General features: G+C 33.5%; 4 protein-coding genes, 1 long non-coding RNA gene and 1 pseudogene across 8 annotated transcripts; 3 read left to right on the top strand and 3 right to left on the bottom strand.

The window, feature by feature from the left end:
- Nucleotides 1-12,222: 12,222 nt before the first annotated feature.
- LOC143253505 (thioredoxin reductase 1, cytoplasmic-like) lies at nt 12,223-24,714 on the top strand. The gene is given in 17 exon segments (XM_076507512.1): nt 12,223-12,559; nt 12,762-12,822; nt 14,270-14,487; nt 17,307-17,379; nt 18,548-18,616; nt 19,097-19,147; nt 19,409-19,551; nt 20,496-20,611; nt 20,766-20,994; nt 21,389-21,451; nt 21,453-21,479; nt 21,907-21,983; nt 22,430-22,583; nt 22,842-22,949; nt 23,235-23,330; nt 23,826-23,960; nt 24,192-24,714. Coding segments are annotated over 17 exon segments (1,794 nt in total). The 5' UTR covers nt 12,223-12,448; the 3' UTR covers nt 24,255-24,714.
- A 2,257-nt stretch (nt 24,715-26,971) lies between these two features.
- Nucleotides 26,972-36,435, bottom strand: LOC143253508 (uncharacterized). The gene is made up of 2 exons (XM_076507518.1): nt 36,318-36,435; nt 26,972-27,404 (listed from the first exon to the last, which is right to left on the bottom strand). The coding sequence occupies exons 1-2, from the start codon at nt 36,357-36,359 to the stop codon at nt 27,096-27,098; spliced, it is 351 nt and encodes a 116-aa protein (XP_076363633.1). The 5' UTR covers nt 36,360-36,435; the 3' UTR covers nt 26,972-27,095.
- A 277-nt stretch (nt 36,436-36,712) lies between these two features.
- On the top strand, nt 36,713-65,079 carry LOC143253506 (traB domain-containing protein-like). 2 transcript variants are annotated; one of them, XM_076507514.1, is made up of 9 exons: nt 36,713-37,153; nt 38,039-38,599; nt 45,774-45,991; nt 46,857-46,997; nt 49,528-49,638; nt 50,015-50,154; nt 61,783-61,955; nt 62,692-62,797; nt 63,807-65,079. In XM_076507514.1, exons 1-9 carry the CDS (start codon nt 37,105-37,107, stop codon nt 63,970-63,972), a joined length of 1,665 nt encoding a protein of 554 aa, XP_076363629.1. In that variant the 5' UTR covers nt 36,713-37,104; the 3' UTR covers nt 63,973-65,079. The 2 variants fall into 2 exon arrangements, with proteins under 2 accessions (XP_076363629.1, XP_076363630.1); XM_076507515.1 differs by lacking the exon at nt 36,713-37,153 and adding an exon at nt 37,339-37,523.
- LOC143253510 (uncharacterized) lies at nt 48,051-48,484 on the top strand. Its single transcript, XR_013029677.1, has 3 exons — nt 48,051-48,189; nt 48,236-48,327; nt 48,464-48,484. It is a non-coding gene; the product is annotated as an uncharacterized LOC143253510 (long non-coding RNA).
- Nucleotides 63,151-84,635, bottom strand: LOC143253507 (guanine nucleotide-binding protein G(i) subunit alpha-1-like). 2 transcript variants are annotated; one of them, XM_076507516.1, is made up of 9 exons: nt 84,577-84,635; nt 84,157-84,323; nt 74,810-74,852; nt 71,265-71,406; nt 69,202-69,359; nt 68,615-68,743; nt 68,089-68,218; nt 66,319-66,472; nt 63,151-66,196 (listed from the first exon to the last, which is right to left on the bottom strand). In XM_076507516.1, exons 2-9 carry the CDS (start codon nt 84,275-84,277, stop codon nt 66,006-66,008), a joined length of 1,068 nt encoding a protein of 355 aa, XP_076363631.1. In that variant the 5' UTR covers nt 84,278-84,323; nt 84,577-84,635; the 3' UTR covers nt 63,151-66,005. The 2 variants fall into 2 exon arrangements, with proteins under 2 accessions (XP_076363631.1, XP_076363632.1); XM_076507517.1 differs by lacking the exon at nt 84,577-84,635 and having other exon boundaries at nt 84,176-84,306.
- A 14,794-nt stretch (nt 84,636-99,429) lies between these two features.
- Nucleotides 99,430-121,776, bottom strand: LOC143253500 (dual serine/threonine and tyrosine protein kinase-like; annotated as a pseudogene). Its single transcript, XR_013029675.1, has 16 exons — nt 121,584-121,776; nt 111,881-112,080; nt 111,097-111,219; nt 110,720-110,908; nt 109,946-110,310; nt 109,308-109,606; nt 108,711-108,857; nt 107,586-107,689; nt 107,327-107,389; nt 106,831-107,061; nt 106,430-106,505; nt 105,291-105,447; nt 104,892-105,054; nt 104,605-104,688; nt 103,365-103,614; nt 99,430-102,408 (listed from the first exon to the last, which is right to left on the bottom strand). The product of XR_013029675.1 is annotated as a dual serine/threonine and tyrosine protein kinase-like (transcript).
- Nucleotides 121,777-131,834: the final 10,058 nt, after the last annotated feature.

Below are 131,834 nucleotides of genomic sequence, written 5' to 3'. Positions count from 1 at the left end.
TGCAAGTTGAGAAATTGTAGGTTCTGAGAATAAACTTTTTGTAATCGTAGTCAATGTTTAACTATAATAAAAGTTAGAAGAAATCAGCTGATGGGAATAGTAGGCTTAACTCTGCAGATATCATATAATTTTTACGAATGAGTGAGGATTAATATGATATATGAGGATGTACCTACCTGCTGTATTTCCCCCAAAATTTACCAAAGGTTTATTTGTCTGTTATGAATTTCGTGCAGAGCTACACGAGGGCTGTCTGTGCTAGATTTCTCTAATTTAGCAGTAAAAGAGTAGAGGAAAGGCAGCTCGTCATCACTTCTCATCCCCAACTTATGACCCACTTTTTTTATTAATGAATGATAAGATTGACCGTAATATAATAACATCCTCATGGCTGAAAGGGCGAGCGTGTTTGATGGGACAGGGATTCGAATCCACAACGCGTAGTTTGCGAGTCGAGAGCTCTATCTAACTGACCATGCCGAACCAGGGGAACTGAAGGCGGCTGAGAGAAGTCACCTGTTTTTACCACTTTCACCACTATAACATAGTGTGTTGTCTGTTAGTTAGTCAGTACAGAATAAAATAACTTCATAGAAGGAACGCTTAAAGTTACAGTTTGTACTGTCGTGGAACCAATGAAACGTGCGCTTGCCATGAATCACGAGAAGAATTATGCATTTCCTAAGATAGAACAAAATATTATATATGAACTTCAAAAGCAAGAGGTAAAAATTTCTTCCTCTTAATTTTATTTTTATTTGTTCTTGAAACAGAATGCTTTCACGAACCATGCAGAAGTACATCTGGTATAAATATTCATAACTTCTTTCTATTCCATTGATTCCACGTAAATAGCCAGTTACACGTTTACAGCGGATCCTAAACCACAGAAATAATGACCCATTATCAAGTTTGGAAAAATATTTTTAATTTTCATACAATTTTCCATTAAGTGTGAATTGTATGTTTTGTATCATTCAATAGGTATTTACTATGTTTTCACGAAGTTTATTTTATTACCTGAAACTACAGATAACTGTCTTGAATTAAATAATACTTGTTTCATTCTTGTTAGATGAAAACATGTTCCTTTCAAATAGTACCTATGGAACTAAAAAAATAATGTAGCTGAATGTTATCGATGGACTTTTAGTATTTATAGAAAACAATCAATATGATTGGTTGAAAAATGTCTCCAACACATTTACACCTGATCTTCACAAAACGTTTAATGTTCGGTTTTACAAATGAAAAATAAAATGATAATAGAAAAAGATAGTTTTAACAATGTAATACATCATTAGAGAATAAGGTAGTAACAATGTAGTACATCATTAAAGAATGTGGTAGTAACAATGTAATCCATGCTTACCAAATGAAAATAAAAGTAAAAAAATACAACTCCAGTACGTTCTGAAAAGTTAGCAGAAGGGAAATATTAACTTCTTGAAACAAACCTGTTGTGAAAATTTAACTTTTTACACAGTTTCTAACTCGTCATGAAACCTAGGTAGTTTTGACTAAGTTCCAAGTAAGAATTTGTAAAAATAATAATAACGTAGATTGTAAAATCATTCTTATGTTATATTATCTTTACACGTATGCAAAAAATTATAAAATAATCATAATTTGTGTAAGTCCTGTCCCATGATCTTTAGAAATGTTCTAAATATTTATATCAAAACTGGACAGCTTTACGTGTTTTTGGAAGGTTTATGAAGTCCCACTGAAACACAAAAGTACATAAATGACTCAGACATATTATGCTGATATTTATATTCAATCTTCTTTCACTTATTTTCACTGATCCATCTGCGTTAAAGAATGTTCATTTGTTTTTAAAATTAGCCGAGAGATGGCAAAAGTACAGTGTTGTGCTTTGGTTTGAGTTTCGCTCAAAGTTACACGAGGGATATCTGCGCTAGCTGTCCCTAATTTACCAGTGTAAGACTAGAAAGAAGGCAGCTTGTCATCACCACCCACCGACAACTCTTTCATCAACGAATAGTGGGATTGACCGTCACATTATAACGCTCCCACGGCTGAAAGGGCGAGTATGTTAGGTGTGACAGGGATTCGAAACCACGATCCTCAGATTACAAGTCGAATGCCTTATACATCTAGCCATGCCGGGCCTATTCGGTGTAAACAAGGTGTTGCGTCTGGAATGAAACAAATTTGTTATGATTTTTACCCCACGACCAGATGTTTATCATGTATAAACAAGGTGTTGTGTCTAGAATAAAACAAATTTGTTGTGATTTTTACCTCACGACACAATGTGTTGTGTCTTATTTGTTCATTCAACAAAGCTACCCAAATCTTCAGTTGTTATTAAACCCTAAAATTACCAATCTAAATGGTTTTTAACACATTTTTCTAAACTATTTAAACAACAAATTGCTTGTGGGCTTTTCACTACAAGGTTGCTTACATGAAACTGCTTTTTGTTTCCTTTCTTTAAATAATATTACATTAGCACCACACATCAGTGTAGATGTTCTTAATTTAAATTTTATAACAGGCAGACAGACACATAAGATCCATCGTCATGACGTAGTTTCTAAACTTCACCGATATTAAAACATGTCACTGTGTTGATCGGATACTCTCAGGACAGCACAACTATTCTGAAACATTTGTAAGAAAAAAACAAAAATGGCATTTCGTAAAATAAGTTAGTGAACGGAAGTTCTGAATAAACGAATTGAAACACCAACTGTTGCATCGTATTTACGAAGTTTGGTGATTTAGCAATTGTAATTTCATCGTCTTTAGAAACAAGGTAATCTTACATGAAACAGGTTTTCTTGGAATGGGTAGAAAAGATATTCTCAGAGGCAAACAGGACGACAAGAAATTGCTGGTAACGTTAAAGCGGAAATGACGTCAAGAGAGAAAACCCGTCCGGTGACATGTTGCAAGACAAGACTGGTGTCATTATTACACTGACTCAGCAAGTTTTGAAATTCCCTTCGTAAAAGAACACAAATCACATCAGAATCTTGAGCGTGCCGTTTGATTACCACAAACAATAAGAAATTTATACAGTTAATACCATGACCTCTCTACCGTGCTTGTCAAACTATCTGAACTTACTTGTGTCGCTTTAAGTCCTATGCAAAGTTGAATTCTGCTGTACAACATATCTTCGCATATTAGACGTACAATCAAGGCCGGATCAAGTGTTTTATTAGCCTAGGCTTCTCAACTTATAAGAGACCCCTCGAGACAGAACTTCCACGTGCAATACATTTATAGTCATAGCTTCAGTCCTCCTAATTAGTGTGAGTCTCTGAGCTTCAGCCCGGTAAGCCCATGTCTTAATCCTGGATGGCGTACGATATTCTTTAAATATTACATCTTCAATAAACTTCAAATGATACATGTACAATAAACTTCAAATGTTACATGTACAATAAACTTCAAATGTCACACGTACAATAGACATCAAATGTTACACGTACAATATACATCAAATGTTACTACATCTATAACATTCCTGAAACATTACATCTATAATAAACTTCAAATGTTACAGTTACGACAGAAAGTGTTCGTACCCCTGGTGGCCTGGCATGGCCAAGCGTGTTAAGGCGTGCGACTCGTAATCTGAGGGTCGCAGGTTCGCATCCCGGTCGCGCCAAACATGCTCGCCCTTTCAGCCGTGGGGGCGTTACAATGTCACGGTCCATCCCACTATTCGTTGGTAAAAGAGTAGCCCAAGAGTTGGCGGTGGGTGGTGATGACTAGTTGTCTTCCCTCTAGTCTTACACTGCTAAATTAGGGACGGCTAGCACAGATAGCCCGCCAGTAGCTTTGTGCGGAATTCCAAAACAAACAAAACAAAAATCGTGCCCCTGCGTCGTGAGCAGTTTTTCCTTATAACTTAAAAAGTATCACGGTTAGGATAATGAAAGAATAGTATATTATAAATATTTTACTAACACACATCTACATAAATTTTTATGTAAATTGAACGACAAACTAACTGTTTATAAACAAATAACCAAACATAGGAGGGGCAGAAAGTGTTTGTGTGTCTACTTTAATGGTCAGTTGTGTAGCCTTTCAGGTGAATTACTTGGCGCAATCTCTCCTCATAGCCTTCCATGATCGTTTGACAGTACTCGACTGGTATTTTCTTCCATTCTTCTTTACAAAAGGCCCCCAACTCTTGCAAGTTTTTCAGATGACGCTGATGAACCCTGGTCTTTAACTCATGCTAAACGTTTTCAATTGGGTTGAGATCGGGTGACTGCGATGGCCACTCCAGAACGCTTATATGGTTCCTCTGCAACCAGGATTGCACATATTTCGATGTGTGCTTGGGGTCATTGCCGTGCTGGAAGATCCAACGACGCCCAAGCCGCAAGTTCCGAACATCATTCTTGATATAAGTGCCTAATATATCAACGTACTCTTCTTTTTTCATGATTCCGTTGACGCGGCAAAGGCTGCCTACATCAGAAGAGCTGAACGAACCCCATAGCATGATCGAGCCACCTCCGTGTTTAACTGTAGGGATGGTGTTCTTTGGAAGATTTCGTTCCCCCTTCTTAGGGAAAATATAGCGAACATCATTGTGGCCGAAAAGCTCGATTTTGGTCTCGTCTGACCAAAGAATACTCTTCCAATAGGTAAAGGGTTTATCTACGTGCTTTCTTGCATACATTAATTGTGCTTCTAAATGAACAGGCTTTAAATATGGAGTTCTACGAGGACGGCATGCTTTGAACCCAGAAGAGCGTTACACGTTCGTATGTGTAGAGATGCTTACTTCAATCCCAGTTTTTCTTACCAGTTTCTGTATGTCATTACGTGTTAAACGAGGGTTCCTGCTAACTTCTCTGAGAACCTTCCTCTTGGTTCTCTCTGGAATTTTGGTAGGGCGTCCGGAACGAGGGAGATTAGCAGTTGATCCTGTAAGCTTAAACTTGGCAATTATCCTTTGAACAGTAGATTTCGGCACATTAAGTTGTGTAGCAATACCGGAAGGAGACACACGAGACTTGTATTTTACAATAATTCGGTTTTTTAAATCACTGGACAGTTGTTTCCTGCTCGCCATGACGACCAAGCAGATAATGACGGAGATGGCGCTAAATTGCCGGAAGTACATTTTTTGCTGGCTAAATTCCAATAATTATGAACCCAGTGTCTAGTTCTGGAATGGTATAATGTTGTTTATTCGCTAAATTAAACAACATTTTTTCGGGAATATCAGTTTTTTACACGTTCTGAACTGAACGAACACTTTCTGCTCCTCCTATTTTTGGTTATTTGTTAATAAACAGTTTATTTGTCATTTACTTTACATAAAAAATTATGTAGATGTGTGTTAGTATAGTATTTATAATATACTATACTTCTATTAGCCTACTCGTGATATTTTGTAAGTTATAAGCAAAAAACCACTCGGGACGCAGGGGTACGAACACTTTCTGTCGTAACTGTATTAAACAGGTTCTTTATACATGTAAAGTCATTTGTATTTGTTATGAGTCATCCAGTAAACTGATGTGACATTATTTTCAATAAACATTATACACTGTTAATGAGATTCCTGTCGGAGGTCATGACACTAGGTCACTAGTGGTCAACCAAGTACACTTTAAGTTTATGAATCGTGAAGAACAAGAAATGTAGTGATGTATTTAAGATTTATTAGACAATTTGTTGAATAATCTATCCAAAACTAAGTTCAACTACCACTATTCGTTGGTAAAAGAGTAGCCCCAGAGTTGGCGGTGGGTGGTGATAACTAGCTGCCTTCCCTCTAGTCTTACACTGCTAAATTAGGGACGGCTAGCGCAGATAGCCATCGAATAGTTTTGCGCAAAATTCAAAAACAAACAAACAAGTTTAACTAGCCCTGCAGATTGGGTTTCGTTTGGGTTTGAATTTTCGCGCACAGCTACACCAGTGTTATCTGCGCTAGCCGTCCCTAATTTTGCAGTGTAAAACTAGAGGGAAAGCAGCTAGTCATTACCACCCACCGCCAACTCTTAGGCTACTCTTTTACCAGCGAATAGTGGGATTAACCGTCACATTATAACGCCCCCACGGCTGAAAGGACAAGCATGTTTGGTGCGACGGGGATTCGAACCCGCGACCCTAGGATTACGAGTCGAATGTCTTAACCACCTGACGGAAAGTTATACTTGCTTGACTCAAGTATAAGATGTTTGTGAATACAGATATTATACTGTTTATACTATATTTATTAGAATAAGAACAAAAACAGACATTCAAAATATACATAAGTATACAAAATTTCAATCAAATTTATTTGAAACAAGTGTCCATTTGCAACTGTTTCATTTTTTTAATGTAATGGACTTTCTTATGTGGTTAAAAGAGAACACCAATTCTACAGCCTTTTCATGAAGTTCATTTTACCCCTTTCATTATACATATAATTTGACAGCGTTAATACAACTTAACACTTCTGGTGAAGTAGGAATTTCTATTTCCTCACTGTTTTTTTCCATTTTGTTCATCTTCTGAATCTTTCACACTGTTAACATCTTGCTATTCTATTATAGATTTCAAATCAGTTTCATCAGTTTCTGTTAAAGCATATTTGCCAGCGTTCTCAAAACTTTCCGCATTCACAGAATCATCTGCATCAATTTTCTCACAGTTTCGATTTCACTAAAATCGTCATAACAAACAACTTCTCCACAGTCTCCGCCATTATCAAGAATAAATCCACAGTTTCGAAAGCACTTTATTACATATTCATCTTTTACGCATTCGACTGAATGACTTAAAAATGCAATTGTATCTAGCACGTCAGTTTTTATTGTCATTTCCGATGCTCTCTTACAGTCGTCCATGTTTGCAATAATATGTTGAGGCATCATTTTTCTGTATTTCAATTGTATACACTGTATAATTCATTAAATAGTGGCTGTAGAACTGATGTTGTACATGGAGTTAGAAAGACTGAACAAACATTTGAAAGTTGAACTTTTGGGAGACAAGTTGCATTATCTAGGAAAAGTATAATATTAATATTTAAACAAATTATTAATTAAACAATAATTTATTAATATTTTAAAATAAATAATTAACTAAGAAATTAATATTTAATCAAAAACATATTTTCCGCCTTACTTAGGTTCTAATCCTACTTGTTGATAGATGAGGTAGGCGGAAGATAGTTTTCCGTCCGCGTTACACAGATTCCGCTGTATAGAGGGCCTTTTACGAGAGAAATCTTAAGATAATTCTGCAAAGTTTTGATAATTCCGGCTTGTACAGGTTTCCTGCTTGTACAGGTTTCCGGCTTAGACAGGTTTTACTATATTTATAATATTTATGGTTCTTCGACTCACCAGTAGATTTCACAGATACTTTTACATGTCACTGGGATAACAAAATGGCAACTTCTTATGAGAGGGGGACAACCTTCCCCTAGAATTACATATAAACATTAACTTTACGAACCTCCATATCTATAGCTATATCAGCATCCTTAACACAGCTATCAAATATAGTGGACAAGTTAGTACTAACCAGGTAATCACCATATTGTACAATCATGTCCAGCTGAGATAAGTCCTTTATGTTTTAATCTATGCTTGAACTCTAAATACACTTCAGAAAGCTTTGACTGGTTGTTCACACCCGTATATTCTTACCAGTACAATACGGTATGACTGGTTGTTCACACCCATATATTCTTACCAGTACGATACGGTATGGCTGGTTGTTAACAAGTATACAGTGTCACGACATTGTATCTACTTTATTATACATAAGAAGGTAATAACTACATAGCTATCAAAGGGTGATTTACACACGCATGACCTTAACTTACATTTAATTATTACCAGCCAGCATCTGGTTTGTTTTTATAACGTCCACAATTACTTACTTATCATAACTTGTTCTCATCATGACATGTGCAGTTTTACGTTATTCAACAACAACAAAAAACAAACAGGAATGTAATTACCTAGTAGGAACATCATGTAGACGCCCATAGACCTCTATCATTTTCTTACAGTTCAAATCATTGACTAACGCTTACTTTCAGCCATGTCTCTAAATCACGAAAATAAATTTCCCGTGTTTAATGTCCCTCTGAGGCACTAGTGTTCTCACAGTCATACATGTAGTTCTGATAATAATACTTCAGTTCACACCAATCTTCAAACTAGAACTAAATCAATTGAGATTTAGGTAACGTAACATAAGACGGTGGTAAGTTTTCACACTTTCGCAGCGTAACGTATGTTAAATATTTTCCATTATGATTAGAAATATTTCATATTGATGTTAAATTTACAATGTCCACAAGTTTCAATCTCAACTCCTGAAATCATCGTCGTAAGGTGACCACTAATGTTACAGTCAAAACACTGGGTACATTAAAAAAAAATACAAATTACAATGGGATACATTCCACAGATGTAGCATGATTGTTTAAAACCTTATCCTGTATTACTATTCAATGTTGATAACCAATTATTGAAATCACTTTTATTTTCTAAGGAGGCTTTCTAAACTTCACAACTTTCCGTATATAATTTGGGAAAACAATCATTCTCGACACGCGTCTCTTTTCAGTTTTGAAAGTCTACCACAGTTGTATTTCTCGAAACAGTCGTAGTTGAAATGTTCACACAGAGCCTGACATACTTACTTGTGTTCTTTATTTTCAACTATATGCTATAATCTACTTGCCACATAACTCCGAATCTGTGTTTTCAAATGGTTATCAAACGCATGCATAAATCTTCTTAGCCTGACATTGAGTGCGAGTTGATTACGTACTGGTAATATTAACAACCAAGAACAAGCTAAATCTCTATAATTTAACTATGAAAGAAAATTTCACTTTTCCCATACGTTCGTATGTAATTTTACGCTGCTCAACTATGCACCATATTTACGAATTTCTTTATCGAACTCTAACCATGCACTGGCTTTCAAACAGTGAAGATAGTACAAACAGTGTCACAACGTGACGTCACACTCCTGTTGCAAGGTTTGTGTTTTAACCGTTGAATGTACGATAAGCTCTGCCTTTAGCCAATTTTTTTTCTTGCGAACGAAAATCTAAATTAAAGCATTGAAAACTTAGATGACAATAATTTTACACTCACGCTAACATCGACAGTTAATCTTAAGAATTGTGTTAACCCTAAGAATACCTCTCGTACCTAGGATACTGAGTCTAGGAATTGTTTTGAATTTCGCGCAAAGCTACTCGAGGGCTATCTGCGCTAGCCGTCCCTAATTTAGCAGTGTAAGAGTAGAGGGAAGGCAGCTAGTCATCACCACCCACCGCCAACTCTTGGGCTATTCTTTTATCAACGAATAGTGGGATTAACAGTCCCATTATAACGCCCCCACGGCTGAAAAGGCGAGCATGTTTGGTGCGAAGGGGGTGCAAACCCGCGACCCTCAGATTACGAGTCGCACTCCTTAACTCACCTGGCCATGCCGGGCCGAGTCTAGGAATATTCCCCCCTAAGGCTTAGGCGTTTAAAACTTTATGGTTCAAATGAACTTAGTTTTAACATTTAAAATTAAAGGGAAATGTTTTTCTTTTTGTATAATGTTATGATTTCTTATTAAGACGATAACATTTGTTAACCGAAGCAAATAAGTACAGTTGAGTTTCGTATCAGCGTAAATGCGAGCTGTAACTTTAGATTCTCTTTTTTTCTTTCTGTTTGATATTAAGCGCAAAGCTACTCAACGGAATAACTGTACTTTACTCTCCCTGGATATCGAAACCATATTCTGAGCGTCGTAAGTTTTCAAACTTACCGCTGAGCCAGCGAAGGCTTTTGTTTTCAGGTAATTAACTCAAAACGACCAAAACAATGATTAAAACCTTCAGCCATTTTTTCTTTCTAAACGTGTTTTATTACAGGTCTTCTGTATAAAAACTTAAGTTCGGGGGGAAAATCCTGATAGAAAATGGGCTGAAGGTTGGTTGGTTGTTTTAAATTTCGCGTAAAGCTACTTGAGGGCTAACTATGTTAACCGTCCCTAATTTAGCAGTCTAAGCCTAGAGGGAAGGCAGCTAGTCATCATCACCCACCGTGGGATTGACCGTCACTTTATAACGCCCTCACGCATGAAAGGGCGAGCATGTTTTGTGCGACCGGGATTCGAACCTGCGACCCTCAGATTACGAATCGAACGCTTTAATCCACCTGGCCATACTAAGCCAACGACTATTTTGTAACAAAGTGTATATATAAAGTGATGATCATTTATACGAACATTTTCAAAATTATTGCAATCAAATAATGTTTTAAAAAGTGGGTTTGAATTATTTCAAGTAAAGGACACTTCAGATTTTTTTTTACTTTCCGGAAGAGTGAATAATTTACTTTCTTTCAATAATGGGCTTCGTAGTTTTGCATAATATCACGAGCATTTCGAAACAATCTTAATGTTTTCAGCTTCTCATTTAATGGGTCGCTCTTTCAGCCGATAGCCCAGCATGGCTAAGTGGGTTAAAGCGTTCAACTCGTAATCTGAGGATCGCGGGTTTGAATCCCCGTCACACCAAACATGCTCGCTTTCTCAGGCGTTATAAGTAACGATCTACTATTCGTCGGTAAAAGGGTAGCCCAAGATTTGACAGGGGTATAAGGTTGATGAGCTGCCTTTCCTCTAGTTCTACACTGCTAAATTAGGGATAGTGCAGATAGCGCGAAATTAAAAGAACAAGCAAAAATAGTAGGTAACTTCCATTCTATCCTTTCTTTAAGACTGCTTTAGTTAACATAATCGGTTATTACATTTATTATAATTAATTGGAATTATTTCATCATAAAAAACATTATTTCACTTTATTAGCTTTTTTCATAGATTTAAGATTCATCTAAATATATTAAACTTGGCAAGTCAAGTACAACTTTTAACACAATGTAGGTAAACATTGTTGGCTAGAACGTTTAATGCAGCTGTTTTTTTATTGTTTCTAATTTAATTCTATATTTACTATTTATAATAATTATTATTCTGCATTAATAGCTAAATATATGAAATTAGGACTAACCTAAGATTCCTGGATTGACCGAACCTTGTGAGGTGTTTTCAGCTTTAACGGCTGAAAATATCAATAACAGTGAGGATACCAAACTGAAATCATCTTATTGATTATTAGTAATATAACTTAAATATTATATTAAATCGCCTATACTAATAAATAGGTGTTTCCCAGTAGGACAGCAGTAAATATTTGGATTTACAACGCTACAATCAGGGGTTCAATTATCCCTGGTGAATATAAATGTTTGACGTATCTCAAACTCTACAAAATTTTAGAATTCAAAAAAACAATTAAAATGGGATACAAATGCATCCTTTCAAAATATAACGTCTCGTCACTATTAACTCAGCATATAACCATGGACAAAATAATGTGAAATTGTGAATTGAATACAAAATTCATATACCAACGTCGAATGAATAAAGAAACGATTAAGTTTCTCATTTTCCAGGATGGGGCAAGAGTGGCATATGGACATTACGGACCCCTATAGAGATAATCCAATGTAGCTTTGCTATAAGAAAACATACTCACACACAGCACCATCGGCCCATTCCTCAATCTCACATAACATTGCAAAATATTCTGTTTTTATGTTCTTAACGTGGCGAAATTAACGATAAAAGATAATAAAAACGGGGTCGATTTTATTTTCAAGTGCAATATTTATAAAGCAAAGTTTTACCTCCTTTCTTCATAACTGCCTTGTTTAATCTTTATATTATATTTTAGCATATAGCCTAAAAGCCGTCATCAAAAGTTAGTTTATAGTTTATTAAACAGCTATAAAAACTCGATTGAGTTATATTGTTTTCCAACATTGCAAAATATATTTTACCGTTTTCTTTATTATTATATTTCTTTTTTATATGAAACGTATATGTATATATTTATGGGCCTTTTTAGTTGTGCGTCGGGACCTTTGCCCCACTTACTCATATGCCCCTGATTATATATCCTGTTTGACCTAGTTTAGTTTTTAAATACTTCTTCAGTTTTTTTAATATTCCAATTAATTGTTTTTAATTATGACGAAAAAAAGTATTTTATTCAATGTGTAGGTTGACTATGAGAAGACTGTAAGTGGTAATCACGTTCTAATAAAAATTGTATACATTCTTTCGGAGCAAGTCCGCTGACGTCAACTTTTAAATGTTTCTTACCTGTATCCTGTAGTTACGTAACGGAATGATAAGGCTCATATTCTTCTTCTCGAGAGGGCGTTGTATGTAACGCGCTTAAAAGTCAGGTGGTGCACGGCATAGATTGGTAGTGTTATTTAAGAGTTAAAAATAGTAGTTGTAGTATGTTGCGTGAAGAGTGAGGTGGATTAATTAGAGTTCACTTTGTTTAGTTGATGAAGTTAATATTGTGTAAGAACGTTCAGTTATAAGTTTTAATTTAATTTCAAAGAAGAATATGGCACCTGTTATTAATCATGGGGAGAATGTGAAACTCCTTATTGAGCGCCATGTTAAGGATAACCAAGTTATGTTATTTAGCAAGTCTTATTGTGGGTTTTGTAGGCAGGTGAGTTGTTTTTAAAATAATTAATAGTTAACATTTAATGAATTAAATTAGTTATATTAGTATTTCTTTAAGAAAAGTATTTGATTAATAATTTGGCATGTTTGCATCTTGTTTTATGTATACAAGTTTTACTGGTGAATTACAGTTTGTACTATTAATTATTGTAGAAAAGATTACTCTAAAATATGTGTTCTGTATTTAGGTGAAGAAGATTTTTCAGTCACTTGACACTCCATATTTCAGTCTTGAATTAGATGAACTAGGTAAGTGGTAAAGTTATTAGCACCAACAACTATCATTACGCTTAGGTTCTCTACTGTTAACACTAACACTGTATAGTGTACGAAGTAGTAAGAATTAGAGTAGGCATAACGATTTGATAGAGCTTGCAGCCAAAAGAAACTCGATCTTCAGTTGTATCGTTAGTTAAGTCTAAAATGCACTTTTATAAAAAAAAAAAAAAAAAAAAAGTGAATTTAACATAAGAAACGTAAGAATTCATTAGCTATCAGAAGTAGGAGCTGCTAATTGATTTCATAAGAACAAGATGAAAAGGCTGTTTTTGTTCTCTGTTAGTGTTGTACAAAATATTGGAACTAAATAAATTTTTCCTTGGCATTTGTGTTCATATCCTTATTCCATTTAGTATCTGTCAAATGCATGCCTTATGCTTAATTATTAACTGTTCATGCATGAACACCATTATTCCTATTGTCTTGTGGATGAGTTGAGCTGATGCTGTTCCTTCTATGTTTGACATAATCTTTATCTGAAATCAGCATGTAATTAGATAAGTCATTTTTACACTTTGTAGCTAATGGGGGGGGGAAGTCTTGTTGAAGAAAGTGTTTGTGGGTTTTAAAGCATTCATGAGAGCTTGATATTCAAAACCTTCAAACAGATTTGTTTTCAAGTATTTCAGTTTCTTAAAGCAAATTAGACTGGATGTTTTACTTAATAGCAGTGTTTATGCTCTTCTAAAATGCATCTAATTAAATATAATTTATTATATAATAATCTTAAAATATTTAATGAAAATATCATGTTAACATTGAACAAACTGATCAACATGGAAATACTGTTAATTAGTAAACTTATTAGAAATGAGAATTTTATAATAAATGGCAAACAACTGATTTTTGTTTATTAAAAAAAAAAAACTGAAAAGAACTACTTCAAATCTTTTTTAATTAGTTAATGTTTTGTCCTTCCCCATATTGCTTTTTTTCATGTTAAGGATTTCCTTAAAATGCCTTGGATGAGGTTTTTGATCCCTGTAAACACCAGCCTCTGCGATCATGTAATTGTACACCCACTATGAAAAACTATAGAAATTGAAACCTAACTTTTATTTTACAGAAAATCACTCCTTTCTTAAACTGTTCTAAATGCTTGCCTTCACTGTCCCCCAATGGCAACTTATTCCATAAACCAGTACCTCAATTGACAAAATAAATTTCTTTTGCTAACAAGCAAACTTTTATTGTTAACAGTAGTTATTTTGACTTGTATGTGTAACTTGGTATTGTTTTGTTACTTTTTAGTAAGTTTATACAAAGTATTAATCTGTTTTATTTATTATTATTATTTATAATTGATATCTTTTATGGTTATTCAAATACTAATTTTAACATCAGTATTGCTTCTTTATAACCATTATACATTTTCCTTAGTAGCAACAATGACACTAATTGATCTGTATTGTTGTAGGAAATGGTTCTGACATTCAGGCTGAGTTGACAGCACAAACTGGCCGTACTACTGTTCCTCAAGTGTTCATCAACGGAGTCTACCTTGGAGGTTGTGACGATACTCATGCTGCTTATAGCAGTGGAAAATTGGCCCAGTTACTGAGGCCAACTGATGAACAATATGAATATGATTTGATTGTCATAGGTGGAGGCTCTGGAGGCCTTGCAGCATCAAAAGTATGTTCTTTCCCATGTAGCTGTGAGATAAGGATTTTGGGGATAGTTGTTTCTGCATAACTGGTGCCTAATTTAAAACTGTACATGTCTAATGTATAAATTAGGATGGCACGCATGCACGCATACTAATATCAAGAATTTTTACTAAATTTTATCTTTTTACCTTGCATTTTATCTAGAAATTTCTAAGTTATTCTGGATTATTGTGGCATATTTTGGAGTATTCCATATTATTAAGAATGTTCAAGAATATTCCATAATGAATAACCTTTGCTCTTGCATTTTACTTCTAGAATATTCTGTTTTTGTGCCAGCTTCTAAGACTGTGATACTGTCCTCTGGTCCAAATATTTGAATTTTAATTTATTCTAGTAGTCTTGAGAATACATGACCAGACCTTTTTGAGATGGCAGATGACCATGATTAAATAGCAGAAAATATAGAAATTAAGGACAGTTGATTCAGTTTGCTATAAGGTAACTTGTGGTAAATCCACCTAGTGACAAGAGCTTCTCAAACTAGTTGTAACCTTTGATTGTGGCATTCTTCCTTATGCAGTGTAATTTATAGCATCTGCAGCACTGCATTATGCATGATGAATGGCTAAAGTGTTGTGTGTCAACAGTATCTCAATGTCTATGGGACAATTTAAGCTCTAGCCATGAATAAAGAGGATTCCAAGACATATTTAACTCTATTTGAATGTCTTTGGGAGTGGTCCATTGTCTGTCAATGGTCGTATAACTTCTTAAAATGGTTTAAGTAAGAAGATGAATTCCATCCTTTCAGAAGTTTGCTAAATGTCTGTGGTATTTCAACGAGCGCCTATTGGTACAGTTTTTAGAAGGAAGTGTGAAGATGTTTCAGCTGAAGATTTCATCTTTTCAAATGCCTCAAAATTCTAACTCAATTTCTGTATTAGGGCCCTGAGCCATAAGAGTTTTAGAGAGGACTACAGATAGTCCAACACTGGAATATGGTAAACTATAATACTGAAAGGGATGTGGCTATTTATTAAGCATACACGTGTATCTTAAGGAACTGTTTATATTACAGAAGACCCTTTCCTAACAGTGAAATTATATAATCAATAACTAAGCATGTTAAAATAATCCATTTATTGTAAAACTGGTTGAATCTGTACATAGTGATGGTCAAGGTACTTGACTAAAAAATTAATTCTTGCTTCAGAATATGACTGTTACTCATTTACACTTGTTTCTGTACCTAAATATCCTAAAACCAAGGTAAGAATTTATTAAGATATAAAACCAGAAGGTAACCAAACAATTTGTTTATCTTTTATCTTATTTCAGTTAAAACAACTTTGCAACTACTTTATCAAAAATTTCAGTTTAAACCCAAATCCACTGTTTCTGGGCAATGCACAACATTGTTTCTTAGTTGTAGTAATTTAAACAAAAATCATGACTCTAATGTAAGTGATGTTATTGTGAAGTGAGCTTTATTACAGAAAGCATTTCCTTTGCTGAAATGGAGGACAAAATAGTAATTATCACCCAATAGATAAAGTTGCTTTTTGGTGCTTCATACATTAGTCAGTGTCAACAGGGAGATAAAATGGTAAAATACAAATCAACACGCATAATATTGAACTTTTATTACACATTCATGGAATACTCTAGTGTTTTGTTTGGGTATAAAAGTATCAAAACAAATAACAAAAAAAAAGTTTTGTAAATGTGAAATAATTTAGGGACAACAGTTATACATAGGCTGTCCCTACATACTTTTGGAGTTGCAATTTAATGTTGCACCATAATATGTATATTTGACTTTAATATTACTATAATTGAAAGTCTTATTCCTGACTGTTGGTCTGCAATTTATCATTACATTGTCATCAAGGAAAACAGAGTTAAAACATCTTTCTTTCTATGAGATCATTTGAACTGAGTGACCTTTACCACTTTGTAGTTGTTCATTTTACAGTATAACATTAAATTTGGTAATCTATGGATGATCTGTGTATAATTGAATTTTCTATTCTTGTTTCCCTGCCATCTTGACTTCATCAATGTTTTTATATTGTATAGTATATAAGGGTACTGGATTATTAGTACAGAACTTCACCCTCTGACTTTGGTCCAAAATGGATGAAGTTTGTTATTTGAATTTTCTTAGTACATAGGAACAAAATTATGGAATGAGTTTTAATCTCAATATTTTACCTGCAAATAAGGACCACCCTAACATAGATAAGTCTCTGAAGCTTAGTTATTAGTTTCTTTACCTTGTGTGTGTGTGTTTGGGTGATAAATTTCTTTATCATAAACTTGCTGACACTTTCCTTTCTAAGTGGAAAACTCTTAGTTTAGACTTTTTATTACATCTAATGAAATGACAGATTTATTGTTTGCTAGCTCAATTCCTGTTTATTTTTGTACTTTTAGTTTCTAATTCTGTAGATACATTTGTGGATTTGAGTTATTGATTACGATATGGTAACTGTAATTGAAAAACGTCTATAGAAGTGTATTAGTAATTATAAAGTCTGCTTACATAAGTTTATAAACAGAATGTACTACATTAGTACAGTAAACTATTTAAAGATTATTCAAAAAAGGAAACTGCAAGCTACATAATACCAAAGGTGTTTTTTTTTCAGCTAGAGGGTACACTGAATGATAAAATGTGTTCAAACCTTTTAACGTGCATTTTAGTTTTAATTTTAAATTAACCATTTATTTGTCTATAATTTATGAAAGCTATCACGTAAAGCAGTATGTTTGTTTATACACCCTGTAAACAATGTAATTTTTGTTATAGTAGTTTAAAAATGTTAAATGTTCATTCAGGAAGCTGCAAAGCTTGGGAAAAAAGTGGCAGTGTTTGATTTTGTGACGCCAACACCAAAAGGAACTACGTGGGGTAAGTCCTAAACACAAGTTTTTTTTGTTTTTTTTTAGTATTTCTTCCAAAGTTTCTCACTTTAAATTGTGGAACTTGTCTTTGGTGTATGGGATGCTAGTAGTTTATCTTTTCACAACTAAAAACCATAGACAAAAGTAAAATAAACTAATTCAGATTAATTATTTTTATATATCAGTTCTTAAAAAAACTGCAAGAATATTGCTATGTTAAGTCTATTTAGGGAAAACTTATCCACCCTTTAATTTTATAAAGAAATTGTAATTCTTCCCCTCCTAAATTTGTAACCATCCACCGCTGCTGAAACAACTTGTTCCATCATCCAGTCACTTTGTTAAAAAAGCAAATGTCCAGTCATAATTGGAACCTACTTGTCTTCTCCAAACCTTATTTCCTCTCATTCTGTTGTTCCATTTGTTGTGTCAAAGTATGTAAGAGGTTTATCACTTCACTCTGGAAATTCATTTTTCTCTTGATATATTTAGTGCTGTGAACTTTACAGAAATTAAGACTACTTCAATGTTTCTGCTGGACCAAAAAGTCTTGAGCAATACATCTAAATTTCATCTATTTCAACAACAGATCTTGTTACAATTACTTGCTTATGCTTGGTTATTAAGCCTACCTCATGTCATGTTATATAAAATTACTGTAGTTTTCAAACACAAAAATTTTAAAGCCAAGAAACATTCCAGAGCTGTGGTTTGTTCTAATGTATCTTTCCATTAGTGAAGCAGAAATGGCAGATGATATTGCTGAAAATTAAATTTAAGTTTTGTAGGAATGTTTTGTCTGAAGTAAAAATTAGTTTAGTTTATCCTCGTAACATGGCAGATCTTTACATAACTACTTGGATACATCTTTTAAAAATGAGTTTACTGTTTTAAATCTGTAATATGAACTTGTTTAATATTCTCCATGGTTATCAACCCTTCAGGTGATAGGCAGGGTTGATTGTTTAATTTTTATGTATTGGTAATTTGATTTTTCTCTGAAATCTTAGTTAATTATAAGAGTTTTTAAATCAGTTTAATCACATCCAACTGGAATAATGAGAACTATTTTTGTACACTAATAAACTCTACACTTCTGGTTGATTATTAATAGTTTGTCCTATGAAGATATCAATTTAACTGTACTTGTATTTTGTCTAATATGTTCCTTGCAGGACTTGGAGGGACCTGTGTGAATGTAGGATGTATCCCTAAGAAACTCATGCACAGAGCAGCAATACTAGGTGAGAATTTAATGTCTTTGTTAAACCCTCTTTCCTTTGTTACAGTAACTTTAATTCTGATTACATTTATTTTGGCTCGGCATGGCCAGGTGGTTGAGGCACTCAACTTGTCTGCGGGTCGTGGGTTTGAATCTCTGAAACACCAAACATGCTTGCCCTTTTGGCCATAGGGTCATTATAATGTGATGATCAATTCCATTATTCATTAGCAAGATTTGGTGATGGGTAGTGATGACTAGTTGCCTTCCCTCTAGGTTTACACTGCTAAATTAGGAACAGCTAGTGTAGGTAGCCCTCATGTAGCTTTGCACTCAATTCTCAAACATAAACAACAAATTTTTTTTCTAAAGTGTAGACTAAGTGTATTTACAATTGATGTTTTAACTTTTTAGCAGTTTATTTGTACATAATGACCTCTATATTTTTTGTTCAATGAGAAGCCAAAACTGTTTGTAAGCTTGTTTATATTTCTCTATGTAGGTGAATCCCTTGAAGAAGCCAAGAAGTTTGGATGGGATGTACCAGATTATAGTAAGTTTTGATGTGTTGTAACCCATTATTGGGTTCTTTGAGCCAGCAGTGGTTTCCTAACATTTGTTATGTTTGATAATTTTGTGTAAATACTTGTTTTTCTTAACAAGTCAGTCAGAATCAACACTTCTCATGTGGTTATGGACTTCGAACTGTAACATTGTTGCCACTGACTGTTGACCGAATTATTCCTGTTTAACTTTCTGCTTGGTTAACATTGTAACAAGTATTGGAGAGTATAACACTTTCTTGTTTCTTTAGTTCAGCATTCGTGGAATAAAATGACGGAAGAGATACAGAGTTACATAGGATCTCTCAACTGGGGTTATCGAGTGGCTCTACGTGAGAAACAAGTAAAGTATTTCAATGCACGTGCAGAGTTTGTTGAGGAACATAAGATTAAGGTAAACTTTATTCATTTACATACTTGAATTAATGTTCAAATATTTTGTTAATTTTTTTTTTTTTTTTTTCAGGAGAGGGGGCAACTATATAAATAAATAATTTGGATAATGTAAGTAGAAAGTACCGTTGCGAAAGTTAAGCTAATATTCAGGGTTATTGTTACATGTTATGGTTGTTGAATGTACAGTTGCTCCTATAGTGACTACATATTCAAAACGTTTCAATTATTACTGTACTTACTTTCATTGTAAACAAAACTTGTCTTTAGTTTGTGTGATTTTAAAATATTCTTGTATTTATTGAATTTCTCACTTTAACTAAACACAGGTCTTATATTGGTAAGTATGTGGACTGTTAACTACTTAATGATGAAACCAGTATCACTTAAGTAACCTATATTTTCACTTACTGCATTAGAAGTTCTGTAGGAAATTTTAACATTCATATACCTGAAACATTACTGTAATCTTTTTAAACTATGGGATATTCACAATAATGTCTTGTTTAATTGTTTTCTAGTCAAATACTTCCTCTGTACGAAGAAAGATTAAAACTGGCTAGGTTCTATTTGTATTACTTAATATTACAATGCCTATTGGAAAACCATTTGAGTTATGCAGTTTATGAATTGTTTTTGGATTCACTACAAACATTTGTTTTCAAGTGTCTATACATTCATACATCAAACATTGTACTGAATGAACATAATTCTTGTAAGCAGAAAATTTAAGATATTTTACAGGAATACAACATATGTACAAAGGGAAGTTGTTTGACCAGAGAATTCAAACCAAAGTTAAATGAGCAGAAGAATGTAGTTTGTTTATGGAGGATGCTCCATAATTACAGTAATATTTTAAGATTGTATTTTTGGTTAAGTTTAATGTGTCCTCCAGTTAGGCCTACAGTTTGAGATATTAAGTCTGATCTAAACATTTTGCAGGCTATTGATAAGAGAAAAAAGGAAAGTTTTCACACTGCCAAACATTTCATCATTGCCACAGGAGAAAGACCGAGATATCCTAATTGTCCAGGAGCTAAAGAATATGGCATCACCAGGTAAGAATAGGAGAAAAGCTTAAGTCAAAGAAAATGATTTCAGAAAATGATGTAAATAACAATTAATAGTAAGGAATGTACCTGTTTAAGATGAGTGGGATGGTGTGAACTAAACCTATGGATGTCTTTAAGTGATTTTTATCCTGTGTTCCAGTGATGATCTTTTTTCCTTACCACACTGTCCTGGAAAGACATTGTTAATTGGGGCTTCCTATGTGTCTTTGGAATGTGCTGGTTTTCTGAAAGGAATAGGCTTAGATGTCACAGTGATGGTTCGGTCCATTTTACTCAGAGGATTTGACCAGAATATAGCTGAAAGGATTGGCTCTCACATGTCTGAGCATTGTGGAATAAAGTTCATTCGGCCATGTGTTCCTACAAAGGTCAGTTTTTGTAAGGTTAACAGTGCAAGGAGGGACTATTTCATCTCGGTTAATGTGTACATATCTACTCAGTTTATTGAAATATTAAATTGGCTATTAAAACTAGGCTTCGTTACACTTGCCAGCAAGTTGAAATGCATCTGACCTAATTCAGTAATGTCCAGTCTAAAAATACCATTTAATTGCCAGTGGTTGATTTATTTGTAAGGTTATTACAAATTTCTACACTTAGAATAATTAAAATGTGTATGTAATTTCAAATTTAGATACTAATTAACTTCTAATTACTTCATTTAATAATAATTACATGAAATAAACTTACTTTAATTTTTATTTCCTCCATGTTCTTACTTAGTTTGTGAATTAGAAGTTTTTATTTCAATTTTGTTTACAGGTTGAAGAAATTGAGCCAGGACAGCCTGGAAAATTAAGGGTTACGGGAAAAATGGTTGACTCGAGAGGAAATTGTTGAAGATTATGATACAGTAAGTGTGTATGTTGGTGTCGTTTCGATTGTAGTTAGTATCGGAGGTTTATCTACCCAAAACATTTCCTTGAGTTTGCCATCATAAGTCCATCAATTGGAGTTTCCATTACGAGATGGATGTATATCTGGTGTCTACAGAATATTGTTTGGTAATTCTGGTAATTAAGTTTCATCACTATAGTCAGTCCCAGAATGGCTACCCAAAGTAAATATAACTATGGATTCTTGTACATGTGAAACATTAGATCTAGATGGATGTGATAAGTTTGTTTCTTCCAATAATGTACCCAATTTTTTACTACAGGAGGTAGCGATGCAAGTTTATAATAATGCTCGACTATTGATAAATAACCCTATTTGACTCTTGAACTTGGTGTTCTTAATCCTCACTGCTTTGTTGAACTGGTAGTTTCTTCTGTGTTCAGGTAATCTTTGCCATTGGAAGAGATGCATGCACCTCTGGTATTGGTCTCGATGTAGCTGGGGTACAAGTAAATACAAAGTAAGTACACTGCAGCTCTTCTCATTTACTTATCTACAAACACAATTTTTATATTTACCTTCAATCACAAATGTGATGGTTATTTTCATTATCTTTCTCTACAAAGCAAAGCCAAAAGCAGAATTTTTCAAAAACTTTTCTTAATATACTAAATGTAATGTGTATAACTTCAAAAGTTACACACACGGACACAGAGAGAGAGAGAGAGAGTCAATAATCTAACTGAAATTTAAAATCTGTGTCAATAACTTGCAAAGGTTTTTTCGTTTAAAAACAAACATGTATTATATCCTTATTCCTTGTTATTATAACTGTCAATAGTTACATTGTGTGACAACCTTCTCTTGACACTTGGATTTCCTAACTTAGTGACAAATCTTTTAGAAAACCTTTGTTTTTGTTGTAGCGAACAATTTGTTTACCATTCCTTACTTTTGTTTTCACAGAAATGGGAAAATACCAACTGTAACAGAGCAAACAAATATTCCACATATCTATGCAATAGGAGACATCCTAGATGGCAAGTTGGAACTAACTCCTGTCGCAATTGAAGCAGGAATTCTGTTAGCTCGACGACTTTATGGAAATGGAGAATTGCAGGTAATTTAACAAAGCCTCGCTGGAAAAGTAATTGAAACTTAAAACTTAACAGTTTCAAGTTTTTTGGTAGAACTTTAAAACTGTGGCACCTCTTTTTAACATTTGACATTTAAAACTAATTTTTAATATCATTTTTTTCATTGTACATCTGTGGAGGGAGTTGACACTGTGACAAACTATTAGTTGTTTGTTTTGTGTACATGCTTTTATGTTGAGTGGTTTTAAACTGTTAAATATACCCTTTTTTTTTTTCTATAGTGTGATTATCTTAATGTACCAACTACAGTCTTCACACCACTGGAGTACGGTTGTATTGGATACCCTGAAGAACAGGCAATACAAAAGTATGGGGATGAAAACATTGAGGTATCTTTATTGCAGTGAATGGTTACATATTAATTTCATTTGTTAAAGATAAGTTGTTTTATCTTAAACATTGATATTCTGTAAAAGGTTCTCATTACAAACTGTATACTACCACTGAAAATACCACTGTTTATTGCTTCAAACACAACTTGTTACATTAACGTTTTGCACATATACCCACTTCGTTATTTTTACTGCAATTTAACTTTTTAGCAATTATGTATTTTAATATCCCTGAAAAAAAAATCTTTAATCTAATTTTCTGTAATATTCCAACAATTCAAGGTTTACCATACCAATTTCCTGCCTCTAGAGTGGACACTACCAAAGAAAAGTGAAAATGTTTGCTATGCAAAGCTCATTTGTCTCAAAACAGAAAATGTAAGCATACAATTACTGTTCATAGAGGGAGCATGCGGCTGTTTCGTGTGTGGTGTAACTCTATACTGAAGGAGCGTATGTACCATGTGTGTATAGTGTAACATAATCAGTTAGTGAACACGTTTTTTGTATTGTTTGGGTGCAGGGTATTGATAGGGAATGTGTGAGGTGTGTTTTAACTCCTGTAACTCCTAGATGAGCAAAACAATAAATGTTCTTTTATACAAAAACATTAAAATCTTGGTTGTTGTTGTTTTTTTATTTTTACTGGCTCTTAAGGAAATTTTAATTTTTCATTTTCAAAAACCACTTAAGTTTATTTTTAATGATGCAGAAAATTTGTTATTTTTCCAATTCTTTCTCCAATTTTCATAAACATCTGTTGTAAATGCTGTCCTCACTACATAATTGGAACCTGAATTACATTCATTTCTACAACTCGTTGTAGAACTGACATTTTAAGTTTCTCAAAATCAAATCATCATGTTTTTGCAGGAGCGTGTCATTGGGTTTCACTACTTAGGGCCTAATGCAGGAGAGGTGACTCAGGGATTTGCTGTAGGAATTAAGAAAGGAGCAACTAAAGCAGATTTTGATGCAACTATAGGAATCCATCCAACTTGTGCTGAGGTAAGTTTACATTCAATAGATACATTTGGAAGAAACAATATTAAGTGCACCTGATAAAAGTGCAAAATGGAATTGACTTGTAAGTTTAGTAAATATTTTTTGTGTAAAGTGAACTAATTGACATATACAACTTGTATTCCTTAACTCTGTTTGTTGTCTGAGATGTGCAATTGAATTTATTTAATTTATATGAATTTAAGGGTGACTTCTCATGACTTATTTGTTTAACAGGTGTTTACAACCTTGTCGGTGACTAGAAGATCTGGTAAATCTATTAAACAAAAAGGTTGCTGAGGTTAATTTCCTGCTGTTGAAATTTAGGTGGAGTTAATGTTGCCAAAAACGTACTTAAATAATATAAAGCATTTAACGTTGATTTCAATTTTATTTTTATTACCATAACAACAAAGTTAAGTTTTATAATTTAAAAAAAATGACTTTATAGGTTAAATTCTTTTAATCGTTAGTCAAAAATGCATTAAAGTGCAACCTTGATTAGTCGTAATTAATTAGTGCTGTAATTTTTGTGAAGTTCAGCTTAATAAAACAATGCTCCACCTTCAACAGCAGGCACATAATTGTTCTAAGAAATTTTTTAGATCACTTCTATAAATATGAAGGCGCTAGCCCTATCCCTGCTCCTATGGGAGGCTAACTGCCTGATGGATCAAGGAAATTTCTGATTTTGATCTGCAATGAGATTAGATATTTGTTTTGAATGTACTGTATTAAATAAAAGTTCTGTAGTTACAAATCTTTCGTGTTGTCACCAGTTTATTGATTCAAATTAAAATCAACATTATTAGTCCTAAACTTGTCATTCATCTCATTGGATGTATGAAATAACCAAGAAATTTTATGAACATTTCTTGTTAAAATACCCTTCTGCTTAGGAATAATCTACCAAATATTGTACAAGCAACTAGGAATATTTTAAGGTGTAGGAACCATTGAAAAGTAACCTAATAGTTGGTGGTGGGTAATGACGACTATCTGCCTTCTCTCTAGTCTTGCACTACTAAATTAGGGACAGATAGTGCTTTTTTTTCTCCCCTCGTGTAGCAAAATGAAATTCAAAACGAAAGCAATTGGCTAAACTTTCATAGTTTGTCTAACAAGTTACAAAGTACTTTGTTGAAAGCCTTTCTTCAGGAGGTGCAATTAGTTGCGGATAGAATTAAGTCTCAAATGGCCACCTTGTGGTCGGGAAATCTGGCCTGTGGAGGTATATCCAGCAGAACGCCACTTAACGTCTTTCTAGGACTGCTTCTTGGCAAGTGTTGTTGTCACAAATAATCTAGGGAGCTGCATGTGCATGACCTTAAAACACTAATTTGTAGTTTGATACTTTTTTTTCGGCATCCATCTGGAAAATAGTAGCTTTACATCAAGATGTAAAATTAGGCTTAGCGATGTGTAGTTACAGTAGTCTACAAAAGATACCAATATATCTGAAAATACTGTGGTTGTAATTGCTAATCTTCATATTTTTACTATATTAGAAAGAACTTGTTTAGAAAATGTTTTTTTCTTTCTGTGAAGTACTTCACAAGAAGGGTGTTAAGATTGTGCTCTTTAGTCCTACGTAATTTATTTTGTTAAATTACAGAACTAAACGTTAAATAATTTATTACTGTAAAGACGCGGATTCGAATCCCCGTCACATCAACATGCTTGCTCTTTCATCTTGGGGATGTTATGTGATGGTCAATTCCATTATTCGTTGATAAAAGAGTAGCTCAATAGTTGGTAGTAGGTGGTGATGACTAGTCGCCTTCCCTCTAGTCTCTGTTAAATTAGAGACAGGTAGCCCTCGTTTAGCTTTGAGCGAAATTCAAAACAATTACTATGGAGAAATAGTTGTTGATTGAATCAATTACTTTTTCAATTATCTGGATTAAGGGTACCCAAAGAGTTTTTTATGGGCTTTTGTTTGTGGTGTCACTCACTATATGGCGCAGGAGTTTTACGTACACAAGGATTGAAATACATGCTACTTCCCTTACACTAAAATTGACGTTTGATACGATTTTGGGACTTTAACTCGTGCTAGATTATATACAGGTTGGGTAAATATCCCTTCCTATTTGTTTTCTCCGTGGGAATCTGTACCTCTAAATAAACCAAAATATTGGATTAACCTTTGCACATCAGCAGTCTTAAAACGTTAAAAGCCTTCATTTTGTGGTGTAAAACAGAAAGCGAACTTTCCAGAAGTTTCTTTTTTCACATTTCGTCCTTCGAACACTGCATTGGTTCGTATTACCAACGTCGTAACCATTTGTGCTCGTTTCGGTTCACGTGCTACTAATTTCTGACGTATTAAGTGAAAATCGCAATTTGGTAGACTTCAGTAAATATTACAAGTCTTTTACACAACAAAACCATATTGTTTTTAATGAAGATGTGAAAAGGTTCAAGTAAAAATAGTTTTTAAAACTCAAAATATAACTTAAATTCATTCACTTAGACTTAGAGGGTCAAAAACAGATGTCGCTTATACTATAACCATAAATTTCAGCCAATATTAAATTTGAAGGTTAGGACAGCTAAAACTTTTAATTCGTTTTATTACAAAACCAAATTACATAAACATTAACATCACATTCAGTAATTAAATGTTTTTTTAACGTGCAAAGATTAATGTTAGTCAAACTTTACTGGTCAAGTGTCCCGGTAAACTACAGAAATATTGTTCAATGGATCGTGTGCTTTTTTCTTCTTTTTTTTTTTTTTAACTTATTGTTGGATGAATGTAACAAGTCCAAAGTAAGTAGTTAGCACGAATTTGGTTTTCTTCAAAAATATTGTTACAGGTTACATTAACTAAACTTTTACATTACAAATAACATTTTACCAGAAATTCTGAAACTTGCAGTACGTACAACTAACTTCATTAGTTTTGATAACTAAGCATATAACTCTCAGAGTAAATGGATAGCGGAATAAACGTGATAACTCTCGCTACTGACTCATTAACTGATTTCTTACGTTTATGTCGTACACGTTAAGTCACTAAATTTCAAGAACATTATGTAATGACGAGCTCCTCTAAGAAACAAGCATTTAAAATGGATCTTGCAACATTGATCCTTCTTGAATTGAGAATGTATCCAAACAGAACAAGTAAAAACTCTACATTAAACTGCCTGTTCTTAAAGACTTCTCTGACGTGTGTGGTATACAGATGGGATAACTTCTTGTCCTTAACATTATGTGCTGTCCTTTTGCTATAGAAATTTTCCATAGGTGGGTGGTTGAACTTTCCACCAGAGATGGTTTCAACAGGAACCCTAGAATCTTAACTAAGTTAAATTTCTGCTGGGAAACTTCTGTGAAGTTATTGTCACGAAAAATTTCTGAGATGATCGTGGTCATCCTTTGGCTTGAACTGCCTGTCGTGGGTATCTGTGAAAAGAGGGTGGCAAGGGGACACTTTCTTCCCTGAAAAAATGAGAAACAATTCTTTATTCATTCAGCTGTACACGGATTTTTTATTCACTTCGTATCTTTAATCTATTTATTACAATTTTTAATTTTAATTGGAGTTACCAAGTTTGTCATCGGCTTTATTTAAACTCTCTAGACACCTACCTGTGTATATATACACACACACACACACACACATATATATATATATATAAAACCTCTCTTATGATGGCTTATTGGATGTTGCAATTGTCACTCATGCCATCAAAGAGACAAATAAGGCAATGCCAACATCTCTTGAACATTTAAACAGTGTGATCGGACTCAACCTGCTGGTAACACTGGCTATACGTTATTGAAGAGACTCGTATAGTCTTGCAAATATCCCTTGAGACAGCATGCGTTTGGTCAAAATTTAAGGAAGTATGTATAGCTGCATATTTGTAGTGTGGCTTAAACTAACCCAACAACTATCAAAGCCACAAACTTTGATTGTGAGAGTTTGCCTATCCTCTTGATTTTAGTTGCAAAACTTTGAAAACAGATCTGTTGTCCCTCTGGAAAATTTTCTGCAGACGCTCGTGATACTTGATGTTTTGATTCAGTATGCAACATCATTAATTAGTTCTAGTTCAATATATCGTCTCAACATCTGCTTAACTATAGAGTTGCTTCTTGTGGTATAGATTGTAAAGTCATAGTGTACCACTTTCGTAGGATTCATTGTTACCAACATTAAGATGACAGTGACTTCATTTTATCACTAGCTGATTTATGTATTTAATGGGTAGATTCATGTGTACATCAATGGTTTCCATTGTTTATCGATATATACTGTCATGTGAAAAAACTTAGGACACCCTATGAAATCCTGTGTATATTTCTAACATTTTTGGATATATAGATATTTAATCTCAATTTCAACAATACTGAGATATTCTAGGAATATAACTAAACAATTAAAACTGAAGAAATGACTTTTCAAGATCTTCTGTAAATGTAATTCTACAACAATGCTTATTCTAACTGAAGAAAAAGTTAGGACACCCTACCCCCTAATAGCTAGTGTTACCCTCTTTGGCTGAAATAACTGCAATGAGACGCTTCTTGTAGTCATCTACCAGTCTCTGACATCGGTCTGAAGAAAGTTTGCCCCACTCCTCAATGCAGAATTCTTTTAGTTGTGAGATGTTTGAGGGGTTTCTTGCATGTACAGCCCGTTTCAAGTCACCCCACAGCATCTCAATGGGATTAAGATATGGGCTTTGACTCGGCCATTCCAGGACTCTCCATTTCTTAGTTTTCAGCCAGTCCCTGGTGGATTTACTGGCATGTTTTGGGTCATTGTCGTGTTGCAGGGTCCAGTTCCGCTTCAGCTTTAGTTTTCTTACAGACGGTCTCACATGGTCCTCAAGCACCCTCTGATACACAGTAGAATTCGTGGTGGATTCTATGATTGTGAGCTGTCCAGGTCCTGCTTCAGCAAAGCAGCCCCAAACCATGACACTTCCACCTCCATGCTTCACAGTTAGTATGAGGTTCTTTTCCTGGAATGCTGTATTTGGTTTATGCCAAACATGTCCTCTGTTCTGGTGTCCAAATAATTCAATTTTGGACTCATCTGTCCAAAGAACATTATTCCAGAAGTCCTGGTCTTTGTCTACATTCTATCTGGCAAACTTCAGTCTGGCCTTGATGTTTCTCTTAGAGAGCAAAGATTTCTTCCTCGCACACCTCACATGCAAGTTAAACTTGTGCAGTTTCGTTCTGATTGTAGAGGCATGCACTTTCACATCAACAGTAGCCAGAGCCTGCTGTAGGTCCCATGATGACGTGTTAGGGTGTTTGGAGACCTCTTTTAGCATCTTGCGGTCTTCTCTCGGGGTGGACTTGCTTGGACGACCAGACCTGGGCATGTTGACAGTTGTTTTGAAAGCCCTTCACTTGTTGAATATTTTCTGGGCAGTGGAATGGCTGATTTCAAAATCTTTTGGGATTTTTTAATATCCCTTACCAGTCTCATAACCTGCTACAATTTTCTTTCTGAAGGCCTCAGACAGCCCTTTTGCTCTCACCATGGTGCTCACTCTCACTTCAACAGTAAGGAGCACACCAGACTAAATATCTGAGGTTTAAATAGGGCAAGCCTCATTCAAAATGCTGAGTAACGATCTTCTAATCATGTACACCTGGTGTGATACACCTGTGTGTGAGTTGAGCCATTTTAAGTGGGAATAAATGTGGGGGTGTCCTAACTTTTCCTCGGTTAGAATATGCATTTTTGTAGAATTACATTTACAGAAGATTTTGAAAAGTATTTTCTTCAGTTTTAGTTGTTTAGTTATATTCTTATAATCTTTCAGTATTGTTGAAATTGAGATTAAATATCCATATATCCAAAAATGTTACAAAAATACACAGGCTTTCATTGGGTGTCCTAACTTTTTTACATGACTGTATATGTTAAATTACTACACTCCAGGTGTGAGAACAGCCATTTAAGTTCTATCCAAAACACCAGTGATGATGTTTTGTTACCTGTGGCTTCTTGAACTGCAGCTAGAGCAACCTTAAGTAGCAGTGGAACACATCTGATCTCTTGTTTTGTGATTTTTATTCACATAAATTATTAACTGACTCAAAGTTGTATATTTGTACCTCTTTATAACGTCTTTGGAAGATTGGTCAAGGGATGTTGTCTTTATCATATTGATCGAAAGAATCTGACACATTTCTGCGAATAAGGTTCATTCAAGTATCCATCCTTGGTCGAAAGGAAGTTCCACAAGCACCCCATATCCAGAAAAACAAATTGTTTAGCAAGTTCTTTTGTCAGCATTCTAGTTAGGAACAGTTTATGCTTCTGATCGTTTGATGAAACAATAAATACAATCATGATATTTATTACCACTGTTACTGTATGACAGAGAATTAAGCACATTCGCAGCAACTCTCTTAAGTGATGCTTCAACAGTAATTTCGTAGACGTTTTTCTTCACAGCACAGTTCACATGACTTTCACAAATTATCTAGAGATTCTCAACATTCAATCTTATAGAAGCACTATCGTCCTCTCTTTAGTGTCTTCTTAACTACTAAGTGTCTAGTTTTTGGAAGGTCGTAGAGGTAATGTAAAAGTGATAACCACAGTGGTTGATTTTGTTCATGGAGTCTTCTCATTTCTGATATAAACTCCTTTGTCTTTTGGTTGTATAGAATAACTAGTTGCCAATGCAAGTACTACTTTTGATCAACAGAATAACTGTTTTCAAACTTTCAAATTATTATCTTGTACTTGGCAATCTTTCAATTGAATGTCAGTTCATATTAGCTCATAAGTCATCATTTACAGATTTCACATATTAGATTACATTCTGTTGTACTCTTCTATGTAAAGTGTTTTCAGCCCAAACGAGCTTCAACAAGTGGGTTTCTCGTCATCACTGATTAGATTACATTCTGTTGTACTTTAGGTCAGTTTTCTTTACAACCTTCATGAGCATGTGATTTTAACATTAGCATTTCCATGGTTCTGTCCAGAGCAATACACAAAATTGAAGTTATATTCCTGAAGTATATTGGGCCATCATGCTACCTGGTCTTCTGGAATTTGAACATTTACGAGTGACTTCCATGCTTCATGATTTGTATAAAGTGTAAACTTTTGCCCATATAGGTAAGGACGGAAATAATTTAGTGTTCGAACAACACTTCTTTGCTCTTTTCGAGTTGTAGAATAACCCCTTTGTTTGGAATTCATTTATTGCTATAGTAAACAATCACATGCTATTTTTTGGTATTTGTCATAACACTGCTCTTTCTATCTATAAAATCGCTAGAATTTTCATTTAAAATGAGGTAATATTGAAGAGTTGGATATACTAGTACAGGAGTAGTGATTAATTGGTTCTTCAGTTTAATGAATGCTTATTTATGACCAGCATAGTCTAACAAATATTATTTGACGTTTCTAGTTACTTGTATAGTGGACAAGATATTGTCATAGAATGATTCCACATAACGACAATAGTAAAAGTAAAGTTCAAAAAATTATCTAACCTCATGCAAGTTTCTCAGTGTTAGTCAGTTCTGAACAGATCTAATCTTAGATTATTAGGTATAAACACCCTCTACGTTTGTCGTGTATTTTAGGAATCGTGCATGTTGACAGAATGATTCACATTTTTAAATATTCAGCTCAAAGTTATATTGTGTCAACTGAATTATGACTTCTCTCAGCTCATCAAAGGTCTTCCCATGTGTGACTATGCCATCCAAGTAGTTCCACGGTGTAGGAGCAGTAAGTATACGGATTTACACTGTTACATTCAGGGGTATGATTCCCTATGATGGACACAGCAGATAGTTCAGTGTGGCTTTGCTCTTAAAAAACAAACGAACGAGCAAGTCATCCAAGTACATGAGTATGATATTCCAGTGTAGTTTAAGAAGAGCAAACTCCATCAGTAACTTAAATGTAACAGATAATTCAAGTGATAGCACAATAAACTGTTGTAATCCACTACATGTAGTAAAGACTGTACTCTCTTTTTTAGCTTCAATGACGTACACTTGCTGATATTTGTTCTTCAGATCCAATATTGAAAATCATTTCGGTTATGATAAAGCATTCAAAGTAGAACCAGTTCTTGAAAGTGGGTATATATCCTTCGTGGCTTTGTTCACCTTCTGATAGTCCACACAGGACTTTGTGGATTTATCTCTTTTTCTTAATGAGTTCATTAAGTACTGCCCAAAGATGCGTATTCATTTATATTTCTCCATGTTAGTTGAGAGACTAAGCTATTTTCTTTTTTTGTCGAATGGAAGTCCTCTAGCCAACTAACATAATGCAGCTGCATCTACATTTTCAATATTATGAAATATTTTATTTATTTGGATTAAGTTATTAATTCCATTGGAAAAAAGTCATGAACATAGTTAAAAATTACACAACTTTTATAGGTGTGAAGATTTGATATCAGACGTGCTACATATTCTTTAAAATGACTGTTTATAATGGTTTTGTGGTGTAGAAGTTCTATCCATACAGTTTCACACCTGACTTGAATTATATGTTTTGTGTTCATGGTTTTAATGACGACACCTTTATACTCCAGGTTCATGACAACTCTGTTCATTTTTCTTCTTCATCTCTGAGGCAATTCCACACTATTCATTAAGAAATTAGTTCAAACTATTGTAACTTTAGAACGAGTGTCATTCAAAATACTGCAAGGCTTTCTGTTACAAAATCCATTACCTCGTGCATTAAATAATGAACTTATTTGTGACAGATTGAATATTCTCAGCTGATGTCTATGTCCAACGTCCAAACAGGGTGTTAGTGGCCAGGATCTTCTACAAATCTCTTCTCGTTGAGACACAAAGAATTTCTATTCAGAGAGACTCATGACATAAGTCAATATATGTATGCTATAGTCGCTCTTTCCTTCAATTTTACCAGTTAGGATCAAAATTTCAATTCCTTCCTTCTTTGTAATGTATCCGATAAACTTCAGCTGTCTTTTTCTAATCTTAGTCAGCAACTTCTTTCTGCAACATGATTTTGGAAAAAAACAATCTTCATTTGAGGTGTGACTTGTCTAATACATCTTAATAACTACAACTAAATTGCTTCAATTTTTTTTTTCATACATAGTGATGTTGTCCAACATTCTGATGTATACGTGAGAATTGGTATTGCATAACAACGTAAGCTTTTAACTTCGTCTCAATAGAAATGTTACTCTTTGTCAGTATCTTTTTAATGTTCAGAAATGTCCTTCTCGTCTACTATTGCTAAACTGAGGACTGATAACGCAGACAGCCCTCGAGAAGTTTTGTGCGAATTTCAAAACTAAATAAATTACAAATATTTAAAAACGTAATGTTGAAATAAGAATGAAAAAAATCCAGTCGCTACTACATACATATCTCAATGAAAAATGTATATTTATTAGCTTTAAGCACTATATACACTGCTGGCCAAAATCTTAAGGCCAGTGAACATAAAGATAAAATATGCATTTTTTGTTGTTAGACTCAACCACTTCTTTGAGTAAAGCTTCGAAATATGACAATAAGAAAAGGTAAAATAAAAATAAAATTTAGCATTTAATAGGGAAAATGTAAACACTATGAAATTAGCCTAAATACTAGCTGGTCAAAAGTTTAAGACATACCAAAAAGAAGTCCTAAACATGGTAAGAAATGCCCAACAAGAGGTCTCTGTAGTGAGTTTCACGGCCGTCAATGCAAATAACTGCAAACATTTGCTTTGGCATGGTCGATATAAGCGTTTGCAGAAGGCTAGATGGAATGTTATTCCAAGTGGTGAAGATGGCTTCACGAAGATCATTCACTGTTTGAAATTGACGTCCATTTCTAAAGACTTCCCTTGCCATCCACCCAAAACATTTTCAGTGGGGTTCAGTTCGAGCAAACACGCTAGATGGTCCAAAAGAATCACGTTATTCGCCATGAAAAAGTCCTTTATACTACGGGCATTGTGGATTGCAGCGTTGTAATGCTGAAAGATCCAGTAATTTCCACACAAGCGAGGGCCTTCAGTCAATAAGGATGCTCTCTCCAACATGCCAATGTAGCCAGCTGCCGTTTGACGCCTCTGTATGACCTGAAGCTCCATTGTTCTATAGAAGGAGAAAACACCCTAGATCATGATGGAACCTCCTCCACTGTGTCGTGTAGAAAATGTCTCCGGTGAGATATCCTTATTGTGCTAGTAACGCTGGAAGCCATCTAGACCATCCAAGTTGAATTTTTCTTATCAGAGAACAAAACCTTCGTCCACTTTTCTACGTCCCATGTTTGGTGCTTCTCAGCAAAGTTTAACCGAGCTGTTTCGTGGTGTGGAAGGAGGCGTGGCCTTTGAAAACATTTACGGTTTTTAAAGCCTTTCTCTCGTAGCTGCCGTCTTATTGTTCTTTAGCTGCATTCTGCGTCCGTAAGGGCCTTAATCTGGTCCGACGATCAGTTGGTGTCTTACCTGACATTCCGTCGAATCCTCCTGCTCAACGCCGGCGAAACTTTCTTGGGCCGACCACTTGAAATTCTCGTTCCGTATCTCTCAGGGTCTTTTAAAAAATTTTAACAGCAGTTTTACTACGCCCAATCTCACCAGCGATGGCACGTTGAGAGTGACCTTGCTTTTGCAGCTCGACAACTTTGCCACGTTCAAACTCTGTCAAGTTTTTCGCCTTTACCATCTTTTTACCCAATGTAACACAGGAGATGTCAGTAGAAGATGTTGACAACGCTAATGCTTGAACACGAATGACTAAATTTCGTTAGGTATTTACCGATTAACGCTTCGTTTCTGTACGGTCTTAAACTTTTTACCAGCTAGTATTTAGGCTAATTTCAGTGTTCACATTTTCCCTATTAAATGCTAAAAAAAAATTTATTTTTATTTTCCCTTGTCTTATTTTCATCTTTCAAAGCTGTACTCAAATAAGTTGTTAAGTTGTTGAGTCAAACAATGCAAAATACATATTTTTTTATGTTCATTGGCATTAAGATTTTGGCCAGCAGTGTATACAGATTCAACAAAGGGAGTGGCTAGAATGCTGCATCCCATTTATTCCAGGATTACTTTTACATTTTGTTTCATGGCCAGATGGTTAAGGCACCCGACTCGTGATCTGAGGGTCGGGAGTTCGAATCCCCGTCGCACCAAACATGCTCGCCTTTTCAACGGTGAGGGCATTATAATGTTACGGTTGGCAAAAGAGTTGGCCGTGGGTGGTGATGTGTATCTGCCTTCCCTCTAGTCTTACATTGCTAAATTAGAGACGACTCGCGCAGATAGCCCTTGTGTAGCTTTGGGTGAAATTCAAAATAAACCAAACATTTTGTTTTTAAAGCATTGTCATCATACTATTATCACCCTCTACTAAACGACTAATTAAAAAAAAAGATTTACTGCTTTCACAAAAGAGCAAAGATACTAATTAATTTCTTGATCACTGGACATGTATTCTCAAGACGGCTGATATGCGTATTAAAACTTTAATTATTATAAAGTGCAGAATAACGTTCCGACCTTCCTAAGTTATTTTCAGATTAACAAAGTTTTCTTGAATACATTTTTACTTCAACTAGGTTTTTCGTTATCACGTGATCACTGAACAACTAATTAAATGTACGATTTGATACACCCATTAACACATGCTGTCTAATTAAAACTCATTAACTTATTTTGATTTGACCAATTAATTCTAACTCATTCAATTTGTTCGCCGTTTCACGAACGTTTGAGAATCCAAGTCTAAACCTTTCTAAAATTTCACGTAGTTATTGTATCGTACAAAAGACTCTCTCTATTGAACAAAACTTAAAATGTCAAAAATATAACCTACAACGCTACATTTCATAATTTCAGTCCACGTAGTGATAAATTAGTTTACTTCTTTCGTAATATTTCAACGAACTACTGTAACTTCTAGGCTTAAGTTTACAAATAACATTCAAACAAAAATACCACGTTAAAGGCATAATGATGAAAGTGAAAATAAACGTCTTATATAATATTGCTACTAATCGATCGAGTAACTGAATATGCACAAGTTCTTAACTAATACTAATCCAAATACTTTTTTGGAACACAACCGTCGAAAACAAAATTGATTCATTTCTTTAAAACAAAGCCATATTAGGATATCTGCTATATCCTTCGCGAAGAATCGAGCCGCTGATGTTAACTTTATAATAGTACAGACTTACGACTGTCTCCTAACTGATTCACAGCTAACTTACTAACACAATGGTCTATTAGTATTTATATCTGATGGCTCTCTTCTTGATAGTTGCCACTGTCCTACTTTTTTCATAATGTTATGTTTAAAATATTTCACGTATTCTAGAACTAACTTAACACTAAAATAAAACGTTGAAAATATAGCTTACAACATTATAACTGTTAACCTCAGTAAGATTAGTCGACAGCATTACTATTCCCCTATGCAGTTACTTTCATTCAAATGGCAGAAATTTGACGTTCACAGTTTATAAATCGCACACAACCAAAGTGGTGCTTCATTGACACAACGGTGTATCTGAAGACTTACAACTCTAGAAACCAGATTTTGTTACCTGTGGTGGGAAAAGCATAGATTGTGTAGCTTTGTGCTTCATTATCAACAAACCAAAAAGACACATCTCAGCTCAAAATTTGGACCTCACGATATGCAAGTCGATACTGTAATCACGAGGCTGCAGTCAACCCAACAGATTACAGGAAAACAATAAAAACACGTTAAATTATAATGATTTTTTTAATATCGTTTGTGTGTGTGTGCGTGTTTTTTTGTTTTGTTTTTTTCGTTTAGCAAAGCCACATCGGGCTATCTGCTGAGCCCACCGGGCGGAATTTAGCCCCTGATTTTAGCATTGTTAATCCGTAGATTTACCTATGTACTAGCGAGGAGCTTTTAAATAGCGAATGTTTTGTCTAAACAATACTTGAAAGTATTTTATTTACTTACAATAAAATAAATGTAAATGCTGTAGGAAAATGATTTCTGTGTAATATTTATTGTATTTAAATGAAGTAGTTTTATGTTGCAATAGGTTATATGCACATAAAAATACTTCAATAGAGCTGCAGGTTCAATTAGCACATATATCTCTAACCTGAATATAAGCATAAAGATGAAGACAGATATTTACACGTCATCATAATTTCTAGATTTAAATGGCTGACGGTGAGGGTTATAATGCTGGAAGACATAACGGTGCAGATGGTAAACTAACATTTTTGTTTCTTTAAATTGATTGTAAAAATATGTGTACTATGTTATATGAAATTGTTTTTCCTCATGAAGTTAGCAGTCTTATTTCAAAGTGTTATTCTATAAATAAAAAGTTGCAAAATTAAAACTCGTGATTTTTATCCATCAGTCTGTAAATGTAATGTAAATATACGCTCAGACAGTGTTGCGAATGCCGACTGAAATAGTAACGTGGATGGACCTACATATTGTTTAATGCTAACGTTAAGCCTAACGAAGTTAAGACTGAGGATAACTCATCATGTCTTAGATCATTATTATTATTTCTTTTGTACTTTGCACGTATAACATGTGGTTTGACTTATAATTATATGAAACATAGGTTAGGCGTGAATATTATATATATATATATATATATATATAATATGTGTGCATAGATTGATAATTGAGCATAGTGTAACCAATTATATAAACTTATTGTATTTATACGAGCTGTTTTTAAAGGTAGAAGTCAAGTGGTCTCGTAACTAATAGTAGTAAAGTTGCATGTTAGTATCTAAAAATGTACTTAATATTAGTAATAAATACAGTTAATATTTAAAACTATCATCCTTCCTTAGAATTAACGGTAATGGTAGGTTATTGAGAGAATGGACCATACAATTAATTGTGGATAGAACAACACAAAGTTTAAACTATAAGGTTTTATCAAAGTGGAAATGGTTTCTGTTTAACTGAAAGTTATATAATTAATTTCAGGAAAGATGGTTAAACAAAGCTAAAAAAGATAGAAAAAAAGCAGATATCAATTAATATGCACATTTTAAGAAAAAAGTGTAGTGCCTATAAATTATGGGAAAAATTAAAATTTATTTTTAATATTGTCTATTGATATAGGAGATTTCCATGAAGGAACAAGAGAGGATACTGTAAACATGATCCAACACACTGATAAAGTGCACAGATCAACAGTTAACAAAGTGGATGAGGAAACAAGTGTTGGGCGAAATGATCAGATGGAAGGTATAGGTAAATATATTGCAGAACCCATACAGCTTGGAGAAAACAGTGTTGATTTACAGCAAGGAAATGTAAGAGAACAGATTGTAGACATGCCTAAACAAGAAAATACATACAGTTTTTTAGAAGATAAGTTGAAAATTTCCCAAAATGAGTCACTTAATTTGCAAAGTGAGACCTTTTTAAATGTGATGCCAAGTATGAGTGAAGATTTTGATAAGTCAACACAGATTGTAACAGAAAATTCTGCAACTAATTTATCTGTACCAAAAGACAACAATGGCCTGGTGAATAGTGGAGTTGAAAGTGAAACTTCTAACCATGATTGTAGTGAAGTGGGTCATGAATCAAAGGAAGCTGTTTCCAAAAAAAAATTGACCTTACCATCAAACTTTCAAAACAGTGATGTTGAAACAGGTTATTTATCTACAGAAGAAGGTTAGTTTTGGCTTAAGGTGCTTTATGAAACTGGTGAAGAACAAGTGGGACTTTAAAAATATTTTTATCTCTAAGTTTTGGTAATGTGAGGTATGAAACAAAACTTTAAAAATGAATGAATGTCTGTGTTACACAATAAATGATACTGTTTTAAAAGTTGTCTTGCAACTTCATTAGGATCTCTTGCTACTAAATATAAGGTTTGATTTTATATGCACTTAAAAGACAGAAGATGCATAATGAGAGTCTATGTTGCTGCAATAATAAACATAGATAAATTATGGATATTGAATGTTTATCTTCTATGTAAATAAGGATTAGGTACATGAAACAAAACTTTAAAAATGAATGAATGTCTGTGTTACACAATAAATGATACTGTTTTAAAAATTGTCATGCAACTTCATTAGGATCTCTTACTACTAAATATAAGGTTTGATTGTATATGCACTTAAAAGACAGAAGATATATAATGAGAGTCTATTTTGCTGCAATAATAAACATAGATAAATTATGGATATTGAATGTTTATCTTCTATGTAAATAAGGATTAGGTACATGTGATATTAGTTATAAAGGTTATAGTAGTACATACTTGAGGTCTAGAGTAAATGTATTTCATCATTTGGGCAGTTCTTATAACTGATAAGCTTCAATATTATTTAATTTTCAACTGCTTTTTCCATTTTCTCATTAATATAGGTTTTGAAAGAAAAGCCAATAAACTCCTTTAACAGAAAACATTTTTGTCGTGGTTCCCGGTTTGTGGTGACCCTTTTTTTCTTCTTTTTTTTTTTTTGGTGTTGAATGCGTACATTTTACTTTGTTTCTACATAATCTTGTTGACTGCGTACGTCTCCCTTTGTGTTTGTTTTTGATGTGTTATAGGATATGACTGGTTTCTGAACAAATTTTTAAGAGAGATTTTCTCTTTTCTTCTAATTCTCTGCCACTTGTGTATAACAAAAGTACTCGTATTTGATTCTGTCATTGAAAAAACATATCACAATGAAGTCTTTTTCAAATTTTCAAAGCTCCAAATTCACACAAATACCATGTATAAAAATAAGATAGTGCATTTACAGATGTTTTCCCTCAATATTCGAATGTTCACACTATTTCACTCGGTAGTTTTTTGTTTGCAGTAAACTAAAACAAACCATATGACAGGTACACTAAATCAACACCCTCTGGCACTTTCAGAATTAATGTTTATAATTATTAATTCTGTATCTTTAAAGTCTTGTTTGGTGAAACAACTATTTTAAAGTTAGAAACCATACTTTCTTACAGAGTTGTAAAAATATAAAAAGAGATTTCATTATATGTTTAGATCACTGTTTGAGTGTAATTAGTCAAACTGATGTTGAAGTTACAGGGATAACATCTGTGCTATATTGAATTTCCTCATGAGGAATACAAGTCTCATACTATACTCATAAATGAAAAATTCAGGAAGTTTTCAAACTTTTGTTTTCTTTTGGAGTGGGTCTGTCACACTAAACATGCTTGCCCTTTCACCAGTGGAGGTATAAAATGTGACAGTCAGTCTCACTATTTGTTGTAGAAGAGTAGGCTAAGAGTTGGCTGTGGGTGGTGATGACTAGCCACCTTCCACCTTGTCTTACACTGATAACTTATGTAAACTCTTATTGAATAAGTTTAAATCTATAGTTTATATTTTTAAAGTATGTTGAAGAAGGCAGGATAGGGATAAATGACAAACTGTCACTCATGTTTTTCATTTCATATTTTTTAATATGTGGACCACACATTTCTGGTGCTAAGCATTATTAAAATATAACTTGCAAATAAAAATCTTAAAAGTGGATGATTATTTTTGCAAGTGCACTGTATGTCAAAGATTATGTAATTTTCATTATTCCTATAGACACAGTTCTTATTGAAACTTTAAATAGAATATACTCAAAATTCACAATGGTGGGCACAGACATTTTTAAAAGTACAACTGAGTTTAAAACTCTGTTGTATAAGGTTGACAATATAAGTTGTCACAAGAAGTTATGATAATAGAACCAGGAAAGATAAACTCTACATGAAATAAAATGTACTTAATAATATAACACTTTACCAACCTTACACGTTCATAAAATGTACTTAGAGTTACATCACTTTTAAAATGTGTGATTGATTACAACCAACAGAATCTAAACATCTTTCTAGTAATATCCAATCTAAAACTATGATTTTAAGTGTCTTGCTTATGAGTATACAGTTTGTTTTTACTTGGTATCAGATAATGAGAGTAAAACTCAGTGTAGGAATATTACTGGCTATTGGCAAAACATTTGATAAACTATATACGAATCTACATATGACACTAGTTACCATTGGTGATGGCCATATTCATGTAGAAATAAGTTATTGTGTTATATTTTGTATAAAATATATGTGGTACATCAGGTTCAGTACATGATATTAAAACAATTTTTAATATGCAAATTATCAAGTGTATTGACAAACGGAACTATAATTTGACCTTTGTCATTTGATAGGAAGTGTGATTAAGATTTATTAGTTTTTATGGAGGGTAAGCAACAGTTTTTTCTGATACAAATTATTCATATATTGAAATAATAAAGATGAGCTCAAATTGGGATTCTGAATTTTCATAATGAGGATATTCATTGTACTTAATCATGTTGCTGTGGATATCTTTTATTGTGCATGATACAAGGTTTGATTGACCTAGATATAAAATGTTATCAAACTACTTTTTGTTATGCTATACTGATTAGAATAGTATAAAATCTTACCTAGTAATACGTATTTTAATAGTATAGAAGTTTTAAGTTCATAATACTATAAAGCAATATTTAAAAACATCCTGAATTTCCCCTAGTGTGACATGTCACATATTTTCTTTATAAAATTATCATTCCTCAAATAAACCAAATTTTGTTTAGTTACAAAACTATCAATAGAAAATCTGACCCCTCCTGCGGACACCCACCTGTCGCATCCTCTCATTCATAATTCATTAATAGTTCATTCTTGTATTTAATTATGTAATAACTATAATCAGTAGAAACTTGTGGTTTCCGACTATCAGGTTACATGTATAACATTACGTCCTGAATAAATAAATATCAGTTTCACTTGGAGTATCAGCATTGTTGTTGTGGGAAAGTTAATGATTGTCTTGGATGAATATGTAACAATTTTTATTGCAGAGTTAGAAAGTCAGAAAAATTTTAAGAGGTAAGGGAATTTGCTTACTTTTGCAAGTCATTAATTTGCATTATTTAATTAAATAAAAAAATTAAGTGACATCCTATAAGTTGCATAAAAATTAAGGTTAACTCTCATTGATAATTGACAGCAAGAAAATAGAAAATTGGATACATATTTATTTCTTGTTTTTCATGTTTATTCTTTAGAAATAATTATAAAAATTTTGATTGTTTGGCACATTTTTATTTAATTAAATAAAAATTATTAAATGACATACTATGATTTGTATGAAAAATTATGGTTAACGTTCTTTTATAATTGGAAGCAACAAAAGATTGGTTACATATTTATTTCTTATTTTTTATGTGTGTTCTTTATATATAATTATAAAGGTAACTAAAATGTAAAAATAGGAATCTATTCAGGCTAGTTAAGATTATAATAAGTAAAATAAATAATATTATGTTAAACATATTTTATGAGGCTCACAAGGGAACAGCTCATAGTAGCTTATGGGTAATGTAATTTGTTAGCATAATGCTAAATGCCAGTTTTCAAAGTGCTTTACAACTTATAATGGTGTGGAGAGTAGTTAAATAAGGTTCAAAGGGCAATAAACTATAAAGTGTTATTAAAGAAAAAACATCTGAAATGCATATAGGAGCTTTAATGTATTACAAAAAGAAAATTTTAGATTTTTCAGATGAGGAAAAGTATTTTTAATCTTAACATGAAAAATTACTTTATGTGTGGACTATTAAACCAAATACTAAAAAGTCTTTTAAATAAGTACAAAGAAGTCATATGATCGAGAAGAGTGATGTGCTGTGGACACGACAACATTGTTGCAATGTAAACTATGCCTCAGGGTTATGGTAAAATTGCGTGATCATCATACAGACATTGGGAACTAACTCTAATGATGTGTTGAGGCTGAGAAGCTTTTTTAATATATTGTACTCAACTGTTGTACTTATCTACTGTTTTATAAAGTGTTGTGTTTACCTATATTAAGGAGATTTTTCGTGTTGATGTTCATTAATTGGTATTGTGTAGTGTTTTTCTGCATTTTGGAAGCTATCCTTTTTCTGTGGTATTTATAAAATGTGTATAAAAGTTTCATTATCAGTGTGACTTGTGGTACATGGATTATTACACACATACCTGAACTGATGTTGATCTGTAGCCAGGTTGGCTTCTTGCTTACACACATACCTGAACTGATATCGATCTGTAGCCAGGTTGGCTTCTTGCTATGTTGAATCAACTTAATGTTGTTTGGACAGGTTTCAGTCTAGTAGTATATGATGTGAACAAAAGACAGCTGTTTAGTATTCTCTACAAGTTTAATATAGTTTGTGTTTTTTTAAATCAAGGAAACCGGTAATAGCAAAGGTATTAGTTTTAATATCAGTGATAATGTCTGTATCCTTGTCATCAGAATAGAACATGTTTAAAAAATTAAAGAAATTTGGTAATAAACAAAACATTTCATGTATCATGTTTTAATTTATGTCTTCAGAAGGTCATGTTTAATGTAACATGCAATTCTTGTACATGTGTATGTATTATGTCTTCAGAAGGTCATGTTTGATATAACAATTCTTGTATGTGTGTATGTATTCTGTCTTCAGAAGGTCATGTTTGATATAACATAATTCTTGTATGTGTGTATGTATTCTGTCTTCAGGATGTCATGTTTGATAAAACATAATTCTTGTATGTGTGTATGTATTCTGTCTTCAGGATGTCATGTTTGATAAAACATAATTCTTGTGTGTGTGTATCTATTCTGTCTTCAGGATGTCATGTTTGATAAAACATAATTCTTGTGTGTGTGTATCTATTCTGTCTTCAGGATGTCATGTTTGATAAAACATAATTCTTGTGTGTGTGTATCTATTCTGTCTTCAGGATGTCATGTTTGATAAAACATAATTCTTGTGTGTGTGTATCTATTCTGTCTTCAGGATGTCATGTTTGATAAAACATAATTCTTGTGTGTGTGTATCTATTCTGTCTTCAGGATGTCATGTTTGATAAAACATAATTCTTGTGTGTGTGTATCTATTCTGTCTTCAGGATGTCATGTTTGATAAAACATAATTCTTGTGTGTGTGTATCTATTCTGTCTTCAGGATGTCATGTTTGATAAAACATAATTCTTGTGTGTGTGTATCTATTCTGTCTTCAGGATGTCATGTTTGATAAAACATAATTCTTGTGTGTGTGTATCTATTCTGTCTTCAGGATGTCATGTTTGATAAAACATAATTCTTGTGTGTGTGTATCTATTCTGTCTTCAGGATGCCATGTTTGATAAAACATAATTCTTGTGTGTGTGTATCTATTCTGTCTTCAGGATGCCATGTTTGATAAAACATAATTCTTGTGTGTGTGTATCTATTCTGTCTTCAGGATGCCATGTTTGATAAAACATAATTCTTGTGTGTGTGTATCTATTCTGTCTTCAGGATGCCATGTTTGATAAAACATAATTCTTGTGTGTGTGTATCTATTCTGTCTTCAGGATGCCATGTTTGATAAAACATAATTCTTGTGTGTGTGTATCTATTCTGTCTTCAGGATGCCATGTTTGATAAAACATAATTCTTGTGTGTGTGTATCTATTCTGTCTTCAGGATGCCATGTTTGATAAAACATAATTCTTGTGTGTGTGTATCTATTCTGTCTTCAGGATGCCATGTTTGATAAAACATAATTCTTGTGTGTGTGTATGTATTCTGTCTTCAGGATGCCATGTTTGATAAAACATAATTCTTGTGTGTGTGTATGTATTCTGTCTTCAGGATGCCATGTTTGATAAAACATAATTCTTGTGTGTGTGTGTATGTATTCTGTCTTCAGGATGCCATGTTTGATAAAACATAATTCTTGTGTGTGTGTATCTATTCTGTCTTCAGGATGCCATGTTTGATAAAACATAATTCTTGTGTGTGTGTATGTATTCTGTCTTCAGGATGCCATGTTTGATAAAACATAATTCTTGTGTGTGTGTATGTATTCTGTCTTCAGGATGCCATGTTTGATAAAACATAATTCTTGTGTGTGTGTATCTATTCTGTCTTCAGGATGCCATGTTTGATAAAACATAATTCTTGTGTGTGTATCTATTCTGTCTTCAGGATGCCATGTTTGATAAAACATAATTCTTGTGTGTGTGTATGTATTCTGTCTTCAGGATGCCATGTTTGATAAAACATAATTCTTGTGTGTGTGTATCTATTCTGTCTTCAGGATGCCATGTTTGATAAAACATAATTCTTGTGTGTGTGTATGTATTCTGTCTTCAGGATGCCATGTTTGATAAAACATAATTCTTGTGTGTGTGTATGTATTCTGTCTTCAGGATGCCATGTTTGATAAAACATAATTCTTGTGTGTGTGTATGTATTCTGTCTTCAGGATGCCATGTTTGATAAAACATAATTCTTGTGTGTGTGTATGTATTCTGTCTTCAGGATGCCATGTTTGATAAAACAATTCTTGTGTGTGTGTATGTATTCTGTCTTCAGGATGCCATGTTTGATAAAACATAATTTTTGTGTGTGTGTATGTATTCTGTCTTCAGGATGCCATGTTTGATAAAACATAATTCTTGTGTGTGTGTATGTATTCTGTCTTCAGGATGCCATGTTTGATAAAACATAATTCTTGTGTGTGTGTATGTATTCTGTCTTCAGGATGCCATGTTTGATAAAACATAATTCTTGTGTGTGTGTATGTATTCTGTCTTCAGGATGCCATGTTTGATAAAACATAATTCTTGTGTGTGTGTATGTATTCTGTCTTCAGGATGCCATGTTTGATAAAACATTCTTGTGTGTGTGTATGTATTCTGTCTTCAGAATGTCATGTTTGATAAAACATAATTCTTGTGTGTGTGTATGTATTCTGTCTTCAGGATGTCATGTTTGATATAACAATTCTTGTGTGTGTGTATGTATTCTGTCTTCAGAAGATGAAACTGAAGATGGTGGATCAGAGTCAGATTTAGAAGACAATGATGATTTGGATGATGATGTAGTTTGTAGTGTGTTTAACAAGTGGAAGATGAGAGAAACAAACCCCCAACTTCCTGAAACTGTCACAGTTTTAAAGACAACTGAAGACTGTTTGGTGTATTTAGTAGGAACTGCACATTTTAGCAACGAAAGTCAGGATGATGTGTCAAAGGTAAATAGATCTATACAAATGTCAGTATCTTATTTTGTTTCTGTTCAGTGGAGTATCTTGAATCTGTTACAAACTTAGAGTTAAAGGTAATATTACATGACGTATATAAGGATTCTAAATTATTATTAGTTTCAAACTGAGGGCTTTTTTTTATATAAATTATAACCACTAACACTGTTTATTTGTTGATCTGTCTTCTAGATGTTCTGCACAAACTGTAGTAAAGGAGAAACTTTTTTCCCTTGTTTATGTAATAACTGTCAGTCAAGACATTTCTTTTTATGCACAAGATATAATATGTATTTAATTGTTTTTGATGGTTAGTGTTCTTTGAGTCTTATTGCTAAGTTTTCATGGTGTCCAGTTACATCTCATCTGTGAGTGTTTTATGAAATTGAAATGCAGTGTAGTTTAAGAAAGCTATTCCTAAAGACTTGATCTTCAAAATGGTTTCTTGTTGAACATATTTTGCAACTTTTATGCCATTTATAGAACCATTAATATAGGGTGTACTGGTAACAAAACTAACACTTCTCTGTGGCTGTGGGGACAGTAAGCTTGTCTAACACTCCAGTACTGGCCTAGAGTGATTAAAAGTGTCACAGTATATACACGCATGATATAAAAGTTAAGAAAAATGTTTTTTTTTGTTTTGTTTTGCAAGTTAACTGAAAGTGTTAATAAAGTTTTGGGCTTTGTAATTTATAATAATTCTTGAAAGAATTCCAAATTATTTGCATTAAATATTCTAATTTTTAGGAATTGGTAGTGTCTTGATTACTGATTGGTAATTTTTTCAAACATTTTGTGAATGAATAATCAGACCTATAATGAAGACATTAGAAACTGTCTTATAATATTTCAGACAATTATTGCCACACAGCCAGACATAGTAATGGTGGAATTATGCAGGAGAAGAGCCAACATTTTGGCCTTAGATGAAAAGACAATACTTGAAGAGTCTCGAAATATGAACTTGGAAAAAGTCAGAGATGCTATTAGACAGGTAGGTTTGTAAATAAGTTAGCATTATCATAATTAGATGTTAAAGAAAATGTTTGTCATCTGTGATACAGCTATTATGTGTGTGTCATACTTTAATTTAAATAATAGTTGACAATGTAGGTGTTCGTTGTTACTCTAAAGAATATATCTGAATATTCATGAATTTCATCAAAGTACCAATTCTAAGCTGTGTTTTTAAACAAAGAAGTATCACACCAATAATCAGTTACCGTGTGAAGTTTCTTGGGCCATTACTAGATAAAGGAATATGCATAATTTCACTTTTAGTTTGAATGTAAACAAATTTTGTTTGTTTTGATTTATATTCGTATGTTAAATATTAATAATACTGTTTTTTTTTATAGATGTGACACTCATCCAACTATGGAACTAACAAGGTTATTTCTTTTATAGATGTGACACACATCCAACTATGGAAGTAATGAGGTGTTGTTTTTTTTATAAATGTGACACGCATCCAACTATGGAACTAATGAGGTTATTTCTTTTATAAATGTGATAGATATCTGATTATGGAACTAATAATGTTAGCTCTTTTGTAAATGCAACACACATCCAACTGTGGAAGTTACAAGGTTAGTTTTTATCATAGATGAGATACATATCCAATTATGAAACTATGGTTGGTTATGCTATAGATGTGGCATGTGTCTCATTATGAAACTAAGGTTGGTTGTTTTATAGATGAGACACATGTCCGATTATGAAACTAAGGTTGTTTGTTTTATAGATGAGACACGGGTCCGATTACGAAACTAAGGTTGCTTGTTTTATAGATGAGACAAGGGTCCGATTACGAAACTAAGGTTGCTTGTTTTATAGATGAGACAAGGGTCCGATTACGAAACTAAGGTTGCTTGTTTTATAGATGAGACAAGGGTCCGATTACGAAACTAAGGTTGCTTGTTTTATAGATGAGACACGGGTCAGATTATGAAACTAAGGTTGCTTGTTTTATAGATGAGGCATTCATCCAAGTATGAAACTATGGTTGGTTCTTTTGTAGATGAGACACGTCTGATTACAAAATTAAGGTTGGCTCTATTATAGATGAGACGCACGTCAGATTACAAAACTAAGGCTGGTTCTTTTGTAAATGAGGCACACATCCAAGTATGAAACTATGGTTGGTTCTTTTGTAGATGAGATGCATGTCAGATTACAAAATTAAGGTTGGTTCTTCTATAGATGAGACACATGTCCAGTTACAAAACTAAGGCTGGTTTTTTTATAGATGAGACACACATCCAAGTATGAAACTATGATTGGTTCTTATGTAAATGGGGCACACATCCAAGTATGAAACTATGGTTGGTTCTTATGTAAATGGGGCACACATCCAAGTATGAAACTATGGTTGGTTCTTTTGTAGATGAGACACATATCCAGTTATAAAACTAAGGTAGGTTGTTTTATAGATGAGACATGTCCAATTACAGAACTAAGGTTGGTTCTTTTGTAGATGAGACACATACTTGAGCATGGATATTAATTCGTTTAGAGATCTGTAAATTCTTTTTATATACAAGTGATGTGGTACTTAATGTAGATGTTCAATCACAATATAGGGACCATTGTTGTAATTCACTTGTAATACACAACTAAATATTTCTGTTGTTCTCGAGTCTAGAATCTGTGAACATTTACTGATATAGGATCCTTCTTTATAATTAAACGTTTACACATAGCTCAGTGTAGATGTTCACCTCTATCAAAGGGATCTGGAAGCATGTGCATAACAGTGCACACAACTGAGTCTAGATATCCTAGCAGCATTTAGAATCGTTACACTTGGTATGATACATATCTAGATGTAAATAAAGGATAAAGGCCTCACTAGGCACTGACATATAAGTTATGTACACTGAATTCATAGTTGGTGTCTTTAAAACAGGAAACCGTTACTGATATGATATTGAAGTGCCAGAAATTCCCCTGCTAGTGAGCCTCAGTCCCAAAATGTTTAAGCTGTTAGTGTCACCTCTGATACTAGATATTTGGAAATGAGCCACTGAATACCTTGAGAGGAAGACATTTTTGATAACATGAAAATAATGGTACATGGTACAACAGGAATAAATTCTCTTCAGAAAACTACAGTCTGGCGTATCTTAGCATTTTGTGAATCAACAACTTTATTCTCTTTAAAATTTCTTAATTTTTATCTACATTCCAACATCTAGGTTACATACCTTTTATTAATGGTTACAGTTGCTCATGAGGCTAGGTGTAGCTCTATATAAGCATTGTCAGCAGATGTAACTCTTGTTAAATGTGCAAGTAAACATTTTTTGTATAAGAGTCTTGTACTCACAAAGCATAACTTGTGAATTTCTACATTAGACATTTAGGCACTGATTAGCTCATTAAGTATGATAATTAAGTTCTGACATGATAGTGTACTTTGTTCAGTCAGTAACCTTTGACTGTTTTCTTTGGCAGAGTGTACTGCTACAGATACTATCTTGTTATATATGTTTTGTTTAATATCAAACTGATTTGTTTGTCAGAATGGAGTGGTTCAAGGGGTTATGTACCTTCTTCTACTGAGTATGTCTGCACACTTAACTAAGGAGTTAGGGATGGCCCCTGGTGGAGAATTTCGTAGAGCATTTTCAGAAGTAAGTTTTCCTCTCTTATCATTCTGTCAGTCAGTGTTTGCTTATCTTGTTTGATAAAAAAAAATGGTAATATTGTATTATATATAAGATACTACAGTAGTATATTGAAACTGTTGAATGTAAATGTATTATATTTAAGGTACTACACTAGTGTATGTTTTGTGACATACTATGTTTATAATGTAATGTTGGTGTATTGTTCTGTATTATTTTGTGTAACATAGTGTATATGTAATGTTCTGTTGTTTATTCTGGACTAAACCATCTCTGTGTGTAAACATTTGAGGTTATTAGGTTTTCTTAGCAACTCCTAAGAAACAAGATGGATGTTATACTTAGTCAGGTGCTCACAAAAGTATTCCTCTTGTATTTATAGGCCAAAAAAGTTCCAGGTTGTTTAATTCACCTAGGTGATCGACCTATTCAGATCACTCTGCAGAGGGTGCTGGCTTCCTTGTCATTATGGCAGAAACTGCGAGTAGCCTGGTATATGCTGACAAGTAAAGAACCAATCAGGTATAAAGAATGACTTGTTCATTATCTGTGGTGTGGTTTAATATCACATTTTCACAATTTGTAGCTTTTCTCATATGATCGTGTGTATTCACTCTGGTTTCTTCTCACATTGGAAATTGGTAAACCAAGTTACAGGAATCATTGAGCAATCTTAATACTGTCCAGTTTTAGTTTTTAAAAAATTATATTATTTGATTTTGGTTTTCTGTAATTCCTTTTCTGTCTTAAGAAATTTCTAAAATTTTATTGAGAGACTGTTTTGAAAAGGAATAGTTCATTTCACTTTAGAATTTTGTAGTTTTTGTTTCTTATGTTGATCAGGAAATTACATTTCAAGTTAACCATTCAATGTTTTGATTTGATTAATATCCATTAACATATTTGTTTTGCCAGTTGCCACTAATGCAAATGACACTATTTTTGTGTAAAAATAATCCACAACAACCAGTTAAATAATAGCATTGAAATACTGAATAAATCATTTTGAACTGTTTGTCTGCAAAGTAAGACTAAATGTGCTACTTCTTATGCCATACATATTAATGTAATATAAAAACTGATCTGATAATCGATATTTTGATGATATATAAGTTTAAAGCTTTTAATTCTATAAGGCAGTATTTAAAAAAGTCCTGAATTTCCCCTGGTATGAAATATTTTCTTTAGGTATTTTCTTATATGTATTTTATCTACCATTGTTCCAAAAATGTTGAAGTTAAATATAAATTACTCGCTGAAAAAATTGTCGTTGCTCAGACAAACTGTAATTTTTATAGCTTTTAAATTTGCTTCTTTACAGAGCTATCAATATAAAATCAAAACTCTTCCCACCATGCCCACCTGTCACAATCTCTCTTTCAGCACAAGTTCTTAGTTCTCTCTTATATTTAATGATACATTACACATACCTGGTAGAAAGTTAAGGTTTTCTTATACAAAATGACATTACATAATGCTCTATTCTGAATAGATAATAGTTTCAGTCTGAGTACAACCTTTGTTGCAGGGAGAAACTTAATGACCAGCTTGGATGATTTTATAATGGCTCTTGTCTCATAATTAGAAAGCCAGAAAAATTGTGAGAGGTAGAGGAAATTGTCTACTATTCGCATGTTGCTAGTCTGTATTTTTTGGTGCATTGTTTAATTTACAACTTTTACTAGTAGTTAGACATGGTTCAAAGGGCAATAAAACAATGGAAGTTATTTATAAATATATGTATACAATTATGAGTTTACAGATACTTTAGGAGAAACAAATGTTATTTCATGTTATAATTTAAAATCATTATACAAAGAAAGAAAGAGTAATTTATATTATATTTTTTACAGTTACAAGACTGATCAAATTTACTGCTTCTGTTTTGAAATAGTATAGACAAAATAACTGAGAAAGTTTTACTGAAAAAAAAGTTACTAATGTATTTATGAGGTTTTTGATATTACATAAAGGAAATTTGAGAGTTTCGAGATAAAAAAATTATTTTTAATCTTATGATGAAATTTATTTTACAAACAGACTATCAAAATAAATACTCAGTATAATCATGTACAAATCTTTATTTTATTAAAAATTCTTCACTGAAATATATGATGCTTTGTATGTGGAAGATTTATAATGTGAAGTGAGAGACTGATAAATTACGTGAAGATATACACCCTATGTTGAAAGCTAGAAGTGTTAAATCTAAAAAAGACTTTTAAATGAGTACAAAGAGGTCGTGTGATCAGTCAGATTGACTGAACTTGGGTTGAAAGATTAAATACAGAAATTTTGAGAAAACTTGTGGAACTTATGGAACCTTGCATTAAAAACTGAGAATATTTCAACTAAAGTTATAAGCCATATATTTTCAAAAAACTTTGTAAACTATTATATGCAAAACGGCTCGTTTGGGCTGAGAAAACACTTTTACATAGAAGAGCCCAAACGAGCCGTTTTTGCATATAAATTTCTCAACAAGTGGGTTTCTCGTCATCACTGATTATTTGTAAACTATTAATTTTCAAATAATTTCGTTCAGACATCCAGTTAACCCTTTTTCAAAGGGCTTCATATAATATACATGAGTTTATCTACACATTTACATTGTAACTTTTGTTACAGCATCTGAGTAAAAATCAGAATGTTTAATGAATATTTTTATTACTAAAGATTTGTTTGTGAAAATAGTCTGTTTCATTTCTAGTCTGAGTACAAAGTGATTTCATGTTATGAAAAAAAAAACTACTCTTCGTTACAAAAATCTAAAATATTATTTGTGTAATCACTAAAACCTCCCAATTATATTTCAAACATTTGTATTCAGTAATATTTTATATTTTCTGTTATTTTCTATACTCTTAACTATGTGGGCCCGTTGGTGTGGATTCCTGTACGTGGTGATGGGACCTCCCAGGAAAAGTTCTGTAATTTTAATTTACCTCCTCTGATATCTAAACATTCACCCATGTGTTTGCCATGTATGGCGACCCGTGAAGGGGAGGAGAGGATCCTGGTGGTTGAGGATTCCTGTAGATGGGCAGCTTTTGGGTGGCCCCCCTTGGGTCAACCGGCTGGTCCACTTGGGCTAGGGTCAACCAAGTACCAGTGTTGGAAGTTCTTAATAGGTGTTGTGGGGATTATATCTGGTGCTGGTGTTTGGGTAAAGCACTCACAAAACCCTGGTGTTGCTGCAGTGTCCTTGCTTGACATTGTAGTGCATCCCCTCATAGTGCTCCTTGGTGGGTGGAGTCAGTGGGCACCGAAATTTCCCTTTTTCTTATGGATCCTCCAAATAAAAATTTAAATAAGATAGTGAAAAACAGTTAATAGGTAAACAACCATGTTTTGAAGTTTCTGAGCAGCAATCTTCAACATCTGTACCACCTGTTGTACCTCATTTTCTTATCCTACATTCTCTTTCAGAGAAACCTTTAGGGCAGATGTCCCCCTTTTTTTATTCAGAAGGGACTGGAGGGACTTGCTGGTTCTCCAAAGTCAGTAAAGAAGCTTTGATCTGGAGACATATTGGTGAAAACATCCACATCTCAACACAGTGAACTCCTCTTGAATTCAAAAGCAATTGGGGATATACCTATTGAGGTTACACCTCATATTACTTTGAATTCATCATGAGGAGTTATTATTGAGAGGGATTTGAAGAACATCCCTGAGTCAGCAATTCTTGCTGGTTTCTCCACTCAAGGAGTTTCTGCAGTGAGGCATATCTCCACTCTCAAAGATGGAGTTACATTGCCAACCAGTATCCTCATTCTGACATTTACATCACCACGTGCACCTGCCACCATCAAGGCAGGTTATCTTAATTGCAGGGTACGGCCATACATTCCAAACCCTCTCTGTTGTTTCCAGTGTCAGAGGTTTGGTCACTCAAAGATGCCATGTTGTGGTTCCCTGACATGCACTCATTGTGGGGGCAAGGACCATAATCTCTCTGAGTGTGAAACAGACCCATATTGTGTTGATTGCAATGGCTCTCACCCATCCTATTTTTGATCTTGCCCTGAATGGTTGGAAGAAAAAGAGATGCAGCGTTTGAAAACGATTCATAGCATTACTTATCCTGAGGCTCAAAAATAGCTGTCCACTACTTCATCTCAGACGTATGCTGCTGCACTTTGTTCCACAACTACAGTGCAGACAGATCACTCTGTGCCTCCAAGAGAATCATTCTTAAAACAAATGAAAAGCCTTTTGACCTCCGTGGTTAAAAAAGTTGATGAATCAACTTCTACACCCATCTCTGTCTCTTCCATACATTCCAACAAACTCCAAGATCCACATTCTTTTGTTCCACATACAGGCATTTTTTAAGATACATCTTTTTCTCCCACCCCAAGATGCAAAACAATCATTCGTTTGTATACTCAGTCACTGGAATCCCCTTCCAACAACAAAGACCTGCCCAATCGACCCAGGGCAGGATCCATGGAGGTCGATAGATGTCCCTTAAATAAGGACAGTAAGAAAAACGGACATGGTCATAAACAGAAGGTTTCTCCAGCCAATTCACCTACATGTCATTAAAAATGGCCACCTTGATACAATGGAACTGTCGAGGTTTACATTCTAATCTGGATGACATCAAAACACTGATTGCTTCCTACCATCCTGTATGTCTTTCCTTACAGGAAACACTTCAGAAACTTGCCAATACAGTGACCTTTTGGCAGTTTTCTTTATACAGAAATGACAGGCTGTGTGATGGATGAGGTGACACTGTTGGTTGATCAGCGTGTGCCCACCCTGTCTTTGTCACTCAACACACCCTTGGAGGCCTTAGCCATCCATGTTTCCTTGGGTCGTATCATCACTGTTTGTTCTCTCTACCTGTCCCCTGGTGAGACATATGATCAATCAGACCTTGATGCTCTTGTTGAACAGTTGCCGTCTCCCTTTTTAATCCTGGGGGACTTTAATGTATATCATCCCCTCTGGGGAAGTCCTGTTATTGATAGGAGGGGTCACTCTGTAGACTGTATGCTCTCTGATCACAACCTTTCTCTTTTCAATACGGGTTCATCTACTTATTTTCACACACCTAGTTGGTCCTTTACTGCTATTGATCTTTCAGTTTGCTCTCCTTCATTATTTTCCCATTTTTCATGGAGAGTGGACAATAATCCACAAGGCAGTGATCATTTTCCTGTAATTTTGAGAGACTGGCTGTGGTTGATGCCATCCAACCCGTGTGCCACGGTGGAAGCAGGATGAGGTACCCTGGCCCACTTTCACTGCTCTCACAGAACTTGATCCTGCCATCATCTGTCAGCCATCAATAGACGACTGTGTGACAGCAGTAACTGACTGTATAATACAAGCAGCTGCTCATTGTATTCCTAAAACCTTGGCACGTTTTCCACTATATCCTCATCCATGGTGGAATTCTGTCTGCCACATGGCACAGAAGGCTCAAAAACAGGCCTGGGATACTTTCCTTAGGTATCCCACACTTTCAAACCACATCACTTTCCAGTGGGCCCATGCATATTCTCAGTGGATAAGACATCAAAGCCAAAAGGAATCTTGGATTAAGTTCACAACTGGCATATCTTCTACCACTAGTTCCAAAATCATATGGGACAAGATTCAAAAGGTAAGTGAACAATACAATTCTGTCCCTCTCTTGAACTTACTCTCTAATGGCCAGGAAGTAGCTGATATCCGGAGCATCACCGACATTCCAGGTGAAAGCTTTTGCCAGGTATCTAGCACTTCTGCTTCTTCCTCCACCTTCTTAGCCATCAATACTCGGGCAGAGCGATCACTTCTTTCCTTTCGAGCTGATTGTCTCTATGACTAAAATCATCCCTTTACAATGGTGGAATTGAAACTGGCCCTTCATATGTCTGGCAGTACATCGGTTGGATCAGATGATGTACACTATGACACATGCTGCACCATCTATCCCCTGTTTCTCTTGATATTCTTCTAATTAATTTTAACCGGATCTGGCTGGAGAATGTTTTTTCTGATGTCTGGTACCAGACTATTGTCCTACCTTTTTCTAAGCCTGGGAAAGATCCCAAGATTCTTTCAAACTACCGTCCAATTGCTTTGACGAGCTGTTTCTGTAAGACCTCAGAGAGGATGGTTAATGCTTATCTTATTTTGGTTTCTCAAATCAAACAACCTCCTCTCGCCCACCCAGTGTGGTTTCCAATGACAGCGCTCCACCTTGGCCCACCTGATTTGACTTGAAACATCAATCAGAGTAGCCTTTCTCAAACGAGAACATCTTGTATCAATATTTTTTGACATTGAGAAGGCTTATGACACGACATGGAGGTATGGCATTTTGCGAGACCTCCATGTATATGGGTTATGTGGCCATTTGCCCATTCTTATTTAAAAACTTTTAATGGACAGAGATTTCAAGTTTGTGTGGGTTTGACACTTTCCTATTCTTTTCTACAGGAACTTGGGGTCCCTCAGGGCTGTGTTTTGAGTGTCACACATTTCAGTATAAAGATCAATGCCATCACTGAAGAATTCCCTCTTACTGTTGCAAACAGGCTCTATGTCGACAACTTTCACATTTCATGTCAGCCATCAAACATGATATATATTGAGTGGCAGCTATAAACTGCCCTCTATCGTGTACTGAAGTGGACCACGGCAAATGGCTTTAATTTCCCTCTCTCTAAAACCATTTGCATGCACTTTTGCCGCAATCGGGGTATTCACCCTGATCCTGAACTCCGTGTCGGTGAAGTTGCGCTGCATGTGGTCCCTGAGACCATGTTCTTGGGAATTATGTTTGACCGTAAGCTGACCTTTATACCACACATTAAGCAGTTATGGGTCAAATGTACAAGAGCACTGAACATCCTCCGTGTCCTCTTTATGACCACTTAGGGAGCAAATCGATATTCTATGCTAAAGATATATCGTGCTCTTATTCGATCAAAACTCGACTATGGATCACTGGTCTATGGCTCTGCCAGACCCTCGGCCTTAAAGATGCTGGACCCCATTCATCATCAAGGACTTTGGCTTTGCACTGGGGCTTTCAGCACTTCTCCAGTTCAGAACTTGTACATAGAGTCTCGTGAACCTTCTTTGCACCTTCGCTGTTTGCAACTGTCTTTACTATATGCTTCGAAACTTCGTTTCTTATCAAAGCATCCCACCTGGGGTTGCATTTTCCTTCCTCGGTGGGCCATACTTTTTCAGAACAGATGATCTGCCATTGCTCCTTTTGGCCTTCTTATCCAGGTGCAATTGGATGAATTGGGTCTGTCCTTGGATAACATTGCAATATCCACTGGTCAGCCCATCCCACCATAGCTTATTACAGTCCCCAAATGTGACCTTTTTTTAAGTCATTTCAAAAAAGCAGATACTCCCAATTGAAAGTACCATCTTTTATTTCCTAAACATCTTTCGAAAAATCAGTCCATTCCTATTTATGTGGATGGTTCAAAATTAGGTGACTCTGTGGGCTCTGCCATGGTTTGGTGGTTGCACACAGAATCCCCTCTTCAGCTTCTGTGTTCACTGCTGAACTGTATACCATTTCTCTTGCCCTGGATCACATAGAAGCTGAGCAGTACTCACTATTTATACTGACTTGCTTATTCTCTACTGGCCCTGGAATCGCTTCATGTTGGTTCTCACCCTGTTCTTGCCCCTATTCAACACTTACTGGCTCATTTCTCTTTAACATCTACTTCTATCCAGTTTTTTGGGTACCGGGCCACATTGGTATTTGCAGGAATGAGCTTGCAGACATGGCAGCTAAATCTATCTGCTCTGGCACTATCACCTTTGTGCCTATTCCATACGTGGACTATAGTCCTGTATTCAAGGCTCAGCTCGTCCCAGCTGGCAGTCGACTTGGAGTTAGCAGCATGAAAACAAGCTTTTCCAAATAAAACCCTATATTGGACTTTGGCTGTTTTGCTTCAGTAAGGATCAGAAAGAGGAAGTTGTTCCAACTTGACTATGCATAGGTCACAGTTTTTTAACTCATCATTTTATTTTATCTGGAACTGATGCACCAGTGTTTAGTTTGTGTAACACTTGGATCACAATAAGCCACATTTTACTTTCTTGTCGTCGTTACAACTCTCAATGACGGCACCATTTTAAACATATTCTGTCTCTAGGTTTGTCCATTATGTTAGACAGTGTTATTGGTGATGGTGACACTGTTCACCTTGATAAAGTTTTTAGTGTTTTAAAGGCCATTAATCTTTTTACTGTCATTTAAGTTTTTTAATTTATACATTAAACCTTTTTTTAATGTGGTTCCCTTTTAAGAATCACAGTCTCTCTTGTTTGATTTGAAATTAGACAATGGCCGTAACATTAAATAACTCGACACCAGGACTGGAAAGGCGAACTTCAGGTGACTAATGCTGCTGTTTGAACTACCCGTTAGTCATCTTGGCAAGTTATTATTAAAATTTTGCTACAAGTCTTTTTAAACTTTTATTACTTCACCTTTTGAAAATGGCCATAATGACATATAACCCGTAACCAGGACTGGAAAGGCCAACTTCAGGTGACTGACGGTGGTTCTTGTACGTATCTGTTAGTTTTCCTGGTGGGTTATGATAATTACCATTATGATACAGAAAGTCCTTTACAACTTCTCTTACTGTAGTTTCTCTCTTAACATTGTAGACTGGATGTCAACATTGGTTTTATGCTATTTATGTTTTTAAACTCTGTTTTGTTTTACCTTCATTTCATTTTATGAATTTTACTACATTTACTTTACTTTTACCTTTTTACCAGATGTTTGGCACAGATAGCCTAGCTGCTTTGTGCCATAAAACATTAAATCAACCAACCAACCATGTGGGGTCTGTCACTTGACCAACTTCAAAACCATCATAAAAAATTAGGAAATAAATATAAATTATGCTTTTTTTGTGCTTGAATGAATACGTATTGTAACAAGAAAATACAAATCTTTAGTTTAAGTAGCTTAAGTCTCATAACACTATATATTTATATATATATTAATTATTATATTGACCTTCCAGTCATACCTGACTAACATTACATAGCTTGCATTGACATATGTTATGTACCCAGTAATATAAAACTGACCTATAGTCTTCCCTGTTTTGACTGTGTTTCAGCAGACTGGTATATTGTAATATACCATCACATTTCAATTATTATACATTATATATACACTCAGTAGCCACTTTATTAGGTACACATATCAAGTACCAGGTAGGGCTTCCTTTTGCCTCCAGAATAGTCTGAACTCTTCACGGCATGGATTCAACAAGGTGCTGGAAACACTCTTTCGGGACTTTGATCCATGCTGACTCAATAGCATCAAGCAGTTCCTGCAGGTTTGTCAGCCACACATTTATGTTGCAACCCTCCAGTTTTACCTCATCTCAAAGGTTCTACATTGGATTAAGATCTGGGACTGTGCAGGCCTTTGTAGTACACTGAAGCTGCTGTCATGTTCATGGAACCAGCTTGAGATGGGGCATGCTTTGTGACATAGTGCATTATTATGTTGGAAGCAGCCATTGGAATAAGGATAAACTGTGGCCATAAAAGGATACACATGGTAAGCACAATGCTCACTTATTCTGTGACATTCAAATCATGCTCAGTTGGTATTAAGGGGTCTTATGTGTGCCAATAAAACATTCCCCACACCATTACACCTCCAACACCAGCCTATACCTGTTGACACAAGGCAGGATGGATCTTTGTATTCATGCCAAATTCTCACCCTGCCATCTGCACATTACAGCAGAACTTGAAATTCATCAGACCAGGCAACGTTTTTTTCAGTCTTCAGTCATCCAGTTTTAGTGATCCTGTGTACACTGTAGCCTCATCTTGTTCTTGGCTGACAGGAGTGAAACCTGGCATGGTCTTCTGCTGCTTTAGTTCATCTACTTCAAGATTCAACATGTTGTACATTCAGAGATACCCTTCTGTACATCACTGTTGTAAAAAGTGATTATTTGAGTATTTGTGGCCTTCCTGTCAGCTTGAACGAGTTTGACTATTCTTCTGTGACCTCTCTCATTAACAAGGTGTTTTGCCAACAGAACTGACCCTTATTAAATGTTTTTCTCACCATTCTCTGCAAACTCTAGAGACTGTAGTGTATGAAAATCCCATGATGTCAACAGTTTCTGAGATGCTGGAACCACCACATATGATACCAACAATCATTCCACAGTCAAAGTCACTTAGACCACACTTATTCCCCATTCTGATGTCTGGTCAAACAACAGCTGAACCTCTTGACCATGTCTAAATGCTTTATATATTGAGTTGCAGCCATGTGGTTTGCTGTTTGGCTATTTGCTTTAAAGAACAAGTGTACCTGAGAAAGTGCTCACTATTATTACATTATTACTATTTAAAAATAAATTATTAAACATATTTTTTTTAAAATACAGAACAGTAAATATAAAAGTAAAGTAAATAATTACCTCTTCTCACTACAACCTTTGAACTTGATTGCTGCTGGACATAAGTTGCTGAACCTTTTAAAATGTCACATGTGGAGGATATCAAACAAACTTTCTTTCAGGTTTTATATATACAGTTGAATAACCAAAAATCATAAATAACTACACTGACACAATAGACTTCCACTGTAATTTATTAAGCTTAGTAACTAAGATTTATTTAGATTTTAAAAAAATATGAAACTTCGAGCAGAATAAAGACACAACCTACCTCCTTGAAAACTTAAATTGAAAGACTGTGGTAGCTTTTTCAAAGATTACAATGGCTGAAACAACCACTCTGGAAACATTCTAAACTGGTAATTCGTTATTCACGTGTCTTGTGTTGAAGTAAGTGTATATAAAGGACTGTTTCCAGAAATATAAAGAATTGAACAGGGCCACAGTGTTTGATTCAGTACATAAGCCATAGATAAGATACAAGGTTCTTGTTTTATATTCTAGCTTGTTAATATTGGTAATTTTAGTTTTTTATTTGTACAAAACTTAGTATTTTGACATCACAAACATCTAATTTTAAACAGTGCTGCATTCAACATATCACATGACTCGCTAAAATATATATTTAGACATATTCTTTTAATATTTACTTTTAAATTAAGAAATTAACTCGCATATAACATTAAAGTTTCTTTTGTCTGAGCAATAACTATGTTATAATGAGTAATGTATGTTGAATTCTGTACTTCTCAGAAGGGTGGTGAATAAATCAAAGAAGACATAGATAACAAACATTGTATATGCCATACTGTGAGAGACTGAGGATTTTTTAAAAACATGTTTTGAATTGTAAGCTACATTCTTGCTAACTTATTTTCTGTTTTTGTGGTGGGAATATCAGTTAGATATGGTTTAAAGATCATTAAAACAATAAATTTCATGTATGAACAGATGTTATGAGTTTAAAAGTAATTAGGATGAACAAATGTAGTTTTATGTTACAATTTGGAATCATTCTAGAAAGAAGAAAAGGCTGATTTAGATTTATTATATATTTTATGGTGGTTTTTGATGTCAATAAAACTGATTAATCTTGTTTAGAGTTATGCTACAGAAAATAACAGATAAAATAAGTTTTACAAAAGAAAAATGTGTGAACTTTATTTTGGAGGTGTTAAGAGATTATGCTAATGAAATTTCAGATTTTGCAGGTGAAGAAAACTATTTTTAATGTTATCTTTGGCATGGGATAGTCAACACTTTACCTGCATATATTTACAAAAATATTCTTATTGAAAAGGCGTAATTAAAAATTCTGGTGTTTTATATACAAATGACTTAATGAGTGTTAATAGCATAAGGAAATTTGACAAAATGCATAAGATATGTTAAAAGTTATGAAAGCTAAAGGTAAATGTGGGGTCAATTTTGAGATTAAATCATACGAATCCATTGCAAGAGAATTCACTGTTTGTAAGGACATTTTCATCTTTGTTACAATAGCTAGTGATCTGTTTTGTAACACAACCATAATTCCATTTTTCTTTGTATGATATGCTGATTAAAAACTAGCTTATGTCTTACATTTGAGTTTCTCTGCTATTTTCTTCAGGGGAGTCCCAAGAAACAGTGGTGGTAAAATTCTTTGTTAAAATTAATACTTTAAAAGAAAGTGTATGAATTTTGTATACATTTCACACATGTAATGCTTTGTCATTAGTAAAGAAGAGGTGGAGAAATGTAAGCAGAGAGACCTTCTTGAAGAGATGTTGGCAGAAATGACAGGAGAGTTTCCTGCACTAAGCACGGTATTTGTAAAAGAAAGAGATATGTATCTGGCATATTCCCTCCGTCTTGCAGCAACTCCTCTTCAAGATCCCAAATCACCTAATGGTAGGTACTTGTATCTCTTAATAAATATTCATTTTATTCTATAGAACTATCCAGTTTTAGGTAAGTGCATCTCACAATAAATAATAATTTTAGTCTCCAGAACTACCTTGTGGTAGGTACTTGTTTATGTTAATATATATTGATTTAATTCTATCAAACCACATAATTGTTGCTGAATAGAAAAGATATTCTTGGATATAAAAACCAAGAATCTTTATGAAGTAGTTAATGTTACAAGATCTGTTCATGGTTTTCCTCTTTATTTGATGTCAAAATAATTACACTTGAAGAGCATTAAAATAAGGGTTTCACATTAATAAGTGAAAGACAGCAGAGAAAATATAACAATAATAAAACAAAGTTTGTAAGCTTCTTATTATGTAAATCTGTATTTTGTAATAAGTGTTCAGAAACAGTTTTGAACAAGATTTTAAAGGTAAACATATTGCTGCTCAAGTCATGACTTTAGGTGAATGTACAGCCACTAGTGTTTTCCAATTTGTGTAAGTAGAAAGTTCCTTATGTGGTTTGTGGTTCTGCTAACAGATGGTGTTCCAAGATAAAGACCACTCAGCAAACTCAGAATTAAGTGTTACATTTCAGTGTTAAAGAAAGAATAAAATATTTTACAAGCACGTGTAATGTAAATGTGATTTAGCAAAACGGCACTAGATTCTTAAGGTGTGAAGAGTTAATAAAACAACTGTAGCACGCTATAGAAGTTTTCTTTCAACAGGCATGAAACCTACAGTAGTTGTTGGAGTAGTGGGTATTGGCCACGTACCAGGAATCGTTGAAAACTGGGATAAAGTATCTGATGCTGATATAACTCCTCTTCTCATGTAAGTCAGTTAAAGTTATATGATGCTGATATAACTCCTCATGTATGTCAGTTAAAGTGTCTGAGGCTGGTATAACTCCTGATATATGTCTGTCAGTCTAACTGGGACAACTTTGTAACGCTTGATTTAGTTTTCTTTGTATTAAGGTTTACAGTGCATTTTAAATATGGTGACAGTGTAACAGTATACATGTTAGATGAATTAATTATTAAAGTTTGTTTGTTGTAACAGTATACCTTGATTTAGACTATACATTGTTTTATAATGCAAGTTTTTCAGTGTTTTATTAATGTAATATTCAGTACATAAATGATATTTGAAATTACAGAACTGAGGAAAACAAGACAGTTATACACTTAAGAAAAATATATTTTATTTGAATTATTGTTTTTATATACAAGTTTAAATAAAACAACAGAAGTGGCCTCCACCGTCATCTAGAGACAAGTGGGAAGAAGGTCAAGTTGATTTCATTGCTTAGAACTTTTCCTGGATTCATTTCTGAAATGTCTAGATCATCTAGTTCACCTTTTTTGCATCAAATTGGTGTTTAGTTTAAATAAAATCTAAACTTAATTATAGTTTACTTATCACAAAAGCAAAGATAATATGACTAATTCAAACAGTTTCGTAACATGGTAAGAACCAAAACCTTCAATAAAAATTGTTAGTGATGTAATGGATATAGAAAAAGTAGACCTCTGTTCAGACCCAGGAATTACAAACAATAACAACACATGCCTTGGTCAGAACTACTTCAAATTCATTGACCAAATATATAAACAGAATGGTGGGTTAGCTCCTCTATTTTACTTGCTATTGTTCTGTAGTGAATAGTACAGAACATGTTAAATATCTGTACAACTTAAGTTTCTCCCCTTGTATATTTCAACATGGTTGTAATAATGGTATTGTAGTGTATACACCTGTCCTGTTTTTCCTCAGTTCTATAATTTTTAGTCAATTGGGTTTAATGTCATACTTGAACAATAATCTTTGTTTCAACTAGTGTTCCTGAACCGTCTCTTGCTGCTAAAGTCTTTCGTCACACCCTAAAGATATCAGTACTTAGTCTGGCCTTGTGGGGTTGCTGGAGGCTTCTTCCCTCTTCCTTCAAGTCATCGCTGAGTTTACAGAAGCCATTAGACTGGCTTAACCACATGTTTACTCGTTAATTATGTAGATTAGAAGTTTTCTTTCTTGGGTAACTGAAGTGTAAACATAGTGTTGAAAAATATTGCATTGCTTAACTTTTCATATAGAGACAGTAACAAACTTTTGTGTACACAAAGATATCTTAGCAAACCCTACAACGTGTGTAAAACGAACGTTTTGGGCTTAAGGATGAGGTGTCAGTAGAAAGTTTTATAAATTTATCAAAAATAATGCGTACAGTCCAATTCCTGTAAGAGTAAGAGTTAATGAAGTAATTAGCGTGAAGGTTAATGATAGGTAAAACAAGGATGTACTGAATAAAACTTTAGTTTTATACTGAGTATGGTAAAACAGTGCAGAACAAAACCATGATTTCTAGCTTTGTTTAGTATAAGTTAATCTTTACATTAGAAACAATGGTGACACTAGAGTTTTTACATATATCAAAGTATTAGTTTTATAAATTCTGAATTGAAAATATGGCATAAAGACACCCTATGGCCAGAGCTTCACGTGATGGTAATCGTGTAGTTAGTGTGGAGACCTGTTTATATATCAAAATCTTCCATGAGGCCATAAATAGAGTCCATTATTGAATCTTTATATTGTTATGTGAGATTGACATGAATATATTTTGACATACTGAATTAATAACAGTTTTTCAACCATAAAGTTACTAGTTGAATATACAATTTGTAAAAAAATTCTCTTGAACCAGTGGTGAATGATAAATCTAAAAATGAAATCATATGAGAATAAAATTTTCAAATTTCTCTACAGAATCACTTTTTATGATGGTATGAACTAAATACAGATGAACACGGTATCTCAAGAATTGTTTTTATTGTAGTTTTCAGAATGGTTAGGGTTGTGTATTATTCATTTGTCAGTGTCTTTATAGTTGGAAAGTTTATTTAAATACTCTTACCAAACATGCACAAAATGATGTCTACTGGGGGACAGACCCCTTCTGTTTCCAAATCCTCTCAACATTGTAGAAAAAGTATTTTTAATTTCTTGTTGAAGTGACATATTCATTACTTTTTTTAAGAGCTTATAGAATGTTTTAACTCATCTATGGTGGTATGGAAACGTATTATAAAGTATTTGACTTTGTTACACAAAAACAATGGATTCTGTAGTTATTGAAATAAGACTGTTGAAAACAGCATCAAAACCCCCTGTTTTCTTTCTATTGGCCACACAGAAATTCAGCAGGAAACAGTTCATTTTCAGAACAGATGAATAACCCCTCATCACCAGGATGTAGTAAAATACATTTCACTTACTTCTGTTGGAATAAAAAAAGTTTATAACCAAACCAATATATCCCCAGAGTTACAAAACATAATTAAATAAAACTTTGAATTCAAGTTTATTATGAAATATCACATTTTGTTAATAATGCTGAGATAATTTCCTAAAGTAAGATCTGGTGCCAAAATGTGCGTGTCACGTAACAGTACCGAGGTTAACTATTCCCACCTTGCATTTCCTGTTAAAACCAGCCATTATTAGTTTTTATTCAACTGCAGCAATATAATTTAACCTTGGTTAATTAAGAGTTGTAAATTTAACAAAATATTTTATTTATAAAACATATTTCTGCAATTTTTAATCACACAATAAGCAGAACCAGGTAAATAGAATAGCACAGATTGAATGAATTTTCAGTATATACTTGCAACACTAAGTTACACCTTATACTTTCTGGTTTATAATAATAAATACTCAGTATTTTCAATAACAAAATGATTGATACCTGAGGTGTTATTAAAATGTAGAAGAACATTATTATAAAAAGCTCACACATATCTCGATGGTTATTGTTCTCCATGGTTTCTTGATTTGTTTACATATTAAGACCAAATCAACATCCAGTTGAAAATGAATATACAGATTGATATTTTCTGATGATTGTGTAACAATGAAGGATCATTTGTACTTAATTAACAAGTGGGTGTTTCTAGGTTTATTACCATAATTCCTCAACTATTTGTTTTACAAGGCTACTAAGACGTTAACATGAACTCCCTAAAGAAGTGTCTTACAATCAGAACAACCCACAGTCTTTAAGATTGATTTTGATTATGACATCAGTAACAGCATCAAACACAAATTGTATGTTATTTGTGTCCGTAGCACAAGTAAAGTGAGTGTAAACTTCTTTAGTACTGTTCCGCTTGTTAAGGTCTTCAAACTTCTTCTGAATATAGGCACCAGCCTCTTCATAACAGTTGGCTCCTGAAATAATAAAATATGTTTTTCTTACCAAAACAATGAAGTACTTTTGAACAGAGTCCTACACTGTACAGAAGTGCAGGTTTCACTAATATTTATAAAGTTCAAGAATATAAGAAAACTACCTGTGTATTCTGGGTAGCAGATGGTCAGTGGTGAACGGGTTATCTTTTCTTCAAATAAATCCTTCTTGTTTAGAAACAGGATCATAGCAGTATGTACAAACCACTGGTTGTTACATATAGAATCAAACAGCTTCATAGATTCAACCATACGGTTCTGGAAAATCAACAAGACCTCCTTTGTCACTTGGAGGATTTATAAATATTCAATTTATCATAATTAACAGCACTGAATATTTACAAGAAAACAGTTTTTAAACAAGAGAATATTACAGTTTACACTAATTATAAAACAGCAAACAAGAAGATTTTAATCTCCATCAACAAATCACAACTTAGCAGACTCAACTGTTGTAATAAATGACCTACTTAATAAGATAATACAAAAAGACAATGAGCAATTAAGAAATACAAGTAACAAAGTGTAGACTAAAGAAATAAAAACTTTCACTGATACAACTAATAACTGTATGCTGGATATACAGACTGAACCAGTAGTAGTAACTTTATTTTCATGTTCTAATTTAATTTAAATTAAATAGTTTCAAAACTTTTACATCAGAAAAACCTTAGATTTTTCTTACATTGAGCTGAATTTATCATCTATTAACAATTCCATTTTAGCATCAACTGACAGCAGAGATAATCTGTCTTGAAAAGGTATATTAATTTTAATATGTGAGGGAGAGAAGTTAATGTATACTTACCCATACAAAACACACACATGTATAAACTAGTAATACAGAGATTTGTTTCAGACTAAAGAGTACTATGTTAACTGTCCAATACTTTTAACTGCCGAAAGCAACAACTCATTAGTATCCACTGAAAAGACTGGGCTAATATTGTTTGACTAGTTACATCTCTTAAAATATGCTCAGAACCATAACCACACTTACACAGATATCATTAGTAATAAGAATATTAGGGCATCAGTACTTCATTACAGGATGGATGAGTTTTACTGACACACATCAGAATCATGTGTTAGTCAGTTGTTACAGGATGGATGAGTCTTATGACAGAGAAGGAAATATTTTGATTTATATTAAAACACTGATAACTTTTTATGAATTTAAAAGATTCCAATAAACATAACAGAAGCTTGTCCATATGATTTAATGACAAAACATTTCTTTTTACATGATTCAAGGTAAAAAAAAACTTGTAAAATATGGTTCTTATTTGAGGAGTACAGTATCCAAATATCTATCAAATGACAGAATAAATATAAACAGTTACATGTCTTCTCTCAACACTAGAATGAAATATATGTCTTAAAATGAAAGTTAAGTCATCAAAAGTATTTTTTATTTCATCATTTTAACTTATATATCAATAATAAACAGAGAACCAACACAGCAAAGTGTTATAGACTATGTCATGGAGAACCAAGCACTGCCCAGTAGTTAGTGTGACAGATTATGGATGTGTTGTTCATGTTATGGAGAAAGGAGCATGGTCCAGTGGTTCATATGACAGAGTACTGATGTGTGGTTTAAGTTGTAGAAAACCACACATAGGACAGTGGCTAGTGTCATGGAGAACCAAGCATGCACCAGTGGTTAGTGTGACACTCTAGTGTTCTGTGGTTTAGATCCTCTAAACTGTGGAGCCATGGATGCATTATAAGAGTGACAGTCAAATCCCAGTTTTCAGTTAGAAAATAATGGACCAACAATTCGAGACAGAGAGAATTATCATGATCTTTAGTCTGAAATAAAACAATCACAACTGGAGTAAGGTATCAATAAAGACATTACAAACCAGTACCATTGTTTCGTCCTCAGCCAGAACTTGGTCGTACTCGCTCAGGGCCACACAAAAGATAACAGCTGTAACTCCTTCAAAACAGTGTATCCACTTCTTCCTCTCTGACCTTTGACCTCCCACATCAACCATTCTAACAAAGATGAAAGTTTAAAATATCTTATTGGAATTTATCAAAGTTTAAGTCTAAAGTTCCTCCAATAATAGTTGCATTTTAACAGTTAGTTGGCCTAACATTTATTAATACCACAATAAAAAAACCTTTTCATGAAACTTATGATAAAATATCCTGAATATTTGTAAACAATAGCATGAAATTTGATTTATGTTAATTAGAATGAGTTTGACAGTCATATATGCATATATATACAAGTTTCATTCAAAAATTACATTGGACTGCATCCACACTGAGACATACCAAAATAATGGACCAGTTATAAAGGTAATAAACAATACAAAGTATATTTTATAATATAGTCCTTATAATGGTTATAAACAATACAAACTATATTTTAAAACTACTTCATACTTAAAATTAATGCCTTTGAAAATAAATTGACTTTCTACAATTCCAGTCGTCTTCACTCGGGTTCTAAGCACATCTTCTTGGCTCGGAATGTAGTTTTCGTCACAGATCCTATCTAAGGAGTTAAGGTAGCTATAAGATAAAGGGAAATATTTACAATGTTTTAAAATAGTAATGTCCATACAGAGTAATTTTTAATTTACTGTGGATGTTTTATGGAATGTATCTATTTAAATATTGCCTTTGTCTACAATTTTGCTGTGTTTATCTAGCGAGTTTCAAAAAATAACATCTTACCCTTGTCGACACGAGAACACCCTACTCTAGAAAAGTAACTCAAACTAAGTTAAGAGGAAACAAACTTACCAATGAAATTATCATCTAATATTATCTCTCTAAAGGTTTTGTTTCATTACCGATTTTAAACCCATATATCAGATATATATATTTCATGCATGAAATAATGGAATATTTAATATGACTGTTCTGCAAAAAGAATACAATTATGCTAAACCTGTTTAGGAAGTTCATGAACTAACCATTTTTTAACTGTTCAAATTTATATTACAATAACATTCAGAATAACTTACTAGGATGCTGAGTCACTCAGTTGGTATGCTCTTGATCGACTGTTACATTTCTGAACACAAGGATCATGCCAGAGTGTTTTCATGAGGTCAGCAACATCCCGAGTAAGCACTCCATCTTTAACAGTGCTTGCCAGTGTCAGAAACTGCTGAGCATCTTTCTGAGAAAAACGTGATGTCAGATTTATTCTCCTTTTTTAAAGGGATACATCCCACAGAACTATTTCATTGGAGTGTATACAAGACTTTACTAAAAAATCACTTGTGTAAGTCTTGAAACTCTTTCTAATTACCACATTATATACAATTTCCTTATCTGCACCAGCCATCCATAATATAGTTGTATTAGACAAGAGGGGCTGCTCTTTTACTAACAAAGTGGGATTGACCATCACATTGTAATGCCCCCACAATTGAAAGGGCAAGCATGTTTGGTGTGACAGAGTTTTTAACCCTCAGATTACAAGTTGAATGCCCTAACCATCTGGCCATGCCAAGCCAAACAGTAAACCCTAATGTAGTATTATTAAAACCTTATAAAGGTCTAGTAAACCCTACTGTAATATTATTAATGCCTTATAAAGGTCTAGTAAACCCTGGTGTAATATTTTGTAAATATTACCTATTCTACTCTGATATTGCTGCAACACTGCAGTTTGTGTCATGATATCAACAGTGGTGGCACTAGTTGCTCAAGGTAAATATTTTTCTTGTGAATTACCAAACACTGTGTTTAGATAGCTTGGACTTGGAGGAGAAGCAGTTAATATAACTAAATATAAATTACTGTGTTGTACCTGGAAGAAATTACACACTGTTTTTGTCTTTAGCATTGTAGTAAAACTTGTTTATTTTGTGTTTCACTTAGTGTTCAGTTTCATTATTCCACTTAACATCAGTGGTTAATTATTACAAGATTTAATATCATGTCCTGATTGACATCTCGGCTGAATCACCACTTAATAAACAGATCCATCCAATTCTTTGATGAGTAATTAACTTTCAACTGAATATGTTATATATTTATATTGTTGTATGGTACAGTTTAAACCAAAGTCATTAATCTTAATAATGATAAACTAACTATATAAAAAAATAAAATGGTGGCAAAAAATCAAGTAAGAATATGGACTTAGCTTTGATGGTTTTATTGGAATTGTGATAATAATTATAACAACCACCACCTATCAGAGCCTTTTCTGAGTGTCTTGAGTCATTGTAAACATAAAATGTGAAACAAGGGGAACTATTGTACACTTCTGCTCGTTTGGGTTGAGAAAATATTTTATGTAGAAGAGCGAACTCTTCCTTTATGAACCTGACGATGACCGAAGAAGGTCGAAACGTTGTTCGCTCTTCTATGTAAAATATTTTCTCAACCCAAACGAGCCATTTTTGCATATATATTTCTCTACAAGTGGGTTTTCTCAACATCACTGATTATTGTACACTTCACTGTTATATTTAAAAAACAAATATTTTATTTAACAAAGAACTACAACATGAAAAGATATTAGATTTCACTTCGTATTCTCAAGATGGACGGTATGAGTATTAGCACTCAAATTAAATTACTTCAAGTGGGTTACTCATCATCATGAATAATTCCACTTTGTTACTGTTCACTTTATGCATCAAGTGAAATAAGTTATTTTACAGAAAACACATATCAAAATGTATCTTTAGTATCATGCAACAAGTTCAAATGCTTTCTTCTTAGCTTCATAGCTTGCTGTATGTAGCCCATAATATTTTACCTCTTTAATAAGTACCATAACCAACTTTATGAAAACTATTAACTAACAGAAAAGTTACTCTGATTCTTATGGTTTTGCATAAAGAGCCCAACAGTAAATGTGAAGGCTAATAATAATACAAGCAACTTTTAGGATGTATTCTCTGAAATTAACAATAATGCAAGAAAGTCATTTGCCTTCATAGAGAACTAAGTTATTTATCAGTGTTAACATACACTTTCTGGTCTTTTTTTTTTTTTTAAGTTGGTTTCTTATAAATCTTAACTTGTATTAGTCAACTTGTATTTGATCTAACAAGAGCACACTTACTGTTCTGGCAAGGTTACCAAAATGAATTTTTAATTGGCTCATTGCCTTGATGATAGTCACTAAACTTTGGACAGTGTTGCTGTGGACGATGGGCTTGAATTGGAGTAATTCTTCCTCCAAGTAGCCTCTTTCGTGAATAATTCTAGATTCAGAGACAAAGGTGAAACTCACTGTATGTAACAACTCAAATAAAAATATTACAATTCACTTGCTTAATCTCATTTACAACCTAAAAATTCAATTTATGAAAACTGTTTTTATATACACAATTATATATGGCAGATATAGCATGGTTGACATAACATGATCTCCTTTGCTTTCACCCATGGGTTCTTAGAATGAATAAGACATTCAAAAGTAATGATAGCAATTGTAGCGCAATTTCCTTCATAGGGAGTTTCTATATAAAACTTGGGGTCGATTTTGTCTTTCTTGTGGTCATTTCTTCTGAAGTATATTGACCATTTGTGAATGACAAGTTTTAGGGTACTGTTTGGGTAAGCCACTGGCACAAACATCCATAAGAAATGCCTATAAATGATACAGCACGAATGATCACATCCTATAAAGAAACTAGCGTATTGACTTCGACATGTGGTTATAGACTTTGCCTAATTAACATCTAGTGAAAAAAAACAGCGTTTTTTGTCAATATCAATACAGTGATGTCAGTTTGTTAGCTGCTAGGCACTTTAGTTGATTCCAAACATATTTAACTTACTATTACAGCTTTAACCTTCACCAATTATACATCCTTTAGAAAACCTTTTGCAACAGTTTTGGAAATCTTTTATTACTTAAACTTTTATAGAATACATCCAACAAGAATAAACTTCCATTTGTAACATACCGGTACCATCCACACAACTTCTGACACACGATCTTCCATAACGCTATCTATGCAAAAGGCTGACGCTCCTTTTGTAGCCCTCTAGCGAGTTATTATTGTTACTATTACAGCCTGTTATGGACCCGCATATTCTTGGGTTAATTCCGATATGAGAAAATGTTGTGGACCTATACACTCTTGGCCAAAATCTTAAGGCCAATGAACAAAAAGAAAAATATGCATTTTGCGTTGTTAGACTCAACCACTCATTTGAGTAGAGCTTCGAAAGATAAAAATAAGAAAAGGGAAAATACAAATAAACTTTTTTTAGCACTTAACAGGGAAAATATGAACACTATGAAATTAGCCTAAACACTAACTGGTCAAGAGTTTAAGATCATATTGAAACAAAGCGTTAATTGGTAAACACCTAACGAAATTTAGCCATTTGTGTTCAAGCATTAGGTTGTCAACATCTCCCACTGACATCACCTGTGTTATATTCCGTAAAAACATGGCACAGGCTAAAAAGTTCACAGATTTTGACCGTGGCAGAATTGGCAAGCTGCAAAAGCAAGGTCTCTCTCAACGTGCCATCGCTGGTGAGATTGAACGTAGTAAAACTGCTGTTGAAAATTTCTTAAAATACCCTGAGAGATACGGAACGAGAATTTCAGGGGTCAGCCCAAGAAAGTTTCGCCAGCGTTGAGCAGAAGGATTCGACGGTTGTCCGGCAAGACAACCAGCCGATCGTCGAATCAGATTGAGGCCCTTACAGACGCAAAATGCAGCTCAAGAACAATAAGACGGCATTTACGAGAGAAAGGCTTTAAAAATCGTAAACTTCTTCAAAGGCCACGCTTCCGTCCACACCACGAAACAGCTCAATTAAACTTTGCTGAGAAGCACCAAACATGGGGCGTAGAAAAGCGGACAAAGGTTTTGTTCTCTGATGAGAACAAATTTAACCTGGATGGTCCAGATGGCTTCTGATGTTACTGGCACGATAAGAATATCCCACCGGAGACATTTTCTACATCACACAGTGGAGGAGGTTCCATCATGATCTGAGGTGCTTTCTCCTTCCATGGAACAATGGAGCTTCAGGTTATACAGGGTCGTCAAACAGTAGTTGACTACATTGGCATGTTGGAGAGAGCATCCTTATTGACTGAAGATCCTCGCTTGTGTGGAAATGACTGGATTTTTCAGCAGAACAATGCTGCAATTCACAATTCCCGCAGGATAAAGGACTTTTTAATGGCGAATAACGTGATTCTTTTGGACCATCCAGCGTGTTCGCCCGAACTGAACCCCATTGGAAATGTTTGGGGGTGAATGGCAAGGGAAGTCTACAAAATGGACGTCAATTCCAAACAGTACATGATCTTCGTGAAGCTATCTTCACAACTTGGAATAACATTCCAGCTAGCCTTCTGCAAACGTTTATATCGACCATGCCAAAGCAAATGTTTGCAGTTATTCGCATTGACGGCCGTGAAACTAACTACTGAGACCTTTTGTTGGGCATTTCTTACCCTGTTTAGGACTTCTTTTTGGTATGTCTTAAACTTTTGACCAGCTAGTATTTAGGCTAATTTCATAGTGTTTACATTTTCCCTATTAAATGCTATATTGTATTTTTATTTTACCTTTTCTTATTGTCATATTTCGAAGCTCTATTCAGAAAAGTGGTTGAGTCTAACAATGCAAAATGCATATTTTTACTTTATGTTCATTGGCCTTAAGATTTTGGCCAGCAGTGTATGTTCAAGAATTAATTCCTGAGAGTGACTGTTATTATGTATTTTAAAGATGGCTAATATGGGTATTAAAACATTAATTATAATAACCTGGAGATGACCTAAGAAGGTGGAAATGTTTTTATGTACATCATTTTAATTAAAGTTTTAAAATTCATACCAGCCCTCTTGAGAATACATTTTTATTTCAAGTGGGTTTCTTTTCATCATGTATAACTGTTATTATGTTTTTGTGTCAATTGCGATAACAAACTGCTATTATATTCTTGAATTAATTCTGATGACAAAGTGTTAAGGAACAGTGTGCTCTGGGATTAATTCCGATAACTACTTCTCATTATGTTCTAGGGTTAATCCTGATAACAAACTGTTATAGACCTGTATGTTCTGAGGTTAATTCCTATAACAGACTGTAATGGACCTGTATATTCTACGGTGAATTCCAATAACAAATTGTTATGGACCTCTGTGTTATAGGATTAATTCCAATGACAGACTGTTTACTTTTTCTTCTCATGTCCGTAGTAATTTATTGTAAGACAGTGTTTTATGAGTATGATTAATCACACAGAAATCCACTTCTTTTGTGATGTTATTGTCACAGGACAAATACAATACGATAAGTTCACCTTTTCTTATCACATAATATAATGTATGAACTATTAGAGTATAATAAGTTTACGTTTACTTATCACATAACATAATGTATCAACTATTACGGTATAACAAGTTTACGTTTACTTATTACATAACATAATGTATCAACTATTACGGTATAACAAGTTTACGTTTACTTATCACATAACATAATGTATCAACTATTACGGTATAACAAGTTTACGTTTACTTATCACATAACATAATGTATCAACTATTACGGTATAACAAGTTTACGTTTACTTATCACATAACATAATGTATCAACTATTACGGTATAACAAGTTCACACTTACTTCATTTGTTTAACAATGGTGCTTTTCCCAGATTCACCAGCACCTGAAAACAGAAAGAACTGATATAAACCAGAATTCAAAACCTCAGATTGGCACGACACGGACAATTCATTGTGTTGTTTTATGTTTTACTGCAAAACACGAACAGAAAATATAGAACCGTTACACAAAACTAAAATAATAGTGTTAAAAAGTAGTAATTATTTGCTGTAAAGAATTATGTTTTGACTGTAAAATTGTATTTGTTGTTTTACAAATAAATTACTTTATTTCTAGAAGCTAGAGCGCTTTTAGAAATCAATTATTTGCTGTTCTGTAATCCATTGATCTGTATAAAAAATTCTAAACAATTTTATTTTTCTGTAACCATAAACTACAGTCGAGTGCAAGGTACTTTAACCACCCATCTTTATAAAACAAGTTTGTAGTATGTTATTGTGACCATCTTTATAAAACCAGTTTGTTTTATTTTGTTTATTTTTTGTTATGATAAGAATTCCAGTCAACTACAAGTTACTGTATACACTGATCTTAAACCACTACATATATTAACTTCTTAAACTATAACTTTTCACCATTCTAATTAGTTAACTATGTTGTATTCAGGTGTAATGCACCTTCTCTGCAGAAATAAAAACATCTTCAAAAATGAAGGTTTCCAAAATATTATGTACAGTGTAACTTTGAATATGGATGGCGAATCAAATACAAATTCGTAACTGTATAAATGAACACACAGTGGAACATTTTCAGTGGGCTCAACAGTCTTTTATTCAGGGTATGATCATGACTGGCCTATAATGTGTAATTTCTACACCAAATGAAGACAGGTTTAATGCAAGGGTTAGAGTTAAAGAGAAATGGAGTCATGCAGATATTCCACTCTTGTATCAGATAGAAACATTGGTTCAGTATCCAACAATCGTTAGATTACCTTCAGAATATACTGTTCCAAAAAATGCATTCAAGAGAAAGAGAATTCCCATTCATACTAATTTTACCATGTATCTGTCTCACCCCTAGAAATATCTCTGAAACCAAACTGGATTAGTGTACACTTACAACTATTTACAAAAGGTTTATAATTACACACACACATATATGTATAAACATACATTCTACATGAATTATAGAAGATTATTAAGCGCATTATTTCACTTAAGCAAGTCATGTAATTAATTAATGTTTTAGTTTCCAGTCAGCAAATGCATCCTAACATATTATGATTTTTTAAAACATATATAAGTGCATTTAACGTGTTGGACTATATTATTATTTTTTGTGTCGTATTTTCTAGTAAAATAATTGCTGGTTTATTGTAACTGTATGATGCATAGAATTGATTTCTTATTGACAAGACTATAATTGAATAATGTTTCTTCGCTATTTATGGTTTTTTAAACCTTTCAATTTATCATTTAGTAGCTTAGTTAGTTTACATACGTGAGTATGTAGACACTGTGGCTAATTCATTAAATTTTAATGATAATATAGTTGTATTAATTGTTACTGTAAACCTTTTATAGAGTGAATAAAATTGGTTATTATGACTGCTTTGCTCTCTATAATGTTACAAAATGATGTCATTTAAGGATATCTGGATAGTGCTGCTGACATAACCAAAACTAATTATAGTGGTATACTTACTGTAGACAAAACGTTGCAGCAAATCGAATTATCGTGTTTTTTAGTATGTGGTAACGAACTTTGAACTTCTGACACTAAATTATCTTATGCTTGTCTTAACGTGCAGTAGCACAGTGGTATATTTGCAGACTTACAGTGCTAGAAAACGGGTTTTGATACCCGTGATGGACAGAGTACAAATAGCCCATCGTGTAGTTTCGTGCTTAACACACGTATATATTATGTATCTCTTTTTCAGGTATCGGGTACAGGACAGGTAAATCTCTTGGCGCCTGTCCTGTAAAAGTGGGTTTTAACGGGGCACTCCCGTTTCCCCCCGACAGCCAAATCTTAGGCATTGGATCTTTAAGGTCCAGCCAAGGCAACACTAGTGCCATGCCGTGAATCGGGTCGTTTCATGTTCTTATGTTCATGTTCATATTTACTTTAACATCTGCTTTTCGGTACCTGGTCAGGATCGTTTCTCCGGTGCTACCTCTGTCTCGCCCATCAATATTATGACCAACCTCACTCCTTTACCCAAAAAAGAGTTAAAACAAAAGAAAAACACCCCCCCTGCTAATTTCAATAATCTTTCACGAAAGGGGACGAAGAGAAACCACAACGTTCCTGAACACCGAGAGAATTCTTCAGATTTCTCTCTCTCTAAACTAAACCCCTTCTACGTTAGTTTGCGTTTGCGTTCGTGCTTAACTTGAAACAAACAAACATTTAACGCACAAGATTTGCTGTTGCATATGAACTAAACTATATATTTTATTATCTGTTAAAGGTGTTACCAACTATCGTATTGAATATGAGAGTTTGTTGGGGCTACCATGTTATAATTGACAAGGTTGGGTTGTTGTTAATGCAAAAATACACGATGGGCTATTTGTGCTCTCATCATCTTGAGTATTGAAACCAAAATTTTAACGCCATAAGTAGCTTACTGGTAATATATCATACAGCCACATTAACTGCTTAAATACAAGATGAACATTGAATCCACAATAGAGCAATAGGGCTGTCAAAATAAAATAATTTTTTTTTAATTAAACATTACGTAGTTATTGTTCTCGGCTTGTTCAATTAATAAGTTGAATATTATAAATATTCAGCTTTGCTTATTGTTATTGTATTAAAATCAAGATAAATTTTGAATTACATAAATGTTGTAAGCTACTGAAATAAAACATATACGTAACGATATTAATTTCACTTTTTGTTTTTTGTAAATAAACTTCTACAACTAAACTGGTTCACCTTCATTACAACTCCACCACGCAAATGGCAGAATACTGCATAAAAGCCACAAGAATATTAGTTGTTTTGTATTTTAGGTGTCAGCCATGAGGCGTTGCGTTCTTTGGTTTGTCGCTGCGACATCTTCATTTCGTCTGTTATGTAAATATGTAATTAGTCGGCTATAACCAATAATAAAGATCTTACCTTTCACTGTGCCAATAAACGTCACTTTTTTATGGTTTGTTTTACTATTAATATATAAGTACAGTGTGCCTGAAAAGAAGTTATATTTAGGGTTCGTCACTTTTTTTTTAAATTTTCTATTATATCATAAGAGTGAGAGAAAAGCATAATGAACAAACGATTCGTGCTTAAAGACTCTAGATTGGAACAAATTAAACCCGAAAAGCTACACAAGAGCTGCCTGCGTTAATCGTCCCTAATTTAGCAGTATAAGACCAGTATAATTATTTTTGGTTATGTCATCACCACCCACCGCCAACTCTTGGGCTATCCTTTTACCAACGAATAGTAAGATTGATCGCACATTATAACACTCCCACGGCTGAAAGGGCGTGCATGTTTGGTGCGTCGGGGATTCGAACCCGCGACCCTTAGATTACGAGTCGAACGCCTTAACCCACTTGGCCATGCCAGGCCCATAAATTGTACCTCTTTAATACTCACTCTTGGCATCATATAAGCCTTGCTAATGGCCACTAATTTAACTTCTTGTATAAATTTATTAACAACTAATATTTTAACTTTAAAATCAAGAAGGCGGAAACACTTTTGTGATGAACACATAAAGAATGTGTCTTACTATTCCAATTCAGGACAGCTGGCCTCATTGGAACCTGAATAAAAAAATATCATCGTATCTCTGATTGTGCCTAATGCCTAATTCCGAATCACTAACTTATTCCATTCCTTTTTTTAAAGCTTAAACTTCTTATATTTTAATTTTTATAACATTCTCTACTAAGTTATTACTAATTTTGTACTCTCCAAAACTCTCGCTTAATTAAAGTGTACATCAATTAAGAACATTACATCAACGATATCTATGTAATTGCAAAACACCTATATAGTTTTAACTTACAAAAGAAAACTAATTGAAATTAAATTGTGCACATTATATTTAAAACCAGAAACTTCATCAATTTATAATTTTCCTTAACTCGCAAGTTGCGGGTCGCAGGTTCGAAACTCTGTCACTGAACATGCTTGCTCTTTCAGCTGTGAGGATATTATAAGTAATGGTCAATTCTATTAGGTTCGATTGGTTTTTTGAATTTTGCGCAAAGCTACACGAGGTGTATCTACACTAGCCGTCCCTACTTCAGAAGTGTAAGACTAGAGGGAAAACAGCTAGTCATCACCACCCACGCCAGCTCTTTAGCTACTCTTTTACCAACGGATAGTGGGATTCATCGCCACATTATAACGCCCCCACGGCGACAAGTGCGACCGTGTTTGGTGTGACTGGGATTTGAATCCGCGACCCTCAGATTACAAACCGAGTGCTTTAACCACCTGACCATGTCGGGCCCAATTCCATAATTCGTTGGTTATAAGTAACTCAACGGTTGTTGGTTGATAGTGTTTACAAGCTGCCTTCCCTCTAGTCTATCAGTGCTAAATTAAGAACGGCTAGTACAGATAACCCTCGAGTCGCTTTGCGTGAAACAGAAAATAAGCAAATCGTTAAACAATAATCGCTTTGAATATGTTTCAAAATATATTTCATACTAATCTAATTATTTGTTGGAAATCTATGGGAATAGAAACTATGTATTCTCAAGACGGTTGGTATGGGTATTAAAACTTTAATTGAAATAAAGTACAGAACGATGTTTTGATCTGTGATGACAAGAAAACCCACTTGAAAAGAAAAAAATATATATGTAAAAAACGACTGGTATGGACAGAGAAAACTTTATTTATGATTAATTTTCACATATGAATCGTTTAATTACAATCTTCGCAAATACATAGCATGAGTATTTCTAGATATGTAACATCAACCAGCTCATTCATCAAAGACTCTTTTAATTTGAAGTCTAGCCTTAATAATCTTAATCATAAAGCTTTTATGGCCAGTTTCGATGTCACATCCCTCTTTTCAAAAGTCCTAACCGCTGAAGCCTGCAAGATAGCCTTAGAACTTAAAATCCGAGACCCTAACCCATCAATAGACATTCCCAGCAACCAATTAGCACCCTCATAGAATTCATCACGATGAAGACAAACTTTATGTTCAACAACCACAACTATATATAAACAAATGGCCTAAGCATGGGCTATCCTTTATCACCAGTCCTAGCCAATATTTTTATGACACAGATTGAAACACGAGTAATTAACACAGCATTACATCCACCACTATACTGGTATAGATATGTAGAAGACACGATTGCAAGATTCACATCTACAGAACACACACTTAATTTTTTCAATCACATTAACTCTATACATCCCAACATTAACTTCACATGTGAACAGGAAGAAAGCAATTAAATATCATTTCCTAACCTCAAAATTACAAGAACCGATACACAATTTAAAACAGAAATCCACCGAAAAGTCACCCATACTGGACTATACATTCCTTAGGACTCAGCACATGAAACAAAACAAAAACTCAACATTCTCAGAAACTTTTTGTTTTTTCATATAGCAAAGCCACAAAGGGCTATCTGCTCAGCCCACCGAGGGGAATCGAACCCCTGATTTTAGCGTTGTAAATCCGGAGACATACCGCTGTACTAACGGGGGCCTTCTCAGACACCCAACAAACACAGCTATAAAACTATGCTCACCAGATAAAATTAACGACGAATTAGACAAAATAAAACAATACTTCATCAACATCAATAAGTTTCCTCCACAAACCGTAGAAAACATTATACGCACACACCTAGATAGAAAGCAAAATCAACCAACAAAAGTAAATATATCTCACGAATCAGAAAATCACGAAACCATATATTGCTGCATACCATATATTCCCGACATCAGCAGAATAATAACCAACATTTGGCAAAAACTAGTAACAAAATATAACATTCCAGCTAATACCAAATTTATTCAAAAACCAGGCACAAAACTAAGGTCTATACTGTGTAAAAACTATACTGAGAAACACCACACCAATATTGTTTATAAAATACAATGTGATAACTGCCACGACTTCTATATTGGAGAAACAAGTAGAAAAATGGAAACCAGACTCAAAGAACATAAAAAGTCACCATAACACGTTTTCGAACACTGTAAGTCAAATAAACACAACATAACCATAGAAAACACTCAAATACTAAATAAAGAAACAGACATAATAAAACGCAAAATTAAAGAAGCCTTACTTATGCAACAACTCAAGCCCAAAATAAACCAATACAAAGGAACACCTTTACACCTATATTAATATATAATCAAACATCTAAGCACGCTCTCTACATTCCTACACTCAATTACACAACCGCCTTCAAACATAGGGTCAGCTATCGGTCAGTTATCTCTTTCTTTTTTTGTGAACCTGACGTTGACCGAAGAAGGTCGGAACGTCGTTTGCGCCTCTACATTGAGTTTTCTCTATCCATACCAGCCGTTTTTACATGTGTAATGTCTCGATCTCCTGAGATCATATTCAGGTTAACAAAGAGAGTTTGCGACTGACCGTTGCCGGGCACAAGGGTTAGGGACAAGAGTGTAAACGGGATGGGATTGTAGGGGGCGATGCAGTAAGATGTTACGTTATTAATTAATATAAGTATAAAGGTGTACCTTTATATTGGTTTAATTTTGGCTTGAGTTTTAGTATAAGTAGGGCTTCTTTGATTTTGCTTTTGGAAACTGATAAAATGGATATTTTATTTATGAATGCTGTTCTACTAGTTATGTTTGCGAAATACTAAAAATAAAAGTGTTACAAATTCGTCCTTAAAAAAGACACCCAAATTAATATTTATTTGTTTTTTTACAATGATATGTAACGTACAAATAAACGATGAAAATCACGTGCTGCAGCTCCCTTTCAAACTAAAATTAACAGAAGGTTCGTTTACGTCACTAACTCTTGGATTGAAAAGATTTTATCTTTCTGATATAATTGTCCTGCCCGTTTCCCAGTGCGCGAGACAACTGGAAGTGACGTCACTTAACATCCGCTTTTATTGGAAATATTCAGTTCTGTGCAACGTTTTCCCTTAAACTCACAAAAGAAATCATGTTAAAAGCGAAATATTTAACTTCGAAACTAACTAGTTAATCCTTGTGATAAGAATTAAACACTTTATTGTTTTCAAATACATGCAATATACACTAGAACAAAATTACACGTGATAAAAACGTGTAGCACCATTAGGGACATTGTTTATACATTTTAAGATAAATCTACATTATATCGAACAATATCTGCATTTGAAAAAAATTACCACATAATCACGTTAATATCGACCGTAAATAATGTTATCGTATAAACTCTTCGAATAAAAGATAAAATGCAACGACATGTATTGCACATTATATCAATTGTTGCAATAAAAATAGTTGAGGATACCCAGAAGTTTTAACTTAATCCCCCTGAACTCACATCAATCTGTACTTAAAAAATCACATTTGATTTGAAATTTTTCTATTTGCAACTATTATCAATATTTTACGTGCCCTTCCTTCTGGTGGCTGAGAAGTAAGTCAGGTTTTTTTTCTCAATAAAGCTGCCCCCCGCTAGTACAGCGGTAAGTCTACGGAGTTACAACGCTAAAATCAGGGGTTTTAGCAGATAGCCCGATGTGGCTTTGCTATAAGAAAACACTCAATAAAGCTAAAAATCGGATTTGATACCCCTGGTGGAAAGAACACAGATAACCATTATGTATCCTTGCGCTTAACAACAAAGCATTTGACATTGAAAAAGAAATACTATTACAAATAGGATAGATACAGATTACACAACCTAAAAACGTTCAAGTGCTGATGTACAACTTGAATGACTAGAACTAGAATCAATTAACTTGTCCATCCTCCATAACTAATCTTAGACTGCAGTCTGTGAATGAGCGAACACAGGCCTAATATTCATTAACTACAGTGGAGAAGGGTGTCTAGCACTGGAAATTAATCGTAGCAGTGATTGGAGGAAGTGATACTGCTTACCAGGATAAAAATAACAGCAGTAATAAGCAAATTATGAAAATGTTTCCTTGTATAAAAATCATAACTATAAGACCTTGCTGTATTTATTTCTCTTCTTGAGAAGAAAGTGGGACATTTTCTTTCTTCTTTTTTTACTGGTGCAACTTTTTGATTGATTTCCTTCATCAAAAACAACAAATTTCATTCAAAACGAATATTTTTAGGAAGCAACTAAAACATAATTTGTTTTAAAATTAATCAATTCCTTCGATTTGGAGAGATAAAAAATCTGGTTTTCAAGATAACGTAAGTAAACGTAACGTTTATTTGTTTGTTTTTTTTAATTTCGCACAAAGCCACTCCAGAGCTATCTGTACTAGCCGTCCCTAATTTAGCAGTGTAAGATTAGAGGGAAGGCAGCTAGTTATCACCACCCACCGCCAACTCTTGGGGTACTCTTTTACCAAAGAATAGTGGGATTGATCTTCACATTATAACGCTCCCACGGCTGAAAGGGCGAGCATGTTTGGCGCGACGGGGATGCGAACCCGCGACCCTCAGATTACGAGTCTAAACGTAACGTATCTGTGGTTTCAAGACACGAAAATAAAACTTAAATAGATGAGATAATTTGGTTGAAAATAACGTATTACAATATCCGTTTATAGATGTGGTGATTTCAAATAGCTCAACGAGTATGTTATTTCAAAAATAAACATATTTACTTCTCAAACAATAAGAAATATCTCGTGAGTGGTAGTTATACAAAATTCTAGTTGATTGATAACTAACATCTCAGCTATTGCCAATTTACAAGGCGTACCGAAACATTTTCTTTTTCAAGTTTTTGGCATATTATTTTCAAGTATTGCACTACATTTGTCAAAGTTTAATTATTTTCACTGCAGTCTACTACACATGGAGATATACAGATTTTGACGTCTGTTCACAAGATAAATGTACATCCGTTTGTGAACAAGTTAGGAGGGTGAGGAACATCCTGGGTAAGATGGACACAAACTTCCTGGGTAAGATGGGAAAATAAAAATTATATGCGTTTTCTTATAGCAAGGCCACATCTAGCTATTTGCTGTGTCCACCGATGAGAATCGAATCCCTGATTTTCACTTTTCATATCCGAAAACTTACCGTTCTTCCATGAAATAAGAATTAATGTGTTCTAATTGTACGAGTTTCTAACATTCACACCCAGTTACGGGGTCAAATGTAGAATTTTTAAATATTTTGGAGTTTTTAAATGTTAAATGGAAGAATGTTAGCATTAAAATAGCCACTGTTATAGAATAAAATAACAATATTGTAAAAAATGTTACCTAAAAGTAACAGTTTTACTTCTCTATCTCGCTTTTCTTCCTCGGCCCTTAAATCTTTGTCGATTTTCTTTGACTTGAGAGCAGCATCCTTTTCGGCCGTAGAACTTACGGCACATCCCATGATCAACTCCAGCGTTAAACGATAAATTAAGCCTCACTCCGAATACCTAAAATCGAAGATGTAAGTGTGACCGCAACCAACAAATAAGGAAATTATCGAAAAACCCTGTACTTTTTCTGTATTTAAAAATATAATAAATAGGAAATGCATTTAAACGCACTGTAATTTCTATAACATTTGAAAAAAAAACTTTAAAAGTTTAATTTTTAATGTAACTCAGGAAAATCCAAAATGTCCGAGACGATCCTACATATAATGTATATATACTTCTTCCAACAACGATTTAACATTTAACACACCTCAACAAGTGTCGGTTTCAACAGTCTATCCCACCCATGCAAGCAGCAAAACGACCTCTTTTGGAAAAACTAAGAACTTGCTATAAAACTGTTAATGATGGCACAGTTTAAAAATTAAGCAAAAACTGTAGTGTCATATGTTGTTTTTGTTCGATTTTCCATCTTTTTTAATACAAAAGTAGATTTCCTAATATATGCTGTAAAAGAGTAAGTTGTAATTAATATTACACACACAATTTCAGTAAATATTATAATATTGAAGTGAAAGTCAAACACTGACAAAATTTTATTCCAACTTTCTTTTCTTTTTTTTAATTTCGCGCAAAGCTGCGTGAGGGCTCTACGCGATAACTGTCTCTAATTTAGAGGTTTAAGACAAGAGGAAAGACAGTTAGTTTTCACCATATACCGCCAGCTCTTGGGCTACTCTTTTACTAACGAATAGTGGGATTGATCGTAACATTATAACGCTCTCACGGCTGAAAGGGAGAGCGTGGGTGACAGGGATTCGATCACGCGACCATCGGATTGCGAGTTTAGCGCCCCTCATCACCTGGCCATGCCGGGCCTGTTCTAACTGAGTGAAAAAAGGTACTAACTCTACGAAACATATATTATAAAAACAGATATCTTCGAATTTTCTCCACTGCCGATTTGGTTAAAAAAAACTCTGTTTTTATCACATATTTGCAATATGCACTATTTAAAATTAGCATTTTAGTGGCCCGGCATGGCCAAGCGTGTTAAGGCGTGCGACTCGTAATCTGAGGGTCGCGGGTTTGCATCCCGGTCGCGCCAAACATGCTCGCCCTTTCAGCCGTGGGGGCGTTATAATGTGACTATCAATCCCACTATTCGTTGGTAAAAGAGTAGCCCAAGAGTCGGCGGTGGGTGGTGATGACTAGTTGCCTTCCCTCTAGTCTTACACTGCTAAATTAGGGACGGCTAGCACAGATAGCCCTCGAGTAGCTTTGTGCGAAATTCCAAAACAAACAAACAAACAAGCATTTTAGTTGAATCATATGTGTGTGTCTGTTTGTTCGTGCCATATAAAAAAGTACATATGAACAAGGGTTTCAAAGACATTATTCTAAATCACAAATTATGAATGCATTTTCAATAACTAAAGAATGGTATATCACTCTGTGTTATTTAGTATTACCTGACAAATTAGCAACGTCCTTTAAAGCATGGTTTTTTCAAACAATGCTCCTCGGAGCCCTTGGGGACCGTCATAGTTATCTGGTGTTTCGCGAGGAAAGTTTAGAATGTTAATATTTTTTTCTAAAACTATAAAATTGAATCAGAATACGCTGTACAAAAAAAGTAAAATATATCTTTAATATAACACGTTTGTCGTGCATTGGGCCTTTTAATATTTTATTATGCCTAACGCCAGACGATTTTATTTAGCTTAGGGGAAGTTCTCGCGGTGAAAGTGTTTATACAATCTCAATTAACTCACTCAGATAGTCTATTAATTTTCGTATGAAACATCGGTGAACCCTGGGTAGTGATGCCAACTGTTTTTTAAAAGCCAGATCTGAATTAGCAGCTAAATCTCGAACGAAATGAAACAAAATGACACATGATGTCATAGCTGAAACTTGTCTAGATTTGTAACATTGTGATGCAGTTAGATGCAGTATCAATTGTTTCAATTTCAAAGTATATTTATATGAAATATAATTATATTTATGACAATTATAATTGGTAATTTTTACGTTAGGTTAGATTCGTTGTAGTTTAATTAGACAAACTTGGTACCAATGAGCTCTATCACATCATGTTTAATTTCGTTCGAGATATAGACACACCTCAGATGTGGCTTAATATTTTATTATTTGGCTTTAAAATTTCTGTAAAAAAATGCAAAAATAATAATTACCTTTTTCCTTTAAAAATATATTATTCTAGTGGCTTAAACTTTTTTCCACAAATCTTCTTTATTTCTGACGTTATAGCAACACTGATCTTCGTTCAACATGTCATGGTATGATGATAAAAGTCAAATGCTTGAACGAGTTTTCATTAAGAAACTATTTTGTGTCCGTGAAAATAATTTTGAAGTGCCAAAAATATTAGAATACATTGTTAGACAAATTAATAATTTGTTGTTACCCTTATAATTGATAAGTAGCTGAATATCAGTAATAACTCTGATAGAAGTAAAAAATCTTCCTATGTCTAGGCATAATACAAATTCATCGGCTTTATCGTCGTATGCAAGCACTTCAACGCAGAATGAGGCAAGAAATACCGAAACAAGAAAGTATGATGAAAGTTTTATTGAATATGGTTTTACATGGACAGGTAATGAAGACAGACCTAGTGTGTTGTGTGTTAAATGTGGAACAGTGTTGAGTAACAGTAGTTTGCATCCAGCAAAGTTAGGCCCCTCTAGTACAGCAGTAAGTCTACGCTAAAATCAGGGGTTCTGTTCCCCTCGGTTCGTTCAGCAGATAGCTCATTGAGGCTTTGCTGAAAGAAAAGAAAGCACACCCATCAAAGTTAAAATGGTATCTAGAAAGCGAACACTTCCAGTGAAAAAATACAACTTCTGAGTATTTCAAAATAAAGTGTTTGCAATTAAATACAAGTAAAGCTATATTTCGTTCGTTTTTCCATCAGGACAACAAAGTTGCTCTTATTGCTTCATATCTTGTTAGTTACCGTATTGAAAAAGCAAACAAAACTCATACAATTGCATAAGATTTGATAAAACCATGCGCAAAAGATTTGGTAGAGTGCACGATTGATGAGAAATTTCTTAAAAACATTAACTCTGTGCCCCTTTCTGACAACTCGGTTTCTTGAAGAATCAAGGATATGTCAGCAAATTACTTAACGGAGTTAATAAGGCGAGTAAGAGCGAGACCAACTTTTTCGCTTCGGATAGATGAATCAACAGATGTCACAGGTTATGCGATGTTGCTTGTGTTTGTTCACTATATTCACGAAGCTAATTTTGAAGAAGACATGCTAATTTGCAAACCTTTACCTACTCAAACATCAGATGAAGAAATATTTAAACTGATCGATTTATTTATGGAAGAACATGACATCCAATGGCAACTTTGCTCAAGTATTTGCACTGATGGTCTACGGCTGTGGCACGCATAAAAAAGAAAAACGCGGACATCGAGAGTATTCACTGCTGTCTTCATTGTCATGCACTTGCAATGAAACGAATGCCAGAAGACTTAAAACAGGTATTGAGTGATGCCATAAAAATAGTTAGCTTTATAAAATCAAGACCATGAGGATCTTCAGTTTACTCTGTGAGGATATGGGGAGTTTGCAGTATGAAGTCCGATGGCTTTCTCGGGGGAAAGTGCTTGCTCGGTTTTACTTATTGCGTGAGGAAATAAGTTTCTTTTTATCTGAATGCCATTTTAAACTTGCATACAAATTAAGAGACAAATGCTGGGTACAGAAAGTGACTTATCTTTCGGATGTATTTGCCTGTTTAAATGAAGTGAATGCTACAGTGCATGATACCCAGGAAATGTAGTTCAAATCTCAGAGTAAATTGGAAGCGCTTCAACGTAAGCTAAACTTTGGGGTGAATGTATACCTATGGAAAACTTAATTGCTTCAAAATTCTCAGTATTTTTTTAGTTTATGAATGAAATTTCCTTAAGTGAAGATGCAAAAGTTTCAGTCTTGCAGCACATATCTGATTTGTGTACAACTACTGGGGAGTACTTCCCCTCTCATTTAGAAAACATTACTGTGGATTCAAAATCTCTTTGTTGACTCTGCAAATACCAACGATTTATCTTTGAAAGAGAAAGAACATCTTATAGAAATTTCAACTGATTACACCCTATAAACAAAATTTCAGCAGGAAGAAATTACACAATTTTGGATTCAAATGGCCATGGAATACTCTGGAATAAGTAATAAAGCTTTGAAAATTTTGAAGCATTTTCAAACAACGTATTTTTGTGAGCAAACACTTTTACTGTATACAGTTACAAAGACTAAATTTAAAAACAGGCTAAATATTAAAGATGATTTGCGCTTATAGGTAACAACCATAACTCCAAATATTGAACTACTTATTGAACCCATCCGAGCCACTAATAAATAGATAACTACACCGTACTTTTACTGATATAAATTTTGCAAGCAGATATTTTTGAACAAGTAAGTAAAAGTAAAAATTTTTCTTTAAATATTGATATTTTTAATAAATTTATATACAGAACGCTTGAAGTAAATATTATCTGGTGCAAGTGACTAGTTGTTTCTATTTTTAGTGTATTTTTGTTATTAAGCCTCTGGAATGTTTTTTCTTTCTGATGTGAAGCTTCGCAGGTACAAAAAGTTTGGGAACCCTTGATTTAATGGGTCACCAGTGTATTACGTTTACTCACTTACAATGCTAAAATCCTGGATTCGATCCTCCACAGACCTTAGATCGTCAAATGTGTAGATTTATCCTACGAGTAAGAATTTTCTTGTAATATTTTAAAGTAATGCACGAAGCATTTTAATAGGCCAGATATAAAACTTCACGTTAACCACACAAGAAGTAAAAGACGTTTTAAAAAGAAAAAAGGGGGAACATTCTAAGTTCCATCTCACAGCCAATAATACAACTAAACTTATGCGCAGTGGCAAACCGCAAACCGTGAAATATCATACGCGTAGACTTGAGGTAAATAAACACGACATATATATATATATATTTCACTTGCATTAAGTGACGAAATTTCAGTTACACGTAGCCATCTTGTGGCAGTTATTTTATACATGTTCATTTTTCGTTCTTGCGTAAATTGGATAAAGTTATTTTTGAACCACATCCCGTTGGCTCAAAGGTTCATGTTTCAAGAAACTTACTTAGTTAGCCAAGTAGGCCTGGTATGGATTGGTGGTTTAGGATACTCGACATCGCAGTCATCGAATCGCGGGCTGGAATCCCATCACCGAACTTGGTCGTCCTTTCAGCCATGAAGGTATTATAATACTATGATCAATTCAATTTTTCATTGTTAAAGGAATATGCTAAGGGTTAGCGGTGGGTGAGTTAACTAGCTGCCATCCCTTTATTTTGACACTTCTAAATTAGGGACGGCTAGAGCAGATAGCTCTCGAGAAGCTTTTGCACCGTTCAACAGACAAACTTGAAAGTCACACCACATTCTTGTTCAACAGACAAACTTGAAATGCTCGGCTTCCCAGCCGTGGGGCGTTATAATGTGACGGTCAATCCCACTATTCGTTGGTAAAAGTAGCCCAAGAAAAGTCTTACACTGAAAATAAGCAAAATCGGACGAAAATACAAAAATCTTAAGGCCAATGAAAAAAAAAAATATGCTTGTTTAGCATTTAAGAGCTAAAAATGGAAAAGGGAAAATGTTTAGCAACACTATGAAATTAGCCTAAACACTAACTGGTCAAGAGTTTAAGATCATATTGAAACGAAGCGTTAATCGGTAAACACCTAACGAAATTCAGCCATTTGTGTTCAAGCATTAGCGTTGTCAACATCTCCCACTGACATCTCTTGTGTTACATTGGGTAAAAACATTCAAAGGCTGAAAAGTTGACATAGTTTGAAAGTAGTAGAATTGTCGAGCTGCAAAAGCAAGGTCTCTCTCAACGTGCCATCGCTGGTGAAATTGGGCGTAGTAAAACTGCTGTTGAAAATTTGTAAAAGATCCTGAGGGATACGGAACGAGAATTTCAAGTGGTCGGCCCAAGAAAGTTTCGCCGGCGTTGAGCAGGAGAATTCGACGAGATGTCAGGCAAGACACCAGCAGATCGTCGAACCAGATTAAGGCCCTTACAGACGCAAAATGCAGCTCAAGAACAATAAGATGACATTTAAGAGAGAAAGGCTTTAAAAATCGTAACCGTCTTCAAAGGCCACGCCTCCTTCCACACCATGAAACAGCTCAGTTAAACTTTGCTGAGAAGCACCAAACATGGGACGTAGAAAAGTGGACGAAGGTTTTGTTCTCTAATGAGAACAAATTGAACCTGGATGGTCCAGATGACCTCCAACGTTACTGGCACGATAAGGATATCCCATTGGAGACATGTTCTACATAACACTGTGGAGGAGGTTCCATCAAGGGTGTTTCTCCTTCCATGGAACAATGGAGCTTCAGGTTATACAGGGTCGTCAAACAGCAGCTGGCTACATTGGCATGTTGGAGAGAGCATCCTTATTGACTGAAGGCCCTCGCTTGTGTGGAAATGACTGGATTTTTCAGCAGGAGAACGCTGAAATTCACAATGCCGCAGGATAAAAGACTTTTTCATGGTGAATAACATGATTCTTTTGAACCATCCAATGTGTTCGTCCGAACTGAACCCCATTGAAAGTGTTTGAAGGTGGATGGCAAGTGAAGTCTACAGAAATGGACGTCAATTCCAAACAGTTCATGATCTTCGTGAAGCCATCTTCACCACTTGGAATAACATTCCAGCCAGCCTTCTGCAAACGCTTATATCGACCATGTCAAAGCAAATGTTTGCAGTTATTCGCAATGACGGCCGTGAAACTCACTACTGAGACCTCTTGTTGGGCATTTCCTACCTTGTTTAGGACTTCTTTTTGGTATGGTCTTAAACTTTTGACCAGCTAGTATTTAGGCTAATTTCATAGTGTTTACATTTTCTCTATTAAATGCTAATTTTTTATTTTCCCTTTTTTATTGTGATATTTCGAAGCTCTAGTCAAATAAGTGGCTAAGTCTAACAACGCATAATGCATATTTTTACTTTATGTTCATTGGTCTTAGGATTTTGGCCAGCAGTGTGCATATATAATCCGAGGGTGGCGGGTTCGAATCCCTATCACACCAAAAATTCTCGTCCTTTCAGCTGTGGGAGCGTTATGTGACGATCAATCCAACTATTTGTCGGTAAAAGGGTAGCCTAAGTTTTGGTGATGGGTGGTGATGACTAGCTGCCTTTTCTCTAGGCTTACACTGCTAAATTAGGGACGGGTAACGCAGATAGCCCTCGTACAGTTTTGAGCGAAGTTCAAACCAAACCGTATACGTATAAATATTTTCTTCTTTCTACAATAAAATATGATGAAGTACTATTTCAGAAAAATGTTTCAATTTATAGTTTATACTTCTGGATGTCCGCCAGATTGTCTTTCTTTCACATTTAAAAATAAAAGTAAAAGCTATTTCAAAATCGGTAAAGAACTATTGAAAAGTGTTTACTGACATTTTTAGTGTAACTTAAGTGTAAGTAATCTAACTTTTCAATGTTAAGAAAGTGAAACGCTATCATCAGGGCCCTATGAAGAGTATGACAAGCCACCAAAGGCTCTGGCCTGATACAGGCCAGAAGGTTATCTGTTTTTTAAACATGGGCCTTTGTCAAAGACAAATGAATCGCCTATCTTCCAATCTTACGATGTGCTAACACAAATGAAGTTAAATCTAATGTTACTTCACGTGACGTTTTTTTTTTACTCTCTCTCTTCAGCACATCTTCCGACTCTTTTTTTTTGACACCCAATCGTTTTATAATTATTTTTCATTGAGCCACTCTTTCAGAACCGTAATGTTGAGTTTCCTTTTTACGAATTCTATTTATTATTTACTTTGGATAACATTGAAATTAATTAAAATTTATCTGTTTACAAAATAGTCTGCCTGGAACTTGTGCTGTTTCTTTATTCGTTTTAATTTTTTCACAGTTAGTCAGTTGGAAATAAGATATGACAAGCATAAAAATGGTTGAGAAAAGGGAAGAAATATATAACTGGGTTATTAGAAATATTGTAGTGCTCGTGTTTGTAATTCATTCTTTTTAATGTATATATATATTTTTATAGAATATACTGTTTGCTACAGTTGTTATAATATATACACAAGTATCATAACTGCTTAAACTAATTGCTACTTCTCTTCTTGCAGTTTTCTCTTTATCGTTATAGTTCAGTTCATCTGTCAGAAGTTTATTTTTCATACAGCTAATCTTCCACAAACCTGTTATAATGGTTACACATTCGTTTTATTAACTCGCTTTAAGGCATACTAATCATACATAAGCTTCAGAGGTGTAAAGTTAACTCCATCTTACTACATAGTTGACATTAATACATACCTAGTAACTCCTCGATTTAAAGTGCAACAGGCGAAACCTAATTGATGGTTTTATTGGCCCTAGGCTTTTCAACCTATAGAGGCCCCCTCAAGACAGAACCTCTACGTGTAACACATTTATAGTCATGGCTTGAGGCCCCCTAATTAGTGTGAGGTCCTGAGCTTCTGCCTGGTAATCCCATGCCTTAATCTGAGGCTGGCACCAGCCGTGGCCTTTTGCAGAATAACATTCTATGTGGTATTATTAATTTTATATTAGAATTATCAACTATTCAGTTTATCCTACATTGTTCATTTAGCGACAGTTTGTGGTATAAGAGAGTAAGTAAATATTAGATATGAAGTACAGGTATACCAAAAATAGTTAGATATCTATTTCAGAAGATCTAGAGTTATACAAATGAAATATACAAAATGAACGATGGAGTAAAGTGTTTACTCTCTTCAAGTAATTATCTTACCCTCCAATTGGCCAGTATGAGCCAGAATGGCGTCGTTAATTCACGGATATAACTTAAGTACAAGTACTTTCATGACGCATCTGATTTTCTGTGTAAAATATAATTCTACATTTTATTTAAAATGTAGTGAATTCAAAATTAGAGGGAACATTATATTTTAAATACCTAATCGATACAATGGGCCGACCATCTTCACCTTCGGATAAAATTTGATTGTGACATCGTAGCTTATTTCAATAATCACCAACATATTAATCTTCGGTTGTATTTTATGAACAAAGAGCGCCACCTTGTCGCCTAAATTTAAAACTGACATTTTCTTGAGCTAAAGGCACGAACTAAGATACCCTCTTAATTTCTGTCAGTAATACTTTTCAGTAAATTCTGTGAACTGGGAATGCCATCTTAGTTTATTTTAAAATATTCTTTTAAACTTGATATACTAGGATTAGAGTGTAATGCTTCCAAGATTGCCTGTGATGTTATAGAAGGCACGTTTCACGTTTTGCTAGCACCTGAAACGTCTGAATCTAAATTCAACATTTTGATGATTGTTACAAACAGCTGTTAACATTTTTTTAAAGTTTATTATGTTAAAAGCTTTGTCTGACTTAAAACTTGATAATCCCTTATGTAGACTCACACTTATATTAGAACGAGTGATCAAAGACATGTTGGGTTTTAAGAATTTCGAAAACTATCAATAATACTTTCTTTTAGTAGCGCTATCTTTTGACAATTTTTAAGAACTGGAATGACATTTTATATGAGTTTACGAAGTGTCAAAAATCTAAATCTCACATACTCAACAATCTGATGATTGTCTGGTGAAAATTATGAAGTTTATTATATGAAAAAGGTGCTTGTTAGTATAAAAATGTCGTGTGTTATTTCTTGTTAGTATAAAAATGTCGTGTGTTATTTCTTGTTAGTATAAAAATGTCGTGTGTTATTTCTTGTTAGTATAAAAATGTCGTGTGTTATTTCTTGTTAGTATAAAAATGTCGTGTGTTATTTCTTGTTAGTATAAAAATGTCGTGTGTTATTTCTTGTTAGTATAAAAATTTCGTGTGTTATTTCTTGTTAGTATAAAAATGTCGTGTGTTATTTCTTGTTAGTATAAAAATGTCGTGTATTATTTCTTGTTAGTATAAAAATGTCGTGTATTATTTCTTGTTAGTATAAAAATGTCGTGTGTTATTTCTTGTTAGTATAAAAATGTCGTGTATTATTTCTTGTTAGTATAAAAATGTCGTGTATTATTTCTTGTTAGTATAAAAATGTCGTGTGTTATTTCTTGTTAGTATAAAAATGTCGTGTATTATTTCTTGTTAGTATAAAAATGTCGTGTGTTATTTCTTGTTAGTATAAAAATGTCGTGTATTATTTCTTGTTAGTATAAAAATGTCGTGTGTTATTTCTTGTTAGTATAAAAATGTCGTGTATTATTTCTTGTTAGTATAAAAATGTCGTGTATTATTTCTTGTTAGTATAAAAATGTCGTGTATTATTTCTTGTTAGTATAAAAATGTCGTGTATTATTTCTTGTTAGTATAAAAATGTCGTGTGTTATTTCTTGTTAGTATAAAAATGTCGTGTATTATTTCTTGTTAGTATAAAAAATGTCGTGTGTTATTTCTTGTTAGTATAAAAATGTCGTGTGTTATTTCTTGTTAGTATAAAAAATGTCGTGTGTTATTTCTTGTTAGTATAAAAATGTCGTGTATTATTTCTTGTTAGTATAAAAAATGTCGTGTATTATTTCTTGTTAGTATAAAAATGTCGTGTGTTATTTCTTGTTAGTATAAAAATGTCGTGTATTATTTCTTGTTAGTATAAAAATGTCGTGTATTATTTCTTGTTAGTATAAAAATTTCGTGTGTTATTTCTTGTTAGTATAAAAATGTCGTGTGTTATTTCTTGTTAGTATAAAAATGTCGTGTGTTATTTCTTGTTAGTATAAAAATGTCGTGTGTTATTTCTTGTTAGTATAAAAATGTCGTGTGTTATTTCTTGTTAGTATAAAAATGTCGTGTGTTATTTCTTGTTAGTATAAAAATTTCGTGTGTTATTTCTTGTTAGTATAAAAATGTCGTGTGTTATTTCTTGTTAGTATAAAAAGTTCGTGTGTTATTTCTTGTTAGTATAAAAATGTCGTGTATTATTTCTTGTTAGTATAAAAATGTCGTGTGTTATTTCTTGTTAGTATAAAAATGTCGTGTGTTATTTCTTGTTAGTATAAAAATGTCGTGTGTTATTTCTTGTTAGTATAAAAAACGTCGTGTGTTATTTCTTGTTAGTATAAAAAATGTCGTGTATTATTTCTTGTTAGTATAAAAATTTCGTGTGTTATTTCTTGTTAGTATAAAAAATGTCGTGTATTATTTCTTGTTAGTATAAAAAATGTCGTGTGTTATTTCTTGTTAGTATAAAAATGTCGTGTGTTATTTCTTGTTAGTATAAAAATGTCGTGTGTTATTTCTTGTTAGTATAAAAAACGTCGTGTGTTATTTCTTGTTAGTATAAAAATGTCGTGTGTTATTTCTTGTTAGTATAAAAATGTCGTGTGTTATTTCTTGTTAGTATAAAAATGTCTAGTGTTATTTCTTGTTAGTATAAAACGTAAAAAAATGTCGTGTGTTATTTCTTGTTAGTATAAAAATGTCGTGTGTTATTTCTTGTTAGTATAAAAATGTCGTGTGTTATTTCTTGTTAGTATAAAAATGTCGTGTATTATTTCTTGTTAGTATAAAAATGTCGTGTTTATTTCTTGTTAGTATAAAAATGTCGTGTGTTATTTCTTGTTAGTATAAAAAATGTCGTGTGTTATTTCTTGTTAGTATAAAAATGTCGTGTATTATTTCTTGTTAGTATAAAAATGTCGTGTGTTATTTCTTGTTTGTATAAAAATGTCGTGTGTTATTTCTTGTTAGTATAAAAATGTCGTGTGTTATTTCTTGTTAGTATAAAAATGTCGTGTGTTATTTCTTGTTAGTATAAAAATGTCGTGTGTTATTTCTTGTTAGTATAAAAATTTCGTGTGTTATTTCTTGTTAGTATAAAAATGTCGTGTGTTATTTCTTGTTAGTATAAAAATTTCGTGTGTTATTTCTTGTTAGTATAAAAATGTCGTGTATTATTTCTTGTTAGTATAAAAATGTCGTGTATTATTTCTTGTTAGTATAAATATGTCGTGTGTTATTTCTTGTTAGTATAAAAATTTCGTGTGTTATTTCTTGTTAGTATAAAAATGTCGTGTATTATTTCTTGTTAGTATAAAAATGTCGTGTGTTATTTCTTGTTAGTATAAAAATGTCGTGTGTTATTTCTTGTTAGTATAAAAATGTCGTGTGTTATTTCTTGTTAGTATAAAAATGTCGTGTGTTATTTCTTGTTAGTATAAAAATGTCGTGTATTATTTCTTGTTAGTATAAAAATTTCGTGTGTTATTTCTTGTTAGTATAAAAATGTCGTGTGTTATTTCTTGTTAGTATAAAAATTTCGTGTGTTATTTCTTGTTAGTATAAAAATGTCGTGTATTATTTCTTGTTAGTATAAAAATGTCGTGTGTTATTTCTTGTTAGTATAAAAATGTCGTGTGTTATTTCTTGTTTGTATAAAAAATGTCGTGTGTTATTTCTTGTTAGTATAAAAAAATGTCGTGTGTTATTTCTTGTTAGTATAAAAATTCGTCGTGTGTTATTTCTTGTTAGTATAAAAATGTCGTGTATTATTTCTTGTTAGTATAAAAAACGTGTGTTATTTCTTGTTAGTATAAAAAATGTCGTGTGTTATTTTTGTTAGTATAAAAATTTCGTGTGTTATTTCTTGTTAGTATAAAAATGTCGTGTATTATTTCTTGTTAGTATAAAAATGTCGTGTATTATTTCTTGTTAGTATAAAAATGTCGTGTGTTATTTCTTGTTAGTATAAAAATTTCGTGTGTTATTTCTTGTTAGTATAAAAACGTCGTGTATTATTTCTTGTTAGTATAAAAACGTCGTGTGTTATTTCTTGTTTGTATAAAAAATGTCGTGTGTTATTTCTTGTTAGTATAAAAATCGTCGTGTGTTATTTCTTGTTAGTATAAAAATGTCGTGTATTATTTCTTGTTAGTATAAAAATTTCGTGTGTTATTTCTTGTTAGTATAAAAATTTCGTGTGTTATTTCTTGTTAGTATAAAAATTTCGTGTGTTATTTCTTGTTAGTATAAAAATGTCGTGTATTATTTCTTGTTAGTATAAAAATGTCGTGTATTATTTCTTGTTAGTATAAAAATGTCGTGTTATTTTGTTATATTCTTGTTAGTATAAAAAAATGTCGTGTATATTTCTTGTTAGTATAAAAATGTCGTGTGTTATTTCTTGTTAGTATAAAAATGTCGTGTGTTATTTCTTGTTAGTATAAAAATGTCGTGTGTTATTTCTTGTTAGTATAAAAATTTCGTGTGTTATTTCTTGTTAGTATAAAAAATGTCGTATTATTTCTTGTTAGTATAAAAAATTTCGTGTGTTATTTCTTGTTAGTATAAAAAATGTCGTGTGTTATTTCTTGTTAGTATAAAAATGTCGTGTGTTATTTCTTGTTAGTATAAAAATGTCGTGTGTTATTTCTTGTTAGTATAAAAATGTCGTGTATCATTTCTTGTTAGTATAAAAATGTCGTGTATTATTTCTTGTTAGTATAAAAATGTCGTGTATTATTTCTTGTTAGTATAAAAATGTCGTGTGTTATTTCTTGTTAGTATAAAAATGTCGTGTGTTATTTCTTGTTAGTATAAAAATGTCGTGTGTTATTTCTTGTTAGTATAAAAATGTCGTGTGTTATTTCTTGTTAGTATAAAAATGTCGTGTGTTATTTCTTGTTAGTATAAAAATGTCGTGTGTTATTTCTTGTTAGTATAAAAATATCGTGTATTATTTCTGTTTTATGATCAACGCGAATATCTTTCTTTCTGGAATAGTCAATTGTTGGAAATGCTATACAAATCTGCTTTTACAGCGTCTAGCAGCACGGAGGTTGTTATAGATGCTTTTGCAGTTTGTTTAAAATCTGTACACTTGATTTGCAGGTGTTTGTGTTTTAATGTCACAAGTGGTGTATCTCATGACTCAGTCTAAAGACATTTAATCCTTTTTATTTACATTAATGACACAGATGAAGAAATACTAAAATTCTCAAACTGTTTATTCTTGAATAAAGAGTTGGAGGATCCAACTGAGGTGTTTAAAGGAATTGATAGTGTTGATGCATCATACTTGTTCATATTTAACAGTTGCAACGGATTTACTGTTATACGTTTATTTCAGTTTAATGCAGGTAACATATCTTGTTAAATGTGTATAAGCTTCGGAAGCTATAATTGTGATTAATGCTTATTAATCTGAAAACTACACAATTTGACCAGGAACGTTCATAGATTTCAAACATTACAAACCGTTCAACTTCAGTGAATTAGCTTCAGATGTTAGTATTTCTATGATGTCATTAAATATCTTTATCAGTAAAAAGTCAGCTTATAAGTGGCATGAGGCCAACTAAGCTACCTAGCTTAGGAGGTGTGACAATAACAACTCAGAATTAGTTTGCTCATTGTGAATCTGAATTGTTGATAACATATTCAGTTCTAGACCAGATAGAAAACTCAGTATAGTTTGAAAAACTCTTGCATATAAACCAATATTTGTAATAACTATTAGTGTGCATGTGTTTCTTATAACAAAGCCACATAGGGCTATCTGCTGAGTCCACCAAGGGGTGTCAAACTCTTGATTTTATCGTCGTAAATCCGTAGACCTACCATTGTACCAGGGGCATAACTATTTGTAATAACCATTATTATAAATTGTATTTTTGTTTGTATATTAAAATATATTTATGTTAAGAGAAAAAAGCTGTGTATCAATCTTGTCAGCAAACATCATAACCTTAATGCATGTTACATTTAATTATCTTCTGAATTTAAATTAAAATTTCCAGCCATGTGGAATCGTAATACTTAATGTATGTAACATAATAATTCAGAGACTCATCCAAGATAAATTATAATACATAATACACTGATATTAGTAGAACTAGAGGACACAAGCCTACATTTTGGCAGAATAGGAGTCATCTTCAGCTAAGACAGTTTCACTTTTCTAACACGGTGGTTGGCCTTTGGAATGGGTTGCCTTCAGATGTATTAAGCTTGAATACTATGTCATTATTTAAGTATTTGTTTTAACTACAGCATAGAAGATGAAATGAAATAAATTTCCATAGAAACAGTATATTATGAAAGACAAAATGGTCCAATATGGACTAATGGAGAATATGACTTTTTTATTTCACTGGTTAAAAAGCGATACATAAATTTTTGGACTACAAGTAGACACAGATAACATGTTCACAAGTTCCAGCACAAAACTGCAAATCATTTTACTGCAATAAAACCAACTTCACTGGATCACACATTTAGCAATAATTTTTTTTTTTTGACTGTATAACATAAGTGTAAATACATTATAAACTAAATCATGCCTTGTTTTCTTCCATAGCATGTTATTACAAAGAATTTGTAATATTTGTTAAAAGATTGTTTTCAAATATTCATGTTTCTCCAGTCTAGTGATATTTTCCAGTTAGATTCTACACTTAAACATTTACATAAAGTCCGTTGATAAGCACTACTACATAAGAGTTAAACACACTAAATATCATAAAATAGATTCATTGCCATCACTCTGGATTTCTCTCATTGCTGGTTGAATTTTGCACAAAGATTTGTATGTGCTGGCCATCCCTAAATTTGAAGTAACAAACTAGAGAGAAACCAGTGGAATTTGACTGTATATCAAAAACTTGTTGTGACATTATATACAAATACTTATGTCTCTATACAGCCAACATATTGGAAAACTTGCTGTGTAACATATAGAAATATTAGTACGTGTCTTGTACAGTCACAGTATCAGAAAAACCTGTTACACGACACTGTATAAAAATGTTTGTACATGTCTCTTGTATGATTAGTATATCACAAAATCTGTTATGTAAAATTGTATGTAAAAAAGGTTTGTACAAGTCTCTATACAGCCAGTGTATCAAAGAACCTGTTGTGTAAGATTATAAAAAAATGTTTGTACAAGTCTCTGATACAGCCAGCATATCAGAAAAAACCACTATGTAAAATTATATAAAAATGTTTGTACAAGTCTCTGGTACAGCCAGCATATCAGAAAACCTGTTGTGTGACATTATATAAAAATGTTTGTATAAGTCTGAAGAAAACTACCTGATCAAAATTATTTAATGTCCCCTTGATAAGAAGTTTTAACCAAATTACACACCACATATGAAGGTTATTGATGTAATTAACAGAAGGCTGTTAGTCAGTTACCCTGATAATTTCAGTCATATCTAATATAGCTACATAAATGAATTGATGGGAAAAATCCGTACCCTTAATAAGATATAAAGAATGTACTGTGTGATGGTGTGGTATTTGGACACAGAAGTTGCTTTTAATATTCACAATACTTTCAGTGCTTCCTATTAAAGTACAATAAAAGACATCCAAAGTGAATCAGTTGGTAAAGGCTTAAATAGATTACAGAATTGTTTTGTTTGGACAAAGAAAAAAACAAAACCAACATGTCATTTTAATGAAACAAAGTTTGGCAATGTACTCTTTACACTCTCCACTATATATATACTGGGTTTAGTGTTAAATAACATCTTCAATTCAGCCAACTTGAAGAAAGAAAATGGATGATATTTTGAACCACATAAATCATTTAGCATAATAATTAATATACTTATTGTGATGAAAACCCTAATAACCTAAAACCTTACTGATGTAAAAACATGAATCAGCTGTCAGAAGTGATAACAGGAAGTTCACATCATCCTAAACTAGAAAATACAAGCAACTGGTCCATTCTTCAGATATTTATAACATTTAAGCATTCATCAGGCTGTGTAAAAACTCTTTATAAAATAGCAATACAGTTTCAGATGAAATTTCACAGAATGTAGTGACTTACAGATACACGCATATATATGGTTTTAAAATTTCTAAATCTCCATCCAGTTTTACACATCAAAATATCAATACATCTAATTTCACAGACTGGTAATTCAAGTCAATTGAAACACTATTCACACTATGTTATCCAGGTTTATGTATCAATAATTTCACACACCTTAACCTTTGACCTACAGGATTTCTGTGTTACTGAAACAGATAATTTGAAAACAATTGCATCAGTCTGTAATAAACTGTGATACACACAGTTTTAGTATAACATTCAATGGTTATCATTCTTGTAATAAAAGTTACATGCAGTTGACATGTCTTTAGAATATTATTTAACTTTTGTTTAAAAAGTCTTGAACTACGTAAAGTCAACTCATGACATAAAACAACACTTAACAGCAATATGTTTACATACAAAACATTTCTATACTACACAAACAAACGTAAAACACAGGCAATCTGCTGTCATTACGAACATATACTAAGTAAAATAAAGTAACTGTAGCAGTGAAGACTGTGCAAAGCCAAGCAACTATAATATTACATAATTTCTTCTGTATGACTTAATAAAAATAAAACAACAACCTTTAATGAATTCTGTATCAATGAGAAAAGAAATGAAATGTCACATTAAATTTCTCACATAGTTTTCCTGCTTTACATTTTATCTGTTACATAAAATACACTACTACAATAATTTGTAACCATTATTCTTTACAAAAAAATGTTTCTGGTAACAAATATGAACACATGTACCCAACAAAACTCATGTTTCCTATTTTAAGAAAAGGAATGGACCCAGAATTTATGAACAATACATCCTACCTCTCAGAGGTTGGTACAGCTTGAGGCAATGGACTAGAAGTAAACAACTTGGGCAGGTTCCAACCACCCTTGTCCCGTTCAGGTAGACGTCCATGAACTATGCCTGGCCGTAGCTTGCCAAATGAGCATGTCTTAACTTTATAACTATGCAGATCAACTACTAGGTGTCCAAGATAATGTGCTGAGTGCTAACAGGTGATTTTTGGTTTTTGGAGTGATAATTACGAACCGCATGCCTACGTCTGTATGAATGGGACCGTCTTCGACCATCTTGACACCCATTTGTTGTTGAAATTGAGCAATAATGTTCCATGATTTTCATCAACTGTGCTTCTACATCACCCAGCAGGGGGCGCTTTAAAGGGTCAGTAGCCCAACATTCTTCCATGAGCTTCCAGCATTCTTCATCAAATTGTGGTAACCGTTCAGGACGTGCTCCTTAACATGAAGTACACATTTCAACAAATTAAAGACAAGTGGCTTCTAAGAAATGCAATTAATAAATATATATTACAAATGAATAATGACGTTTTTTTTAATTGATGGGGAACTCTTGTTTAAAAAGTCCTTAGTATTGGATGTACCACAAAAAATAGAAAAATGATGTTAACATACAAATATCTTTGACCAGATGATCAAATAATCAATGTAGAATAGACACAGGATGTTAATACTGAGGAAAAAAATGTGTTTTATTTGAATGATTTGTTTAAGATAAAGGAATGGCTTGATGTAGCGAGTGAGATCCATTTGACAATGTAATGCTAACACACATAGAATCCTATCTGGAGGAAGTTTAATAAACCTTTTCAAAAAGAAATACCAATGACAACTGTTAACAATATATAGACCCATACAACACAACATATCAAAACACTGAACTCCACTGTTCTCCATGGCAGAGGGAATACCTCCAACAAAATGCATATGGAACAGTAATGAGCCATGCACCCTGATATGAAGGAAGGCATTTCTCTGTAAAGTGAATATTATAGTTAAAAAAAAGCTTCTGATGAAGTTAAGTGCATCTCAATGTACTGTTAATAACTCTAAATAAGCAAGGATTTGAGATTCACAAATGTTCCCCAGGAAAACAACAGTTGGTTTCATGAGTAAGAAAGGTGAAATAAAAATGAATCACAACAATTTCCAGTTCACTCATATATCTATCAAGGTTTGGAATTCTAAAGTAGACACATACCTTGTTTTGCTTAAATATGGTCTTGGAAACTGATAATAGTCTGAGGAAAGTCTTTCCAAATGTACGATACCAGACTGTCTTCACCTCAGAAACACTGGGGCATTAATGTGATTAAAGATACTTGGTGAATTTCTATGGGCCCTAGAACAACATTATTATAAACCTTTTCATCATGATGCTGATAAGTTCTTACCTTTTCGAACACAGTTCCAAAGTTGATCTTTAGTTATACACTGTTCAAACACATATGGAAGTTTCACCTGTCCTGCACACAGGTACCACAAAAGTATCCCAAAGGCATAAACATCTACACTGTTGTCATAGCGACCATTCAACAGTTCTGGAGCCATATGGATTGGAGTGCCAACTATACTTCCAGACATCATGGCCTCAGGTTTACAAAATCCAAGGTCTGTGATCTTTGCTCTATTCTTTTTGTCCAGCTACAACAATAGGATTATTTACAAACTGAGCTATGTTTTGGAGCCAGTGAAAACATATTTATAGATTTTTTTCTAGGAGTAAAATATACAACACTTCAACATATCTGCTAAATGATTTACAAATTATATGGTGAAAATATTAGTCAGACACAGTTAAAATGGACTTTAAACAAAAAATGTAAGTAGAAACTAATGTATACTGTTACAAGTTTAAAGCTACATACAAAAAAGTTGTCATATTATAATATGAAAGCATTATAGAAAGGAAAAGGGGTACTTAAGATTTATTTCAAATATTTGTGTGGTTGTTATGAAGATGTTCAGTTTGAACAAACTCATACAGTTAAGGATAGAGAAAACAGATAAAAAATAAAATGTTTAATTTATTTAGGTATCTTGAGATCTTCCAGAAAAAAAGTGTTTTTAATCCTAACACAACAATCACTTTGCACTTCGACTAATCAAAACTTTGACTACATATGGTATAGAGAAATCTTCAGTGAAAGTACTTTATTAAAAATCAGTTTTTTTGTCTACACATAACTTGTAGTGATTGCTAAAAGGTTATGAAATATTGTGAAGATAACATGGAAAATGTTGGATGTTACAGTATGAAAACTAAAAATGATGAATTCAGATAAAGAACTAAAGATAATAGACTGAGTTTTAAAACACTAAAAATCAACAAAACCTTAAAAGCACCTGTTAAAAAAACTGTTTTAGCTTCGTTTAGATTTCTATAAAATCATATTTAATAAACTAAGTTTTCTTACAATATAACACTTCCATTCGTTTTCTACTGCCAAGAAAAATCTGCAAGTTTTCTAATTTAACTACTCAAGTTACATTCTTTCTGTTTAATAATCAGGGAATTAGGCTTAGTGATAAATTATTAATACGTATCAGCTGAATTAGGTGTTTTATTAAAGTTAGCATACATTTTTTTGACCTGTTGTATATAAAATGAAAGTGTTTAATTATGAAGCTTACCAATACATTCTTCAGTTTGATATCTCTATGAACAAGTCCTTGATTATGAAGAAATCTAATACCTTGTATCACATCTAGTGCAATCTAAGAATAAGGAAACAATTTTGTATGAAAAAACAAAATAACTGTCATTATATTATATCAACTTACCATTAATATCAATGACTATCATATAATACAAGTATATTACTAGAACAGGCTTTAATGGTTGAGTAGAAGAGACATCTTTTCTTACACTGCTATACAGTTACATACAGACTACTAATAGAGTAGTGTGCAGTTTTTACCTGAAGTCTTGTGGAAAAATCTATTCCAGCTTTGATAGCAGAGTACAGGTCTCTATGTAACCTTTCCATGATGAACAGGACAGCAGGAGTGCTTCCACCACCATAGGAGTAGTCAATCACAGAGCCTCGGATCTGAACAACACGCTCGTGTTCCGCTGTGCTTCTGCAAAAATACACAAAAGTCATTGTCAAAATTTACTTTATCTCCATAGATAAAGTAACTGTTAACATTATTTAATGGACCCAAAACAGCATAAAATCACTTCACACTTGATAATGATTCTATCCTAAAACCTGAATTATCTAGTGATGGTTTTCAGTGCAGTATAGCTTAAAACAAACATATGCATAAAAGGGTAAACGATTTGAAAAATATTTTTTAATCAACCACAGCCATACCTTGTATAGAAAAACTCCATAGCCAAATCGTTCCAGTGTCTTTCATCAGGAGGCACAACAGATTTCATGGCACATGGTGTAAAGCCACCCCAGGAATCACAAGCATAGACTACCCCATACTGTCCTCGACCAAGTTCTCTACCAAGTTTGGGCACTCCTAATCAGAGATATGTCAAATTATTAATACAGTTACAACATTCTAGTTTCTCAGATAACCATTAGAACAAATTTATAAACTAACTAAGTTACTTAACTTAGAGTTTCATAATAACTGAACTTTTATCAGAGCTTCTGGGGAGGAAGATCAAATAATATGAAATATTTAAATTAGGGATTTTAATTTTTAAGACATTGTCAAGAAGACATTAGTTACATGCACACAAATTCACTTCCAGATTAAATACCATCTGGAATAATTCTAAAGCAAACTTTCATTGGGATACAAAACCTAAGCCCATTTTCTTATCTAGTCTCATGTTTATCACCAGAATATGTTGTATTTTAATTTGGAAATATGTAATTTATCAAATGTATATATTTCAGTGCCTCAAGTGAAAGTTGGAATTTATAGTGAAATTACAATTTACAAAAAAACAACAAATGAATTTTAGAATAGTCATGTATGGCTATTTCATTTGGGATAAAAAGCTACCCCTGTATTGGTAACAGATCCATGTGAGGATTTGAACAGTGTTAAAATATTCTAATGGTTGAATGTGGACAAGAATGACTCACTTCATTCAACGTCAGTTAGAGTAGGGTGTAAACTAATCGATGTTAACTCCTTTATTCACTACTGTATCTGCATGGCAAAAATTAGCCCTTCTTGTTAGCACTAATATACACTTGTATTTCATGTGATCTAAATTGTTTTTCATTACTCATTATATGAAACAACTTTACTCTCTACATGTTACAGTCCCGTAATATTCAACAGAACACTAGCATTAAAAACTATCAAAAGATAGAGTTCCATTTTATTTATCACCACCTTATATTTATGGAAGTTCCAACATCTTGATACTTTGTTGTAGAAAAACTGTTTAACTGTGTAGTTTCCTTTAAATACACACTGATGTGAAACCAATTTTGGATAGAAGAACTTGTTAAAAATAAAACACAACGACAAAAAAACTTACCAAAAAGAACTAAATCTCTCAGTGATGTAGATTCTAGTGCATATCTTGCAATCTTGGGAGCATACATTTTTTTGACCTGTCGTATATAAAATGAAAGTGTGTTTGATAAACTTACACAGATACAGAATAAACCTTACTAAAACATTACTGTAAAAGGTTTCTTATGCTTTGAAATAGAAGACATGACTTAGACAACGATTAAACAGAAGATTACAAAATGTCATTAACATAACAGCAAAGAGCACGTTCTGTCTGGTGCTACAAAGTTAACATAACACCCAATTGCAGATTCTGTCAGGCAGTACAATTATTGACACAATGCAGTATTAAGTTAGAAACAGATAAGAAAAATTAAAATTCCATAATTTCTATTATGCCAAACTACCAATAAAACAAGAAACCTTTATTCTTTGTTCTTCAGTGCGCTGAAGCCGTCCTGAATGCATAGATTCTAGTTGTCGAAGAGAAGCAGTAAACTGCTCATGTGAGGTCTTTAGCCGGTCTCGGAATTGGGCACAGATGGAACGGGCAAGACGTGTTGCACTGAGACTTGCTAACATGTCTGATGCCACTTTCCTTTTCCAGTCAATATCTATATTAGATGGTGTTTTCCATAACAGACTTTGAATCAACTACACAAAATAATCAAAAAATGTAATTTGAAAATCACAGAATAGGTTGTATCGTTATAAAAGGTTTGATTTAACTAAAAGATTTTAAAGGCATAAATAATGAAAATGAATTTATAATACTTCAAATATAAATAATGGTAGAGGATAAATTATTGGGAAGTAAAACAAGTAACTCAAAAAAATTTAAAATTAAACAAAAGCATGAGAAGAGACTTCTAAAAGAAATGAATAAAACAAAGACTACAAAAAAGAAGTAAAACTTCACCTGTTTCATTTTCTCAAAAAGTGCCCAAAGGATAGAAGCACTTGTTTTAACTGTCAGCTCCACCTGTATGTAAAAACACAAAAAAATATCACAATTACATTCCAGCATTTACACTTCCAGATTTTCACATCCAAAAAAGTTAAGAAACAACAAAACAAGATTTTCGTATAAAAAAAATAACCTAAGAAAAAACAGAGTACAAGATACAATATTCTCCCCCTATAAAAGCCATGTGTTGACTAATTCATGTAAGCCCTACCTCATATGCAGCATTAAGAATCTGTCTGAGATTACTACTGGCTTGAACTGACTCTCCTTCTTCACAATTTGCTTCCAAGCTTTTTAAACATCGTTCCAGTGTTCCTGTTAGATAACACACATATTAATAATGGTTTCAACATAAAGAGAAATCAGAACACTAGTTCTAGTATTTGAAATGTTTAAAACAAAGTTCAGGTCTTATCATAGATATCAGGCAGATTACCAGCTCTGTCAAATAAGTTGGGTTTTATAAATGATAAAGACATATTTGCCTTTTATTTAACAACTAAGAATTTAAACCACAATGTTATACATACATCCTACAGTTATTTTTTTTGGTCATATCTCAATCTTAGCAGTACATTTTCTATAAATCAACTTCTCTCAGCTATTGTCAGTACACTGACATATCTTTAATGTATAGCAGTAGTAGTATCATTGATACACACACATAATGTGACTCAAAATTCCAAACACAAAAATAATGTGTACAGAATTATTTGGAATTATTCTGTGACAAATATAAATTATGCACACATTATTTAGAAACTAAACTTGGATTTAATGACACAACACAATATTCAGTATCAAAGGTTTATTCAACTCCAATCTAATCACACAACATCCAACTAAAATTAGGGAAAAATGATGTGGGGGAAAAATATGGGAACATTTAGAAACTTTTGTAGGGCATTTGTCCATATAAATAGTAATTTATTTCTTTATGAAAAGTTTTGTTGAACTTCATGTAATACTGTAACAGATTCACATAAGTTACTTTTTGTGCATTTAATTTATGGATGTGTAGTTGTTTAGCATTGTTACCAATTAATAGTTCTGTTAACATGTCACAGTAAGTTTATCAATCCATTGGCATGCTCTAATAATGGAGACAAATACTGTTTATGTGCAAAAATGTTCCAGCTTTATCTTTCATTGTTGTTCAAGCTACTTATTTATTAGGCTTAAGTGCATTTTATTAAAAAAAAAATTTTACAATATTATCTTCAAAAGATCAGATAAATAAATGGTTAAGCATCCTAAGTTACCTTTGGTTTTCATAACTGTGACCCCCAAGACTGGAAATAACATGTAATTATTACAAGGTATATCTGTTACACACCTACAAAGTTTTCTCACAAACAGTCAACAGAGCCAATCAGTTTCCCTGCTACTGAACTGTTCAGCCTTCCAAGAACAAGGTTCTGAATCTCTGCTGTACAGATCTGCAGTTCTCGCACTGAAAGATTCCCTTTATGGTCAGCTAATCCTGGTGAAGAAATATGTTAAAAACTGTTATTTCTTAAAATTAAAACTAAATTTCAAATGAAATCCTTTGTGAAGTGTCATTAACTATAACAGAATACTTTCTTTTAACACTGTAATTAATAGTTAATCCATCAGATAAAGAATTTACTGCTAAATAATCAATGTATGATTACACTAACCTTTATTCATATTAATTACAGCTGCTATCACCCCTCTGGTAAGAAATAATCTCCAAATACAGTCTTATTTTAAAAATTTAAAAGACTTACTTAAATTCAAGACCATCAACTTCCTAATGTTTCAAAATGACTGTTACAGTACTCATTTTAGTAACCGTTAAACAACCAGTTTTACAATAACACACAAGAATCATCTTAAATAAGTAGAAATATGACTATGTTGAGCAGGAACAACTACACTTCTTTGTGGTTGACTTATTTAGGTTTCTAACCTTGAAACTGATGGTTAGCAGCCTCCTCCAACAAATCGTCCCTGATTCCTTCAATAGTGTTAACAATAAGCTGTCTGATTTCTTCTTGTTTCTTACTGGCTATTGTCATCAGAGAAGAGTAAAGCTCAGCTTCTCTCCGACGAGTGTATTCGAGACGTTTAGGAGTCATCATCATATCTCTAGTCATGTCAAATGCGGTGAGGACAAACATCCGTAAGCAGCGATTGTGAGATTCATTCAGTAAAGTAGTGGCCTTGACTAGCAACGAGTGGAGCACATGTCGAATGAACAGGAAAATGCTGAGATTGCAAAACAATATCAGTGTATGTTTGAGAAAGTTTCAAACACTAATATAAAAATATTTTATGTTATTGTCCAGTACACAAGAAAAAGATTCCTTGTGAATAAAACTTTCATGGTACTATATTTGTTAACAGTTCCATTTCTTCATATACCTAACTACGGTCTAACAAATAACTTAGAAAGTAAGTTTAAGTAACAATACTTATTATGTTTGATATTACTTTGTGAAAAATTAAATCTAAACGAATTTAAGTACCTTAATAATCTCTTATCTTTTATACAGTCAATACTTGTTTATTTTTAGTAATTGGATAAAAATGTTTTATGAACATCACCTTGGAAAGTTTTCAAAATTTTCAATTAATTCACTCTCAACTTCATAAAAGTTGCTTAGCTGTCTCTGAAGATTTCGTTTTGAACTGACAGACATGGAACTCAGGTAGCCTAGCCCACAGAGTTGCTGAAACACTGAACGTCCTTTGTTGGAAAGTCTAGATTCTAATTCCTGTTGTGTACGAGCGATCCGATACAGTTTATTAGAAGAAAGATCATGAAGAAAGTGTGAGCAACTAGATACAAAATCCTTACGGGCATGTTGCTCTGATTCTGTCAACTCGCAGGTTGGCACTGGTCGAGAACAGACAAAAAATATCGGCTGCTTCGGAGCCACCTTTTTTAGATGCATTAGATCTTCCAGCTCCTAGAAGTGGAAACAGATTTTGTTTCATAAGCTACAAAATATGTGATTTAAAGCTCTTTTTAGTGTACCAAACAACACAAGTTGTTTTCTCATCTAATGTCAAAGAAAATAATAAACCAAATCCTTTCATTAGAAAAAAAAAACAATTTTTTACTGGATACTGCATTCACACATAAAGTACTCATTCATTAAAGAGAGTGGATATAATTTGAAAAAACTTAAATTTTCAGATAACATTTACATTCTTTAAACTACAGAAATACATAAAACTGTCATAATTCCACGTTCTGGTGGGTGTCCAATATTTCCATTAATGTTTTCCAAAGTAAATATCAAATTAAGATATTTTTTACCAAAATGCATTACAATACAGAACAAAGAGGAATCAACACCATAAATCCAACTGTACCTTTTCTGTCAGCTTAGAGTCTTTAAAGCAGTAAATAAGGATCGTGGTCAGTCCTTCAACACACTGACTGAATACCTGACTAAACTGACTTGTGTGGTTGGATGGAGAAACTACAACTTGGACATTATCATGTAACAGAGCATGGTGCAAACGGATTTCTAAGACAGCTGTGCTCAGATCTGGATTTTTCTAAAAGAAATAAAAGACATCTTTATTCAACAGAAAACATTTACAGAAGAAATCTAACAGGTTATAGTAACAATAACTATGCTAATGATCCTTCTTTAACCCACAATAAAATGGACCTTAAACATCTCTTCTTACTTGGAGATATCTGACTCTTGAGGAAAGTTTTAAAATTTTATTATGTTACTTACTCCAACTTCAAGGTCTGCAGCAGGAATGGTATGCCATGGTTGTTCAACTAAGTGCTCAACAAGTTCATAGCTGTTTGGCAAAGCCAGACTAATCTGGGTGTGGATTCCATACGAAAACCGAACCTAACAAGAACAACAGAGTCACAAATAAAAAAAATTTTTTTACCCATCAATTAGTTGTTATTATAAGAAATATAAAGTCCTGACTGGCTGAGGCTACAAGGGACATAGATTCCTATCAGTCATGTTAAAGTCCTGATAAGCTACAATTATAAGGGGCATAACACTAAATTACATAAGTATTAAAATAACTAATAAATAACAAATAAAAATAGCATTAATCCATATAAACATTAAAAATAATACTAGACTGAATACTAAACAGGAAAACTAGCAAAAATAATGTTTTTATACAATGGTACTCACTCTCACCACATGCCCACTTGAAACTTTTAGTTCCATTTGTTATTTAACTTATGTAATTAGGAGTACACACAGCAGAGAGTCAACTTTTGTTACTTAACAGTTTTGTAACATTTAAAGTTATACAGTTTATGGATTTTCTGAATTCTTATTGACAAAATAAATGTGGGTGTATGAATAATACTGTGATTTGGTGCCAAACTTTAGTATTATAGAATGCAACAACTGTTTAAACTTGTACACAAAGTTCAAAATTGTGATTCTTTGACCTCAAATAGAATATTTTTACTGCCAGCACATCAGTTATACAGGCAAAATATTATAATAATTTATGAAACCCTAAACAACGAAATATTCTTACCATTCTCCATGTTACACATTCCTCCTGAGTACACTGTCTAGGATATAAAGTAGGTAGCAAGGGCTGTCCAAACAATTCATTAACCACTGATGCTTTGGCCAGACAACTCTGTCCCAGGATAATGAGGCCCAAAGGTTGTTCGACAACATTTTCAATAACTTTCATTTCTTCTGGTGGAAGTTTTATCTTGTTTAAGTGGTCTAAAAGAAAATAACGTGATTTAATACGTACGACTCTTTTAATAAGATAGAGTTTAGGTATAGTAAAGCAGTGTAAGGATGAAACAGTATTAAAAATCACTAAGACTAATATGCGAGGCCTATTATATAAATAACCATCAATTACGTGTTGCCATATAATTAGGAAAACTGGTCACATACAGTGGCGTATTTAGGTAGGCGCTAGAGGGAGAATCAACCCCAGAGCCATGGTATTAACAGGGGCTCATTGAAAATTTTATTCTATATAAAATTACATGGAATGTATGGCCAACAAAAATTATTACTCCCTAGGTCCACACAATCTTAAATCTACCGTTGGTCACAAAAATAGTCAACAATAACAGTGTCCATACATCATTAAGAAAACTGGTCACATGATATATAAATACTAGGTTTTTTGAAGAAATCCACCGACTTTGTTCGCCTCCACGTCACGCGCACGAAGTCTCGAGCTTTTTTTTTTTTTTCTATGTACACAATCATTCACTGATTTGTTACCCTTAGTTGTGATAAGGGTCGGCAGTTGGGGCACAGCTACAGGGGATGGGGTTGTGAGATATCACGAGTTAATGAAAATAACGACATCAGTCTTCGAGATCTCGAACTTAATGAAAGTAGGGAAAAGTTTTCTGTAACAAAATTAATTATATCTTAAATAAACAAGTAAAGGTTAATAAAACAAATCTTTTTCAATATTATAATAATTATTTTTGTAAATCTCTCACAAAAAATCTAAGAATTGTGGATATTTCACTGTAACACTAACAGCAGCATAACTCAGCATCACAGCTAGCACTATTGTGGGTCTACTAACGATGTACCGTGTTAATTGTACGCTGTTACTTATTAGGCTTTTATTTCAGTGCAAGAGCATAAATGCAATATGCATTGAATTATGTAGGTAAACCACTGAGTAGCAGAAGTGACGAAACTACATGTTCCACACTGGCTTCACACACGGCCTCTACACGTTCCACATAATACATTATTTTGAGCCTTGAACCAGGCGTAGCCTACTAATTAGCGTGTCTGTGGTTCATGGTAAAATATTAGACAAACCATCCTCCGACTGTGGAACTGTAGACGCGTCATATGACTGGCTGTCAAATATGACTGTTCGTTGATTCTAGGGGTGGGATAGGAACTGGCAGCGTTCCCTCTAGTGTTTCAGTTAAGGATGGGTATGCACAGATATCCATGCTAGCCCAGGTTCTGAAGCTACTGTTCCTCACTTGTTCTAATTTAAGTACTTTTCAAAAAATAAAAACCGCTATTATTAATAATATATCAAAACTGACGAATTTGACCACATTTTACTTCCTTCAAGATACAACAAATAGGTCTTTCTTGGAAAAATTTTATCATTCAAGTGAGTGAAATGATAAAACAAAAACAGAGCCAACTACAAACTGACGGATTCGAATAAATGAGGTGTTTGTTTTTTTTAAGAAATCCATACAGACGGGCGTAACAACAAACTTGTTTTTCTCGGAGTACCCTCATCCTGAGGTAACTTCCTTGTTTTAAACTTTGGACCGAACCATTTTCCTATCAAGCGGTATTCACCCTCAACGTTTTTTTTTTTTTCTCTAAAACGAAAATAATTCAAGGTTTTAAATGCTGTATTGGACACTCATGTTTCCAAACATCGATTTGAAATATACAGAAATTTGTCATTCAAATAACTTGATACATATTACACAGTTGCTTTAGTACGTTCTAATATATTTTTCCAACTCCACTTAAATGACGCTACACATCAACATTATATCACTAAACACTCTTCCACAAACGGAAAAGACGTACTGTTAAAAACGCTAAAAATCGGGGTTTCAACCACTAGAGTGGGGGCAGCTTCGAAACTAAAAAAAATTATTCCCAAAATGATAATAATTTAATTGCAGGTTTCCTGTTTTGCCAATAACAGATATTGTTTTAGTAGTGACTAAATTAAACACATCGTTCTGAAACAACTCGGGTTTACAAATGTTTGGTAAAAACACTTAAACAAAACTTACACTGTATCCAATCGAACGAATTAGTAACAGATAAGCATGTTCTACCATCTCCGAATAAAACGAATTAGTAACAGGTAAACATGTTCAACCATCTCCGAATAAAACGAATTAGTAACAGGTAAACATGTTCAACCATCCTTGAATAAAACAAATTAGTAACAGGTAAACATGTTCAACCATCCTTGAATAAAACAAATTAGTAACAGATAAACATGTTCAACCATCCTTGAATAAAAAAAATTAGTAACAGATAAACAAGCCTTATGTTATTTATCTTAATGTTCTTTGGTGATAACATTGAGATAGGTCAACATCCATACGTCTACTGATCAACAGTGTTAGTAATGATGCAACAGACAGTATTTACACATCTTTCTAATTGTACTTTGATAAATGAAATCCCATTTTCCTTTTCCATCTCTTAGTCTCTTACACATGTTCGGCAGGACCTAATTGCTATAGCACTAAAGGTTGATCGTGGGATCTAATCCCGAGCTCCAAAAATGTTAGCTCGTTCAGAAATGGAGACGTTATTATGTGCTTTCCAATCCTATATTCACTATTAAAGAACAATCCCCAAGTTGGCGGGTGGTGGTGTTGACCAGCTAACTTTTCTCTTGTCCATCGCTTACAAATTATAGAGGATTATCTTTAAACAAACTTAAACGCCATCCTGCATATTAACAAAAATTCCGTCTAAAAATTCGGTTCAATCTGAGATAATTATTTAGTTCCAAGCTGCCCTTAACATTGATGCACAATTTTTAACACACAATTAGTGGAACGTAAACAAAAAATAAATATCAAAGCCGTAAGCCAAATAAGTCACGTGGTTAACATACGTCAATGGCTGCATCAAAACTGATAAGGTCAATAAATCTGGACGAAAACACGTGTTGAATAGTTACAACTATATAATCCAAAAACACTTCAACAAATAACTTACTTTAATGAGACGTAGCACACTAGCATTACTTATTGAATAAACTAACAAAACATTGTAAGGTGTAGCACATTAAAATTTGTTATTATTGAAGACAACATAGCAAGGTGTAGCACACTAACATTTGTTATTAACGAACAAAACACAGTAAGGTGTAGCACACTAACATTTCTTATTATTGAACAAACCAGTTGTTGTTGGACTAATATTTTTAACTTCCTTGTTTCACAGTTTAAGCTGGTTCTTCTCAGGTTAACTTAAACAATTTTCAACATTCATTACAATAATGTTTATCTTTCCAAACAATACTTTCCTATCATTGTGCATTGAAGACTGGTTTGTCTAAGATTTAACTTCACCAAAAGTTCATGGACTTCCTCAAGTAAAACATTCGACATTTGTGCCAGTCAATGTAACAAGACTGACAAAAACTGGTCTCACTTTAGTCAACAATATTCAGTTTTATGTAGAGGGATGAGATTGGGTTTTGTATTAGTAACAAACAAAACTGCTAGTTCCATTACTATCTAACAGGAGTTGAAGACTGACAAATTTTGAAAAATGTTAATTTAAAAAGTGTATGAAGTTTAATTTTTGAAACCTTATTAGAAATGAAATATTTATTAATTAACTCTAGAATTTCACTCCATCAGCCTTTAAATACATTAAAATATTTATGCACAACACTGGTTGTGTATCATGACTGTTAGTTAAAGGCTTAATAACAAGACAAAAAATATAAATGAAAATATAGTGAGTGTTGCCAGTAATTACTGAATGGATTCAGTATGTATCTTAAAACCAAAATGGGTGAATTCACCCAGTTATTTTTGTTATCTCATTACACCTAGTATGGAGACAGGAAATAGACAACTTGATGCAGTAAGTGGACCACAATGATGATGAATGGCTCACAAACAGGAGTGCTGGGGTAAGACTTAGGAAAATATTATCAGAGGCATAAAAAACATCCTCACAGATCCCATCTTGAGGGGTGAGCTCACTGCACAATAACAAATCAGATGTCAAGAGGAAAGGGGTGTTACACATTTTACATTATGTCTATGGGTGTTACTATACGGTTTTTGGGACAGCATTGGATATTCATAGTTTTTTTATAATTCCTTTTGTTTTGCAGGTCAAATAAAAGATTGGTTTGGTTGAGGGTAACAAGCAGCAACTATCATGTCTTGTTTGAACTTTCTACATCTGTAATTCACTTATAAACTTGTTTATTGTACAGTAAAGCAACTTGCTAAAAAAGATATAGACAAGTCCAGTGCTACTGCTTTACAACAAGAACACAAACACAGTGTCATTTTAAATTCTCAGGCTGGAAGACAAGAAATGTGAAACCCTTTGGTGTTACCTCACACTTCATTCACTCTTAGGGCTAACTAGTAGCAAGATTAAAAGTCATTCCTATTGTAACCTGTTTCCATACAAGTAATCTTTATTTAAAAACCTCTGAAAATTGGAACTACATAAGTACCAGGTCTGTATTGTTCTCTTTTGTTATAACACTACAATCAAATGTTACTGTCTTTGGCATCACATTAAAGTAATAAAATGTTTTCACTGATACTACAATGATGTAAGCTTTGGTTGACTTTATAATACCAAAGTATGCATTAAAAATGAGGTGGTGGTGGGTGGAATTAAATTCCACACCATACCAGCAAGCTGTTCATGTGGATAATTATCATACAATAGAGCTGTAAAAGTGGCATGGGTGTTGTTGTCTGTTTTTCTTGAAATAACATTAGTACTGAACCTAACATCCAACATCTGGCTAATGCATAGTACACAATGAAACAAATACATTCCTCCTAATCTTAAGCTAACATCCAACACTTGGCTGATGCATAGTACACAGTGAAACAAATACCTTCTACCTGACTAAAGCTAACATCCAACATCTGGCTGATGTGTAGTACACAATGAACTAATACATTCCTCCTACTATGTATCAAGTCTGGATCCACCAAGTTCAGGGTAATATTTTAAACCTGGCATGATGTGCTTTACTGTTTAGTAACACACAGTAGGAATGTGCAAGTTATACTGGGAGGTCAATGTTCATTTGGAGAGGAAAATTCACAATACATTGTCTCTAGACTGTAGAAAGTTTGAGCAACAAGTCAATAATAAACTGTCATGTTTCTTCTAAAAATAAAATCAGTATTAGTTTAGTACCTATAGACAAAGTATATCAGTTCTACAGTTCTTCTGAGCAAATTTTTTACTTGCAGATAATTCTTGTCATATCTCTTTAATTTACTGTTTTACCAATAATTTTTATCTCCAAATACGTCAAAAGACTGAACCTAATTCCACAACTGATCAGACCACCAACTGATTCACATGTCTAATTTTCAAATAATTATGTCATCTCTTTTGCATTACAACTTACGTGTATAGATGTTTAAGTGTTCACACAGAACCTACTGATCCAACATCACCTTCCATCTACTGTTTTGTACTTCTAATTGTGACTAACATGCAAGAAGTTGCAATTTAACTTTTATATATTGAAACATTTACTAGTTAAAATAAGAAGGTAGTTCAGTATGTTCCCTTATCACATCAATTTTTTTTTTAGTTGTGAGTTGAGACTGTATGTTTGACACAAAACTAACCAACCTGGTAATAAATTATACATGTTAGATCTATACAGTTAAATATACACATTTGTTACTGTCTTACAGATATGTAGCATTTACATAAAACAAACATTCATCTGATATCACAAACATTGTAATCAATGTACCAGCACCAAACATGTTTGTTACTCTCTTACAGGTATGTACCACTTACATAAAACAAACAGAGTCATTCCATGTCAAATCATCCAGGGGGTTGCAGGTGACCCCCACAGAATGCCTTGAAAACATTCACATGTGCTCATCTACCCATATAATGAAAAATTGCCAAAGATTAAATTAATATCTCTAATAGTTTCTATATTACAGCTCTGTAAAATTTATTTTTTTTATTTTTTTGCAAATTCATTTTTGGGCAACTTTGGCTGCTTAGAAAAAAAGACTGACCCTAACATAAAATACAAAATAAGGCTGAAACTTGCTACACTGACTGAATTAATCTCAAAGAATTCAAAAATGGTCTCAAACCAAGTTTCTCTCTCTTAGGATGTGCATAGTGAGGCTGTAAAATCACCTGAAAACCCAAAATCATAAAAAAACATTGGTTTATGTAATAAGCCATAGCTCTAAGACTTAATATAATATAAAGCTGAATTTTGTTTTCAAATTTCCTATAACATATCAGTTGATAAATCAGCAAATTGTTGTAATTAAAAATCTTTTAGAACTCCTGTAAAAGTTAGTTGCATGCAACTTTTTATGATATAGTTAAAAATAGCCCTACTTCAGGCCACAGTTTGACCATGTCACCAGTTATTCAGCCATTTCAGATTTTTACCATATATTCTTACATCTCTGAATATGATTTGCAACAAAAATCAGGATGTTGTTAACCTACGTTTTGAGTTACAATTTTTTTAAAGTATCCGCTGACTATATGTTTTTTATTTTAAAAAAAAAAATCAATTCAGGTGTTACTGTGTGCAAATATATCCATACAATTGTGAAAAATACCTGTCAGAACTTTATGAATACCACTGAAATATTCTAAACAGCTGTTCAAAATGTGAAATAATGAAGTTTTAAGAAACAAGAAAGATTTAATTCATTTCTGAACAAGTGTATTAGCATGACTAGTTAGATCACATGGCAATGCAAATATATTGTGTATGCATTACAGTTATGCAGATATGGCTGAGTTTAAGATTCATAATATGATAAATACAAAGGTAAATCAGACACAAAAAGCACAGTGCTACAACAGGGGATAACTGATAAACATTATAGTCACACCAAACTGCAATAATCGTGACAATGAAATGTTTCAAAAGCTGCTTTGGCAGTAAATTAGCCTTAACAACATCAAATAAACATTGCTTTGTTCAGACAGCTTGAATAAATTTCTGAAATTCGAGTTTGATTATGTTGAGATCACTTTGACTTGGAACATAGTAGCGAGCGCTGCTGCCTTCCACGGTAGGTGCACTTGTCAGACAAAGAATATGTTGGAAAGGAAACCAGCTTTCATCTTTACATGACCTTGCAGGCCATGAGAACAGTTCATTTCTTGATTTCTTTATAAATGACACTAAAACGTCGAAATGTTTATCTGATCTATCTTTTCTGTTTCCCACATACCATTCATGATCGTATATGCATGCCACATATTTCCCTGGCTACTTATTGTCATTGCTATCATTAGACCCTATTTGAGCTGCTGCAGCATCACTTTCACTACTACTACCAACAGTTAAAACTGTGTACACGTCATCATCTGATAGCCTTCTCATATACAATTTGTTGGTAGAGTGGGGAATAAAGCTATGATGTGACCTAATACCTGCCACGGTTTTGCATTTTTTATAGTGCTCAAGTAGATCAAACTTTACACAATTCTGCAGGGGTGATTCCTGATTGATAAGGAAGAACTGAATGTGGTCCTTTGCCCAATGGTACATGTCAAACACACATAAAATTTGATAATTTATTATTTTTCACAACCTTTATTTTTTTAAGTTCATGTTCAGAGATGTAAGAATATATGGTAAAGGCTGATTAGAATATTTCAATGGGATTCATCAATTATTTCAAAATATATGCACACAATAACACACCTGTATTAAAGTTTGTTTTTTCAAGTAAACAACATATGGTCAGAGGATACTTTAAAAAATTATAACTCAAAAGCAGGTTGAACACCATCCGGATTCTTTTTGTAGATCATATTCAGAGACGTGGGAATATATGGTAAAAATCTAAAAAGGCTGAATAACTGGTGACATGGTCAAACTGTGGCCTAAATTAGGGCTATTTTTGCTATATCATAAAATGTTGCATGCAATTACATTTTGTACAGGAGATCTAATAGACTTAACTACAACAATTGCTGATTTATCAACTGATATGTTATAGAAAATTTGAAAACAAAATTCAGCTTTGTATCATATTAAATCTTAGAGCTACGGCTTATTAAGTAAACCAATGTTTTTTACGATTTTAGGTTTTCAGGTGATTTTACAGCCTCACTATGCACATCCTAAGAGAGATAAACTTGGTTTGAAACCATTTTTGAATTCTGTGATTCAGTCAGTGTAGCAAACTTCAGCCTTCTACCACCATTACTCTTGCAGATTTAATTAGCCAAAGGTGCCCAAAAATGCATTTGTCAAAAATAAAAACAAATAATTAAATGTTAGTGGGCTGTAAACCAGAAACTATTAGATATATTGATCTAATCTTTGGCAGATTTTCATTATATGAGTAGATGAGCACATGTGAACTTTTTCAAGGCATTCTGAAGGGGTCACCTGGAAAATTTTCCAAAATCTGGATGATTTGACATGGAATGACCAAACGTTCATCTTATATCACAAACGTAGTGGGACTTGGGGTGCATATTACCATTTAATCAAAAACACTAAGTGTGAAAGAAAGGTGCAACCAAACAATAATTGAGTGTGCAACTAAAAGAAACAAAATCAAAATCATTTTTGTTCACCTTGGAACGTAATGGTTGGTAGAACAAAATACACAATATACTACCATGTGGCTTGATTTAACTACCAAGATAACATTTACTTATTGAGTTTAAATTGAAATGTTTAATAGAGTACATATAATAAAATCAAGTGTCAATGGCAGAGAAAGAACAATACAATCTATGTCAGTGATGAGCTGAGAAGATGGTGGAAAAGGAATGAAATATTATGGACAAATATTATGTATTTTAAATTACAAATGTAATTATAAATTTATACTCTCCAGTGTATATTATTCCAATTACTTCCAAACAAACAATTAACGGTAAAGAACACTGACTTATTAGTTTCATAATATTTACAGTAAATAAAATTAATTTCAAGCTAACGTTTTTACTAATAATAGTAATACAACTTCCTTTACATTGAGATTTTCACGTCTATGTTCTTTATTAAAATACCAGAAGAAAAACTTCTATCTGACGTACAAGCAGTAGTACTACGTTATTAGTATTAGCTCGTAAATTAATATTTTTCGTTGTTACGAAAATATTCACTATTTCTTCAAATTCAAGACTTTACAATTCAATTGGATGTCATAAAATAAATCTTCTTTCTTAATAAATAAACCGTACAAAACTCTAGTAAATTATACAAAGTAGCTGCTCTTCACTTGACTTCAGTCAACATTTAAAAATAGTAATAAACTAACAAAAACTATTTAAGCCATTGTAAAATCAAAGAAATCTGACGCTAATTTGCATGAAATTCATGAAGTTAGGTTTTACAAAATCTCAGATTCATGGTAAAACTAAAATATATGTTTATTTTTGCATTTCTTACAATGAGAAATTAACGTTAGAACTTATATTAGTTTTAACTTTAAGTTTCTGTTTCCCATGGTGCATCACATAAGATCCAGTACAAAATCCAAACTTACTGTTATCAAAGAATCCACTCCTTTCTATTTCTCCAACAGACTGTTTCGTTTCTCTTAATAAGCGTTTCAAATGTTTACTGTTTCTACTGAACTTACTAAACTCACACGATAGATTCACTGCCATCTTCTCAGACCAAAACACTCGCACGTCTAAGAGCTCCTTTCAGCTGACTTTACATCTTATCGTCATTTCCGTATTTTAACACTGCCACCTAGTGCTGAAATATTTATCTGACCAATATCATTTCTCGTTTCGGTTCAATCATAAAAGTAAATAAACGTGTGTATGTTCCTATGTATATATATGTATATATTACTGTAGTTTTAAGAGAGTCTAAATGAAAAACAACCTGTTTATAGATTACAGAAAAACGTATGCAATTTAAGCGACAAATTAAATTAAGAAATATTGAAACATAATTAATTAGTTACATAATAAGAAAGGACATGATTGTTTCTAGTTAAGCACAGAGCTTCACAAAGGGTTATCTGTGTTTTGCTCACCACGGGCATCAAAACTCATTTTCTAGCGTTGTAAGTCCGCAAATATAGAGTATGTTTCAGATTTGTATTCTGATCTATGTAGACAATTTGTCTGGATCAGCAATATTTGTCAACAAATAATTCTAAAATTAGTTTTACAGTTCAAAATTACCTTCACACATTATCAAACTGTCACATTTAACTGGCTGAACGTCTAGAAGTGGGGAAAATAAAGTTTTACTTTTGAATTGTTGAAAAAGGGAAGCAATAATCAACGTTTCACTCTCTTCTCAGTTTGTTGATAATCACAAAACTACACAATAATCTGTATTTTATCTTATTTTTTAAGATTAAAACGTCCATATAATAACTTTTATTTCTCTTAATGAAATCATTTAGAATATTTCTTAAAGTTCTGCGAAGTATTAACATTATATTTACGTGTGTTTAATTGTTTGTTTTTCTGAGCTGCAACTGAAAATTGAGAACTAAGTCTTGAAATTATCTTTGTGAAATAGTGGTTCACGTATAAAGAATTGTTGTTTTAAACTATTAATCAAATATAATTTAATACTCAAGAATTTATATTTTTCATTTGACATGTATTTCTACATTTTTACTTGAAGCATAACAAAGTATTACGTAAAGGTTTAGGAAGTAAGCCTCGTCCACTCGTCTTGTTTAGAATAGCACAAGGCGAAGGTTTGTCTCACGACGTAACGGGGGACAAACCGGTTGAAACCGGCCTTAGCAAGTGTGACAGTCCAAAGACTTGGATTATTTACTAACATTGTTAGACATTCAGGCGCTTCTTGTACGTACCCTAAACCACCATAATGTCCCTTAGTGTTTAATATTTTGTAATTTTAAAGCAGTTTTGATTAATAAACTTAAATATCAAATAATTAAAAATCTATGTTCAACTAAAGATTTTTGGGACAATTTTAATGACATTTGTGAAGGCTTTGTTTCTAATATGATTTAAGTTACAGGTTAACCACCCTTTACGATGGTTTATTTTTTAAATTTGAAAACACTTTTTACTCATTGTAAAGCTTACTGAAGTATATTAGACATCAATAAAAGTAGTTTAAGTGTGAAGAAGAATCTTTCATTACAAAGTACAGAATGATATTTTCTGTATGAAAACCCCTGAAGAAATCATAATGACTGAGCTTTGGTTGGATTAAATAAATTATTTCTGTATATATATATATACTTTATTATAACGAAACACTTTCTAATGTTAATTCACTAGCAGTTTCTAAATTGTAGACATCGATGAAAAACAATCGTCTACATAAAAATGAAATAAAAACCCTACAACCTGAGCGCTTTCGAAAAGTGGTCTTTGCTTCTTCAGGGGCAAATCGAATAAACGTCCCTAGTGTCTTAGCGGTAAGTCTCAAGACATACACCACTATAAGCCGGGGTTTGATTACTTGGAGTGGGCACAGCACAAATAGCCCATGGTGTAGCTTTGTACTTAACAAAGACAAACAAAAGTCTAAACAAAAATGAATATTTAACTAAACTAAACAACAAAAATCTACGAGTTAAAATAGAAGACTATTACTTTTATCTCCTCGTCATTATTTTTGTGTCAATATCAAATAATTACAATAAAACCCACCCACCCATCTGGTGTTCTTTTGAAGTAAAATTCTTAAGCCACATAATACTTCCATGTCACATCTTTTTAAACTATACTATATAACACTCTACGGCCATTTATTTGTAAACGGTTTGATTTCATCGGGGAATTAAACCTAAATATTATGTTGTCTGAAATGATTTAAATTCATATTTACAAAATTAAGATTGAAAAAGTAATATATTACCTACTATAAAAATCATAAACTGACACAATTTTGCAGTAATTTCTTTCTTTCAGAACAATGCCAGACCAGGCTATTTGTTTTATATATCGAGGGGAATTGAAGTCCAGGTTTTAACGTTGTAACCCAATACTATATAGACTTACATTTTGAAAGGGGAAAAAAAAACTTAATCAAAACTGGAAACAACACTCCAATACATGTAAACATGGAGAAAAAGTAATTTTCGTGATGACAAGAAACTCACTTGAAGTAAAAATGCATCTCAGAACAGCTGGTGTGAGTATTAACAATTTTAACAAAATTTTGAACAAAACCTAAGAAGATCGAAACGTTGTTCTCTGAGTCAACAGATATTTTAATTAACACATCTAAAATATTTCATTTAGAAACTTGTGACATCTTTTGCAAGTAGACATTTTATTGACCTTAATATAAACCAAAGGACTTCGTGCACATGAGTTACTGACGAGCTACTTTTAGCTGAAGTGATAATGTCGCCATAGCAGATGAAATGCTATAAACATTTTAGGCTTATAATATTTTATTATGCACTTCTTACAGGAGGCCCAAAACTGCGTTACAGATTTTGGGGTTGAAGAAAGAGATAGCCAAGTCAGGTGATTTCAGCGTTGCTTTGAAATATGTAGTTTTTCAAAGGTCAGGTTAAAAGAGAACGAACATAGAAAATATCATGGACTGTGGTATAAACAAGAATGGTCAGTGTAAAGGCTAACCTAAACGTTCCTAAGAAACAAATACACTAGAAATCGTTTGAGGGTTGGTCAGTTCTGAATTTTAGTTTGTTTAATTAAAGGTTATTGAGAAAGAGAGTTAAAATATTTTGGTTTTATTGAGAAATATTTATATCTTAATATTAAAGACCTAAACAGCTTATTTTCACAATATTTGTTTTTCTTTTGTCAATTATTATATTTTATAAGCTGTTTCGGTAACGTTAATTTTGAATAAACAAAAGAAAGACGAACGACAAGAATAAGTGAAAACAGAAAACACTAACAACGATACTGATGTGTGACTCATATGTAAAAGAGATGGCAGATCGTTCAGGTGACCATACTGACCACTGCTTAAAGGTCATGACTCATAATACGAAGCATTCTAAACAAAAAAATATGGGTAAACTTTGGCTGAGTCACATTCGAGTTACGTGATCTTAAATTAAAAATAACAATAATGCTCTAGGCTAGAGCCATCTGTACAATAAAAGTTTATTTAACTAAAGAAAAGTAAATTTTCTGAATAAATGTTTTCTCTCACCATTTATTGTTCTTAACTCACAATAACATATAATAATTTACCATGAAATAAATTAATATAATTTTCTGTATTTATGACAAGGCTACTAAGATTATCTGTTACTGTTTCTAATTTTTCATTACTGACCAGAGAGACGTTAGTCATAAAAATGCACCATATCACCCACCATCCACACTTACAATACATCCACAGCTTAAAAATGTAAGGAGTAATTTGTGGATCACAAAGATTCAGAGTGGCTAAACCAGATCTATTAATAAATAAAGATGATAGGGAAATATCACACAATAATAGTAATATTACCGATTAATTAGTCTGTTTGTTTTTTTTTAATTTCATACAAAGCTACGCGAGAACTATCTGAACCAGCCGTCCTTAATTTAGCAGTATAAGACTGGAAGGAAGGCAGCTAGTCATTACCACCCACCGCCAGTTTTTGAATTACTCTCTTACCAACGAATAGCGGAGTTGATCGAAACGTTATAACGCCCCCACGGCTGAAGGGGCGAGCAAGTTTGGTGTGATGGCGATTCGAACCTGCAACTCTCAGATTATGAGTCCAGCTCCCTAACCAACTGGCTATGTTTGGCCAGGATTACTTAACTTTGCATGTTTCAAAATTTATCGCACATAATTACTTAAGGGTTATCCCTAATTGTGAACTGATATCGTAGAACAGAGAAAGTAGCACCAAACTCATTATCTGTCTAATCTGACTGTACAGATAGATCTGACTGTCACTCTTATACTTCAACGAAAGTGAAAAGCAAGTTTGTTTGTATGTTGTTGTTTTGTTTTTTTTATTTTTTGGAAGAACACGACGAAACACATGAATTCTGAATTCACAGTCTGGGCACGCTACATCTAGCCCTAATTATTTAAGTTGTCATTTCAGGCCATACAAAATGACCCAGTCAGTAGTACTTAACCATTGTTAGATAACATACATCTGTATTGTGTTAATACAATCATATAATCTCAGTATCTGACACTATGAAAGAGCAGTTCTCAGACGCTTAAGAACAGATAAATTGGTTACCATAGAGAGCAACGGCCTCGTTTAACTCAAACCGAGTCAGGTTTACTTCAGTATGAAGCATTAAACAGTTCAAGGCTAACGAACTAATTTTATCAGCTTTTGCAAATATTTTGCGCCTATATCTTACGTATATACGCTGTGCAAGTGCACACCCGAACTTAATACCGTGTCTTTTACTCGCAAAGTTACATAAGAAGTTGTTTATGCTGTGTACACAGCTTGTGTCGAAAACCAGTTTTTAGTGTCATAAGCCCTCAAATTTGCCGCTGAGCCATCGGAGGAAAGGGCTTTATAGTAATGTTTCATAAACGTCCTAGTTTCAAACTGAACTTTTTTGACAAAAAGGGCATGTCTTAACGAGGTTACCCAATTATAAATAGAACACTGAGCGAATTTTCTTGAGAATCAACGTATTTTTAATATGGCCCGGCATGGCCAAGTGATTACGGCGTTCGACTTGTAATCTGAGAGTCGAGAGTTCGAATCCCCATAACCTCAAACATGCATGCCTTTTCAGCCGTGGGGGCGTTATAATATGAGGGGTCAATCCCACTATTCGTTGGTAAAAGGGTAGCCCAAGAGTTGACAGTGGGTGGTGATGACTAGCTGCCTTCTCTCTAGTCTTACACTGCTAGATTAGGGACGGCTAGCGCAGATAGCCCTCGAGTAGCTTTGCGCGAAATTAAAAAAACAACAACACATTTTTAATGTATAGTCAAGTATATAAATGTTCTATTGTTTGTCGTACGTGTGTGTCGTTTATCTTGTAAACACATTTAGTATCGTTGATAATAGTCATTAATTAATTTATATTTTAAAGTTATTACATCTTCACATAGACATGAACGGAATTTGGAGACCACTTATAACATTTCTGTCGACAAGCAAGCAGACGTGTTGTGATAGAAGAGACAGTGAGGTGTAGATGGGTTTTGGTTTGATTTGTTTTCAATTTCGCGCAAAACTACATGAAGGCTATGTGAGCTAGCCGTTCCTAATTTAGCAGTGTAAGACCATAGGGAAGGCAGCTAGTCATCACCACCCACCACCAACTCTTGGGCTGTTCTTTTACCAACGAATAGTTGGATTGACCATCACATTATAACGCTCCTACGACTGAAAGGGCGAACATGTTTGGTGCAACGGGGATTCGAGTCCGCGACCCTCGGATTACGAGTCAAGTGCTTCAACCACCTGGCTATGCCGGACCGGAAGTGTGAACCTGACCGTCATAATGAAATAAGAAACGTTGAATATTTCAATGTTATACGAAGCATAAAACCTTCAGGGTTTTTCAGTTGTAACACAAAATATTAATAACAGTCAAACAGTACTGTTTAATGCAAGATATTAATGATAAAATAGTGCTGTTTAGCCAAGATCTCTCCCTCAACCATAGATTCCTTTGTGGACAAGGATCGTTCGTAAAAGATCCGGGATTTACTTGTTTTTGTGAAATTTACGTGAAATATGTTAAACACGATAAGATATGATGATTATACTATACCAGTGGTTCCCAACCAGGGGTGCGAGATAGCGTTCCAGGGGTGCGAGATAACATTTCAGTTCTTTTTTGTTTTGCTTTTTTGTTTTTTAAGGGTGCTGTCCTATATATTTAAAAATTGTGCCATGCTTTGAAAAACTCGTAAGAAATAAACAGGAACAAAAGAGTCATTAAATTTAAATTGGCTTATGAACATTTGAACATTTCATATTCAAAGAAATTTCATTTCATGCATGGATGAAAATTTATTTTTTTGTAGGCCATGTAGGGTTTATGCAATTTTTAGTTTGTTGTAATATTTTATTCTTTTCCAAATGTTTCGTTTTTGTTTATATATCATTAAAAACTAATTATAAAAATTTGTTTTGGACACCTTCACCTTTATTCTTAAATAAATAATTACTGTGAGGGGTGCGAGAACATATTAAAATTTTTTAGGGGTGCAGGGCATAAAAAAGGTTGGGAACCAACCTATCAAGCCAAAGATACTGAAATATAGTTTGGAAAACATAATGATAAATCAATCACCTTCTACAGATCTGTAGATGAACAACATAATGATAACAGTAGTAACCTCAACAGATCATGAACAACATAATAATAACAGTAGTAACCTTCTACAGATCATAAACAACATGATGATAACAGTAGTAACCTTCTACAGATCATGAACAACATAATAATAACAGTAGTAACCTTCTATAGATCATAAACAACATGATGATAACAGTAGTAACCTTCTACAGATCATAAACAACATGATGATAACAGTAGTAACCTTCTACAGATCATAAACAACATAATGATAACAGTAGTAATCTTCTACATAACTCCCAACAGAAGTATGTTACCACAATATTTGGATAAAGCAGTTTTCGAATGTTCCGACAGTGTGTGGAACACATTCAAGAAACAGTTACTGGAATTTCTTGTTGCTTGACTCTCTGTTTGACGGAGAGGTCCTGCTTTAAGAAAAATAAACAAGGAGAAGAAAGATAGAACTACATGTTTCATTAATTAAACTTTGGATGCAGGGATGTGGTAGAAAACTTTTAATTTCATAGTGGTGAGGTGTGAAATATACCTCCTCGTAAAAATGTAATTTTGATATCTAGACTAATTGTCCTTATTATAGAAGTAACAGACTAGTGGGAAAGCAAATGGTTAAAACGTCCACTACCAGTTACGTAATCGAATATTGGAACTGACTATGACGTTATAACGCTTCTACGGCTGAAGGGTCTAGATTCTTCGGTGAAATACGTTAGAAACTTACTTGTACTGGAAGTTACTTTTAATTTCATCCACTTTACAATATGGTATGTTCACCATACTGAATTAATGTAAATAGAAAATTCGAAATATACAGTTAGATACTTGAAAAGCTTGTTTGTTTTGTTTTTGAATTTCACACAAAGCTACTCGAGGGCTATCTGTGCTAGCCGTCCCAAATTTAGCAGTGTAAGACTAGAGGGAAGGCAGCTAGTCATCACCACCCACCGACAACTCTTGGGCTACTCTTTTGCCAACGAATAGTGGGATTGATCGTCACATTATAACGCTCCACGGCTGAAAGGGCGAGTATGTTTGGCGCGACGGGGATGTGAACCCGCGACCCTCAGATTACGAGTCGCACGCTTTAAAACACGCTTGGCCATGCCGGGCCCCACTTGAAAAGCTATCAGTACGTCTAATTACACTAAGCACGTGACCTTAAACTTTAATATGGTTTGGAGGTGGGGGTAAAAGTGAATATTAGACTATAAATTTTCACCCAACTTGCGAAACTGTCTTGAAAGCAAAAGAGAGCTCAGCGTTATTACTTTCCCTTGAATATATAAATAACAAAAATCACTCGGTTCTCTGTTTTCGGGGGAGGGAGGAACAAGGTTTGCACATTTTTTAGAACATAGTACATGTATTTTATTTTCTCAAATACACACATTGCTATATTCAAAGCTGTTTGATCACGGTAACTTATGTCCTATAGTTATTGCCCGGCATGACCAGGTGGTTAAGGCCCGAGGGTCGCGGGTTCAAATCCCTGTCACACCAAACATGCTCGCCCTTTCAGCCGTGGGGCGTTATAAAATTACAGCCAATCCCATTATTTGTTGGTATAATAGTAGCCCAAGAGTTGGCGATGGATGGTGATGACTTGCTGTCTTCCCTCTAGTCTTACACCGCTAAATTAGGGACGGTTAGCGCAGACAGCCCTCGTATAGCTTTGCGCGAAATTCAAAAACAAACAAACAATATCGATTTGTTAATTTACACTTGTGTTTAACATTTTATCTCCTGATATTTAAAGTGTAACTCATTACCAATTAAAAACCAGTTTCGTAAGAAGTCCTTCGTTCGACACTTTAGGCGAGATGGAAACTGTGATTTAAAAAAATAACAGACACGATAAGAGAAAGAACTAGCTAGAGTAAACTAGACTGTAGACAGGAATGGCGTCAGGAACTACGAAATGAATATAGACTTATGAATGAACTTACTTTATTCGCGGTCGTTCACCATTCGTTTCATATCATATCGTATTGATGACAAACAACTGTAGTTCAGTGTTTTTGAAAACACCTTTTCAACCCCAGAAATGAATTAGAAAATTAACTGAAGACTGATTTTTTTAAAAAACAAGAGTACACTTTTTTATTCTTTTACTCATCCCAGATTCGGTAATCAGGACCAGTTACCCATAGGCACAGGGGGGGAAGCACAATTAAGAAACATCGAATACCAACACATCAAATCAATAAGTAAAAAAGTGCAAGTGTCACTTGAATACAATGCTTTAACTTGACTAATAAAGAATACCTCGCAAAACTACATGAATGCTGTTTGCTGATAGCATCACCTACCCTTATCATGTGTTCAGAGCTAGACTACAAGACCAGTCCACCGATTTTATAAAGGTCTGACAGATGTAATCAATACAATATGGCAGCATGAAAGGCTCAGAGGATTTGTTCCAAATTCGGTCATGTAACATATGAATGTTTTTTACTTGTTACAGACTCCAGTGACGTATTTACGTAGGGTCTAGAGGGGGCTCACCCCCGGGGCCCATGGTCTTAATGGAGGCCCACTGATAATTTTATTCCGTGTAAGATTACATGGAATGTAGGGCCTACAAAATTCATTGGCCCCTGGGCCCACACAACCTTAAATTCACCACTGCTAGACTCAGTAATGTAATAGATGAATGTTTTTTTTACTTGTTACACGGACCCGGCATGGCCAGGTGAGTTAAGGCATGCGACTCGTAATCCAAGGGTCGCGGGTTCGTATCCCCGTCGCGTCAAACATGCTCGCCCTTTTAGCCGTGGGGCGTTATAATGTGACGGTCAATCTCAATTTTCGTTGGTAAAAGAGTAGCCCAAGAGTTGTCGGTGGGTGGTGATGACTAGCTGCCTTCCTTCTAGTCTTACACTGCTAAATTAGGGACGGCTAGCGCAGATATTAAAGAAAAACAAACAAAAACATACTTGTTACACACTCAGTAATGTAACGGATGAATGTTTATTACTTGTTCCAAACTTAGTAATGTATCAGACGAAATATATTGCTTTTGGACTATCTCTCTGTTAGCGCACTATAGGCTCCAAAGTGTGGAATGCGTCTTTCTTGCAACGGGTCGCAAACCATGAACTCCCGCATTCACAGTTTTAGCAGCAGTATGGATTAGTTTGGTCATAATATTCCCACACACATAAATGTGAACTTTGTTTATATATATATTAAGAACTGCAGCCCAGCTCGCTAACCATTGGACCTTTAGTCCTCAACCATTACTTAAAATGAAAACGTCAGATAACAAACTATGTAATATATTAATAAATCACATTTTTTTATTGTAAGGCAAAGTTTTAAAATGGACCGAAATAATATATGTTATGTTTGACAACTGACGCCTCACTAGGCCAATTAAAACAGTGTTAATTCTAATCTACAGGGTCAGCCTATATTTGATCAGAATCTGTTGATAAATTAGAAAATCAAGAGAGATACAATGTTGTTTACGCCCCTGAGGCCCTTCATCCCGAAATATCAGGTTTATTCTAGAAAGGTTAATTAAAAAAGGAACTTCGACACTATTGCAA

This window comes from Tachypleus tridentatus, chromosome 6 (genome assembly GCF_004210375.1).
Source record: "Tachypleus tridentatus isolate NWPU-2018 chromosome 6, ASM421037v1, whole genome shotgun sequence".
NCBI classification, from domain to species: domain Eukaryota; kingdom Metazoa; phylum Arthropoda; class Merostomata; order Xiphosura; family Limulidae; genus Tachypleus; species Tachypleus tridentatus.
Note: the sequence above shows the minus strand (reverse complement) of the source record. Positions and strands in the feature narration are given on the sequence as shown.

What these genes read in the sequence shown, in the direction of transcription:
- LOC143253508 (XM_076507518.1), bottom strand. Translation starts at nt 36,359, where the DNA reads ATGCTGTCGACTAATCTTACTGAGGTTAACAGTTATAATGTT. An exon ending in AGGTTAACAGTTATAATGTT is followed by an intron (nt 27,405 to 36,317) that starts GTAAGCTATATT and finishes TCATTTTTTCAG; the next exon opens with GGAAGAAAGTGTCCCCTTGC.
- LOC143253507 (XM_076507516.1), bottom strand. Translation starts at nt 84,277, where the DNA reads ATGGGATGTGCCGTAAGTTCTACGGCCGAAAAGGATGCTGCTCTCAAG. An exon ending in CTGAGTGACTCAGCATCCTA is followed by an intron (nt 68,744 to 69,201) that starts GTAAGTTATTCT and finishes TTTATCTTATAG; the next exon opens with CTACCTTAACTCCTTAGATA. An exon ending in TGGCTGAGGACGAAACAATG is followed by an intron (nt 66,473 to 68,088) that starts GTACTGGTTTGT and finishes TTGATTTTCCAG; the next exon opens with AACCGTATGGTTGAATCTAT.
- LOC143253506 (XM_076507514.1), top strand. Translation starts at nt 37,105, where the DNA reads ATGGCTGACGGTGAGGGTTATAATGCTGGAAGACATAACGGTGCAGAT. An exon ending in GTCAGGATGATGTGTCAAAG is followed by an intron (nt 45,992 to 46,856) that starts GTAAATAGATCT and finishes ATAATATTTCAG; the next exon opens with ACAATTATTGCCACACAGCC. An exon ending in AGATCCCAAATCACCTAATG is followed by an intron (nt 61,956 to 62,691) that starts GTAGGTACTTGT and finishes TTCTTTCAACAG; the next exon opens with GCATGAAACCTACAGTAGTT.